General features: G+C 39.0%; 1 long non-coding RNA gene across 2 annotated transcripts; it reads left to right on the forward strand.

Annotated features, from left to right (window-relative positions):
* Nucleotides 1–221: 221 nt before the first annotated feature.
* On the forward strand, nucleotides 222–64,746 carry LOC134332671 (uncharacterized). Of its 2 annotated transcripts, XR_010015277.1 has the most exons (6): nucleotides 222–328; nucleotides 430–517; nucleotides 14,653–14,745; nucleotides 16,245–16,314; nucleotides 58,479–58,776; nucleotides 64,639–64,746. It is a non-coding gene; the product is annotated as an uncharacterized LOC134332671 (long non-coding RNA). The 2 variants fall into 2 exon arrangements; XR_010015276.1 differs by lacking the exon at nucleotides 64,639–64,746 and having other exon boundaries at nucleotides 58,479–59,386.
* Nucleotides 64,747–144,179: the final 79,433 nt, after the last annotated feature.

Raw genomic sequence — 144,179 nt, forward strand, 5'->3', positions numbered from 1 at the left:
AGTAGTGCTACCCACCAAGCCACTGTGCTGTCCAGTTGCTAATGTAACTGAATAAAAAAAACATGTGGGTAGGGATGCAAATGTGGTATTATGGTATTATATTATTTTTTTTCCCACCCGTTTTGCCACCTGTCCAATCAGAATCTTATTGGCATGTCTAGTGGCTATAAATAGAGGGGATCTAGTACGCTATGGCGTCCGTTACCTGGGTGATCACTTCCGCCGAGGGGGTTCCATTCGAGGTCTAGTTCCTGCTTTTCCGGGTCGTGAAGTTGTGGCTGATTGTTTGAGCCGGTGGCTGGATTGTGAGTTAATAAACTGTCTTCAGGTATGTTACGGGTTGTTTGGTCATGTATAGATAAATCGTTTTGCTATAGAAAGCCTAGCATAGATTAAGATAATTTAACTTTTGTAACCATTATGGTTTAGGACTGGCATCTGTGCTTTCTACGACTGACTGCTTTTAGGGGGGTTTTGCCATTATTCACGCTACGACACGAGGTCTGATGTTTGTCAGGTATGGTTGACTTTTAAATAGTATAAAAAATTCGTGATTTTTAACAAATTAAGTGATTCGGGTTTTCTCTCTTTTTTTAGCGTTAGCTGAATTATCTTTGTTTCCTGCTGTTTTCCGTTTGGATAAACAGAGTAACAATAATCGACTGGCTCCTGCTGTTTTGTTTCCTTTATTGTTTGGTATTGTTTGGTTTCCTTTATTGTTTGGTATTGTTTGGTTTCCTTTATTGTTTGGTACTGTTTTTTTTTCCTTTATTGTTTGGTATTGTTTGGTTTCCTTTATTGTTTGGTATTGTTTGGTTTCCTTTATTGTTTGGTATTGTTTGGTTTCCTTTATTGTTTGGTATTGTTTTGTTTCCTTTATTGTTTGGTATTGTTTGGTTTCCTTTATTGTTTTGTTTTGTTTCTCTGTTTTGTTTTGTTTTTGTTATTGTCTTGCTTTGCTGTCTTAATTGTTTTGTTTTGCTTTAATTGTTGTTTGTCTGCTTTGCTGAGAGTGTTCGTAGTAGTAGATTTAAGTTATAATTGGTATTGTATTGTTTGTGGTTTGGTTATTCTATAATAATTGGTTATTGGATTATTCTATTATTCGTAATCGGTATTGTGAATTAGATAGAGGGCCTACTGGGGTGGGTTAGACCACCATCTAGCTGGAGAAGCATAGGTGTGTAGTGTGGGGTTTTTCACAGTGTGTGTGTTAGTTACTTGTTTGTCGTTGTCTTTAGTGTGTGTGTGTGTGTATGTGGAGCACATGTATGTGTGGCTTGTGCTATGCTTTGCCTTTTGATTTGCGTCTCTTTATAGGTGAGTGAGTCGGCCTCCTGACTGGTAAGTCCTTGAGTGTCACATCCGGTTTTTGTACTACTACTTTTTTATTTTTCTTTAATTCTTGATTCTGGTTAAGTGATTCTGTGTGAATTGTTTCTTTGCCCTTTTCGTTTTTTTGTTTGTTTGGTTGTTTATTTATTCATTCGTAATTTTTCATAATGAGAAATGGAATAAATAAAAACCCATTGTTTTAATTGGAGACAAGTCTCTGTCCTTCTTTTTTCGTATAGCGAATCTGTGTGCCCTATTTGGGTTGAGTAATGGTGTTTGTTCCCTGGGTGTGAATACCTGGGGTGGTGTTGTTGACCTACCCTTTTACCGTTTCGCCACACAAAACTCCATACAGTACATTTTCGGCATTTAGCAGACACTTTTATCCAAAGTGACTTACAGTTGTGACAGTATACTGTCTAAGCAATTGAGGGTTAAGGGCCTTGCTCAAGGGCCCAACAGTGGCAAACTGGCAGTGGTGGGGCTTGAACCGTCAACCTTCTGATTACTAGACCAGCACCTCAACCACTAGGCTACAGACAGTAAGTGGAGCTCAGAATTTAAAAAACTAAACCCCGGAGCTCTACTGCTATCTACAACAAAATATTGAATTAAAAAATGGGATAAATTTGTTTGTAAAATAAACTGAATCTTTTTATATATAAAAAAAAAAAAAAAAAAAAAAAGACATTGTAAAAAGTTTAGTTTGGAAAACTGGACATGAGGAAATGCACTGTGGGAATATACTTTATTATATTTTATTCTCATATGGTTTTAACATTAACATACTGTTTAATGCCTGAATTAAAAAATAATAATAATAAGTTGAACCTTTGCCACCTACCCAGAGTCATACAAGTTTACCAAGTAAACTAAAACTGAAATTGAACTAAACTAAAACAAACAATGAATATAAAAAAAAACCTTAAAAACCCTAAATGCAACAAAAGTGAAAAGCTCACTGTTGTGGAATCAACACCTACAGTATATGCAGGCATTTTGGTGCTAACAAAAAACCTTATTAGCTAAAATGTTCCCAAAGGACCAGAGGTGATGAAGATGAGGGGAAAGGCTGCAAGGATCACGGTTGTTCTTTTTTCAAATAGCCCACATTTCCCATGGTAACCCTCTCTCCCATTAGAAACACAGTTCTGAACCAGAGCAACGTGAGGAGAATGTAGATGACTGGAGCTCCCCGAGGAGAGAAAATACCAATAAAAGCTTTATCAAGTCAACTACTCCTGTAGTGAAACCATGCCAGTCTAATCCTGATTCAGTAACTTTGCGATTGTGCCAACATCACATGGACGGGAAGAATTCACAGAACACCAGGAGAGAAAGATTTCTTTATATGTGTGTTTATAAGCAGTAGGTCAGTTCTCAGTCATGCATGTACTGGTGTGAATCTCAATCTTGAGTACCACACTGATCAATCCTAAAGCTCCCAGGTGTCACCAGTAATTTACTTTCAAAAACATGTGGCAGATGTGCATATATACAGGTTAAAGCTGTTAATACTCTTACTTAGCATTTTATTAGGAACACCTATTTGGTACTTGCATTCAATGTTATTTTTTAAGCTTGTGGGTATTTAATTGCTGACTGTAGCCTGTCAATCCATTGTACCCCATTTATTAATTAAAATAGGCCCCCATGTGCCGCTCAGGTAAAACAGTAAAACACGCTAGCACACCAGAGCTGGGATTTCGAATGCATCGTATCGAATCTCTGCTCTGCTGGGCTGGGCGGCTACATGAACACGATTGTTCATAGGGCTGGACAAGCCGGACAAGGGTTCTTCATAACTGGTACAATTACAACCCCTGCTGGCTGATTGATGGCACCTGCGCGGAGTTGAGGAATAATGCTGATCAGGGTGTGGCTCTCCGTGCACAAGGCTGATCCGTATATGAACTCGCCTCGTGCAGGTGAAAAGATGCAGTCGGTACTGCACACATGTCGGAAGGGGGCGTGTGTCAGTTGGAAGCTCCTCAGTGAGCAGTGAAGGGTTGTATCGGTAGAGGTGAAGCATAACGCAATCAGAGTAATTGGATACAACTAGATTAGAAAAATAGGCCCCCAAAGACCACAACTATTCAGATATTGTTTGATTGGTGGACCATTCTCAGCACTGCAATGATACTAACATGGTAATTAATTGTATACTTGTATAAGTGCAGCAGGTACAGCATTGTTGTTGGTAGTGTGTTTTACTTGTATAAGTGCAGCAGGTACAGCATTGTTGTTGGTAGTGTGTTTTACTTGAATAAGTGCAGCAGGTACAGCAGTGTTGTTGGTAGTGTTTTTTACTTGTATAAGTGCAGCAGGTACAGCAGTGTTGTTGGTAGTGTGTTTTACTTGTATAAGTGCAGCAGGTACAGCAGTGTTGTTGGTAGTGTGTTTTACTTGTATAAGTGCAGCAGGTGCAGCAGTGTTGTTGGTAGTGAGTTTACTTGTATAAGTTTAACAGGTACAGTAATGTTGTTCGTAGTGTGTTTTACTTGTATAAGTGCAGCAGGTACAGCATTGTTGTTGGTAGTGTGTTTACTTGTATAAGTGCAGCAGGTACAGTAATGTTGTTCGTAGTGTGTTACTTGTATAAGTGCAGCAGGTACAGCAGTGTTGTTGGTAGTGTGTTTACTTGTATAAGTGTAGCAGGTACAGCAGTGTTGCTGGTAGTGTGTTTTACTTCTGTAAGTGCAGCAGGTACAGCAGTGTTGTTGGTAGTGTGTTTTACTTGTATATGTGTAACAGGTACAGCAGTGTTGTTGGTAGTTTGTTTTACTTGTGTAAGCGCAGCAGGCACAGCAGTGTTGTTGGTAGTGTGTTTTACTTGAATAAGTGCAGCAGGTACAGCAGTGTTGTTGGTAGTATGTTTTACTTGTATAAGTGTAGCAGGTACAGCAGTGTTGTTGGTAGTATGTTTTACTTGTATAAGTGCAGCAGGTACAGCAGTGTTGTTGGTAGTGAGTTTACTTGTATAAGTTTAACAGGTACAGTAATGTTGTTTGTAGTGTATTTTACTTGTATAAGTGTAGCAGGTACAGCAGTGTTAGTAGTGTGTTTTACTTGTATAAGTGTAGCAGGTACAGCAATGTTGTTGGTAGTGTATTTTACTTGTATAAGTGTAGCAGGTACAGCAGTGTTGTTGGTAGTGTGTTTTACTTGTATAAGTGTAGCAGGTACATCAGTGTTGTTGGTAGTGTGTTTACTTGTATAAGTGTAGCAGGTACAGCAATGTTGTTGGTAGTGTGTTTACTTGTATAAGTGTAGCAGGTACAGCAGTGTTGTTGGTAGTGAGTTTTACTCGTATAAGTGCAGCAGGTACAGCAGTGTTGTTGGTAGTGTATTTTACTTGTATAAGTGTAGCAGGTACAGCAGTGTTGGTAGTGTTTTTTAATTGTATAAGTGTAGCTGGTACATCAGTGTTGTTGGTAGTGAGTTTTATTTGTATAAGTGTAGCAGGTACATCAGTGTTGTTGGTAGTGTGTTTTACTTGTATAAGTGTAGCAGGTACATCAGTGTTGTTGGTAGTGAGTTTTACTTGTATAAGTGTAGCAGGTACATCAGTGTTGTTGGTAGTGTGTTTTACTTGTATAAGTGTAGCAGGTACAGCAATGTTGTTGGTAGTGTGTTTACTTGTATAAGTGTAGCAGGTACATCAGTGTTGTTGGTAGTGTGTTTTACTTGTATAAGTGTAGCAGGTACAGCAATGTTGTTGGTAGTGTGTTTACTTGTATAAGTGCAGCAGGTACAGCAGTGTTGTTGGTAGAGTGTTTTACTCGTATAAGTGCAGCAGGTACAGCAGTGTTGTTGGTAGTGTGTTTTACTTATATAGGTGTAGCAGGTGCAGCAATGTTGTTGGTAGTGTGTTTACTTGTATAGGTGTAACAGATACAGCATTGTTGATGGTAGTGTGTTTTACTTGTATAAGTGTAGCAGGTACAGCATTGTTGTTGGTAGTGAGTTTTACTTGTATAAGTGTAGCAGGTACAGCAGTGTTGTTAGTGAGTTTTACTTGTATAAGTGTAGCAGGTACATCAGTGTTGTTGGTAGTGTGTTTTACTTGTATAAGTGCAGCAGGTACAGCAGTGTTGTTGGAATACTTAAACACCTCAGTGTCAAGGCTGGAAGAAGAATAGCACTCCACCTAAAAATATAAAGCCAAAAGTGTCCTGTGATTAGAATGTACAATCCTCATTGTGAACAGGCATACCTAATCAAGTTTTTACAGGGGATTATTTTTTGTACCATCTGGGGTGCTTCATGTACCACTGGTGGCATGGTACCACAATTTTAGAATAACTGATTTACACACTTGCAGTCCACACACCTTCCCTACACCACTGATCTGTCAATTATGGCAAGTCACCCAGGTTCTGAAACAGCAAAGCATCCCCACATAATCCCATTGTGGAATAATGTGTTAGCTTTAGTTTCCAATGACGTGCTGTCTGGTTTTGAAATATGCTGAAATATGTTAAATAAATATGTACGAATATTCCTATGCATATAATTCTAAACCTGCACTGCTACATTATTATGTTATGTAATCCTGTCCTCTTTGAAAATGCGGAGGAAGTAAAAACTATCACCTTTGTCTGTTTTATATGTTTCATATTCTCCTAGTTTTACAGACAAGAGATAAATGTCACCCACCTATGAGATATCACTTATAAAGACACTTACAGGAGAGTGGGCTGCTATCTACATATTATATATCAGCAGCTGTATTTGTCTGTAGGTGAATTAACGGTTTTTAAACATACAAACTCTCATCCAGTTCTTTCAACATCATTTTGTAAAGCATTATTTCATTTACATGAGGAAAATATCATCAAGCACTCATGTTCCTCTTGTAAAAGCAGAATCGGCCCTTTTGTGTAGGACTGTTTGTACCACCTTTGGCAGCGATGACTGCCACTAAATACCTTCTAAAATGTGAAATGAGTTCACATCCATGCGAATGAATTTTATGTTTTACAAGATGAATTGTGTTTTTATTTATTTCCCTTTGAGCAATATCTTCATTTGATGATCTGCAATCATTCAATTTGACAGATATGTAATTTCAGAGGCAATCAAAAAAGAGACAATTACTTTTTCTAATTTCTTATATCACCTAGCTACACTATATGGCCAAAAGTATGTGGACATCCCTCTAAATTGCAAACCTGTACAAACTATACGAGGGATCATCAAAAAGTTTCCGCACTTTTATATTTTCGTTGGAAATGGTGAGGGTGGGAGGAGTAGTAATTGGTCGTGTCTGAGAGACTGAAGAAGAACTTTTTAAAGACTCTTGTACTTTATATTCATCAACTGCTTTAACATGTTCAGGCTCACAGAATCCTGGTTCCACAAGGAAACACTGAGCCCAGGGCAGGAATACACCAAACTAGTGCACCAATCCATCGCAAGGCTTTAACCATCCCTTCTCAGACATGGCCAATTAAGTCTGTATAGACGCCTGACTAGCACCGCTGAGATTCAAACCCAGATCTCAGCAGTGGTTGGCTAGTACGCACAAAGACATGGCTTGTTAATTTTGGTGTGAATTACTTCAGCGAACCCAATTAAACACTCTTAATTAAAAAGAATTGGAATTTTGTTTGTGAGTCAGGTCTTCTCGTCCAACATCAGTGACTGACCTTTTATGACTGAATGGATACCAATTTCCAGAGACTCACCTATCTTAATTTTAATCTTAATCTTAATCTTGTTGGAGCACTTTCAGAAGAGTAAGGGCTTTTATATGTGTTCGCCATTTAGCAGATGCTTTTTTTTCCAAAGCGACTCACAATTATCATTGAACGCAATTTGAGCAATTGAGGGTTAAGAACCTTGCTCAGAGGCCCAACAGTGGCAACCGTGACGGTGATGGGGCTTGAACCAGCAACCTTTGAATGACTAGTCAAGTACCTAAACCCTGAGCTACAGCTATAGTTGCTGTATAATTGCCTATGGTTTGAAATGTGATGTTTTGAAGGCATTTTGGTAAGAAATTTAAAGTAAAAAAGAATGTAATCTTGCATTAGTAAAGCTGTAATTGTAATTATTTTGTCTCTATGTACACAATTCTCTGTGTCTGTGTAAGTGCCAGGCTGGTCGATAGCACAGGTGAGGTTTGAACTTAGATCTCAGCAAAGGTGGGATAAAGCATTAGACTGCTATGCCTCCAAAACACTGTAATACTATTTTTTGACATTTACTAATATAGCCTGTAAATTTCTCACATGAAAAGAAAATACGCAGCTCAATCCAAATCCATATTACAAATCCTTTGCCGCTTGCACCACCCCATTTTGGCCATGGAGAGCTGCAGACTAGAATCCGACCCTTTCGACATGTGTGAAGTCGTTGACTGCTTCTTTACACTAGCCAGCAGTGGATTCTTATAGCAAACCAAACTGTTTTTCACACAAAGCACCTCCCTTTCAGAGATCAACATAGCAGAGCAGGATTAGACATTGATTTATTGGTTACATTTCTAATTAAATTCACTTTTTTGACTCTTGCCACAAATTGTCATATGGAATAATCGAATGACCTTTTAAACAGTTTACATTGTCAATATATTCAGTTCCACATTGACCACAACATCATGCATTTGTCCACAGTTTCACAGCCCCTGAAAGCCAAACTAAATTCTCTCAAAATCGTAAATGCTGACAGAGGATTTCATTCAAGCCTTCTTTAATTATTTACGCCAATTAAAACCAGCCTCGGAGTTTCCTGGCACTTATTTCTGATGCAACATGCTCCCATTGCATTTCAAAGGTTCCCTGGGCACCTTGGGGAGCATTTTCAGCTTTTTAGGCAGATCTGGTACTGTGAGCACTTTGAGGAAGTTTTTCAAAAGGTTCTTGGGAGGAAATTGCTTTGTTGATTCTTGGAGGATCTTAATGCCTGAATCTTATTCTAATTTTAAGATCAAAATTTGCTGATTATATTCCGACAGAGCATTTTGAAGGCTAATATGTCTAGCTTCCTGCACATGATACAGTTCCTGGTGAAATGGAAGCCAGGGTTCCAGTCCTAGCAGGGGGTCAATAAACTGTGACTACACTCACATGCCTCTTATTTAACACATGAATGGAGGCTTCAGGGAAATTCTCAGCCCCGTAATCCAGACTGAATTTTCCATTCTTTCTTCCTGATAAGTGAAAGGCCAGGCTGGAGATTTCTATTATGCGCTGAAGGGTTTGATGGCTTCCGGAATTGACAATTGGGGTATTAAAGGTGCACAGGAGAACAAGCACTGACACTGGCAAGGAACACTGCAGTATTACTGAGAGGAACACGATGTGCAAAGGTTGAATTTGTCCAAATCCTTTATTATGTCTTCATTACAGTTTGAATTGCTTAAAAACAACAAATAGTTTTGTGTTTTTTAATTTATTAAAAATTTGTTCTAATTCGCCTACAGTGTGTGGCCAAATGGGAGACACGGTGGCTTGGTGGGTAGCACTGTCGCCTCACAGCAAGAAAGTCCTGGGTTTGATTTCAAGGTGAAGCGGTCCGAGTTCTTTCTGAGTGAAACTGTGATGAACTTTTCTACCTTTCGGCCAGTGAATCATACCCACTGTGACCCTGAATAGGATAAAGAGGTGGTAAAACAGACAGTGAATCAATATATACTGATTAGCCATAACATTAAGACCACCTCCTTGTTTCTACACTCACTGTCCATTTTATCAGCTCCACTTACCATATAGAAGCACTTTGTAGTGCTACAATTACTGACTGTAGTCCATCTGTTTCTTTGCATGCTTTGTTAGCCCTCTTTCATGTTGTTCTTCAATGGTCAGGACTCACCCAGGACCACTACAAAGCAGGTATTATTTGGGTAGTGGGTCATTTTCAGCACTGCAGTGACACTGACATGGTGGTGGTGTGTTAGTGTGTGTTGTGCTGCTATGAGTGGATAAGACACAGCAGCACAGATGGAGTTTTTAAACACCTCACTGTCACTGCTGGACTGAGAATAGTCCACCAACCAAATATATATCCAGCCAACAGTGCCCCGTAGGCAGCATCCTGTGACTACTTATGAAGATCTATAAGATGACCAACTCAAACAGCAGCAATAGATGAGCGATCGTCTCTGACTTTACATCTACAAGGTGGACCAACTAGGTAGGAGTGTCTAATAGAGTGGACAGTAAGTGGACACGGTATTTAAAAACTCCAGCAGCGCTGCTGTGTCTGATCCACTTATACCAGCACAACACACACTAACACACCATCACCATGTTATTGTCACTGCAGTGCTGAGAATGATCCACCACCTAAATAATACCTGCTCTGTGGTGGCTCTCTGGGGGTCCTGACCATTGAAGAACAGGGTGAAAGCCGGCTAAAAAGGTATGTAGAGAAACAGATGGACTACAGTCAGTAATTGTAGAACTACAAAGTGCCTCTGTATGGTAAGTGGAGCTGATAAAATGGACAGTGAGTGTAGAAACAAGGAGGTGTTTTTAATGTTATGGCTGATCAGTGTATGGCCAGATGGATGTATGAGGGTTCTTCAAAAAGTTTCTGCACTTTTTAAAAACTTTTTATTAAAAATTTAAAAAACAAATTACATCACTTTTCTACATAATCACCTTCCGATGCATTTTTCCAGCGTCGTACCAACTTTTTAATGCCATCAGCAAAAAAAATGTTTTTGGTTGAGCATGTAGCCACTGATGCACCTTTGCTTTCACATCATCATCACATGAAAATCTTCTTCCCCTTAAAGCTTCTTTGAGCGTCCAATAAGGTGGAAATCAGATGGCGCTAAATCCGGACAATAGGCTCTCTCTCAGTCTCTCAGACACAATCAATTACTACTCTCCCCCTCACCGTTTCCAAAAAAATTATAAAGATTATATATTTGAAGATCCCTCATATATGCTGAACCTCCCTCACCCTTACTCTTTTTGAAATGTATCTGTTGTGCCTATTTAGCCTGAGGTCAACTCTGAGGTCAAGCATTGATTCACAGCTGACATTCCAATTCATCCTCATTCTCTGTGCAGGCCACTGGAGTTCTCATTGCCAAACTTGATGGACCATGTCAAACCTTGATGGACCATGTTTTAATGGGCCTTGTGTTGTACACAGGGAAGGCCACAGACAAATACTCTCTCCTTATCCTTCCTGACCGATTCTTCTTCGAGGACAGTGGTAGCCTAGTGGGAAGGGCTTTGGGCTGGAAACTGGAAGATTGGCGGTTCAAATCCAGACTCTGCTATGCAGCCACTGTTGGGTCTTTGAGCAAGGCACTTAACCCTGTCTGCTCCAGGGGCACTGTACAATGGCTGACCCTCCACTCTGACCCCAGCTTCCAAACAAGCTGGGATATGCGAAGAAAGAATTTAATTGTACTGTACATCTGTATATGTATATATGACAAATAAAGTATATATTCTTCTTCTTCTTCTCTAGTTTCGCTAGTGTCCTTGTCACTACTGGTAGTATGATGCAGTACCTGCGGCCCTTTCAGGTTGCACAGGTAATCCAGCTCCTCCAGGATGGCACATCCAGACGTGCTGTCTCAAGAAGGTTGCTGTGTCTCCCAGCACAGTCTCAGGAGCATGGAGGAGATACCAGGACACAGGCCTTTAAACAAGGAGAGCAGGACAGGGCCGTAGAAGGGCATCAATCTAGCAACAGGACCGGTATCTGCTCCTTTGTGTGTAAAGGAACAGGAGGAGCACTGCCAGAGTGCTACAAAATGACCTCCAGCAGGCTACTGGTGTGTATGTTTCTGAACAAACTGTCCATGAGGGTGGCATGAGAGCCCGACGTCCTCTAGTGGGACCTGTACTCACAGCCCAGCACTGTGCAGCTTGATTGGGATTTGCCAGAAAACACCAGAATTGGCAGGTCCACCACTGGTGCCCCACTCTTCACAGATGAGAGCAGATTCACACTAATCACATGTGACAGATGTGAAAGAGTCTAGAGACACCATGGTGAATGTTATGCTGCCTGCAACATCTTCCAGCATGACCGATTTGGTGCTGGGCCAGTGATGGTCTGGGGAGGCATATCCTTGGAGGGTGTTACAAACCTCCACGTGATCGCCAACTGTGCCCTGAATGCTGTTAGGTACCAAGATAAAATCCTCAGAGCCATTGTCAGACCTTACGCTGGTGCAGTGGGCCCTGGGTGCAGGACAATGCCCGGCCTCATGTGGCCAGAGTGTGTACGCAGTTCCTGGACGATGAAGGCATTGATGCCAGTGACTGGCCCCCAAGTTCCCCAGACCTGAATCCAATTGAGGATCTCTGGGACATCCCCCAGGACACCATTCGCCGCCTCATCAGGAGCATGCCCAGACGTTGCTGGGAGTGCATACAGGCACGTGCACTTATTAAACTAAGTCATTTTTGATCCAGGTTGCTCATTATGAATCTGGACTTGGATGTCTGGAAGCTAAAGTCTCTTTTCTCGAGGGCAATTAAATAAAATAGTTGACTTGCACCAAATTCTTCAGCACAGCAGCTTAATAAACACCTGAGGCAGTCAACATTCAGCATGATTATCATTCAGGAGCCATGATGTACAGTATTCATCTAACACTGAAATTAAAAAGCAAATGATAAAAATAAATGGAAATGCTGGAGGGCATTCACACTAGAACTTAATAAAAAACATATAAAGCCATAAGAGACATCACTGTAAGCTAATCAAGAAGATCATGGGTTAATTATTAATTATCAGTGCTAAGTTTTTAATTAGACTTGAAATAAGAATAAAAGAGTGGTTGGAAATGAAGTACAGGTAAAATAAATTATTAAAAAGATTGAAAGCCGCAGGTTCCACCAGAAAATTCTAATTGCTTTGCAAAATGGGTGTGGTCAGGCTAAACCAGTATTCTTCCACAACTGTGGTTCAGTTAAGAATTTTGTCATAACTTAGCGTCTTAGTTATGTTAGTAAGTTTAAAAAATACAACTCAATGTCCCGAATATAACCAGGGATAAAAACATTTACAGAAATGTGAAGTTTGTTGGTAGACACAGTTAGCAAGCTTAGTTTGGCCCCCATAAACAATTGAAACACAACCAAAAATTTCAAACAATCTAAGCTATCAAATTTAGACTCATGATGGTATAGCACAATTTGTACTCATGTTGAATAATATTATAATAAAACTATCCTTACTAATACAACTATAAAACTAATAAAACAATCCTTTTGGTTGTAGACACGAATTTGCACATCTATGTTTTAAAAATCTTTTATCCGGTTTGTTCCACGAATTTTATTTACATTGCTAAATCACTTTTTGCCAAAAATACTTTTTAAATTATTGTAATTATGGCATGAATGTCCAAACACATAGTGTGACCAGGGCCTACATGAAAGTAAATAAAAAAACTCTTAAGTAAATAAAGTGGTCACAATCGATCAGCTCTGTGCAGGCATTGAGGGAAGCCAAGTGGGGCAGATCAAGGTGGTGCATTATAATGTTTTGCAGTTCACATGTAACCAGCCAGTCTTAGGGGTAAAATGATTTTAAATCCTTTATTTTAACAAACTGCATTTACATATTTTTCAAGCAACATTTTGTAAATGATTATTATAGCTGCCGCTGTGTGTTGGCTTCTGGCTGCGATGGATTTCTGGCCCCTAGGACCGGAGCTGCCCACCCCGATTACAGACAAAGGCGCAGAGCTTGGGGGTTCTAGGTCATAGAAACTTGTGGTAATCAGGGATGTTGGGTTGTTGTTGTTCTGCCTCTCTTGACCGATCACTCAGGTTTGATGACAGTGAGGAAGGTGGGCGCTGATGTCCTGTGAAAACCGTCATGACTTTGTTACCTGCTAGCTCTTTCTTTTGGTTATGCTGTAATAATTAGTGGTGCTGGAGTCTCATGCTACTCTCTGCAAAACTGACATTTTACACTTAACAATTTTACATTTTAACTACATTTTCTGTTGTTTACCCTGAGGTGGTTCTGAGGGGGGTCTCTACTGAGTCTGGTTGCTCTTAGACTTTTCTTCTTCCTGTATTTTTAAGGGAATTTTTTCTTGCCACTGTCGCCCTCGGCTTTCTCAACAGGGGTTTTTGGTCTGTTGGTCCTGGATTCTCTACAGTTGCTTTGAGACAATGTCTGTTGTAAAAAGTGCTATATAAATAAATTTGACTTGACTTTCATTTATTTTGGGAAGCTTTTTTTCTTAATATCACTCTGGAATAAGCTACTGGCTATCATGATTGTTTTTATGCCATTTACAGCTTTGGTCAATAAAGAAAATCATGTTTTGTGAAAGTAATAGCCCATGAATAAAATATGGTACCCAGTAAGAACAGATGTGCATGGGCAATGAACCAGCAAGCAAATATTACTGACAGGCAATCACTGGAGTACGTGATAATGTGATAAAAACGATTACCTTAATGCTGCTGCAATAGTGACTCCTACTATCTGGTGGGGGAATACAGAGTGTATAGTGTGTCCTCTGAACATGCTAAAGGGTCTCTGGAACAAATTGCCACTTACCAGTAAAAAAATGGAGTCGATGGCTTTAGTGCTGGAGGGCGCGGTTCCTTCTTTGACCAGCATGAATGTGGTGCATGTGGTAGAAGAATAGCAGTGGATGGCTGGAAATAACTACATTTGTAATTTTTTGGAATTAATCTACTTTCTCTTTCTTCCAAGCAACTGTTGCTACAACTTTAAATATACTTTGATGCTTTATAGAAAGATGAGAATTTAAAAGAGATAAGCATGAAAGCCATCAGGAAAAAATGAGATATGAAGTGAAATGACAAGACTGCAAAAATGGACTGTTTAAAGTCGGCACTATCTTGATCGATAAACTGAAACGCTGTCTCAACAAAGCGGAAATACATGAAAGAGCCACACTTCAACAAAAGCCCAAAGTTAAAAAGCAGATAAATGCATTCCTGTTAAAATTGCTGATAAGAAATAAAATTGTTACAGTTATTCTCCACTATTTTCAATTCTGTACCCTGTGTTTGAGATGCAATCATTCTATGCTGTATTTTATTTGATTTTATCATAACAGTATGTGTCCAATCCAGATCTACCACACCTCTTTGTGTACAACAAGGAGAAAACCCCTGTTTAAAGGCAGTCCGTAAAGATTTTGTTCTGATTTAGAGATTTTCATTTTATGCTGTCGGAGATTGAAAGGTTCAGAAAGTCTCCCACGCAAGGTGGCTGCTAATAACACACATATTATTTAGTCTTCTGAACTGAAAAACAAGACAGTATTTCTAGAGAGCAAAGTGGCTGTAACAAATAATTGTCACAAATATCACAAGAAGTACACTATATGGTGTCTCTTCACAGATGACAGCAGGTTCACACTAAGCATGTGGCAGATGTGAAGGAGTCTGAAGATGCCATAATGACCATTTTTCTGCCAGCATATCCAGTTTGACGGTGAGTCAGTGATCACAATTATCCATGTGATAGCCAACTGTACCTTGACTGCTGACCTCTAGAATGAAATCCTCAGAGCCAATGTTAGACCCTATATGCTGTTGCAGTGGGCCCTGGATTCCTCCTGGTGCAGGACAATACCTGGCCTCATAGGGCCAGATCCTGGATGACAACTTGCCCTTACATTCATGAGACCTGAATCCAATTGAAAACCTCTGGAACATTACGTAATAGTGTATCCAATGCCGCCATTTATTGCCATAGACTGTCAAGGAGCTAAATTGGAGATCCCCAAGCCAATATTAGCATCTCATTAGGAGCATGCTAAGAGATTGTCAGAAGTGCATACAGGCATGTAGGAGCCATAAACACTGCTGAGTCACATTAGAAGTTGCCGTAATGAGATATTTGCGTAATGTTCTGCATAAATCTGCAAAAGATTTTCTCATTGAACTCAGTATGTGGTTCCAATTTTTAACTTTAAAAACAGACCTCAATGGATTGATGAGACAATACCAAAATATACAGAACAACAGAAGGGCTACAGTTCATAATTGTATACCCTCAAAGTTCATTTGTATTGTAGGTGTACTTAAAATAATCAATGAATGTATGTACCCTATAGGTGTACTTGATAAAGAACTCAGCATGGTGACAAGATTTGATAACAAACAATCTTCCTCCTTGACAATTAAATTCTCTTTCAGAATGTATCCATTTATTCTCCATTCATCCATCCATCAATAAGGAGTAAAGTACTTTGGGATACTAATATTTTTGTATATTATTTGGTGTATGGCTTATGTTAAAGTTTTATGCATCCATCCATCCATCCATCAATTTAATTCTTCATTTATCCATCCATAAAGAGTTAAGAATTTTGGGATACTGATATTTTTGTATTCCCATGGCTTATGTTATTATGTTAAACTTCTATGCATCCATCCATCCATCCATCTATTCATCCTTCTGTCCATCCATCCATCCAATCATCCATACATTCATAAATAGTTAAATATTTTGGGATACTAATATTTTTGTAAAAGTGTCTGTGTATTCCCATGGCTTATGTTACATGTCTATGCATTCATCCATCCATCCATCCATCCATTAATCCATCCATCCATCCATCCATAAATAAGGAGTAAAGCATTTTGTGATACTCATATTTTTGTAAAAGTGTCTGTGTTTTCTTATGGATTATGTTAAGCTTCTACTGAACAGATCCATAAATCACACAAAAAGGGGCAGAATAGTTAACGATCCCTTATAATAAAGCATCTGGAGTCTCACCCATTAATGTTTTTAAAAAAGCTTCATTTTTTAGAATGCCATCTTACGCTGTGACAACTTCACTGTGCTAATAAGATTTTTGCTTTTACTTCTGTGAAAAATCACTGAATAGAAACTTAAACTGCATCAACCAGGATTTATTTTCCTGGCAGGTTGATCTGCCGCTCTGTAAGTGTGCTGAAATTTTTCCATTTTATTTCATTTAGGTTTCATGCTTTTTCCAGAATGACTGGCAACACAGTAACACACCCTGAAGAGGACACTAATCTATCACAGGTATCTTCCTTAAATTAAATTTAAATTACATTTAAATTAAATTACATTTAAATTAAATTAAATTAAATTAAATTAAATTAAATTAAATTAAATTAAATTAAATTAAATTAAATTAAATTAAATTAAATTAAATTAAATTAAATTAAATTAAATTAAATTAAATTAAATTAAATTAAATTAAATTAAATTAAATTAAATTAAATTAAATTAAATTAAATTAAATTAAATTAAATTAAATTAAATTAAATTAAATTAAATTGCTATCTTCCTCTCAGAAATAGCCAATTACAGTATATCTGCATGTAGATGCCCGACAGGCTGATAGCACCACTGGGGATTCAAAAACTGGATTGTGGCTGCTCAGGTGGCGCAGTGGTAAAAACACAAGCTGCAACCAGAGCTGGGATCTCGAATACATCGTATCGAATCTCAGCTCTGCCTTGCCGGCTGAGTGGCCACATGAGCAACGATTGACCTGTTGTTCAGATGGGCGGGACTAAGCCGGATATGGGTCTTTCTCTGTCAGACTGGTGCAATTATGACCTCTGCTGGCTGATTAGAGGCGCCTACACAGAGATGAGGAAAGAGTGCTCTTAGGGTGTGTCTCTCCATACACAACGCTAGGTGGCACAACACTCGTCAATGTCTGGGTGATAAGTTGCATACGGCTTGCTGCCCACGTGTGGGAGGGGACGTGGGTTAGCTTTGATCTCCTCGGTCAGAGCAGGGATCGGCATAGGCAGAGAGGAACCATGATGCAATTGGGCAATTGGACGCGCTAAAGGGAAAGAAAAAAAAAACTGGATCGTAGCAGTAGTGGCCTGGAGCTATTGACCTCTGCCACCCAAGTGCTGTGTGATGATGCAGACGTTTCAGAGTGGGGCATGTGTTAGTCACGGCTCTCCTCAGTCAGAGTTGAGATTAACATCAGTAAAGAGGAAGCGTAATGCAATCGGGTAATTGGATATGACTAGATTGGGAAAAAATTGGGGGGGTGCCAAAAAAAATAAATACAGTGGACTGAAAGTCGTTGTTACTTTTTTTTATGAGAGCACATTTATTTTAGGATAAAGAGACAACAGACATAAACATATCTAGAAAATAAAAGACCAGATGGGGCAACAACAACTCCTTCTGAATGGTCAAGGTACAAGGACATATGGCAGACGAACACAGAGACAGTAGAAAGGCCTGTGTAATTGCTGCTGCCTGGGGTAAAGATGTGGCCAGTATCTTCTCCATGGCCATGAGACGAAGAAGGTGTAAGCTAGCCTGTGGTCCACCTTGGTCAGTGTGGGTGTTGTGCAACCAGTAGTGGATGCCACAAACACTGGAAAATGAAGTATAAAAGTTAAAAATGGAAAAAAAAATTACGGCATCTGATATTGAATGAAAAGGAAAAAAAATGAATTAAAACATGCTTCTTATTAAGATGCCACAAAGCATTACATTTTGGTGCATAGTGCACAGCAACATGTTTCCTGAGGTCATTTGTTTGATTTTCACCTTCAGTCACTGTCTGCTTGGAGTTTCTCATGTATTTTCGCTGAATGTCCTTCCTGATGCAACCCTCCTATTGTTTACCCAGCTTGAGGCCAGCATTGAGAACTCACTGACAAGTGCACCTCTCGATGGCTCAGCTGTTTATGCATTCTGCATCATGAGTGACGTCCTTTAAAAATCATACAGATGTTTCTCTGAAATGGGTTTCAGTAATTGCAAATCGGAACCGTAATTGCCTGGATAATTGGATTTATGTGGCAGCTGTTTTGTGCATAAAAATAGAATACTAATAAAATGCAGACAATTATAAAACCTGCAAAAGAATCGCAAAGAATTGGTGCATTGTTATCATTCCATTATCATTCTGTTTAGCCTTAGTTATAAGTCTATCCACAACCTAAAAATGAGCATTAGGACAACACTGAAGGAAAAATAAAGTTTTTAAAACTTTTTTTCCAAGTGACACACATTTTGTACATGATTTTTACCATGACCCAGGCAACACAAACAAAGCATAAAAATAAAACACAAAACAAAATATGCTTAAATAAAAAAATAATATGGGCGGCACAGTGGCTCTGTGGGTAGCACTGTCGCCTCACAGCAAATAGGTCCTGGGTTTGATCCCCAGGCAGGACGGTCCGGGTCCTTTCTGTGTGGAGTTTGCATGTTCTCCCTGTGTCTGCGTGGGTTTCCTCCAGGAGCTCTGGTTTCCTCTCACAAAAACATGCTGTCAGGTTAATTGGAGACACTGAATTGCCCTATAGGTGAATGGGTGTTTGTATGTGTGTGTATGTGTGTTTGCCCTGCGATGGACTGGCGCCCTGTCCAGGGTGTTACTGTTTGCCTTGCGCCCATTGAAAAGCTAGGATAGGCTCCAGCTCCCCCCCCCCTCCCCCTTCCGACCATAATTGGATAAGCGGTTAAGAAAGTGAGTGAGAGTGAGTAATAAAAATAATGTAAATCTGGACCCACTGTGGTTTACAAGATGTAACATATAGCCTCCACAAGAAGGAGTTCATGTACAAGTTTATTTTGTGTTTGTGCCTGTTAAAATTTGTTGATCTAATTACTATTATTGTTCTCTGTGACCCATTTTATTGGGCTCACAACTCACCCAAGGGTCACGACCCAAGGTTTGAAAAACCGTGTCATAAAAGATCCGACAGTTTTATAGAGAATGAGGATTATACATCAAACACCCATGCAATACCTGTTAAACTTAATTTAGACAGCACTGCTTAAATTAGCAAGAATAAAAAAATTACTTGAAAGTGTATTTTAAACTCAAATTTTTATTGTATTTAAACAAAAAAACTGACTTTACCCCTTTCTTTGGACCTTGTTTCCTAAATTTTGCCTCACACTATGTTTTGTGTTCAAACTATGCTTTGTGTTTGGCATTCAAACTAGCATGCAACATAGAGACAGGTGACTGTATATGTATTTTGCAGGCATGCCATTATTCACATAAAGCACATTGATTGGCCTTGGTAGATCCAATGCACCAATTGTATGGTTTAAGTCATCATCTGTTTACAACAGAGGTTCTCAACCTGGGGGCCTCAGTGAGCCTAGAGGGGGTCCTATTACATTTTATTGAAAAGAGTTAAAAAGTATCACATGTGATGAGACAGGAAAATTAGTAGTCTATTGGCATAGGGGAGATCATAGGTGAGATCTCTTGTGATGCCATATCAATCGATTTTAAACTACATACAGCCTATGTTTGATCTTTGAGAATGGACAAATATTTGATTTGCCCAGCTCTAAAGTGCAAGGCCAACGGATGGCCACTACAAAATGATTCCGATTCAGTTGATCCCGATCCCATTGAAGTAAAACCACCTGAAGAAGCTTCCACCACCAGTTGACCAGAAGTAAACCCCACTACATCAACCAAAATAAAAAAATACCAAATTATTTACCTTCATCATGTATTCATCGAATTTCTCATGAGCAAGAAGACTATTCCTTTTGTCTTCCACACTACATGTGTAGAATAATATCATAACCTTTAGTTTAAAATAATTCTGTGTATGTACGGTTTGTGTAAATCCAATTCATTCAAATTATTCTTCAGGCCACCCAAAGAGGATGGGTTCCTGCTGTCTCTAGTTCCTCTCAAGATTTCTTCCTGTAGTTTTAAGAGAGTTTTTTCTTGCCACCGTTGCCCTTGACTTGCTCAACTGGGGTTTTTGGTCTGTCTGTCCTGGATTCTGTAAAGTTGCTTTGAGACAATGTCTACTGTAAAAAGGGCTATACAAATAAATTGTCTTGACTCGTGTCAAGAGTGTCGCAGAAAATTGTTTTGAACACGGGGGGGGGACAAACCTATGATTGCTAAACTAGGTGGCTGAATGTATGTGGACGTTTCACCTTTTATTGAACTGACAGGTGTATAAAAATTCCATGATCACATGGTTTGACAAGTTTGCACAGAGGTGTGCACAGAGCCCTGACCTCAACACCACTGAACACCTTTGTGATAAATGTAATCATGATTGCCAGTTGGTGGTGAACCATTCTAAAATCTTGTGAAAAGCTTTCCCAGATACGTGGAGGCTGTTTTAGCACTCTTTATCAATGCCTGTGTGTTTGTTTTTTAAATAGGATGCCCATCAAACTTATGATAAGGTTACTACATACTTTTGGCCATATTATGAATATAATAATTGAGCTGTCCCTCACTGCAGAACTGAGTTGGAGATTTTTGTATGCAGATTTACCACTGTGAAAGGATTAAGCTGCTCTTAGGTTAAAAATGTAAGAAGAATCTCAGCTGTGCCTCGCTGCTCGCATTAGCATAGACTCAGATTTTATCCTGGCTCACAGACACTTTTATTTCTCCCGGCAGAACCGCAGGAGAACAAATATTCATAATAAGTTATTACACCCAATGTCTGGTACACACAAGAGACAGGGATTGACTATCCCACTGATAACCCTACGTTCCCTGCTGTGTTGCTTTTGTTTTAAAAATTAATTTGATATACGACTGCAGTTACACATTTTTATTTCTTTTATGTGCGTCAAAACACAGCTAAACGGAAGCTCCAGTATGAGACCGAAGCTGTGAGTGAATAATGTCAGACACTTGCTTATACAGTTGTGTTATTGGATCTACCAGAGCCAATTACTGGGATTTGTTGCTGTAAGCCGTCATACCACATTGGGAGAAAATGGCCAAAGTCTCAGTTTTCAGTGCCTCACGTCACTCTGTCTCTGTATCGTTTAAAACCGCCGCCTGAATTGCAGCTCTGTGTTCTGCAGCTTCATAGGGAGTAAATGATAGCCTGTCATTTGTTAACGGGAATGCAAGGTAGAACCTATTTTGTCAGACAGTTATTTTCCATCAATGGCTGCAGTTGTGAGAATATACACTATGGGGAAAAATGACCATTAAGTTCTTGGACATCCCATTCTACATCCATGGGAATTAATATGGAATGCCTTCTGTTAAATGCTATATCAGCATCCACACAACTTTCAAGGCTGCCTGGAGATTTTGTGTCTATTGGAAATGGAGTTAATAAAGCTGTTTCAGGGCTCTATGAAGGCCAGAGAAATTTCTCTATAGCAAACTGCTCAAACCATGTCTTTTTGAACTTTGCTTTGTGCACAGCCATGGTAAAATTGGAAGCATAAAGTGTTCCCTGTAACTCGTCATCCCCTAAACTCGAACTCTTTGAAACTCGACGCCCTTCATTGAGAAAGTTTTACCCTTAAACTTGACTGCTGCTTTGTTTAGCGCTTGGCTTTAGCGTTGCGGAAAAACGTCATCATAGTGCGAATATGAGACAAATCTGCATTTGTGTGGAATAATCGTCCACATGTATCTGTGTTTAGCTGGATTTTCCTCCTGTTTCACTTTTAAACTGGTGTTATAGCTCGGGGTTCTGACAAATTGTGAGAATCAGCTTTTCTGAGAGAGTCTAAAATGCTTATAGTTTAAAAAAAAAAGCTGAACGTGACTTAATGTATTAAAAGAACAACATAGGAACACTAAACCTCTCTTAATTATTACTGCTCATAAAATCTCTCCTCGCTCGTTGTTTTAGTATAATAAGTCACAGTTTGTCAGTTTGTGCGCCGCCACACTCCATAGAAAATAACAGTACAGCCAGCGCAAAAGCAATTTTGCCGCTTCTCATGTGAGAGCACCCTTACTGAACTCGAAGAAATATGGTATTTCAAGATCAAGCATCTCCACGATTAAGAAGCATAAAGAAAACAATAAAGAAGTAAAGGTAAGGTGATTTTTAACTGTTTTTTAATTGTATTTTAATGTTTTTATTATATTTGTTATTTTCAGTATATAAGTGTCTAAAACAACCCCATTTTTTTTTACATTAGCCTAAAATGTATGCAGTTCCACAGGACCATGGAATGCATTAACAGGTTTCCCATACATTCTTATGGGAAAAAATACCTTGAAACTCAACGGCAGTCCCAGAACCAATTGACGTCAGGTTTCAAGGTACCACTGTATTTGATTGTATATTGACTTTATATTAATTGATTTTTATACATCTGTTAGCAGTGGGTGTAGCTGACTTACCGGACTCAATCATTTGAAGGGGTGTAGTTTCATTCATTATTTTGAACCAGCACAAGCACATTTATGACTTCCTAAAAGACTGGGTGTATGGAGTGTAAAATGCTACCATAAAATTATTGAACAATTTCAATGCCTCAAGCATCCAATTAAAATGGGAGCATTAGGCCAAAACCAGTAAATGTAAATTAAAGGTTTTCAAATGTCTCATGTGGGAATAAAGTGTACGTATCGCTTGATAGCCAAAATCAGCAGGTTCGTCAGAGGAATGGTGTGTCTTTCTATATGTAGTTCTTATTAGAGACGCTCTTGATAGAAATGTTTGAATTTCCTTTTATTTAATTAGATTTTTATAAACTGCTCTATCCTGTTCTGAGTCATAGATGGTCTGGTTTCAATGGAAAATAATCGACCACTATGCCACCACTAATCGACCACTATGCCACTTGAGCAACTATTTTCTTTACATAACCTTGGACTGCAAAAAATAGTTGATTAAATCAAATGAAAAAATAAGCTAAAATAAATTAAAATGATCATTTTCTCTTACTGTAATTCATTTAGTTGTGAGCATTATTGGGTATATCATTGGGTACAGTGTAATCATCTTATAATAAATAGGTATACCAGAAAGCCTGGTTATGAAAAAATCTTTGGAAATAAGTGTTTTCATATTAAGACAGACTCTTGCTTTTGTACTGTGCATTGGTAACCATTGGGATAATTCTGTTTCACTTTGCCATGGAGAACACGTCTATTATTTCATAAAATAATTTGAAAGGTGGATGTGTCAGACCATAGCACACGTTCCCACCTTGACCAGCCTATCCCAGATTAGCGAGAGATTGGAGACGTTGGAGGTGTTTATGAACGTTGTTGATTATTGGTTTCTGCTTTGTGTACTAGACATATCACATTAACATATTATTTTTATTACAGAAGTGTTGGCTTTTAATGCATTGCTATATGAGAGATCGAAGGTCAAGGGCATTCCATTTTTGTTTTATTTTGCCCTGCCATTTAGGCACAGAAATTTCTCAGAATTTTATAAATCTTTTAATAATGTTATTGACTGTAGATGGTACATTTACATTTTTGACATTTAGCAAACGCTTTAATCCAATATGACTTAAAGTGCTCTGACAGTATATTGTCTAAGCAATTGAGGGTCAAGGGCCTTGCTCAAGGACCCAACAGTGGCAACCTGGCAGTGATGGGGCTTGAACCAGCTACCTTTCGATTACTATCTGTTGATGCATGCTCAATAATCCAGGTTCACAAATCCACAAAGTTGAATCAGTTCATCTGGACACAAGTTTGTTGTAGAGGAACGTTTCGCCACTCAATACGAGTGACTTCTTCAGTCTGAGCTGGTGGTGAATACCCCAGCCCTATATGCAGCCGATTTGCAAAACAATGGAACCGGTGATCAGGTCCATATGCAAATCACAATGACCATTAATTACAATGGCCATGTGTGCCTTTCACATATGATTCGGGTATAACTTCTATTACGGCGTTGTAAGATGGTGAAAGATGTACTCTCAGGCCCCCTCCCAGGTTCAGAAATGGTCGTTCCCTCTTCACATAGATGGCCTCTTTGACTCCCCGTTCAAACCAGCATTCCTTCTTGTCAAGGATCTGCACATCCTCATCATTAAATGAGTGGCCGCTGGCTTGCAGGTGCGTGTAAATCGTGGAGTCCTGGCCAGAAGAGGTCGATCTTCTATGTTGGGCCATCCGTTTTGCCAGTGGCTGTTTAGTTTCCCCGATGTACAGTTCCCGGCAATCCTCCCGGCACCTAACAGCATACACTACGTTACTCTGTTTGTGTTGAGGAACCCGGTCCTTAGGGTGAACTAATTTCTGGCGTAGCGTGTTCTGGGGTTTGAAATCAACTGAAACACGGTGTTTGGAGAATATCCGTCTCAATTGTTCAGATACTCCCGCCACATACGGAATCACCACTGGTTTGCGGTCTAAGCGCACCGTGTTTCCGTTGCTTTTGGCCACTCATTTAATGATGAAGATGTGCAGATCCTTGACAAGGAGGAATGCTGGTTTGAACGGGGAGTCAAAGAGGGAACGACCATTTCTGAACCGGGGAGGGGGCCTGAGAGTACAACTCTCACCATCTTACAATGCCGTAATAGGAGCTATACCCCAATCAAATGTGAAAGACACACATGACCATTGTAATTAATGGTCATTGTGTTATGCAATGGGCGGTGATCGGTCATTATGCAAATCGGCTGCATATAGGGTTGGGGTATTCACCACCAGCTCAGGCTGAAGAAGTCACTCGGATTGAGTGGCGAAACGTATCTCTACAACAAACTTGTGTCCAGATGAACTGATTCAACTTTGTGGTTCGATTACTAGTTCTTAACCACTAGGCTACAACTGCCTTAATTGTAGAATCTCCCAGATTCCTTGCAATTATGTTAAAAACTTTGTTCTTAAACAGTTGGGCCATTGTATAACCTCAACCCATTCTTGCTTGTAAATGACTTAAACTTTTGTTAATGCTTCTTACAAATGTTAGGAAATTAAAATAATAGTGAATTGTTAAGAAATTAAATTTATAGTTGTTGGGAAATTAAAATAATACCCTCTACTTTTAGGCTCTGATTGACCGTGACAGAGAGTGACAAAAGATAGTAGCTGTACGTGCTGAACGCACACAATGTTCCACAACCATTGTTTTTGGTACGTGGTGATTGCTTAACTATCAAGGCCACTAGAGGCAATTGCAGATTGTGAAAAACATCTCCGTATATCATAATAAATTCCGCTCTCCCCTGAACCAAGGAAGGGCTAACTGATAAAAGACACACATGCATTCTGCTCAGGGTCAGTTCTCCTTTTTCACTCGCTGAGACAGGGAAAACTACCCGTGGCCACGTAGAGTCTGGGATTGCCGTTTCTGTTTAAAAAAATTCAGTAAATGACTAAACTAAACTTTTGTGTTGTGTGATCAATCAAACCAAAGATTCGTCGTTGACACAAATACACACTTTTACTGCTTAGAAACTAAGTAAGTTTGCAAACTGAATATTCATTCTTGCTTGATACAAGACTTCACCTGCTCAACTGTTTGTGGTTGCTGTTTTCTGATTCTCATTTTCATGATGCACCATACATATTCAATAGAAGATAGATCTGGACTGCAGCCAAGTCAGTCAGCACATGCACTCTGTGTCTTTAAAGCCACACTGTTGTAGCACATGCAGAATGAAGCCTGGTCTGGTCTTGCTGCATAACCACAGACTTCAGGGCAGAAGATAGGGACTACACACTGATCAGCCATAACAATTAAACCACCTCCTTGTTTCTACACTCCAGTGTCCATTTTATCAGCTCCACTTACCATATAGAAACACTTTGTGGTTTCACAATTACTGACTGTAGTTCATCTGTTTCTCCACCACAGAGTAGGTATTATTTGAGTTTTGGATGATCCTCAGCACTGCAGTGACAATTACATGGTGGTGGTGTGTTAGTGTGTGTTGTGCTGGTATGAGTGAAGTTTTTAAACACCTCACTGTCACTGCTGGTTTGAGAATACTTCACCAACCAAAAATATCCAGCCAACAGCGCCCCGTGGGCAGTGTCCTGTAACCACTGATGAAGGTCTAGAAGAAAATGACTAACTCAAACAGCACCAATAGATGAGCGATTGTCTCTGACTTTACATCTACAAGGTGGACCAACTAGGTACGAGTGTAAGAGTAAGAGTGGACAGTAAGTGGACACAGTATTTAAAAACTCCAGCAGTGCTGCTGTGTCTGATCCACTCATACCAGCACAACACACACTAACACACCACCACCATGTTATTGTCACTGCAGCACTGAGAATGATCCACCACCCAAATAATACCTACTCTGTGGTGGTCCTGACCATTGAAGAACAGGGTGAAAGCAGGCTAAAAAAGCATGCAGAGAAACAGATGGACTACAGTCAGTAATTGTAGAACTACAAAGTGCTTCTATATGGTAAGTGGAGCTGATAAAATGGACAGTGAGTGTAGAAACAAGGAGGTGGTTTTAATGTTATGGCTGATCGGTGTACGTCTCTCTAAAATCACAGTCTAAAATATATTCAATGCTTCAATGGTACCTTTACACATTTGCAAATGATTTTTCCAAGGCATATTGTTGCATAATAGAGTTTCAGGTTGCATTTCTTGATGCAACGGCAGACTGTAATAAGTGACTGTTGTACTTCCGAGCCCATGTGGCTATATTTATCACAGAAGCATGTGCAAGTTTTTCATGCAATACTGTCTGAGACCTTGAAGATGACACACATTTAACAGTGTTTTTCACCCTTTCCCTACATGGACTTCAGGTTCCAAGAACCTTTTCATCATATTACATAAAGTAGATGGTGAATGTGAAAGTCTTAAACTATTTGCAGTCTAGCATTGAGAAATGTTCTTTAAGCCAATTGACAATTTTCTCTTGAAGTTTAGCACAGAGTGGTGAGACATGAGCCATCATTGCTTGCAAGACTGAACCTTTGGAAGATCCTTTTTATACCTAATCATGTTATCCTCACCTGTTACCATATGTAGTGCTTAATAGAGATTATCTTATTGAATATGATAAAAAAAAATTCAATTATTCATTTATTCATTTTCTTATCCGCTTATTCAATTATGGTCGGGGGTGGAAGGGGGGGTGCTGGTGCCTATCCCAGCTTTTCAATGGGCGCAAGGCACACAGTAACACCCTGGACGGGATGGCAGTCCATCGCAGGACAGACACACATACACACACACACACATACACACAGTCATTCACTTATAGGGCAATTCAGTGTCTCCAATTAACCTGAGTGCATGTTTTTAGACTGTGAGAGGAAACCGGAGCTCCCAGAGGAAACCCACGCAGACACTGGGAGAACATGCAAACTCTGCACAGAAAGGACCCGGACCACCTTCTTGCTGTGAGGCGACAGTGCTGCCCACTGAGCCACCGTGCCACCCTCTTTTCAATTTATTACATTTTAATCAACTGCTTTATCCAGAGTCCAGAATGGTCTGGTTCCAATGGGAAACAATGGGTGCAATGAAGAAATACCCTGGGCAGGTTGCCAACCCACCTTTCCCCTAATTGGCAATTATGCCTGTATACTGGTCAGCACAGCTATAAGCACTGCTGAGATTCAAACCTGGAAGAAGTCCCAACTTTTCTGAAAATGGAGTTTGTAAATAATTGTAAGAGGGCGATACAGTGCCCCATGGGTAGCACTGTTGCCTTACAGTAAGAAGGTCCTAGGTTAGATTTCCAAGTGGTCTGGGTCTTTTCTGTGTGGAGTCTGCATGTTTGTTGGTTGCCTCTGGATGCCTTGGGTTCCTCCAACAATCCAAAGACATGCAGTCAGGTTATTCGGAGATACTATAAAGTGCCCCTAGGTATGAGCGAGTGAGTGAGTGAGTGAGTGAGTGTGTTTGCTCTGTGTTTCCTACCTTTCCCCTAGCCAATTGTACCCACTGTGTGCCTGAATCAAGCAGTGTTAAAACAATGAATGAATAAATGAATTAATGGAATAATTCTAATAATATGATAGTTGCAATAAGTGTAAAAAACATGATTACAAATCACTTCCACCTGTTTTAATCTGCATCTACCCACTTTACCAGCTGCTTTGGAACTGGGTTTATAAACCACCCCCTTTTATCTCAGCAGCCCAGGATAATGCTTTGTGATTACATGCATCTGATGCTTTTGATGCAGAATAATGCTGTATGATGACATGTCCAGCTGCCAAAAAGCTGTGACCTCCATCACACCTCTCACAGACTGTCAACTTTGCACATTCTTGCACAGCTGCTCAATTCATTTATAAAGTTTATTGCAATCTTTGACAGACTGTTACCTGGTACATTATGCACTTTTGCATTTTGCACATCTGTGCACAATCACTTTACACACACACACACATTATTTATTTTGCAATACTTACTGCAGCTTGACAAACTGTTTAGAGTATACTGTTTCTAACTATGTAAATATTGCATATCCAGAATATATTTTGTAGAATAGAATGTCTTTATTTGTCATATATACATATACAGGTGTACAGTACAACAAAATTATTTTTCCACGTATCCCATCTTGTCTTTTGAAAGCTGCAGTAAGAGCGCACCGTGTCCCTGGAGCTGAGAGGGCCTTGTTTAAGGGTCCAACAGTGGCTGCATTGCAGAGCTGAGATATGCCTGTCTTATTTTGCTATTCCTTCTTTAGCTTTACAGATATTTTACAGAGAGTACTGTGTTTTCCTTTGTAAATATCCTAATGTATAATACTCCTCTTTTATGTTTTTGGAGAGTGTTACACTATATTTTGTTGTACTCCAAGTCTATTCTACGTATATGTAACGAAGGGCCTATGATGGGGAACCAGGGCAAACACACTAAGAAATGTTACATTAAGTTTATTCATTATTATGCTTGACAAGACTGGGTTTCACAAGACAAGACACAAAACTATGCTTAACACTGTGTATGTGGGTGTGCACATGCACAGACAGGCACATATGCACCTCTTTGCACATCCATCTACACATTTTATGTTTGTAGTGCGTTTATGCAGGTACTTATTTGTATAATGTGAATCTTTATAGTGTGTACCATTACTTTTGACCTATGTAACTCGCTACTAAGGCCTTAATTTCCTTCAGGATTATTAAAGTATCTATCTATCCGTCTGTCCGCTATGCTAAATGCTAATTGCTAATGCTAACTTAAACATACATTAAACCTACTCCTAAACTATCCTAAACCCTAAGCTACACCCTGCAAGCTAACACAATTATATTGCTAAACCTGAACTAGACTCACACAAAACAAAACTTCCAAGCAAAATGCATGAACAAGCATACATGACCAGATTTCCTAACCAAGATTCCTAACCGATATACATAAACAAATACACAACAAATTTTTTAAAGCAAGATTCTTCACAGTCATCAGCCAAATAGCCATCAAAATAGCCTCCACTGATCAATCCACAGCACAGTCCTTAAATAACTTAAGCACTTAATGAGCAATGAGGTTCAGCTGTGGATCATTAGCTCTGTTGTCCAATAATTATTAGAGGGGCATTAACTTGAAACTATAAACAAAACCACCTTAACCATGTGCTCTCTGAGACAAGGGTGTGGCACATAGATGTGAAACATGAGCTCCGGAAGCACAGAGAGGCTGAATTTGTGACACTATTCTATTCTATTTAAAAAATACATTAATTAAGAGAACAGTAAAGACAAAAGCTTGGCTTGCTTTTTTTCTCCAGCTTTCTGAATAAAGAAGCTTAATAGTTCAGTCTGACATCCATCAAACTTTCATTACATTATAAAGTGGGAAGAATATTCAATAGTCTGTCATCATGATGTATGGTTACAAAATGCCTTAAAACACTCAGACATCACTTAAAATGTGAAGGAGAGTTTGAGTCTGACACTTTCAGAGCTAGATATGCTTTACACTATATGACAAAAAGTATAAGGACACCTGCTAATTAGTGTGTTGGTCATTCCATTTCTAAACCATGATCATTATTAATATTATTATGGAGTTGGCCCACGTGTAGCTAAAGCTACTGTGGGTGTGTGAACTTGTGCCCAATCTATCAAAAGAGTATTTCAGAGTAGTTCAGACTGTCCTGTCATGTATAAACTCACGTTGTCAGAACGGAAAAATGACTTTTCCAAAAGGGTTGACACAATTTGAGTGGAGTCATGCCTCTTTGCGACCAGTAAAGTTCCCTTACGGACCTTGCTTTGTGCACAGGAACATAGTTAATTTAGAAAGCACTGGGTGTGGCTAAATCGCTAGATGTCAATGATTTGAAGGGCTGTTCATATACGTTTGACCATGTAGCATGTATAGTGCTATATTGAACTCTACCTCTTTACAAGTGTGTTTGAGGTTTTAGTATACAAATTCCCTACTGCTCATAACTGATAAAAACTGCTCTCAAGTTAAACATTTTTAAATAATATTAGCTGCACCTCCTCTTATTACCATAGACTCTGAATTTTATCCTAGCTTATTAAAATTTTTAGCATCTTTCCCAAAAGGCCTGACACAATGTTGAAAGCAAAATTAATTTGATAACATTAATTAATTTGATACACCTTTTAGCATTGAGCTGAAACACCTGCGTTGCTTAGTGGGTGGCACCACAGTTGCCTCACAGCAAGAAGATCCAGTGTTTGATCCCCAGGTGGAGTCATCCTGGTCCTTTTTTGTGGAGTTTGCATGTTCTCCCCATGTCTTTGTGGGTTTCCTTTGAGACATGCAGTCAGGTTAATTGGATATACTGAAGGTGTTCTAGATTTGAATGTGTGTGTGTGTGTGTGTTTGCCCTGTGATGGACTGCCAACCTGTCCAGGGTGTTTCCTACCTTTTGCCTGGTGAATTGTACCCACTGGAACCCTGAATAGGATAAAGCATTGGTAAACACCTGAAGTCAGTAATATGTTGGATGTGTAGATACTTTTGTCCATATAGTGTATGTCATATTATTTGTGAGCTTGTGTAACGTAATGGTAAGAGCCATATTGCTTGATGGGTTTGGGCAGTTGTAGCCTTGTGGTTAAGGTACTGGACTAGTTATCAAAAGGTTGCTGGTTCAAGCACCACCACTGCCAAGCACACTGAGCAAGGCCCTTAAATTGCTTAAACAGTATACTGTCATAGTACTGTAAGTCACTTTGAATAAAAGCATCTGCTAAATGCCGAAAATGTAAATTTAAATGGGTTTGAAACCCAAGCTGGGCTTACAAGTACAGAAGGTGCATGGCGCTATTTGAACCTAACATTTGGAAGGGGCACAAATCATCACAAATCAACAGTTGAATTATTCACTGTGGCAAACCAGAAAGGGAGCAGCCAAAAGAAGTCATTGTCAAATGATTTGCCACTCCCGTTATTTAAATATAATGTTCCTTATTAATAGTAGTTGGACACACCCACCCTCAATCATCTCAAAGGTTTTGATATAAAATTGGTAAATTCGAACCCTTTTTTCAAATCTTGCACCTACTCTAATTGGAATACAGAGTCGTTTTAATCAGCCTTTATGACTTTAGTTAATGTGTTTCATCTGATGAACAGCATTACGTCTCTGAGGACATCAATCCTATGTCAGATTTTCTCTGGTCCATTTACCTTAATTAATAACCAGAATCTGATTGTTTTTTACTTTTGACTGAGCACTCTAATTGACTTTTGTTTAGCTGGTATATTTTGCCATCACTTTTATGCCATGGCAAAAAAAGTGCAGCACAGTGTAATATAAGCCATTACTTCCTCTGTTATGTGTGTATGAAATTTTGAGGTGCTGTCTTCTGATCTAAGTGTTGATGGGTGTGTGATGGGTGTATCACTTGCCCAGTCCCATTGTAAAAAAAAACATCCTTCTCCTTTTAACAAGACCCATTTACATCTAGATTTTTCATCATTTACGATCTGTGACATGGTCAGATGTGTCAGAGTAGGAAGAAGCTTGGTACTAAGAGGTGGAAAATAAAGTGGGGATTTATTAGAATCCTCAAACATCTGCTAGTTCCAAAGTATTTCTCTCTTTGCTTACCAAGAATCGAACCAGCAACCGGTTAAAAATATATAAGATCAGAATCAAAGCCCATTGAATTTGATCCCTTGTTATCAAAATTCTATTAGATCATTAAATATGTAATGTTGATGATGAGGCTCTTAGCAGCATTATGTAATAATCAGCCTTTGTTTTTGTTGATTACATAAGTGGCTGTAAATCACAGGAGCATGTGTGCTTGTTGGACATTAAGCACTTGAAATCACTGCTCAGATGTTAGTTCAATGGATATGTTTATTTTCTGTCACTATACTGCACCATCAAGCATGAAACATTACATGGCCACAAGTATGTGGACACCCTCCTAAATGATTATTATTAGTTGTTTCTGCCACATCCATTGCTAACAGGTGTGGAAAAAAATATATACTGTACACCGATCAGCCTTAACATTAAAACCACCTCCTTGTTTCTACACTCACTGTCCATGTTATCAGCACCACTTACCTTATATTAGCACTTTGTAGTTCTACAGCTACTGACTGTAGTCCATCAGTTTCTCTACATACTTTTTTAACCTGCTTTCACCCTGTTCTTCAATAGTCAGGACCCCCACAGGACCACCACAGAGCAGGTATTATTTAGGTGGTGGATCATTCTAAGCACTGCAGTGACACTGACATGGTGGTAATGTGTTAGTGTGTGTTGTGCTGGTACAGTGCCTTGCAAAAGTATTCAGCCCCCTTAAACTTTTCAACCTTTTGCCACATTTCAGGCTTCAAACATAACGATATGAAATTGTAATTTTTTGTGAAGAATCAACAACAAGTGGGACACAATCGTGAAGTGGAACGAAATTTATTGGATATTTTAAACTTTTTTTAGAAATAAAAAACTGAAAAGTGGGGCGTGCAATATTATTCAGCCCCCTTGCGTTAATACTTTGTAGCGCCACCTTTTGCTGCGATTACAGCTGCAAGTCGCTTGGGGTATGTCTCTATCAGTTTTGCACATCGAGAGACAGAAATTTTTGCCCATTCTTCCTTGCAAAACAGCTCGAGCTCAGTGAGGTTGGATGGAGAGCGTTTGTGAACAGCAGTTTTCAGCTCTTTCCACAGATTCTCGATGGGATTCAGGTCTGGACTTTGACTTGGCCATTCTAACACCTGGATACGTTTATTTGTGAACCATTCCATTGTAGATTTTGCTTTATGTTTTGGATCATTGTCTTGTTGGAAGATAAATCTCCGTCCCAGTCTCAGGTCTTTTGCAGACTGCAACAGGTTTTCTTCCAGAATGGTCCTGTATTTGGCTCCATCCATCTTCCCATCAATTTTAACCATCTTCCCTGTCCCTGCTGAAGAAAAGCAGGCCCAAACCATGATGCTGCCACCACCATGTTTGACAGTGGGGATGGTGTGTTCAGGGTGATGAGCTGTGTTGCTTTTACGCCAAACATAACGTTTTGCATTGTGGCCAAAAAGTTCGATTTTGGTTTCATCTGACCAGAGCACCTTCTTCCACATGTTTGGTGTGTCTCCCAGGTGACTTTTTATAGATATCTTTGAGAAATGGCTTTCTTCTTGCCACTCTTCCATAAAGGCCAGATTTGTGCAGTGTACGACTGATTGTGTCCTATGGACAGAGTCTCCCACCTCAGCTGTAGATCTCTGCAGTTCATTCAGAGTGATCATGGGCCTCTTGGCTGCATCTCTGATCAGTCTTCTCCTTGTTTGAGCTGAAAGTTTAGAGGGACGGCCGGGTCTTGGTAGATTTGCAGTGGTCTGATACTCCTTCCATTTCAATATGATCGCTTGCACAGTGCTCCTTGAGATGTTTAAAGCTTGGGAAATCTTTTTGTATCCAAATCCGGCTTTAAACTTCTCCACAACAGTATCTCGGACCTGCCTGGTGTGTTCCTTGGTCTTCATGATGCTCTCTGCGCTTTAAACAGAACTCTGAGACTATCACAGAGCAGGTGCATTTATACGGAGACTTGATTACACACAGGTGGATTCTATTTATCACCATCAGTCATTTAGGTCAACATTGGATCATTCAGAGATCCTCACTGAACTTCTGGAGTGAGTTTGCTGCACTGAAAGTAAAGGGGCTGAATAATATTGCATGCCCCACTTTTTAGTTTTTTATTTCTAAAAAAAGTTTAAAATATCCAATAAATTTCGTTCCACTTCACGATTGTGTCCCACTTGTTGTTGATTCTTCACAAAAAATTAAAATTTCATATCGTTATGTTTGAAGCCTGAAATGTGGCAAAAGGTTGAAAAGTTCAAGGGGGCTGAATACTTTTGCAAGGCACTGTATGAGTGGATCAGACACAGCAGCGCATGCAGAGAAACAGATGGACTACATTCAGTAATTGTAGAACTACAAAGTGCTTCTATATGGTGGAGCTGATAAAATGGACAGCGAGTGTAAAAACAAGGTGGTGGTAAATGATATGCTTTTAACATTGTGGGGACTTTCCCTTACTCTTTCAGCATGACTATCCCTATGAGCACAAAACAAGGTATAAAGACATGGTTTGGCTAGTTGTAAAAGACCAGAGCCCTGGTCTCAACCCAACTCAACACTTTTGGGTTTAATTAAACTTGAATTTCTTCCAACATCAGTGCCTGGCCACACTGACTTTGTTAATTAAACGGGCACAGATTCCCTCAGACAAACTCCAAAGTCTTGTAGAAGGGCTTCTAAGAAGAGTGGATGATATTAAATCTACAAAGAAAGGTTGAAGCAATTCAATATAAATGTGTGTGGTTTTGGAATGGCATGTATAACAAGCTCATGGTCAGATGTCTCAATACTTGTCCATATAGTGTATCTATGCTGGCAAAGAAGGTGTTTCAGAAAGAAGCATTTCATCAGGCTCTTCATGGAACCAAGCATAACATGGAAGAACATGCTAGACTCGGAGTATTCCTCTGCTATTCATGTCTGCAACCTAAACAGACAGCAGATGTCACAGCATTGCTGTTGCAGCACAAGCAGTGGGATACCAAACCCGAACTGTATCTCAGAGGTTGTGGTCCAGCAGTATAAACTGCTGTGCCACTTGAACGGCTACAGCTATCAGCTTAGGCTTCACTGAAAAGATGGTTTGTGAAACTGTCAAACCATACATAAACAAATCCTTCCTATCCAGATCAAACTGAAAGCAATTTGACTAATTGATTTGATTGATTAATTAATTGATTACCTTATTGATCCCTGATGGGAAATTGCAGTGTTTTTACAAATTGCAGCAATTTTTAATCACAAGCATCACACGAAAACACGTCAACATAGTGCAAGAAAATAAAATAGTACATTTACATTTTCAGCATTTAGCAGACGCTTTTATCCAAAGTGACTTACAGTTGTGACAGTATATAGTGTAAGCAATTGAGGATAAAAGGCCTTGCTGAAGAGCCCAACAGTGACAACCTGGCAGTGGTGGGGCTTGAACCAGCAACCTTTTGATTACTAGTCCAGTACCTTAACCGCTAGGCTAAAACCGCCCAAAATAAAACACATTTTTAAAAATATGGTATGAAATCAAAAAAAAAAACCCATAAAAATATAAGAACATACTGTATAACCAAGAACAAAAAACTAAAGGGGTAGCTCTAAAAGATGCAGTTTATAGACATTATGTCTGCAATTGTGCGCTGAGCATTTAAAATAACATTTGGTCTGAAACATCAGACACTTGTGTTAAAAAGGTCAAAAATTCACTGTGAGCCAGCAAATCTGCTTCTGCTAAACAAAGGTGATATATTTTCTAGGAGAGTTTTACAGTTCTCGTATGAGATATGGTATATGATGGATCACAGGATCCTTGGAACACCTACATGGTTATCTTCATGACAGATGCTTTGCCTGCAGGTCAAACAAATAGGAAATAAATCAGTGTGTTTACTGCGGGTGTGTAAAACAGAGTTAAGCTTCTGACTATGTGATGTGCATTATCTGCTGGATGGTAAATTGACGTGAAGGAAATTGTGTTGGTGTCAAATTCAGTGAACAGAGGAAACGTACAGGGATGTTGTTATTAATACGGTGGAAAATAAAGCAGTGTGCTTGAGTGTGATACACACACACACACATACACACACACACACACATACTGTATATATATATATACACCGATCAGGCATTTCATTAAGACCACCTCCTTGTTTCTACACTCACTGTATATTTTATCAGCTCCATTTACCATATAGAAGCACTTTATAGTTCTACAATTACTGACTGTAGTCCATCTGTTTCTCTGCATGCTTTGTTAGCCCCTTTCATGCTGTTTCTCAATGGTCAGGACCCCCCAGGACCACTACAGAGTAGGTATTATTTGGGTGGTGGATGATTCTCAGCACTGCAGTGACACTGACATGGTGGTTGTGTGTTAATGTGTGTTGTGCTGGTATGAGTGGATCAGACACAGCAGCGCTGATGGAGTTTTTAAACACCTCACTGTCACTGCTGGACTGAGAATAGTCCACAAACCAAAAATATTCAGCAAACAACGCCCCATGGGCAGTGTCCTGTGACGACTGATGAAGGTCTAGAAGATGACCAACTCAAACAGCAGTAATAGATGAGCGATCGTCTCTAACTTTACATCTACAAGGTAAAACAACTACGTAGGAGTGTCTAATAGAGTGGACAGTGAGTGGACACAGTATTTAAAAACTCCAACAGCGCTGCTGTGTCTGATTCACTCATACCAGCACAACACACACTAACACACCACCACCATGTCAGTGTCACTGCAGTGCTGAGAAAGATCCTAAATAATACCTGAATAAAACCAGAGCTCCCAGAGGAAACCCACACAAAAATGGAATCATATTATTTATTTATTTTTAAAACAGATTATATGTACCTGTCAGCAATTGAAGTGTCTGAAACACCTGAACTGTATTTAGGAAAGATGTCCAAATCGTTTTGGCCAAATGCTGTACCATCTATAAGATTTAGGAAAGTACACAACTCCTAAGTTGCTGGTAAATACATGTTTTACTCTGCATAAATTCTAACAACATGCAACATATATCACGTTTTACTTCAGGTCAGAATATTGCTTCATGGCACTCCTTCCTCATTTCTGCATGAATTGTTTTAATTTGAAATCATTTTCCTCAGAGGAAACCATAATTTACAGCTGCATCTACACACATACACAAACCATCACCAAAATCCATGTAGGCTCATTTTTGAAAATCTGCAGCACACAGACACACAAGAAGCAGAGCTATTTAAAAATACTTATCTCTACAAACCACAAAGCCTGAGAGAAAACCAAAATAAACACAGTGAGACTCAAAAATGTGCATGACTTGATGGATTTCCCCACTCATTATCTGTGACAGAAACAGCTTTAGGTTTGAAAGGCGGGGTGTAATAACTTTATTATTAAATGTTCAGACTTAAATGTACATTTTTGTAAGAGGGGTGAACAGACTTGCTCTCACCACCCAGAGGTATCGTATGAACTAAAGTGCAGAACTGAACTGAAACAACATGAAACAGATAAAATAAATAAAATAATAATAATAATAAAATAAAATTCATAACTAAACGAGTCACTCATCCTGACTTGGCGCAGTAAAGTCTTGAAGCCAAGATAAGCCATAAAACAAGTTATTTGTTGCATTTTTCCCAATTTTCTCCCAATCTTAATGTTGCCAGTTCCCATCTTGCAATTCTATGGCCACTTGTATAACCCCTGCACTGGCTGAGGAGAGACGAGACAATGATGCGGCCCTCACTGACATGCACTAACTGAGTACGAATCGCAACTAGGGGTGGCATGGTGGCTCAGTGGGTGGCACTGTTGCCTCACAGCAAGAAGGTCCTGGGTTTGATCCCCAGGTGGGGCGGTCCGAGTCCTTTCTGTGTGGAGTTTGTATGTTCTCTCTGTGTTTGCGTGGGTTTCCTCCGGGAGCTCTGGTTTCCTCCCACAGTCCAAAGACGTGCAATTGAAGTGAATTGAAGATACAAAATTGTCCATGACTGTGTTTGACAATAAACTTGTGAACCAAAGTCATGAATGTAACCAAAGTGTGTAAAACATGATGTTAAAATCCTAATAAATAATCTCAACTTTGATTTCGACAAGTACAGACAATGATGGGATGATGGTGGGATTGCCAGAGTTCCTTGCTGAAGTTCTGATCTCTGTTCAAAAAGTTTCCACACTTTTTAAACTCTATTTATTAAGAATTTTAAAAACAAATTATATCACTTTTCTACACCTTCTGATGCATTTTTCCCAGCGTTGTACCAACCTTTTAATGCCATCAGCAAAAAATATTTATGGTTGAGTGTGTAGCCACTGATGCACCGGTGCTTTCACATCATCATCACATGAAAATATTCTTTCCATTAAAGCTACTTTCAGTGCTTCAAAAAGGTGGAAATCAGATGGCTTTAAATCTGGACTAAACTTTTTGAAGATCCCTTGTATATGTGTGTGTGTGTCAGTCCTGTGATGGTGACCTGTTTGGGGTGTTTCCTACCTTTCGCCTAGACACACCACAACCCTGACCAGGATGAAGCAGTAATAAATAGACAATGAATGAATAAATGAATTAGCTTATATTTACAAAAATTTATCAAGTTGATCAGGTAAAATTAAATATTGCTTATTTGAGCTCTTTTCAGTTAAATATCTGTAAGATATTAAGTTGGGTTTGATTTCTCATATCATATGGATTTTTCAAATACCACCATACCATAACATAGTTATTACAACAGCTGTTGGCTTCAGTAAATCAAAAAATACTGTTTGCCAATTGTTTACTGCTAAAAGCACTATGAAGCGCTGTGCAGATTAGATACAGCTCACGAGTTAGCCAGGTACCGTTAGCATAACAGTGTTAACAGATGGAGGATGAAAAGAGCAGGACCAAATATGCACCGGAAGAACCTGAAATAAATGAGTCAAATAAATGAGGCGTGTCAGCAGTTTAGAACAGACTAAAACACTATATACTGTATGGTTTGTCGAGCCACAGCTGTTGCAAACAATGACATTACACCGATCAGCCATAACATTAAAACCACCTCCTTGTTTCTACACTCACTGTCCATTTTATCAGCTCCTTCCATTTGTTTCTCTACATACCTTTTTAGCCTGCTTTCACCCTGTTCTTCAATGGTCAGGACCCCCCACAGGACCACCACAAAGCAGGTATTATGTAGGTGGTGGATCATTCTAAGCACTGCAGTGACACTGACATGGTGGTGATGTGTTGTGTATGTGTATGTTGTGCTGGTATGAGTGGATCAGACACAGCAGCGCTGCTGGAGTTTTTAAATAGTGTCCACTCACTGTCCACTCTATTAGACACTCCTACCTAGTTTGTTGACCTTGTAGATGTAAAGTTGGAGATGATCGCTCATCTATTGCTGCTGTTTGAGTTGGTCATCTTCTAGACCTTCATCAGTCATCACAGGATGCTGCCCACAGGGTGCTGTTGGCTGGATATTTTTGGTTGGTGGAGTATTCTCAGTCCAGCAGGGACAGTGAAGTGTTTAAAAACTCCATCAGCATTGCTATGTCTGATCCACTCATACCAGCACAACACACACTAACACACAACCACCATGTCAGTGTCGCTGCTGTGCTGAGAATGATCTACCACCCAAATAACACCTACTTTCTAGTGGTCCTGGGAGAGTTCTGACCATTGAAGAACAGCATGAAAGGGGCTAACAAAGCATGCAGAGAAACAGATGGACTACAGTCAGTAATTGTAGGACTACAAAGTGCTTCTATATGGTAAGTGGAGCTGATAAAATAGACAGTGAGTGTAGAAACAAGGAGATGGTTTTAAGGTTATGGCTGATTGGTGTATGTATGCAGGAACAATCCACATATGCAAGGACATGATTCTATTCAGCATTTATTAAAACATTGGATTCCAGTTATGTCTTACGGGGTGAAAATACTTTAGGTCAGTTGCTAAACTAAGGTTATAAGCAAACTGGAAGCGGAGATATATAAGGTTGTCCACTTTTCTACTAAAGACCTGTGGTCAAGTTGTACAGTGTAGACTGCAAACATTGTTTTATTTGTTAAAGGAGCGCTATGGGTAATTGTACAATACTTAAATATTAAATAAACAATAAAATTGCAACAGTTTTGTGCGTACTGATTCCATCATATATTGTGTCGTTTTGTGGGGCCAAGCAAAGCTTATAGTACTCAAAACCGTCATTATATTCATGGTGAAATTACAACTTTTTATATTCTATGTACTTATGACAGTAGAATAAGCCACAGACATATAAAAAGTTCCAGTCATACAAAAAAACAAAAAACAAAAAAAAAACATATTGTGATATACCATGAAACTGTCAGAATCTTGAACAATACCCTGATACAAATTCTGGTCAAACCGCCCAGCCCTAGGAGAGCATGGGTAACACAAGATAAAAATTTTCTAACAGGTGATCATCATGAGGGTGAGGGCAAATCAGAATGCAGGGGTGGAGACAGAGGGGGCAATGTCTAAACAAACAATGTGTAAACAGTGCTAAAGCTGTAACACTATGTACACATTTGGGACAAAAACAGCCATTTATTGATGTTCTTAAACACAAAGACAAGTAAAGAAGGCCAGAAAATTCCAACCTTGCCAGGTTGTTCTCTAGGTTAAAAAGATGCTAAGTTGGTTATAAATCAGAGGCTTTTGATCTTGCACTGAACTTCATTGTTACAGAGACAGCACTTCTTATCAAACAGAAGATCATACACTCCAAAGACGAATGAACTCAAGCATGACCAGCACAACCTGAAAGCCGTGATAAATGGTCATGTCACCGAAGGGTTAATCAGATTTGCACTGATATTGCAGATGTATGGAGACTACGACCTTTCTGTGCCAGATTAATTCATGATTGTTTGATTTGTTTTATCTTAATAAAATGACCTTTTGTTGATGCTGGCCACTCTAGCTAACAAAACATGTAAGCCATTAAGAAAAAGAAGAACAATGCTAATCTTCTGGGTACATGTACATTAAAACCATGGAGTTTTGATCACTACATGAAATTATATGTGTAAATATGTTGTGTTGTGGGAATTCAAAATAACCCTTAAAGATTGACACAGACAACCGGGCTAATGATAAAAGCAAATAATCAATTTATTACTCAGCTGAGGACCAATCTCAATGCAAACGCTCACACAGCTTTACAGAGGAGAGAGGCATATGCCGTCTGTAGTATCGCAGTATTTATACCCCGCTTTACTGCCCCTTCAGGCTAACTCTTCTCAGCGACCCAACTCAAGGTCAACTTTCCACACCAAACATGTTCATCATCCTACAAGAATAGTCAGTTTGTTAGAAACATGGCGTACTTCCATAAGAATGCACCTGTATCAAAACCCTGCGTGCACACACAATCCTGACACCCCTGCATTCCCACGGAAGCAAGAAGCCCATGCCAAGGTCAACATATCTCTGGACCTAAGAAACCTTCCAAAAAGTCTCTTCTACCTCTGCTAATTAAACTAAGAAAGCAGAAACGTATGAGTTTAATGCAAATAACTAGTAAAATATAAAATTTCCATTCACAATCCTCCCTTTTGTCCTTCCTGGACAACACAAACAAAATGTTATATACTAAACAAACTTTGCATTTACTATTAACATCAGACACATACCCTTCCCTTGTCAGAGTTTTAAGGTATTGTCATCATACAGTAAATACACCTAAAAAATGTAATGAAATGAGTATATGAGTATACTTTTTTTTTGCTAAGAATATTTCTGAGAATATTACTAAGAATAGTCCCCTCTTTTTGTGACTTTATGTCACAAACCCATAAGCGATTAATAAAGTCTTAATGTAAGAATGATTAATATAATTACTTAATGTAAATTTTACATACTATCTGCTTGTTCATCCTGCCATCCCCCAGGGGTGGGCAAAAAACCCTCAGGCCCACAAGAAAATTCTCATGAGCTAATTATCAACCAATTTCTAATTTAGGGAAAATTCCACACCCTACCCATCAACCAACCTACCTGATGCGATAGTGTACTCGACACCTCAGGTTCAGCACAGGATGACTCACATAATAAATGATTACATATAAAATGAATTATATGATTAAGCCTATCAGACAATCATTCTACCTTAATTAAATGCTTCAAAATTTTTCATAAAGGAAAGAAAAATAAACATTTGAATATCACCAGTAAATATCAGTATACGAGTAAGATGAATGTGAGTAAATATTTGTGTAAATGATTAAATACAAAAATAAGTAAATATAAAAAAAAAAAAAAAAAATACTCAAAAGACATTAAATCATCAAAAACTTCTATCAACTTGAGTGATAAGATAATCAAAACAAAAACTCTAAGACAAAAGGTGAATAATTAATTTCACATCAGTTATTTAACGCTTTAGTTCTTTTCATAAACAGTAATACTGATACCTAATTCTCGAACACCTGTTTAAGAATTTAGCTATCTTTTCCCCAATTTAACCTATCTAAGCCACATCAAATGTTAGACATGCTAACATGCAATACACCATGTGTCAATAATGGGTTTTCATTTTCATCAGACTTTGAAATTTCTAGGTTAGTCCTTTGCCATTTTTGACGTATGTTGGTGCTCGGAGTGCGGGCACGCCCAATCAGCACTCGTCCCACCTCACCGAGGCTTAGAAACACCCTTCCTCTATAGATTATCTAGTCTACAACAATTTTCTGCAACACAGGTGTTATCCCCAAGTTTCACTCTCAGTCTCTGGATATTCCACATGTTCCAAATGTCACTTCGATCCTGTTTAATCAGATAAAAATCACACACAAGCTCACATTTGACTCTTTCTCTAGTTACTGAGGTGAAAATCTGTCTCATTAAATGTTCTGGATTTTGATTTTTTTCCCAGTTCGACCAATCAGCTATTTCACACCTTCCAACGTCAGTTGGCTCAATGACGTCCTCTTCTTTTATCAGGTACCCCTCACCTGGGCTCAACACGTTTAGGTGATTTTTGTGCAAAAACTCTCTTGTTTTTGTGTGGTTATCAGCAAAAGGTCAAGCTGACATTGCCCCTTTAATTTTGCTCTGTGTGTGTGTCAGGGCTGGTTTCAGTTGGTTTCTCCTATGTCTGGTTCTCAGTTGGTTCTGGCACTCTTCTGCCATGGCTAGTGTGCATTCACGTGGCTCCTTCAGCAACCTTGACGACGGTGTGCGTCGTCAGGAGCAATTGGAACGGATCTAGCCACCTCTTGGCTTTCCAGCTTTTTTCTCCTGAACTCTTTCCTGAACTGTTTCACCATTACTCAGTCACCTGGTTTTCAGATCATGTAGATAGGTACCCGTTGGTCCTGGAAGGATGTCTTTCACCTGCCTGTGAACTTTACACAACACATGGGACAGGTTTCGCAATAACATAACATTTCACTCTCACGGTCATCCGTGAGTGGCCTTGGAGTTTCTCTGGGCCCGATTCCTGTATTTGGAGGCCTGCCAAATAGGATCTCAAAAGGGCTTAGGTTTGTTCTTCCCTTATTCCGGTTCTTATATACATTATTATCACTGACTGGGTCTTAACCCATGTCAGACCAGTATCTGAACGACATTTTGTCCATTTGTGTGTACCATTTTCTTGCTCCACTGCCCCACAGGTTGGGTGATGGGCACACTGTTGTTTTAAATCAATAAATTACATACTCATGACCTGCTGTAATGCTTTGTTGACAAATGGAGTACCATTGTCATTGCCAATTCTTTCAGGGATCCCCCACCTTTGGATTATGTCAGTTATAAGTGCCTTTGCTACTGCACTTTCATCCTGTTTTTAATGTCCTAACCTCAGTTGGGAATGCTTCAATCCATTTGGAGAACATATCAATAAAATTAATCTGAAAAGGCTGAAAAGGTCAGTCAGCCGGTGGTTGGGAGTTTTAATACCCCTACTAACCTTATTTATTTTGCAAATAATGCAGCGTTCACCAAATTTTGGGGAGTAATTAGTTAAGCTAGTTAAGCCCTTAGTGTACCAATGTCTTGAGATACTACCTGCATCCCTCCTTTTTGACACATGTTCTCGACCATTATCATATTATCATAATCTAGAAACAATTTTTTGGGAAAACATGGCTTACCAGTTGGACCATACCAAACCTCGTCCTTTTTGTTACACCCAGCTCACTTCCACTTGGCCTTTTCTTCTGCCTTGTCGAAGGACTGGATGGCTGTCAGTTCAGCTGAAACTAAAATCATTTTTTGCACAACACAAAATCTACTGTACTATTTCACTGCTGCCTTTTCTCGGCCATGTCTGCTCTGTTGTTGCCCTGTGAAATGGGATCAGAACATTAGGTGTGAGCTTTACATTTACATACATCAATAGCTTTTGGAAATAGGATTCCATCCAGAAGTGCAGAAATCAGGTTGAGATGTGTGATAGGTTTACCTAAAAAGGTCAAAAGGCCTCATGTACTGCTTTAGATTCATACCTACTGTCAGTGAAAATGCTAACAGTTTTTCCACTTAGCCAATTTACAACGCTTCTAATTCATCAGCTTGAGCTGATAGATAAGATGTTAGTGATTTTGCTTGAATTGTTTCATTTTTTGTCATTACATCATACCCCACACAGCTTCTTCCTGTTTCTGTGGTTCTGTATGAAGATTCATCAACAAACAGCTCCATATCTGGATTTTGGAGTTTCCTGTAATCTGGTCTAGGAAAGCAAACTTCATTAACAACATTAAAACAATCATTTGGTTCACCTTCATTTTCTGTAGGAAGAAAAGTATCAGGATTTAATACATTATATATTTCAATGTGATGTTAGTCATTTCAATTAATACATTGTTATACCTCAGCCATCTGGCTGCCGTCATGTTATCAGTTTTTTGTTTCTTTGTTCAGCAATTGAGAAACATAGTTTGGTACCAACAAGGTCAAATTTCAGTAACTTACATAAGTCTATTGAATCATTTACCACTTTTTTATTCAGCTGGCACAGCTCTCAAACACATTGGAGACCTGCTACTATAAGGTCTAATTTAGCTTAAAAAAAATATTTATTGGTCTTAGTTTACCTCCATGACCCTGGAGTAATACTGACGTCATTCACTCTCCTTTTTCATTCACTGTCTGAGTGAATGGTCTGTTTGGATACGGGATTCGCAGTGTTGGTGTTATCTGCAGAGCTCTTTTCGATGTTTCAAAGGCCTTGTCCGCTTAGATGTTCCAACTAAGTGCACTGTGGGCCTGTAGGCCCTTCCCATCAGCAATTTCGCTTAATTAAGGGAGCCTCGAGGACTTCATACTTAGAGATGATAGTTCTGCAATAAAATCACATACCTAAGAAAAACATTAGTTGCTTTTTTGTGATTGGCATGGGTATTTTTCCGAATGGCTTCTATTCTGCCATTTTCTAGTCTTTTACCTTCAACAGAGCTCAGTTAACCTAAAAATTTAACTTCATGTTTTACTAATTGTAATTTTGAAAGGCTGTCTTTATCTTTGCTAGGTGACAATAGTTTCACTGTGTCATTTTCACATTGCTCCTTCGTTGGAGCTGCCAACAAACAATCATTCACTGTTGACCTTTTGGACACAACCAATCATGTCCTTTGTACACATTTGTACACAACTCGACTGTCCTCTCCTCATGAGAGACATAGATAAACTTAATACAGAAATCAGACATTTCGCTTATTTTCAATCACCAAAGTATCCACAATGTCTGTTCAACCATCACACGACAACAGTTCCAACCCTCAAGGACCCAAATCACTCCAGTGATCATTACAACTTTTATACAGTGACACGTTTGGGACGCAGCCTTTTATGTCAATCAGGTGTGGTTAGCCTTCCCTTTCATCAATTCTAAACAAGTCAACTTCAACTTCGCTCCTACTTCTACTCCAAAACAAATGTTTCAACGCCAGTCTATCAGTCTTATCTAAGTTTCTAAAACACTCCTTTTCATACCGTTCATCTGACTCCCCCTCTTGGATTTCTTCAGTGCAATGCAAATCTTTATTTTTCACTTGGTTAGTAAGCAAGTAAGCGTGTTCTTTGAGCTTCAGATTCACTCCATTCATGCTGTGGTTGCAGAGTTGCCACGAATAAACATAAAGTAAGGGTTTAATGTTCATCATTACACCCTGAAAGGAGTTATGTTGGGTAATTTGGATTTTTAGCCTGACAGTTTCACTGATCAGGGTAATACCTAATGCTTTACATTAAATCTTGCCCCAGTAAATTCACTGGACAATGATCTGACAGTAGAAAGGAACATTTGAAAGGCGCAAGGCCTTGTAAATGGCATTTTGACAGCACTGAATAATATTCAGTAAACGTGACTCCTGTTGCCCCAACTGAATGCATGAATCTTCCACTTTTCTTTGGAATGACCTCAAACTAATCAGTTCTAATGGTTGAACTCCCTTCTTCTGAGTCTACCAAAAACTCTATCTCACTACCATTCACAAGCATTGTAATCATAGGCATTTTAATAAAATTAGGCTCACAATACTTCCCTCAGGAAAATACTTGTTTTCTAAATTAGTTATAGCCGCTTGAATCATAACATTTTCATTATCAGGTATAGTTGTTAGCTTAAGCAATTCTTCTTTGCAAAGCATAGAGAATTCTGACTCACCAGACCCTTTTGGTTTGTCCTCAGTCCGGTCCTCCTCCATCATTCAGTCTTCTCCATAGTTCTCAACTCTTTTAGTCATTTGTTGGCCCAGTGTCCTTCTTTTGCAAATGAAGCATTTGTTATTGTCCTTATGACTCCAGGTCACATTTTACTGTGTGACATTGTCTATTGTCCAGTCCATTCTGACATGTTCCGCCAAACTTACGACCCATTAGACTTCTGAGTTCATTTGTGGTAGGTCTCAGCTCCTCAAAGAACTTTTCTTCTTCAGCTTAAAGAGGATGTGTCAGTTGTTTGGACACCTCAGGGATGTCATTCTCTGTCCACGGATGATGAACCACCATTGCATGTCCATCAGGTCCTGCTACTTCAATCATGGGAAATGTAGCATGTCTTTATTGTTTATCTTTATTCTCCTTCAAACGATATTCACCAGTCGAGCGAGTGTGAAGGGACGAAAACATGTTGGATTAGAACAGGTCCTCTCTGTCCTCACTGGGTGGGTCATAGGTTGTAGTTAGCACAGCTGAGCTTCCTGCTTCAGGTTTGGAAGGCAGGTCTAGTTAAGATTATGACGTGGAGCTCTTGGGTGGTGCCGTCCAGGAGTTGGAATGGCACCCTCATGGCTTCTTGCCTCAGCTTCCTGTTGAACTTGCGCTTGTCTCTGTGCTGGAGGACACGGACCGGGACACCCGTCTAGGTCTGGGTCTGAAACAGATTTAACACACTAGACATCTGCTTTGTTAGTTTTACATACTACTTGTAATTTATGTGCACATTTCTTAGACTCAATAACCTACATACCAAAACCTTCACATTAACATCCCTTGTCTCTCTTTTTTTTCAACATTTCTAATTGTCGTTCACTAAAACTACCTTTGGAAGAAAAACCACACTCTTTAATCCAAATTCAAATTTAGCCACTGCTCTTTTACCATAATTAACATACATAAACCACACATTTGGTTCATCACATCTAAGAAAAATTTCTGTTTGCTTTTGCCACTCCCCATTATGCCTTTTGTGTTAATCCACCCAATTTAAATTGTCCGTTGTGAATCACCCGAACACATAAATACATCCCGTATTTCGTTAAATATATCCCACATATAACTTCTGTGTTTAGGACTGACTTGTTTTTTCTCCCGGGAGATATGTTGCACTAGGTTCGTCAACCTGTGGCAGATTTTCTATCCAAGAAATACTGCTAAACCGAGCCGATATCCCATCGACCCTTGCTGGCCATCCCAACCATCAACAAAATCCAAGTCTAAATTTTGTTTCTTGTGTGATTCACCACGTACAATTATATGAAATATTTAATTTACTTACTCTCTATAAAATGATAGTAACCCCGGGACCAAGGCGGCAGACGAAGTCTGGTCCTGCAATGCAGAATGCCAATTGGGCATTTCAGATGAAGTAAAGTCCTTCAGGATACTGACGTCTGTATCCCCCAGAACTTCTCAGCCGTCCAAGGAATGGGGTCCCATCTGGGGTGCCAAGTTGTTGTGGGAATTCAAAATAACCCTTAAAGATTGACACAGACAACCGGGCTAAAGATAAAAGCAAATAATCAATTTCTTACTCAGCTGAGGACCAATCTCAATGCAAACGCTCACACAGCTTTACAGAGGAGAGAGGCATATGCCGTCTGTAGTATCGCAGTATTTATACCCCGCTTTACTGCCCCTTCAGGCTAACTCTTCTCAGCGACCCAACTCAAGGTCAACTTTCCACACCAAACTTGTTTATCATCCTACAAGTATAGTCAGTTTGTTAGAAACATGGCGTACTTCCATAAGAATGCACCTGTATCAAAACCCTGCGTGCACCCCCGCACACACAATCCTGACACCCATGCATTCCCACGGAAGCAAGAAGCCCATGCCAAGGTCAACATATCTCTGGACCTAAGAAACCTTCCAAAAAGTCTCTTCTACCTCTGCTAATTAAACTAAGAAAGCAGAAACTTATGAGTTTAATGCAAATAACTAATAAAATATAAAATTTCCATTCACAGTTGTTATGTTGTTTTGTGTACATATATCTTATGTGGTGATATGTGCTGGAGCCTATACCAGCTTTTCAATGGGCTCAAGGCATACAGTAACACCCTGGACAGAGCGCCAATCCATCACAGGGCAGACACACGTACACGCATACACACCCATTCACCTATAGGGCAATTCAGTGTCTCCAATTAACCTGACTGCATGTTTTGGACTCCGGTGCTCCCGCAGGAAGCCCACGCAGACACGGGGAGCACATGCAATCTCCACACAGAAAAGACCCAGACCGCCCCACCTGGGGATCGAACCCAGGACCTTCTTGCTGTGAGGCGACAGTGCTACCCACGGAGCCACCGTGCCGCCCTAATTTGGTAAACCATTTTAGCTTATTAAACACAGCCAAGCCCAATTTTCTTTTTTTAATTGCTTAGTTTGGTTCTGATATATTTGAGACGTACATGTAAATCCCAGCAATGAAAGTATAATGAATAGCTATTGTAAAAACGCATAGTAAATTACTGTAATTCTTTTTACAGATATTCAGAACACATTTCAGTAGTTTATTGGCAACTTTTTTGCCAGATATTTTACTGGAATATGTTTTTACATTTTTTTCATAGTAGTTTTTTAGTAGTAGTTATAGATTCTTATTGTAACAAGGTGGGTTGATGGGCTGGTACAGCAGATACAACTAACTGTGAAAAGCGGGAACCAAGATGCAGAGCACAAAAAAAGAGAAGGATGGAAATAAATAACAAAAATATTATTGGGTAATCCCCTAACTAAAGAGAGGGAAGAGCCCTAGGTGGGACCCACGACTGCAGACATCCAATTGCAATGGCTTTGCCACTTATAGCACCCTAAACACTTGATGAGAAGGGCCGCAGAGTAGCACTTGCCCTGCGACACATGTGAATACGCCAGCTTCTTTAAACCAGTCAGCAGTGGATTCTCCCAACAAGCTGTAGAAAAGCACACTATAGTGTCACACTATGCCCTGTGTTCCTCCACTACTGAAATCTGGTCTATGCAGCAGCAATGGCTGTTGCTATTCAAACCTCCCTCTTTCCAACATGCCAGTTGTGTCTGTTAAGAGCCTGGCCAAGCTGACAGCAATGCTGGGACTCAAAATTAGATATAACAAATATTTTACAGTGTATTCAAATAGAAAACTGTACTTTAAGGCCAGTGATAATAATAAATAAATATTGAAAAGCTTTTACCTCTGGATAACTAGGGATTTTTATTGTGATATTATGCAGATCATAACACTATCATAAGTGACCAACTCATCTTAATTCCATAAATATTTTTTTGTAAATGGGATTTTAAATATACAAACAAAAATCTATACACAATATAAGCCCTAATCGACTACAGAGCAGAGCAGAGCAGGTATTTAATTTTTAATTTTCTAGATAGTTAGCTGGTGTATTTATGTGTATATATGGAATACGTTATAGCCCCGGTGATCTTGTTTAGGCCTGGCAGTTCTCTACACTGTATTGTAGAGTGCAGCTGCTGGTGTATTGTAAATACCCCCATGCTCTTATATTCATTTCTACCTACAGCAAATTTATTCAAAGAAAGTATTTTCATTAATATTTATTGGGGTGCTGAGGAGTAGCAAACTCAGAGCATTTTTATTTTATATTCGTTTTCATCTGCAACACTTCCATTTTACCGCTTTGATATGGTAAAGCTGTCAGGTACATTTAAAGGGCTAGTTCCCTTTTGGAATACTGATGATTAAACCTTCATGCATTTCTGTGATATTCATAATAAATGTGTACCCCTGCATTCCTGCTCAGATACTTCCTCTGTCCTCATTATTCTTTTTTTTTTTTTTTTATCAAAATCTTGCTGATGCTACAAAATTCACTACATTTTGGTTAGAGTTTATTTCACACAAAATTAATTGATATTCTGCCTATAAATATAAACAAAAATATACAAATATACTGTATATATATATATACTGTATATATATATATATATATATACAGTGTATCACAAAAGTGAGTACACCCCTCACATTTCTGCAAATATTTTATTATATCTTTTCATGGGACAACACTATAGAACTAAAACTTGGATATAACTTAGAGTAGTCAGTGTACAACTTGTATAGCAGTGTAGATTTACTGTCTTCTGAAAATAACTCAACACACAGCCATTAATGTCTAAATGGCTGGCAACATAAGTGAGTACACCCCACAGTGAACATGTCCAAATTGTGCCCAAAGTGTCAATATTTTGTGTGACCACCATTATTATCCAGCACTGCCTTAACCCTCCTGGGCATGGAATTCACCAGAGCTGCACAGGTTGCTACTGGAATCCTCTTCCACTCCTCCATGATGACATCACAGAGCTGGTGGATGTTAGACACCTTGAACTCCTCCACCTTCCACTTGAGGATGCGCCACAGGTGCTCAATTGGGTTTAGTCCATCACCTTTACCTTCAGCTTCCTCAGCAAGGCAGTTGTCATCTTGCAGGTTGTGTTTGGGGTCGTTATCCTGTTGGAAAACTGCCATGAGGCCCAGTTTTCGAAGGGAGGGGATCATGCTCTGTTTCAGAATGTCACAGTACATGTTGGAATTCATGTTTCCCTCAATGAACTGCAGCTCCCCAGTGCCAGCAACACTCATGCAGCCCAAGACCATGATGCTACCACCACCATGCTTGACTGTAGGCAAGATACAGTTGTCTTGGTACTTCTCACCAGGGCGCCGCCACACATGCTGGACACCATCTGAGCCAAACAAGTTTATCTTGGTCTCGTCAGACCACAGGGCATTCCAGTAATCCATGTTTTTGGACTGCTTGTCTTCAGCAAACTGTTTGCGGGCTTTCTTGTGCGTCAGCTTCCTTCTGGGATGACGACCATGCAGACCGAGTTGATGCAGTGTGCGGCGTATGGTCTGAGCACTGACAGGCTGACCTCCCACGTCTTCAACCTCTGCAGCAATGCTGGCAGCACTCATGTGTCTATTTTTTAAAGCCAACCTCTGGATATGACGCCGAACACGTGGACTCAACTTCTTCGGTCGACCCTGGCGAAGCCTGTTCCAAATGGAACCTGTCCTGGAAAACCACTGTATGACCTTGGCCACCATGCTGTAGCTCAGTTTCAGGGTGTTAGCAATCTTCTTATAGCCCAGGCCATCTTTGTGGAGAGCAACAATTCTATTTCTCACATCCTCAGAGAGTTCTTTGCCATGAGGTGCCATGTTGAATATCCAGTGGCCAGTATGAGAGAATTGTACCCAAAACACCAAATTTAACAGCCCTGCTCCCCATTTACACCTGGGACCTTGACACATGACACCAGGGAGGGACAACGACACATTTGGGCACAATTTGGACATGTTCACTGTGGGGTGTACTCACTTATGTTGCCAGCTATTTAGACATTAATGGCTGTGTGTTGAGTTATTTTCAGAAGACAGTAAATCTACACTGCTATACAAGTTGTACACTGACTACTCTAAGTTATATCCAAGTTTCATGTCTATAGTGTTGTCCCATGAAAAGATATAATGAAATATTTGCAGAAATGTGAGGGGTGTACTCACTTTTGTGATACACTGTATATATATATATATATATATATACAGTGGGGCCAAAAAGTATTTAGTCAGCCACTAATTGTGCAAGTTCTCCTACTTAGAAAGATGAGAGAGGTCTGTAATTTTCATCATAGGTACACTTCAACTATGAGAGACAAAATGAGAAAAAAAAAATCCATGAAATCACATTGTAGGATTTTTAAAGAATTTATTTGTAAATTATGGTGGAAAATAAGTATTTGGTCAATAACAAAAGTTCAACTCAATACTTTGTAACATAACCTTTGTTGGCAATGACAGAGGTCAAACGTTTCCTGTAAGTCTTCACCAGGTTTGCACACACTGTAGCTGGTATTTTGGCCCATTCCTCCATGCAGATCTCCTCTAGAGCAGTGATGTTTTGTGGCTGTCGCTGGGCAACACGGACTTTCAACTCCCTCCACAAATTTTCTATGGGGTTGAGGTCTGGAGACTGGCTAGGCCACTCCAGGGCCTTGAAATGCTTTTTACGGAGATACTCCTTCATTGCCCGAGTGGTGTGTTTGGGATCATTTTCATGCTGGAAGACCCAGCCACGTTCCATCTTCAATGCTCTCAGTGATGGAAGGAGGTTTTGGCTTAAAATCTCACGATACATGGCCCCGTTCATTCTTCCCTTAACACGGATCAGTCGTCCTGTCCCCTTTGCAAAAAACAGCCCCAAAGCATGATGTTTCCACCCCCATGCTTCACAGTAGGTATGGTGTTCTTGGGATGCAACTCAGCATTCTTCTTCCTCCAAACACGACGAGTTGAGTTTTTACCAAAAAGTTCCATTTTGGTTTCATCTGACCACATGATATTCTCCCAATCCTCTTCTGGATCATCCATATGCTTTCTGGCAAAGTTCAGACGGGCCTGGACATGTACTGGCTTAAGCAGGGGGACACGCCTGGCACTGCAGGATTTGAGTCCCTCTCAGCGTAGTGTGTTACTGATGGTAGCCTTTGTTACTTTGGTCCCAGCTCTCTGCAGGTCATTCATCAGGTCCCTCCGTGTAGTTCTGGGATTTTTGCTCACCGTTCTCATGATCATTTTGACCCCACGGGATGAGATCTTGCATGGGGCCCCAGATCGAGGGAGATTATCAATGGTCTTGTATGTCTTCCATTTTCTTACAATTGCTCCCACAGTTAATTTATTCACACCAACTTGCTTGCCTATTGTAGATTCACTCTTCCCAGCCTGATGCAGGTCTACAATTTTCTTCCTGGTGTCCTTCGACAGCTCTTTGGTCTTGGCCATGGTTGAGTTTGGAGTCTGACTGTTTGAGGCTGTGGACAGGTGTCTTTTATACAGATAACAAGTTCAAACAGGTGCCATTAATACAGGTAACGAGTGGAGGACAGAAGAGCTTCTTAAAGAAGAAGTTACAGGTCTGTGAGAGCCAGAAATCTTGCTTGTTTGTGGGTGACCAAATACTTATTTTCCACCATAATTTGCAAATAAATTCTTTAAAAATTCTAATTTTTTTTTCTCATTTTGTCTCTAATAGTTGAAGTGTACCTATGATGAAAATTACAGACCTCTCTCATCTTTCTAAGTAGGAGAACTTGCACAATCAGTGGCTGACTAAATACTTTTTGGCCCCACTGTATATATATGTATATAAACGTCAAGGGACACAAAATTTAGTCTTTAGTTTAAAAGTATCAGTATAGAAAGCTTACAAAAAATGTCATTGTACTACAAAAAATATTTACCACCTCCTAATTTCTTCTATTTTGCATATTTGTCACATGTAAACGTCACATTTTACATTTTTGGCATTTAGCAGACGCTTTCATCCAAAGCAATTTACATTTGTGACAGTATACAATCTAAGCAATTGAGGGTTAAGGGCCTTGCTCAAGGGCCCAACAGTTGCAAACTGGCAGAGGTAAGGCTTGAACCGGCAACCTTCTGATTACTAGTCCTTAACTACCTTAACCACTAGGCTACAACTGTCACATGAATTATTCAGTTAATTAGACTACCTTCAATATTAGACAAAGCTAACCCAAGTATGAGGGATCTTCAACAAGTTTCCACACTTTTACATTTTGGTTGGAAATGGTGAGGGTGGGAGGAGTAGTAATTGGTCGTGTCTGAGAGACTGAGAGAGAGCTTATAGTCCGGATTTAGCGCCAACTGATTTCTACCTTTTGGGATGCTCAAAGAAGCTTTAAGAGGAAGAAGATTTTCATATGATGATGATGTAAAAGAACCCACATAAATACAAAATGACTTTTAATGATAATGAGCTACTAAATCCTCCAGTTAACAAATTTTAATTGACAATTAGGTATAATTTTATTAGCCACACCCAGACATGATTACTACCTGACCTGTTGAATCTGAACATTTCTTAATAGAATCTGTCTGGCAAAGTTACATTTAAATACATATGCAAAACAAATCATTGAAATCTACCAGTTTGAAAAGAGTTACTAAGTAAGTCATTGCTAAGGCTCTGGGATTCCAACAAAACCACAGTGAGAGCCATTACCCACAAATGGAAAAAAATGGAACAGTGGAGAACTTTTCCAGGAACACATTACCGACTCATCCAGAAGGTCACACAAGAACCCAGATAAACATCTAAAGAACTGCAGGTCTTACTGGCCTTAGATAATGTCAATGTACACAGTGTTCCACAGTAAGAAAGAGATTGGGCTAAAATGTCTTTCTTGGGAAAGCTGGAAGATGCAAACCACTGCCGAGCAAAAAGAGCCAGAAGGTTTGTCCTGCACTTGTCAAAAACACATTTAGGTGACCCCCAAATCATTTGGGGATAATATTCTGTGGTCTGATTAGTCAAAGGTAGAACTTTTTGAAAGACATGGGTCCTGTTACATCTGGAGAAAAGATAGCAATGCATTCTACAATAAGAACATCATACCAACAGTTAAACATGATGGCAGTAGTGTGATATTATAGGGCTGCTTGCATCTGCTGGATCTGTATAATTATCTTAATTCATGAAACCTTGCTTTTTTTATCAGAAAATCTTGAAAGAGAATATTTGCCTATCAGCTTGTGACCTATGCAGCAGCACACAAGCAAGTTCACCTCTGATTGGCTCAAAAGAAACAAAGTTAGTAGTTTGGAGTGGTCGACGTATGATCAAAGTTCTGACTTGATTCTTATTGAGATGCTGTGAGAAGACATTAGGCAGGCAGTTTATGCTCGAAAACCTTTATTGTAGTTGAACTGAAAGATATCTGCAAAAATGAGTGGGCCCAATTTCTTCAAACCATGCCACCCCACCCACATATAACCATTGGTTAAAGGATGTTGCACAATTTCTTTATCTAGAAAAAAAAAATTATGCAAAATTAGGACCAACACAAAAAGTTTCTTCCATATTTGAGGGAAGTTCTTGGAGTTTTATTTCTAACATCTTTTACCTTGACATTCCAGACATTCCTTGAATTATTTACAGTACTTTAATGATAGTGATGTAGCAGACTTACGTATGTATAAGCAATTAAATCTTATTTTATTTCCTTATGGCTTACTGTAGCTGCATGCATTCAGTTTAAAACACTGATGCTTGCCTACAAAGCCAAAAATGGACCAGCCTTAAGTTACCTTTGTGGTCTAAGCAAACCCCGCTCTGTACCACGCAACCTCCGAGATACTAGTCTTGCTCGACATGATCCTCCACCCAGGACTCAATGAAGGCAAGCACCAAGGTTCTTCTCTGTACTGGCACCCAAATGGTGGAACAAACTTCCCTTGTCTGTCCAAACATCTGAGTCTCTTGCTGTTTTTAAAAAACGATTAAAAACCCACCTCTTTACTAAGCACTTAAGCTGACTTGTAAACTACACTTACTAACGCGCTTATTCATTTCCTGAAAAAAAACAAATAAAAAAAAAACTTCCAGGGTTTCAGCAGATTTATGTTCTACTTAAACTAGAGTAAGGTAATGTTTATTATGGAAGCACTTCTGTAAGTCGCTCTGGATAAGAGAATCTGCTAAATGCTGAAAATGTAAATTTCCTTATTGTTAATTTTTATTTATTAATTTTTATTTATTATTATTTACAGGATAGGTCCAGTTGGGAATTAGGGAGGGGGGAGATGGGATTTAGCTGTTTGGTAATCTGTGTTAATGTGTAAATGTAAGTGATCACAAACTATTTGATTGCAGTTGCCAGTGCATACTACCAATGATGGTAAAACAGGGGGCAATTACTTTACATGTATGATATAGATTTTAGATACGTTTTATCTTCAATAAATGGAATAATTAATTAAAAGTTGCATTTGTGTTTACTGATGTTGTCTTAGTTAAAATTAAAAAATTAGTTTAAAGATCTGAAGCATTTCAGTGTGACAATAGAGATCAGTTGAAAGACATATTTAAGAAATGCAGATATTAAACAATATTTTTCATTTAAATTGCATTTATGCAACACTGATTTTATACAACACTGTCATTTATGATGGAGGTGAAGGAGCTTCCTAAAATTCTCAGCAGGGCTCGATCATGGCAGAGCAGAAGCACAAGGTACGCCATTCTGCCAACTTACAAACCAGGAAAAAAAGAGCACGGGGAGTGTGTGGGGTTAGCTGTATATTACTTATTAAATGTGGTTTAATATGTTGTTGCAACTATTATCAAGAGAATTCACTATGCTAAACACTACACCATGATTACAGCCTGCACAGCCAACGTAAGACGAATGAAACAGATCATGGTCCCTTTATACACTATTGGATTTCTTCCAGTTTAATTAGAACAGATAAAGCACTCTGGTGACATCTTTATGCAACATCTCGAGACTCTGGGTCTTAGCATTACTGACTGCAGAGGAAAATGTTATGATAACCTCATGTACAGAAAAAAAACCACAACAATCTAAATGTTTGTTGAATGAATTTGCTACAGAGGACAGGTGAAGTAAGAATTTACTTCTTGGGTAAGTCATTTCTTCACCTGGTTAATTGGTGATTCCAGCCGCTTGTGGGCTTGTGTTTTTATTTGCATGTGTGCTATAATTGAACAGAAGTGTTGTGTAAAACAGTTGAGGCAAGCCATAGCCAACACACTTTGTTGTCAATTCTTTAGCCAAAAGACACTCTTCCTTATTATTGCATTCAGGTGTTATAAGCATATAAGAACATATTAAATAGCTAAACACAACTAATATAACAAGTGTGGGGTTTGCACAAAATGCCACTTTCAATGATTACTGCAGTCTCAGAATTATTTAACCCCTGAATAGAATCCTACATTTGCAAATCAGGTGCAAATCAATGACTTCATTAGTTCCATCATGTGTGCTTGAGATAAAACACATCATATACCTGGACTGGTTAGGGGTTTGTTGACTGTGACAGTTGATTGCATGTTAAAAATATGGCCAAGAAAGTTGTCCAGAAAGTTAAGAGAAGAGTAATTGTCTTCCATCAAACAAGTAAAAGGATACACAAAAGTCAAAGGCATTGAATGTTCCTGAAGATACAGTTAATGAAACACTGGTTACACTACCTGGACTTGGCAGAAAGAGGAAGCTATTACCAGCTGCCCCAGAAAACTGAGGAGGCAGGTGAATGCAAAAGACCTGCTGCAAGATTTAGTGGTAGCAGACACTGAGGTTTCAGTTTGCACAGCTAGGCACATACTAAACACTAAAGGTCTACATGCCCGAATTCTTAGACATACACCGCTACTGACCCAAAAGTACAAGAAAAGTCTGTCAAAACCCAAGAAATAAACCACAGCATTTTGTTCATTCTGTATTGTTGAGCACTAAAGCAAAATCTGAACTTATTGAGCCTGTGGATCCAGAGATATGTCTGGAGGAGAAAGAAAAAGTCATGTCTTCTGTAAGAAAGCTGAAGCTTGGGTGTCAGTAGACTTTTCAACAGGACAATGATCCCAAGCATACCTCGAAGTCCACCCAGGCTTGGTTTCAGAAGATGTCCTGAAGTCTAAACGATTATGGAGTGGCTTACACAGTCATCTAACTTAAACCCCATAGAAGATCTTTGGTGGGATTTGTAGATGGTGGTTGCAGCAGACAAACCCAGGAATATTAGTAAAGTGGAGGTCATTGCCCTTGAGGAATAGGCTAAGATTCATCAGGAACGCTGCCAGAAGCTCTAAGACTAAAGTAGTCATTAAAGTGGCATTTTTTGTTGAATTTGGAGAAACCACTTGTTGTATTATGTGTGTTACTGAAATAGTTCTTGTTTGGAATCAAAATTATTTAACTCCTAACAGCTACAAGTCTATAAATTTTAATTTTTTATTCCAATTGTAGGACACAGTGCGAAGAATCAAGATGGCGGCCCCCTGCTGCTAGACTAAGAGATAACGTTGCGTTCCTGCGGAAAATATTTAAAACTACAGTAACTACTTGGAATCACCCACTCAACGCCCTGGAATCCCTTGAAGAATTCATCGACCATTACTACAACAACACTGTCATCATGAACAAGGACAAGAAGGAAGATAAAGTCAAAGGTAAACAGCTCCAAACCCCCACCGGCAAATGACCACGACCGCCCAGCTCACCGGGAGACACACAAGAACCACCTTCATCACCCTGCTGCACAGAGGTCTGTCCTATCCTGCTCTCTATTAACAGCAAACTATCTGCACTTGATGCTAGAATCTCTCTAGTTGAAATACTGCATAAAGAATTCCAAGCCCTCCGCGAAAGTTTGGAATTCAGCCAAGAACAAATCATAACAATAACCAAAGAGAACAAAACGCTACAGCATTCCGTCAGTGAACTCACAACCCAAATTTCAACAGTTATGAACGAAAACAAACAAATGAAAGAAACAATATTGGACTTACAAGCACGCAGTATGAGAGACAACACTGTCTTCTCTGGAATCCCCGAGCACACACAGGAAAACCCCGAAGATCTCTTGAAGGACTTTATGACCACGAAACTCAAAATCGCACCGGAGCTGGTTTCATCCATCACATTCCATCGCACACACCGTTTAGGAGAAAAAAAACTGCCAAACAAGCGACCACGACTCATTGTAGCAAAGGTCGAACATTATAAGCACAAAGAACTTATCATGGGAAAGGGAAGGGAGCTCCGAGGAACAGACTTCGGGATTAATGACCAATACCCGCGTGAAATTCTAGACAGACAGCGAAAACTCTTTACCATCAGGAAAGAATTCAGAATAAAAGGAAAAAAAGCAGTAATCTCAGTTGACAAACTATATGTTGATGGGCAGTTGTTTCGTGATAAAAATATAACCCCGTGGCTTTTCTAAAATCTTTACAATGTCCTTGATACAGGCAGATGTGTGCTCGCTAACTCTCTCTCTTTCTCTATCTTATACGCGCGCGCTCTATCAGTCTATATAATATTGGATCTATCTATCATGCATGAAAGCACACACGCACACACACAGACAAACACACACAATATCCCACAAAATCTTTAGGAAATATTCAAAAATAACTCAAAGCACGTAATGTCTCATTGTCAGAACATGTATATCACACCAAGCGAAATTACTCTATCCTTATTCTTTCTCTTCTTTATTTTGTTTCTATGTAATCACTCCTTCCTATGTTCTCTCTCCTACCAACCTCTATATTATTACTATTATAGATCCCAGATCTAATGTCTCTCTTCTCATATACACAGTTCCCCATTCCACACACAACACAAAACAACTTCAAACATCCTCACACTCATCTCATATCATTGATAAACACTATTACTTTCTACTTTATAATATGTCTTCACTTAAGTTTGTAGCATGGAACATTCGTGGTATTGGCACACAGACCAAACAGACCAAGGTATTAAACCATCTCACCTCTCTAAAGGCAGATATCTGTTTACTACAAGAAACACACTTATCAGAAACAAATCATCACAAGTTAAAATCACCACAATTCACCCATATTTTCTCAGCATACTATAATACCAAACAAAGAGGAGTATCAATCCTAATAAATAAATAAAAAAACCTTTACACATAACACCACTATATCAGATCCGGAAGGAATCATAATAAATATCACCATCAGCAACACCCTCTTAACAATTGCAAGTTTATATGGCCCAAATACCGATGACCCATCCTTCTTTCATACGTTCTTCACCCACATAAACAATATCTCAGACTCCACAATTATAATTGGAGGTGACTTTAATACAATCATCGACCCATATTTAGACAGAATAACTAGTTCAGACAATACACGTTATTGGCAATCAACAGACATCATTAAACAATACATGACAGACTTAGGACTCAGCGATGGTTGGCGCCTCAAAAACCCAAAGTCCAAAGAATTCTCTTTTTATTCACCAGTTCACCATTCACACTCCCGCATTGACAACTTCTTAGCTAGTAATTCCATTATATCTAATATCTCAGACACAAGATATCATCCTATAATTATTAGCGACCATGCCCCGGTATCACTTATTTGGAAGCTAAATCCACTACATAAAACCTTTAGATGGCGCCTTAATACGTCATTACTTTCAGACCCAGAATTTGATAGTTACATCAGGGAAGAGTGGGCATCCTTCTTAGATATAAATGATTCTCCAGAAACCCCACCAACTCTACTTTGGGAAACTGGGAAAGCAGTACTAAGAGGCAAAATAATCTCTTACTCCTCCTATAAGAAGAAGAAAGATACAGAAAACGAATCCACTCTACAACAGAGAATTAAGGAGTTAATGAATGAAATGATAAAAAATCCAACAGATAAAACTAAAAAGGAGCTAAGTGAATGTAAAACACAATATAATGAATTCACAAATAAGAAGACTCAATTTGTAATACAACTACTAAGACATGAACATTTTGAACACAACAACATAACTGGAAAATTATTAGCAAACCAAATAAAACATAACAAAGAAAAAACAGCTATCCCGGCAATCAAAGATGAGATCGGAATGATCACCCAAACACCAGAAGAAATAAATCAAGTATTTAGGAAATTCTATAAAAATCTCTACTCAATAGAACATGATCCAGACCCGATAGATATCCACACCTTTCTCGATAATATAAACCTTCCAAAATTAACCGAAGAACAAAAAAGTATATTAGAAAAACCAATAACATCAGAAGAACTCCATAATGCTCTCCACCAAATGCCCAATAATACAAGAACAAGAAAACAAGAAATTACCATCAGAAATGAACACGGCTACAATCTCACTCCATCTTAAACCCAATCCTACCTTACCCTCCAGTTACCATCCACTATCACTCATAAACACAGATACAAAACTTATAAGTAAAGGCTTGGCTGTCAGATTGGAAACAATCATTCCATCCCTCATACACCCGGATCAGACCGGCTTCATCAAAGGAAGGCACTCAACTACCAACATGCGCAGACTACTCAATTTGATATATCAGACAACACTCCATAAGTTAGAAACTGCAATAGTTACCTTAGATGCAGAGAAAGCCTTCAATAAAGTCAATCGGAAATTTCTATTTAGTACATTGCATAAACTAGGGTTCGGAGAATCATTTATAGACTGGATTAAAACTCTTTACACTTCACCCAGAGCCACAGTCAATACTAATGGACTAATATCACAGAATTTCACACTGCACAGAGGTACTAGGCAAGGATGCCCCCTCTCTCCACTCCTTTTCTCAATTTTTATAGAACCACTAGCTGCAGCTATACGACAAAGCCCAAATATCAAAGGTATCCAGACCCATACTATAGAACACAAAATCAGCCTGTACACAGATGACATTTTACTATTTCTACAAAACCCACTCTTGTCAATTCCACAAACAATACAAATCATTGAAATTTTTTTTTCTAAAATATCAGATTACTCGATTAACTGGTCTAAATCCACCGTTCTACCATTTAACATGAATTTAGCAGATATAGCAACTCAGGCCCTCCCTATCCCAATGTGCACTAAACACATCACATACCTGGGCATTAAAATTTCCACCAAGCTGTCTGAGCTGCACACACTTAATCTTAATCCGTTACTCACAACTATAAACAAGTATGTCCAACGATGGATGAAACTCCCACTATCCCTCATCGGCAGAATATCCACAATCAAAATGTCAATATTACCAAAAGTAAACTACCTTTTCTCAATGATTCCTACTCAATCACCTCCTACCTGGTTTAAAACCTTAGACTGAATCATCTCCAAATTCTACTGGAAAAACAAACCACCTAGAATCAAATTAACTACATTACAAAAACATAGAACTCAGGGAGGCCTTGAAGCGCCTGATTTCCAACTATACTTTGCCGCAAATCAATTACAGTACATAATCAAATGGGTAAAACCGAATCAGACAGATGAAATATGGAGAGAAGTGGAACAATCATCAAGTAATACAATACAAATTGCAGACTTACCATTTATTAGTACAACACTAAAACGTATGGCACAACCCTGACTTCCCTGCCACTAACAAAACATTAAAATTACACAAATGGAAAGAAAAAGGTATTACTCACTTACATCACATTCTACAAAAAATGGCATTGAGAGTAACCAGTTTCTGGAATATCTCCAACTTAGATCTATATTAAACACAAAAATTAAGGATAAAACAACTCTAGAACTTACTACACCAATTTCTGAATTCTTCAATATCTCCTCCTCAGAAAAAATCTTATCTAAAATTTATAGGTTCTTATCTGAACAAGACCAAACAGCTTCTATACCAAAAAACAAATGGGAAGAAGATCTCTCAAATACTCTCACTGCTGATTCCTGGACAAATATTCTCAAAAACACGTTTAAAATAACTAACAATACTAACCTCCACCTTATACAATATAAGGTAATCCACAGAGTACACTATACTAGGCAAAAGCTATATAAAATGGGATTAGTGGACTCTGAAATCTGTACACACTGCTCACTAAACACCCCAGACAACTATATACACGCCTTATGGTACTGTCCACCAATCAAACACTTCTGGCAACTAGTTATAAGTTATCTGACTCCACTACTAAAACACCCCAACCCCCTATCCCCATCACTCTGTGTATTAGGTGACACATCAACCACAAACTTAAACCAGGATGACACAAAAGCACTTTTAGTGGTGCTAACCATCGCCAAAAAAACTATTCTCACAAACTGGAAATCAAGGAAAAATATCACAATCAATCAATGGAAAAACTTACTCATACAACATATAGAAATGGAAAAAAATATCAGCATCTATCAAAAACAGTACTCACGAACACAAGAAAACATGGTCAGCACTTAAAAACCTGTTATATCAATAACTTCATCAGCTCTTATCAACAGTTTACCCACATCCACTAACACAACCATTATACATCTATAACTATTCTATACCCACACACCACTAACACAACCATTATATATATATCACCTCCACCCGAATGTTCCTAAACGCATACACACACACACACACACACACACACACAGAGAGAGAGAGAGAGAGAGAGATAAGACAAGACAAGACAAGACAGATTCATTTTTTATTTATTAGATTTTTTTTGTTGTTCTTTCCTCTCTCTTCATTTATTATTACTATTACTTTTCTTCTCCCTTTTGTCTGCTCATGTCTGTTCCCTCTTTTACACTCTGCTCTCACCCCCCTTTTTGTTCTGTTTGTTATCCATTATAACAACCTTATTAACCACATTTGGGATGAATTAAAAATGTTGTGAGCCAAGCCTTTTCATCCAGCATCAGTGCCTGACCTCAGAAATGCACGTTGGACTAAATATGCACAAATTCCAACTAACACGCTTTTAAATATTGTGAATAGCCTTGTAGAAAATCAGAGACTGTTATAACTGCAAAGTGAGGCAACTCTGTATTAAAGCTCATGGTTTTGAAATGGGTTGTCCAGCTGGCTCATGGTCAGTGTATATGCCAAAGAAAAAACTCTAGCTGCTCTAACACACCCCTTTTTGGTACAGTGGGTACCATGACAACAAGGCTAACCAAATTCAGCACACCTACTTAAATATAGTGTGGGTCACTGGGCATCGGAACCAACATCATCAAAGGGATCAGAGATTTTTAACCATATTCTGCTATACTGAGCGGTGCAGTGAGCAGCAGGATGTGAGCTACCAGAGTGGAACTGTAAATGATGACTGGTCGGTAGGATGAGTGACAGAAATGACCTAAAGTAGTTATTTTAGCAACCCTAAAGCACTACTGCTGGGAAATCATCTCTCCCCAAACTGTCCATCAAATTCTGTGTACACACAGACCGCCTGTGTGCACCAACTCACTTTGTCGTTAGCTACCTTGAGGACAATGATGCTTAAATTAAATTATAAATTATAAAATCAACATTAAACAATGTTAATGTATTCTTTATTTAGTGCAAATATATTGTGATATGTTGCATATGGTAGAGTGCTGTAATATTATGTTACATTTTTTAAATGATATGTCTAATTCCCTGCTTTTGCACTTTCAGCCTTAGCCTCATGTATAGTATCCATTCAAGCTAAGGGAGACAGAAAATCGAGATCCCAGATGTAACCCAGTGTGGAACATTCACTTCATAAACACAATAATAAAAACACCTACACATTACACCAACAGGAGCACCAAATTTTGGAGTGTGTCTCTGAGAATTTTTGCTTATTTTTCCAGAAGAGCATTTGTAAGGTCAGACACTAATGTTGGATGAGAGGGCCTGGCTTGCAGTCTCCATTCTAGTTTATCCCAAAGGTGTTTGATAGGGTTGAGTCAGGGCTCTGTGCAGGCCAGTCAAATTCTTTCACACCACACTCACCCCACCATGCTTTAATGAATCTTGCTTTGTGCACAGAGGCATGGTCATGCTAGAAAAAAAGGGGTCTTCCCAAACTGTTCCCACAAAGTTTGAAGCAAACATTTGTCCAAAATATCTTAGTATGATGAAACATTAAGGTTTCCCTTCACTGGAACTAAGTCGCTTGGCCAAGCCCTAAAAATAACCACTGCAATGTACCTCTTTCACCAAACTTTACATTTGGCAGAATGCAGTCAGGTAGGTAGCATTCTCCTTGCATTTGCCAAATCCAGACTAGTGTAATTCACCACTCCACACAACACATTTCTATTGCTTATTAGTCCAATGGTGGTATGCTATATACCACTCTATCAGACACTTGGCATTTTGCTTGGTGATGTAAGGCTTGCATGAAGCTGCTTGGTCATGGAGACTTATGTTATGAAGCTCCCAGCAGATAGTTTTTTTGCTTTTGGTAATGCTAGATGAGGTTTGGAGCTCTGCAGCTATAGATTTAGCAAAGCGTTGGTGACTTTTATACACTATGGTAATCCTGCTTTAAAACGTTGCATGGTTTGCCAATTTATTCCTGTGGTTCGTAAATGCAATATTACCTTTATATACATATATAATATAAAAATATATTTATATATATATATATATATATATATATATATATATATATATATATATATATATATATTATTATTATTATTATTATAATAATATTATAATTTTTTTTTTTAATGCATTTTCTCCCCTTTTTCTCCCTTGTAGCGCATCCAATTGCCGGATTGCGTCATGCTTCCTCGCCACCCATGCCGATCACTGCTCTGATTGACCTTTTGACAAGTGCAGTGCAGTGATTTTATAAACCTGTAGCAATGTGACTGAATGAAACCCCTGAATTCAATGATTAAGAGGTGTGTCCCAATACTTTTGTCCATATAGTCCATGTCTAAAACAAGCAGTGCTAAAAGCAAGGTGTAGAAAGCAAAAACAAATGTGATGACTGTTCAGAAGCAGTACCACCACCAGACAGAAAAGGAAAGTGACCGGATTATGGGAGGAGAACCACTGGACTCCTCAGAATACAATTGCCAGGAAGCTGGCTAGAGAAAGAAACAGAAAGCAATTGGGTGTAACTAAACCAGCCACTTAATCTGGCATGCGATTTCTGAACTAAACGCTTGCCAGAGAAAGTTGAAAAGTTGCCATGGTAACCTTAAGAAACTTGAGAAGAGAGAAGATGTGGTAATTAGAGAAGGCAAAACCTGAAACCACTTATAAACATTTGGTGTTATCCTGCTCTACCAGTTGAAATGATTAAGGTACAAAAGCACACTAGACTCCAAGTCTCTCTAGAGCTGAGAGTTTCTGGTGCATCAACATGTAATAGTTGCTTTACCCCATACAAACACAATCCAATCCAATATGTTATTGATCATTTGTTCTGATTTATTGCTTTCCGAATGCTGTGCATCTACTGGGCATTGATCTACTTAGTTAATTATTTAAAAAAAAAAGATTAAAAATCTTTATACGTATTAAAATCAATCAAATATTGTTGAAAATCTAATTCATTACGTTTGTTATTGAACCTTTCGATTTTGTGTGCCTGAGCATGCATACATACAGAGCAGCCAGATACTTACTGCTTACTAATCAATCACAACAAAATGAGAATGGAATTCTGACAGATGTGCACATGTTTTATTTATACCGGTGCTGGTACTGCATTGTGAAAGACACATGAAAGATGTTTTAAATGTATGTTAAATCAATCTGGAATCACTTACAAATTTTGCAAAACAGCTGTGGGTACAACACAAAAAAAATAACACATTCGCAGAACAATATGTTAGTACAGTATATATAACTAACAGTGCTCAAAATGGGCCAGAATTTACTGGTATGTGTTACCAGCACTTTTACATTTTACTCTTGCTGACTCTGTACAGTCACAAGCTGCCATTACTCTTTTTGCTCTCACTTGTCAGGTTCTTGGTGATTTATAATGACCGTACTACATTACCCAGGGGCACTATGTGGCACTCACCTGTTCCTGTTCTCTCAGCAAGTCTAGTACAAGACAAGTAATGTTAATGTTAGTCTAAGTGACATTAATTCAGTATGTTAAACGTAATAATTTGTTAATATTGCATTGGGGTGGCACGGTGGTTTAGTGGGTAGCACTGTCACCTCACAAGGAATGTCAGATCACTTGAATCTATTATAAAGAGAGGCTTTGGACCCAAAGATGCAGAGAAAAATTATTTTTATTTAACAATAAATGATAATAATCAACACACAAAAGATAAAAGAGCACAAAAAACAATTCGGGTAATTCCCGAATGGAGCCGCTGGCGGCGCAGGCAACTGAAAAAGAGAAAAATACAAAAGTGAAAAAAAACTAAAGTACGAGTCACGAACCCGAATCGTCTGAGTGCAAGGCGTTCATGCTACTTGCCGCACTACCGAGTAGCTGTTGCAAACAGGGGACCCCAGAAACCAGAGCGGAATCGTGAAACCGAAACTAAACGAAGTCTCGGAAAAACTGGATCGGCGTTGTCACCAGCTTGGCACAGCTGCTGCCTGGAAGGAACCGATCTGTAAAGAGAAAAAGAGAAACAGTGATTATGCTGCGAGCAGATTCGAACCGGCGCTGTGGGTGGAATATGTGGTCGCTTAACCCACTACATCAAGCCGGCAGAGGTGAACCCGTCTATCATTGCAGGCTATCTGTGGCTGCTGAATCGGCTACCAAGCTACCGCTAGCCTTCTGCTAACCATGCAGACCCGGGCTAGCTAAAAGCGCAGAAATAAACAGCAGCGCGAGGACTGCACGAAGTCGCACCAACTATCCCTAGCAGGTAAACAAAAACCCTAATTACCTCAGCCTTTCAGCTTACGCACCCAACCACCCTATCGGCGCCCATGGTACAACTATCCCTGCAAAAGAGGCGACTTGCACAGCCATACGAGCAAACAAAAGGGTAAAGGTGCGATGCCTGCAGCCAGGCAACGCCCGCTTAAATAAGCAGAGCACAGTTGCAGGTCTTTCGCACTAATCAGCTGGCCTCCTATTAGAGGCCTTGCTGTTTAACATTCTGTAACGCCTGCGACGCTGGGAACTGGTGGTATGTTTACCAAAAGCCGCAGGCACCCTAACAGGACCCTCTCCTCTAGGGACAGCTCCCGAGGTCCCAAGACCCGCAGCCCGGTTCCGTTGGTACTCGCGGATCAGTTCAGGGTCCAGGATGTGACGAGCCGGTACCCATGAACGTTCCTCGGGGCCGAAACCTTCCCAATCCACCAGGTATTGGGTGCTACCCTGCACTCTCCTGCTATCCAGGAGGTGGCAAACTGTAAATGCAGGGGCACCCTGGATGATACAAGAAGTGGGAGGTTGTGGGGGGGGTGTAATTCCCTCGCACGCGAACGGGCGAAGTTGGGAGACGTGGAAGGTTGGATGCGCCTTCATCCTGGGAGGTAGCTCCAATATATGTCACCGGGTTTATCCACCTGACTACCTTAAACGGGCCAGTGTACCTCGGTGCCAACTTGTGAGGGGTACCTTTGACGGGGAGATCCCTCATCGACAGGAGGACTCGTTGGCCCGGCCGGAACGTAAGGGCCGGCTGTCGCCTGCGGTCAGCATTGCGCTTCATGGTGTGCTGGGAGGCCAGAAGAGCCTCCTTTGCCTTCCGCCAGGCGGCACGGCAGCGGCGGATATGTTGCTGCACAGTTGGGACCACAACCTCTTGTTCCTGATCAAGAAACAGCGGAGGAGGGTACCCAAACTGTGCCTCAAAAGGTGACATACCAAGTGCGGTGTGGTGCAGGGTATTGTGGGCGAATTCAGCCCACAACAGTTTATCTAGGTGTCTCACTGAGCTGAACTCATGGCTTAGAGCAAATTTTCTGTTACTAAATGCACACAAAACAGAGTTTATGGTGACTGGCAAAAAATATGTTGTTTCCTCTCTCACTGATTTGGTCCTTCCCATAAATGATATCAATATCAAACCTGCTGTTACAGTACGCAATCTTGGTGTCATATTTGACTCTACTCTGTCTTTCGAACCTCACATAAAATCAATATCCAAGTCGGCCTTCTATCATTTACGTAATATTGCGCGTATCCGCCCTTTACTGTCCACTAGGGCAGCGGAGACTCTGGTTCATGCTTTTGTGACCTCTCGGCTGGACTATTGTAACTCTCTGCTTTACAGGCTTCCTTCCAGGTCACTTCGCCATCTGCAAATTGTTCAAAACTCCGCTGCTAGGATCCTCACTCACACCAAAAAATATGATCACATCACTCCTGTCCTTGAGCAGCTCCACTGGCTGCCCATTAATAAGCGTATTCAATACAAAATATTGCTTCTCACTTTTAAGGCACTGCATGGGTCAGGTCCGGCTTACTTGAGGGACCTTCTCAGGTTCCACACTCCATCTAGGAATTTAAGGTCATCGGATGCTGGTCACTTGGTTGTTCCTAGGCACAGGCTCAGTACCATGGGCGGTCGTTCCTTTAGTGTTGCTGCCCCCTCACTCTGGAACTCTCTTCCTTCCTCTTTACGTTCCACTTCCTCTCTCTCTGAATTTAAAATTCTCCTAGTACTCTTAGTACTTTCTCACTCCTAAAGACTTACCTTTTTCTCTTAGTACTTTCTCACTTCTTCTTCTGCTATTTCTGTGTAATTGTTTTATTTTCTGTTTAATATTGTGTGATTGTCTATTAACTTTCTGTTCAATTTGGTGTGTTTGATTATTTTCTGTTCAATTTCTGCGTTGTGCTCATCTCCGGTTTATTTTCCGGTGTGTTTTGTTACCTTTAATGTAAAGCGACCTTGGGTTTAAGAAAGGCGCTATATACAGTGTATCACAAAAGTGAGTACACCCCTCACATTTCTGCAAATATTTCATTATATCTTTTCATGGGACAACACTATAGACATGAAACTTGGATATAACTTAGAGTAGTCAGTGTACAGCTTGTATAGCAGTGTAGATTTACTGTCTTCTGAAAATAACTCAACACACAGCCATTAATGTCTAAATAGCTGGCAACATAAGTGAGTACACCCCACAGTGAACATGTCCAAATTGTGCCCAAATGTGTCGTTGTCCCTCCCTGGTGTCATGTGTCAAGGTCCCAGGTGTAAATGGGGAGCAGGGCTGTTAAATTTGGTGTTTTGGGTACAATTCTCTCATACTGGCCACTGGATATTCAACATGGCACCTCATGGCAAATAACTCTCTGAGGATGTGAGAAATAGAATTGTTGCTCTCCACAAAGATGGCCTAGGCTATAAGAAGATTGCTAACACCCTGAAACTGAGCTACAGCATGGTGGCCAAGGTCATACAGCGGTTTTCCAGGACAGGTTCCACTCGGAACAGGCTTCGCCAGGGTCGACCAAAGAAGTTGAGTCCACGTGTTCGGCGTCATATCCAGAGGTTGGCTTTAAAAAATAGACACATGAGTGCTGCCAGCATTGCTGCAGAGGTTGAAGACGTGGGAGGTCAGCCTGTCAGTGCTCAGACCATACGCCGCACACTGCATCAACTCGGTCTGCATGGTCGTCATCCCAGAAGGAAGCTGACGCACAAGAAAGCCCGCAAACAGTTTGCTGAAGACAAGCAGTCCAAGAACATGGATTACTGGAATGCCCTGTGGTCTGACGAGACCAAGATAAACTTGTTTGGCTCAGATGGTGTCCAGCATGTGTGGCGGCGCCCTGGTGAGAAGTACCAAGACAACTGTATCTTGCCTACAGTCAAGCATGGTGGTGGTAGCATCATGGTCTTGGGCTGCATGAGTGTTGCTGGCACTGGGGAGCTGCAGTTCATTGAGGGAAACATGAATTCCAACATGTACTGTGACATTCTGAAACAGAGCATGATCCCCTCCCTTCGAAAACTGGGCCTCATGGCAGTTTTCCAACAGGATAACGACCCCAAACACAACCTCCAAGATGACAACTGCCTTGCTGAGGAAGCTGAAGGTAAAGGTGATGGACTAAACCCAATTGAGCACCTGTGGCGCATCCTCAAGTGGAAGGTGGAGGAGTTCAAGGTGTCTAACATCCACCAGCTCCGTGATGTCATCATGGAGGAGTGGAAGAGGATTCCAGTAGCAACCTGTGCAGCTCTGGTGAATTCCATGCCCAGGAGGGTTAAGGCAGTGCTGGATAATAATGGTGGTCACACAAAATATTGACACTTTAAGCACAATTTGGACATGTTCACTGTGGGGTGTACTCACTTATGTTGCCAGCTATTTAGACATTAATGGCTGTGTGTTGAGTTATTTTCAGAAGACAGTAAATCTACACTGCTATACAAGCTGTACACTGACTACTCTAAGTTATATCCAAGTTTCATGTCTATAGAAAGATATCCTTTATTTGTCATATATACATATACAGATGTACAGTACAATGAAATTCTTTCTTCGCATATCCCAGCTGGTGTTGGAAGCTGGGGTCAGAGCGCAGGGTCAGCCAACTTACGGCGCCCCTGGAGCAGACAGGGTTAAGGGCCTTGCTCAAGGACCCAACAGTGGCTACATAGCAGAGCCTGGATTTGAACCGCCAATCTTCCGGTTGATAGCCCAAAGCCCTACCCACTAGGCTACCACAGGCCCTATAGTGTTGTCCCATGAAAAGATATAATGAAATATTTGCAGAAATGTGAGGGGTGTACTCACTTTTGTGATACACTGTAAGTTCAACTTATTATTATTATTATTATTATCAGCCCATGTGGCTGGATTCCCTGCAGGTAAGCACCGAAGCATCTTGCCTAAGTCCTGAATGACCCGCTCTGACTTCCCGTTGGAGGACAAGCTAGCAGTCACCCCGAGGAGTTGGCAAAATGCTCGCCAGCACTGGCTTACAAACTGCGGGCCCCCGATCCGACACAATGTCCTCTGGATCGGGCAACTGCAACACAGGAGCAGTGGTAAGGAGAGCTTTGAGCCGGTTAAAGGCTAGTTGGGCCTGCACCGTCCATTTAAACGGACCCTTCCCAGTCAGGGCCGTTAAAGGAGCGGCAACCTTGCTAAAGTTCCGTATGAATCGCCTGAAAAAATTTGCAAAGCCCAAAAACCTTTGCTCTTGGCGTACGGAACAGGGAGTTTGCCAATCCTCCACAGACTTGATTTTAAACGGATCCATTCGGAGGGCACCCTGAGAAACAATGAACCCCAAAAATGAAATTGATGGGGCGTGGAAAACGGACTTCTCCAGCTTGACGAACAAGTGATGGTCGAGCAAAAGCTGGAGAACTTGTCGGACGTGCCTCACATGTTCTTCGATGGACTGGCTAAAAATTAAGATATCATCTAGATAAACATAGACGTATCTATCAAGGGCTTCTTGCAAAGCCTCGTTAATAAAGCGTTGGAAGACTGCGGGGGCATTCATTAACCCAAAGGGCATCACTAGATATTCGTAGTGGCCCGTGGGCCTAATGAACGCAGTCTTCCATTCATCCCCCCGCCTGATCCGGATCAGGTTATATGCCCTGCGTAAATCAAGCTTCGTAAAAATAGAAGCTCGCTGAAGGGCTTCGAAAGCCGTGGCCATCAGCGGCAGCGGATACCGGTCCTTGATCGTAATGGCGTTCAGACCCCGATAGTCAATACAGGGGCGCAAGGTTCCGTCCTTCTTCCCCACAAAGAAGAACCCTGCCCCAGCTGTGGAGGACAAAGGATGGATGAACCCCTGTTGCAGTGCCTCCTTGACATATTCCTCCATGGCGACCTTCTCCGGTCCCGACAAGGAGAAAAGGCGCCCCCTAGGAGGGAAAGTGCCAGGGAGCAAGTTTATTGCACAATCGAAGGGTCTGTGGGGGGGCAAGTCCCGCGCCCGGGACTTGCTAAAAACCTCATGCAGGTCATGGTACACAGGCGGTACCCGGGCCAGATCAGAGGTTATCGCACCAGGCGACGGCGGAGCCGATGACATACTCGCTGGCAGCAAGCATGCGTCCTGACACCGTGTTCCCCAGGCAAAGATTGACCCAGTTACCCAATCAATTTCAGGATTGTGCCTCCTTAGCCACGAGTGCCCCAGAACCACTTGGAGCTGAGGGACCTGGATAACCAGAAAGGTGATCCGCTCCTCGTGGTTCCCCAAACGCATCGTGAGAGGAGGCGTCTGGTGCATGATGGGGCTTTTGGCATCCACAGCGTGGACCGCAATGGGGACCCATAGCAGTTGGAGTTCAATCCCCAACCTGTGTACCAGGCGGCGATCGATAAAACTTTCCACCACGCCCAAATCGACACAGACTCGGAGTTCCATGTTCCCCGAACCCCAACGCAACGGCGCGTTAAGGAACAGACCATGGTCAGGGATGATGAATCAGCTTGCCCTCGACTCCCTGCCTCGAAAGCGGCCTACTTGTTTAACCGAGCCCGGGCCCTCGAGACGGAGTCGGGAGATGGTGGAGCGGCCCCCCGGGTAGATCCCAGTTGCATGGGTTCGGGGTCCTAGTCCCGCGACACGGGTCAGGACTGGCCCTGAGGCCGGACAAAGGGTGGGTGAGACCCTCGCTCCTGGGCCTGTTGTCGGAGCCTAGTGTCGATTGCTGTAGCCAGGAGGTAAAAGGCCTTAAGTGTGGTGGGGAGCTCACGAGTGGCCAGCTCATCTTTAATTTTCTACCCCAGCCCGCGGTGGAAAATTGCTATCAGCACCCCCTCATCCCAGCCACATTTGGCCACCAGCGTGCGAAACTCGATATCGTAGTCGGCGATCGAGCGCCCTCCTTGGGACATTTCAAGCAACCGTGGACCCGCCTCCCTTCCTCGCGTTGGGTGGAAAAAAGTGTCCTTCAGAGCCTCCCTAAAGGTGCGCTCCGAAGAACACTCGGAGGCGTTCTGCTCCCAAAGGGCAGTAGCCCACTCTAGGGCTTTACCGGTCAGCAGGGAGATGATGAATGCAACTTTCGAGCGCTCTGAAGGGAAACGAGAGGGCTGCAGCTCAAATGTGAGTGAGCATTGCAGGAGGAATCCCTTACATTGTTTCGCCTCCCCTGAAAAACGTTCGGGGGCGGAATGGAGGTCTTAGCTCCTGCTGGCATTCCCGGGGGAACAGGAGACTGGTCCAGGCTACCTGGCAACAGTTGGGCGATCTCGGCCACACGCTGCGCCAGCTCGGTGAGTGCCAGCTCGTGCCTCCCTAATGCTACCCTCGATGACGTAACACGTCCGTAACAGGGGGGTTCTCTGCTGGGTCCATTTCAGGTCACACCTTTCTGTTATAAGGAGAGGCTTTGGACCCAAAAAATTATTTTTATTTAACGATAAATGATAATAATCAACACACAAAAGATAAAAGGGGAGAACAAAAAACAATTCGGGTAATTCCCGAATGGAGCCGCTGGCGCCGCAGGCAACTGATAAATAGAAAAATCAAAAGTAAAAAAAAAACCATAAATGCGAGTCGCGAACCCGGATCACCTGAGTGCGAGGCAGATCATGAGTAGCTGTTGCAAACAGCGGACCTTGCGCTTAAAAGGAGCGCTAAAGAAAAGGATCCCCGGAAACCAGAGCGGAATCGCAAAACCGAAACTAAACGAAGTCTCGGAAAAACCGGATCGGCGTTGTCACCAGCTTGGCACAGCTGCTGCCTGGAAGGAACCGATTTGTAAAGAGAAAAAGAGAAAAACAGTAATTATGCTGCGAGCGGATTCGAACAGGTGCTGTGGGTGGAATATGTGGTCGCTTAACCCACTACACCAAGCCGGCAGAGGTGAACCAGTCTATCACTGCAGGCTATCTGTGGCTGCTGAATCGGCTACCAAGCTACTGCTAGCCTTCTGCTAAGCATGCAGACCCGGGCTAGCTAAAAGTGCCAAAATAAACAGCAGCGCGAGGACTGCACGAAGTCGCACCAACTATCCCTAGCAGGTAAACAAAAACCCTAATTACCTCAGCCTTTCAGCTTACGCACCCGACCGCCCTATCGGCGCCCGGGGTACAGCTATCCCTGCAAAAGAGGCGACTTGCACAGCCATACGAGCAAACAAAAGGTTAAAGGTGCGACGCCTGCAGCCAGGCGACGCCCGCTTAAATAAGCAGAGCGCAGCTGCAGGTCGTTCGCACTAATCAGCTGGCCTTCTATTAGAGGCCTTGCTGTTTAACATTCTGTAACGCCTGTGATGCTGGGAACTGGTGGTACGTTCACCAGACGCCGCAGGCACCCTAACAGAAACTAGTCAGTTCATCCTGCCAGAGGTGAAGACTAAACACTGAGAATCAGCATTTAGCTACTAAACCTCTTTCAAATAGAACCCATTGACTGAGAATGTTAGAAGAGCCCTGACTTTAGATCCTTTTAAATGCAGACTAAACACATTCCTGCTCGAGCAGGCTCACAGCTCAATTTAAAACACTGCTCACTTTGTATTCTGTAACAGCACTTTCCCTAAATTGACGTCCTTAAATGTTGCAGTCTGAATAACACAAGAGTGTCTGAGAATGTTGACAGTTTCTGTTGTCATAACAAGATCAGGCGGTTATTCTGGTTGTTGTCTAGATAATTCTTAGCTGTGTTGGTTGAATGGGCAGTACTGATCTCTTTAGATCACAGAGACAGAAATACACAGATCAGCCATAACAATAACCACCTCCTTGTTTCTACACTCACTGTCCATTTTATCAGCTCCACTTACCATATAGAAACACTTTGTAGTTCTACAATTACTGACTGTAGTCCATCTGTTTCTCTACATGCTTTGTTAGCCCCCTTTCATGCTGTTCTTCAATGGTCAGGACTCTCCCAGGACCACCACAGAGTAGGTATTATTTGGGTGGAGGATGATTCTCAGCACTGCAGTGACACTGACATAGTGGTGGTGCGTTAGTGTGTGTTGTGCTGGTATGAGTGGATCAGACACAGCGCTGCTGGAGTTTTTAAACACATCACTGTCACTGCTGGACTGAGAATAGTCCACCAACCAAAAATATTCAGCCAACAGCGCCCCATAGGCAGCATCCTGTGACCACTGATGAAGGTCTAGAAGATGACCAGCTCAAACAGCACCAATAGATGAGCGATCGTCTCTGACTTTACATCTTCAAGGTGGACCGACCAGGTAGGAGTGTCTAATTGAGTGGACAGTGGACACAGTATTTAAAAACTCCAGCAGTGCTGATGTGTCTGATCCACTCATACCAGCACAACACACACTAACACACCAGCACCATGTCAGTGTCACTGCAGTGCTGAGCATGATCCACCACCTAAATAATACCTGCAGTGGTCCTGACCATTGAAGAACAGGGTGAAAGCAGGCTAAAAAGGTATGTAAAGAAACAGATGGACTACAGTCAGAAATTGTAGAACTACAAAAGGCTCCTTGGTAAGTGGAGCTGATAAAATGGACAGTGAGTGTAGAAACAAGGAGGTGGTTTTTAATGTTATGGCTGATCAGTGTATATTTATATAAAACAATAAGCTACAGCAATCTGAAATTATGCTAAAAATATGATAACTTAATTTTTGTATTATTTGTATATTTTTACATGAAGGAATTTTGTTTTTATGAGGGTCACTGTTGTCACAATAAAAATTAAAGTGTTCTTTAATGGAAAATGTTTTTTTTTTCATGCATATACACTATTTGGCCAAAAGTATGTAGTCACCTGACCATGAGCTTTTTAGACTTTCCATTCTTCCTCCTCTTCTCGCCCCTGCTGATATGGTGGCCAATTAGTATCTGCTGCAGGCACTGCCAATTATGCCCGCTAGATGGCGCCCAGCCGACCGGAGGCAACACAGAGTTTCGAACCAAGGAGTTCAGATACTCGGTGTTAGTGTACAAGCAGAATATCCCACTGTGCCACCTGGGCGCCAGACTTTCCATTCTAAAACCATGGGTGTAAATACGAAGTTGCCAACCAGTTGAAGCTTTAAGAGTCTCCCACAACATTTTTCTTATGAAAACCCCAATGAGCATGTATGGGGCACATCACAATATGTTTTTTGGAATACTGTGAATTCATACTGGAATAACATGAACCAGGACATTTCATATTTAGTCCCAGTGTATGAATGCAACAGAGGACAATAAAATGGAGCTCACAAAGGACTCCTGTACTCATGTGATTTATATTTCATTAGCAATACAAATAATAACATTAACCCTGTGTATAGTAATTATGTCTGACAATTTAGATATGGCGACAGTAAAGGTGTGTAATTGCTATTAATTACTCTAAGTGTTTGTATGATACAACAGGTCATCATTGTGCTCTGATGATAAACATGAGGTAAATTAAAACTAATGAGTTTAAATAGACTTGTTCTGTTTATATGCTGTACCATGGTGGCTGGACCGTTGACAGTCACAATTGTCCTATTGACTGGTCAGGGTGCAGACACAAGTAGCGAAAAAGTATTAAAGGATTAGCGTGGTCTTCCATACAGGCTATGACTTTTGCTATAGGGGGACGACTTCACTTTAGGTTTGTGTCAGAGAAGGACAGCATGGGTACTGGGCATTGTGGTAATTAAGCATATCCAAATTGAGAGCAAAGAGGGGAACATTTCCAAAAAAGAAGAAAGAGAATGACTTTATTTATATATTTACATATACTGTACATGTACTCAATGAATTTAATTTCTTTATATACAGTATCCCTAATCAATTAAAAGCTGGAGTCAGAGTGCAGGGTCAGCCACTATAAAGTGCCCCTAAAGTCAAGATAGTAGAATGTTTTGCTCAAGGACCAACTAGAGACCGCTTGGTGAAGCCAGGATTTAAACCCTCAACCTTCTACTTCATAGTTTAGAGTCCAAACCACTACGCTACCACAGTAATTAATATACTCTCAGTACTGTAATTATAATAAGACAAGTCATGCTCTAATCAACCCTCAAATATCTTTTTGGATGCTACATTTACATTTTCAGCATTTAGCAGACGCTTTTATCCAAAGCGACTTACAATTTTAACTTAACACATTCTTTTTTCTTTATTGAGCAATTAAGGGACCTTGCTCAGGGGCCCAACAGTGGTGACCTGGCGGTGGTGGGGCTTGTACCGGCAACCTTCTGAGTACTAGTCCAGTATCTTGACCACTGGGCTAACACTGTCCCTTCTATGTGCACTGAGCACACTAATTATGTGATCTTTGTAACTGGGCTACATATATTTTGGCTTTAAATCAGGCAATGCAAAGTATCAAGTTCAGATGTTTAGCCACACCCGTTGCTAACAGGTATGTATTATATAAACCAGGGGTGCCCAATACGTCGATCGTGATTGACCAGTCAATCGCACAGTGCACGCTGGTAGATTGTGCTTCATTCAAACAGGTCAACGTGATTGACATGAAATGTGGCCACTGTTTCCTTAATTTGCAGTTTGTTGCCATAGCTACGCCTCTCTGTGAGTGCTTTTTATTCATCAGTAGCCAGTTTGCACCATTTTTTGCATTTCTCCTTTTGTAACCTACACTGTTTATGAAGATGAGTGCGCAACCAAGCACAAAGAAACAAAAAATTGTTCAGTTCAGGCAAGACCACTGCAAAGCTGTTTCATTCATACGTGGAAGAAGCTGACAGAGAATATTAAGATTTCATGTTACATACAGAACTTTTAACCCCACTGAATGTCAATATAGGCAACTGAAACACATTTAAAAAAGCTTCTAAGCTTTTTTGAAAAATGATAAGGCCAACCGTTTTAAAAAGTAGATCGCGATGACCTGTCGACTGAAATAGTAGATCTCAAGCCACGATATATGGGCACACCTGATATAAATCATTATATAAAATTAATATAACTTTGGGGCATGTGTTTGAAAAAGGCACTTTCCTGTTCCAGCATGACTGTGCTACTGTGAACAGGGTTAGTAAAGATGTGGTTTGCCAAGTTTGGTAATGGAATCTTGACAGACACACTCTAAAATCTAAAAATGCAAAGATGATGGCATTGGGTGGGTATTATTCGACAAGTTTAGTGTAGAGGTTCTCCAGTGTCCTGCACAGATCTCTGACCTTAACCTTATTGAACAAAATTGGCATCAATAGGAGCAATGGTTGCAAACCAGGCCTTCTCGACCTTTTCCAACACCAGTGCCTGATTTGATGTTCACAAATTCACTCAAACACACTCCAAAGTCTGTTTAGATAGCCGTTCCAGGAGGAGTGCAAGCTCACAATGTGCTGGGTAATGAATGCAGTTCATTGTATTAAATTGACTAACCTTTTTAGATCCATTTAACACAAAAATCCAATTTGCAGATGATGAATTTACTTTAAAAGCTACAATATGCCATCTAATTTCATGCTGTCTGACTAAAGTTGAGGATGTAAAGCTTAATGAAGTAATAATGTATAAAAATTCATACATTTTTCATAAACCCAAAGGGTTTGTTTAACAAATTTAACAGGCAGCCAGTGTAAACTAAACTAAATGAGAATGGGGTATTATGACCAGAAATTATAAGAACACAATAACAAAAACTTTCTAATTATTCTGAACTAGCTTTTTTTTAATAAACAAAGTCTTTGGTAAGCAAATTTCTTTAATCTGTGTGATTGTCCCCTTGATGATAGTAGGTTCAGCTCTCCTGATCAACATGCTATGCATAAAAGACTTTTGCAGTTCTTCTGTTCTTGCTGGTACATGATTCAACTCCCTTGACTCTCATTAGTGAGGGAAAAGCAAATCACCTGGAATAAACAAACACTGTGTGTTTACATGAACAGATTTCTCCAGTTACCTGATGAATCAAATAGTCATGTAAACAGCAACAGATGAAGTTGGATTATGGACATTGTTTCAATTAACCACCCAAAGCACCCATCAGTAAATCCACCCAATCATTATCTGGTCAGTGGAGGAATATGGGGATTTTTTGCTTGATAAATATGGTACAGGAAGGTGACAAAGTTCACAGAGGCTCCATTCAGTATTTGTATACTTAACAAAATTTATTTGTATAATATGTGTAGCTTTTAAAACAAGCAATGATTGTATATACCAGTAAGTGTATTTAACCTTAAAACTTGGATTATTCTCAAAATCAGACAACAGTTAAAATGAACCCAGTGGCTCCATTGGTTTTAACTTTACCATTGTTTAATGGTTGTGAGCTTTACACCATTTCAGCATATGCTTGGCATTGTACTTTTGTGTACATAGTGATTTTAGGTTTGTGTTTTTTTAAGCTATGGTGTATACATAATATGCACTTGTCAATTGGTCCTGATGCAGGACTGCAAAGTGTTTTCTTATATTGGACTTATATAATTTATCTATATTGTATATTTTATCTGATTGTGTCTATTGAGAACACACTTGTTTAACGTGGCTCTTTATAACATATATGCATTTTATGCAATTAATTTTTAATGTATTTAAATCATGTACAGTACTAATAACTATTATAATAACAATAATAATATAATATAATAATATAATAAAATGTAATAACATTATAATTATAATTTGAGAATTATTAACCTGGAACAAATTCTTAATAATATTAATATAAATCTGGGAATTAATTACGTGAAAACAAAATCTTAATAATAATAACAATAATCTGGGAATTAATTATGTGAAAACTAAATCTTAATAATAATAATAATAATAACAATAATAATAATAATAAAAATCTGGAAATTAATAACCTGGAACAAAATCTTAATAATAATAATAATAATAATAATAATAATAATAATCTAGGAGTTAATTATGTGAAAACAAAATCGTAATAATAAAAATAATAATAATAATAATAATAATAATAATAATAATAATAATAATAACAACAACAACAACAACATGGGGATTAATTACCTGGGGGGTATTCCAGAAAGCGGGTTTAACAAACCTCAAACTTAAACCTGGACTCCGAGTTGACTTATCTCGCCGTGTCATAGCCGCAGTTTTCTGTTCCAGAAAACCGGTTCAGGGTTAGATTACTCAACTCTGAGTAGATTGAACCCAGAAGAAGCGCGTTCACGGTTAACTATAAACAGGTATTCTCAATGGAATGGCGATAAATGGATTCACCATGGATGTGAATGAAAGAAAAAGTAGTCCGTCACATTTTACACCAATAGGACTGTTCATTTTAATGTTTGCATGTGCAGATCATGAAAATGTTTTAGACGTAAAAGTAATACAGCAGTGTCCGTAAAAAAAGACGTCGCAAATGGCAAAAAAAAAATGTTAGTTAAATGTGAGTTAAAGCAAAGTGTCAGGATATAAAATTAATTTTGGAAAGAGTGAGCTTATGCCCATAAACAATATGGACAAGGCGGCCAAATTAAATCAGTTCCCATTTAAAATAAATACTGATAAGTTTAAATATTTGGGACTATGGGTGACGCATAAATTCAGAGACCTTTATGATGCTAATTTTCCCCCTCTTATATCTAAAGTGAAACAAGATCTTGAAAGATGGAATTTACTCTCTCTGTCCCTAGGGGGCAGAATAAATATCATTAAAATGAACGTGGCCCCTAAATTCTTATTCTTGTTTCAAAATACCCCAATTTTTTTAACAAGAACTTTTTTTTTTAAACATATTAATAAGATGATTGTCGAGTTTATTTGGCATAATAAAAGGCCCAGAGCACGTTTGAGCATTTTGACAAGGCATCGTACACAAGGTGGTTTATCATTACCAAACTTTTTATATTATTACTGGGCCTGTAACGCACGGATATTATCTTATTGGATTGACAATGTTGAAGGACTAAGTGACCCCAAGTGGGTGCAATTGGAAAGAGCGTCATGTACTCCAATATCACTGCAGGCATTGATTTGCTCGGTTGTTCCCATGCCTGAGCCTTTGTCCAACTATACGTCTAATCCGATTGTGAAACATTCATTGAAAATTTGGATACAGTTTAGAAAGGTGTTCTTACTTAAAAACCCCTCCAGCTTGGCTCCTGTAATTGGTAATAATATGTTTATTCCTTCAGTAACTGATGCGGCCTTCATTAAATGGAGGGACATGGGCTTCTGTACCATAAAGGATCTCTTTGTTGATAACAAATTTGGAACATTTGAACAGCTCAGGAGCATAGGAAATATTCCTCATTCACACTTTTTTAGGTACTTACAATTGCGGAGTTTTATTTCATCACATTACCTCCACTTCCCCACCTTGCCACCGAAAAATCTTTTGGATACCATCTTAGATTCTACCACAGCCCCACTAAAAATTGGTATAGTATATGCTTTAATTAACTCAGAAAAATCTGAATCTCTATTATCACTGAAACAACAATGGGAGGAGGAGCTAGGTATACAGATGTTGGAAAAGATCTGGGAGGAAGCCTTGGACAGAATTCATTCTTCGTCAATATGCTTGAGACATACTGTGATACAGTTCAAGGTTGTTCATCGTTTACATTGGTCTAAAATTAAGCTAAAAACCTTTTTGCCGGATATTGACCCTTTCTGTGAGAGATGTAATACAGACTTAGCCACTCTTTCACACATGTACTGGGCCTGTTCTAAATTAACAACATTTTGGCAATCAATATTTTCCTTTCTTTCAAATGTTCTAGATATTACTATCCCACCTTCACCATATGAGGCCATATTTGGGGTGACATCACAGGATATTTGCATAGGTAAATCAACAAAGAATGTAATTGACGACTAATCTTACTCAATTGGAAAGATAGACGTCCACCTACTTTTAAACACTGGATTAAGGAACTAATGTATTTTTTGAATTTAGAAAAAATTCGTTATACGACGAGAGGGAACAGCCTGAGATTCTATGCTATCTGGCAGCCCGTCATTACATATGTGGAACAAATGGATATTGATGCATAAGACCGTTTGTATGTACTGCCATTATTGGTCATGTTGTGCACCCTGTGACTGTTATAGCTACCATTACTAGACAATATTTGTTTATTTATATGTGTATCAGTGTTGAGAGAAATTTATATGTGCAGTGGGGAGTGGGTGGGTTTTTCTTTCTTTCTTTCTTTTCATTGTTAAAATTTGCTCAAAAAATAATAAAAAGACCTTTGAGAAAAAAAAAAAAAAAAGTGAGTTAATGCGTAAGTTTAGAGTAAATAAAAAAACTTGTTTAAACATAATTTAACATTTAGCAGAAGGATATGGCAAAATGTTTAATATGTCAGTTGTAATATATGTCTCGATTTTACACGTTTTTCCCTTTCGTTTACTCAATCTAGGTGTAATCCAAGTGGAATCGGATGCACAAAGCAGCAGATAAAAATGAAATACAAAAACTGTTTATATTCAAGGCATGTTTATTACATGTAAATCATTAGTTTGTAGTGCATAAACTGTGGAATATTAAGAACTGCATTGGTACAGTCTGAACACTTTTTATTGCCATTTCTCCAGTGATTGGTGGTGTGGTTTTGAGTCTCCTGCAATCGCTAGTGATCTAAATGTCCCTAGATCCTTATGAGTATAAATAATGTTCTTTAATAAAAATAAAAAAAACACTGTTGAAGGATGATAGAGAAAACATCTCCGCTGCCTCAGAGTGGGATGATACTGGGAGGCCTACAGAGGTACAGTACATGTTGAACATAGAGCATGGCATTTCATTTGATCTACCATGATAATGTGTGACTGTCCTCTAACAGAATGTGATGGGCAGTTCCGAATCAGATGAGGGACCATCCACCTCCAAAGCTCAGATTAGAACAGTAAAAATGTCTTACCAAATATCTGAAATATTTAGAACACAAAAAGCTATGTTTGATCATAACATGCTATTTTTGCCTCTTTCTTTCAAGTTGGGTGTAAATGATCCATACAAGGTCCATCTGGAGAAACAAATTACAAAGTGTGATCCTCAGGTGGAGCATATAAAACAGACAAGGCTAGAAATTCAGTTGCTTGAATTTAAGATGGTTGTCGGTGCTAAGGGTGTATAAATATCAATGTTCTCACTAAAGAATAAGTACAAGGAAATGAACTTGTTGCATTGTTTTATTTTCAGTAATCATACACAGAGCCTGACCACTTGGCTTCAATATTTGTAATGTGGGTAGCATCACATAAGATCTGATGGAGAACAGTAAGTTGCAAAATGTGTATTAAATGTTAAACTGTTTTATTTGACATTTGTTCATTTTTTAAGATAATGGTCACTACGTGACTGTACGTGGAGGGATATTCTGTCTGCTGTTCAAATAATCCTTTTCATTTTCTGCTAATGCTTTAATGGGAATGTGGGCTCCATCCATGCAGCCACTAACCCTTGGGAATCCTGAAGATAGTGCAGAGCTATTTTTTATTACTTTCCAGTTTTAATCTTTATTAATAAAGACAAACCTGCTACTTTGTGGCATTCATCTTTGATATTTATTACAGACAAACAAGAGTTTCAATGCTAGGCATACTTTTCCTCAGATACTGTTTGTATTGAAAAGACAACATTTTAATAAAATAAAATCCACATCTACGTACATCTGTCAGCTACCCACACACAGCTGTAACATATATAGGCTACATATGATAATATGTGTAAAAAATAATACTTGAATAGACCCATAACAGGGCAGTTCCAACATTCATCGATATGTAGTAAAATCATACTTTAACATAATTTTGCAAAGACTTTTTTTTTTATTTGTGCACAGATAGAGTTTTCACTTATTAATGTGGCTGTAAAAATACTACTACCAGTATATACTGTGTATATATATATATATATTTACTAAGTGTGTGTGTTAAAGGTATTCTATATTAATCCATAACATTTCATCCATAATGCTATAATTAATGTTATAACAAGCCTTTTTATTAATATTGTGATTATTGTGATTAATAATGTTGCAACTGCCCCTTGTTGCAACCGTCCCCACTCTCCCCGAATTGACTGACTGTTATATAAACGGAAAGGTTTGCGAAGAAATTCATCGGGAAATGATTAATCTGAGTTTAATGACTAAGATCTCTTCGAATAATTAGCGCGTCGGGATCCACTGGATCCTGGAGTAAAGAACACGCCAGGTTTACATGAGAAAAGTGTGTGTAACCACGGGTTAGGTTTAAGTTAACCTGCCAGCGAGCAGGTTAGCTTCAGAGCGTAAGTTGCTATAGTAACTGACACAGGCTCTCTTTAATCTCGGTTTCTGGAACGGAAAACGCCGAGTTTTCCTTAATTCTGAGTTAACTTACCCGGTTTAATCACTTAACCCGCTTTCTGGAATACCCCCCTGGGAGCAAAATCGTAATAATAATAATAATAATAATAGTAATAATAATAATAATAACGAGGGAATGAATTACCTAGGAACTGAATCATAATAATAATATAATGTTTGTGTAGTGGCAATTAATTAGTCTTCAGAACTGAAAATAAAGCATTGCTATTGTAGCAGCAAAATGTGAGGTGCTGAAAATAACTTAAAACTAGACACACCAGCATGATTTACATTATTTATGTTTTTTGTGTATTGATTTCTGTATTAACTCTGTTTCAGAGGAAGAATGCAGGATGCAGCAGATCTCTTCAGAAATATCATCACTGTAAACATGTTTATAACGGTTTTCTACACTACTGCACTCATTAAAATTCAGTTCAAGTCTATAACTGGATTAATGGGTCCTTGGTGGCACACTAAATCCTGTTTTATCCTTTCTGTCTAAATGATCCTCCTTCTCTTTGATGTTTAAAATCTTTTCTGATAGCCTGCCAAGCAAGCACCCACTATATGGGCAAAAATATGTTGGTGGTCTTAATTATAGCACCATGTGTTTTAGCCACACCTGTTGCTATGCAAAATATAAAATCAATTATATAAAATAAATTGTATACTTCTAGATTTGTGGCAAAAGTTTGAGAAAGGCCCTTTCCTGTTCATGCTCATGCTTGACTGTGCCCGTGTCCGCTAGTTCAACAGGAACATTTCTCAACACAAGAATGCAAATAAATGAGGTCTTTCACCATGTACAGTACATAACATTGTGAAAAGATTCATGGAATCTGGAGAAATGTCAGTACATGTAAGGCAAGGCTGGAAACCACTGGCTTTTGAGCCCTTGCATGAGAACCTGTCTGGTACTGTAACTGTAATAAATACAGCCAAGTGGGCTCGGGAGTACTTTAAAAAAGAGTCACTTAACTTCTTCTCAAAACACTGGGTTAAACATCCACTACATGGGCAAAAATATGCGGGCACTGCTCCTAATTATGAAATTCATAGGTTGTAGCCACACCAGTAGGTAAGCAAAATATAAAATCAATTATATGAAACAAATTGTATACAACTGTATGTAACAAATTTTGGGCTAGACTGGACAAGAGGGGACACACACACAGAGATGCTTAAAGAATTTAATTACAAAACACAAGACAAGGTTACACAAGACAGGTTTAAACAAGACAAGACACAAATGCACAACACTTGCTAAGCTAACAATGCTAAAGCTAAATGCTCATGCTAAATACAAGAAACAAGAACCTAAACCCTAAGCTAAGCTAACATATGCAACCTGACTAACATAAGACATGAACTAGACTAAACACAAAACTAAACTTTTAAACATGGACAAGAGCATAGACAAGAGTATAAACAAGAGCATGGACTAACAGACCAGAGCATGGACTAGCATACCAGAGCATACCAGAGCATACCAGAGCATACCAGAGCATACCAGAGCATACCAGAGCATACCAGAGCATACCAGAGCATACTCAAATTCAAAATAGTCTCCAACCAATAATTCACAAGCTGCCTTCTTAAATGCCTTCAGCTTATCACCTCAGACAAGGTGCAGCTGTGGCTAATTAGCAGGTGACCAATCACAAAAGGGGCGTTGGCTCAAGACTGAGAAAGCTCCTGAAGAGAGGGGCGTGGCACATAAACAAACTGTACATGCTCTGGGAGCACAGAGGGGCTGCATTCGTGATACTGTATACAATAAACTGTTTAATTGTATATTGTATGGAAAGTTTAAGAATGACCCTTTCCTGTTCCGACTTGACTGTGCCTGTGTGTAAAAAGCAAGGTCACCAAACACAGGGTTTGAGTGTGTTGGAGCCTTGACCTTGACCCAATTAAACTTTTATTCATCTTTAGGGTAAATTGAAACATTTACAAGTCAGGCTCTACTATTAGTGTCCAACATCACAAATATGACCAAATTACCACAAAATACAGACACATAAACTTACAAAGAACCTTTTTTTTATATCTGCAGCTAGGATGGGTCCTAACAAGCTCATGGTCACATGTGCACATAATTTTTACTGATGTTTTACTGCCTCACTACATCAGATCAGATATAACATATAACCATTTGATGTTATGTAAAGGTCTGCCTGCAATTACAACTTTTCAGTTCTAATTTGAATCACAGAGAAGTTTTTCAGCAGAGCCTTCTTTGTCACACATCATCAGCTGAAGTGAAGGTGAATCTCATTTCCTCTGAAGCATGTGAATCTTTTAGCGTGTCCCAAAATAGCAGAAATATGGGATTACAACTTGATCTCATGTAAAATTCATACAAGTTTTAATGAGTAGGAAAGATATCGTTGGATTTAATGAAGTCATTAAGAAAGTTACAACTCGTAATCCTTTTATCATATTCTTGTCATTTTTACACATTTGTAAGTGTGAACAATGTCAGGCATGTAAGTAGGGTCCTACTAAATTCACAGGAAAATGTGCCTAATTTCAGGGACCTCGTTTGTCAAAAATCACAGATTTTATGGATTCTTACAGGAAAGTGCCACATTTTATGTGTCATTAAATTACACTGATAAACTGAATGATAGATTAAATAGAAGCTACAATACACAGCACAGCCTACCTTAATGTTTGAATGTAAACCTAGAACATCCAGCGACGGTCTCAAAGATGAAAATTATCATCCGTGTTTTGACACCCCCCCCTCTGCGTCCACAGAATTGGTTGTGAGTTTTCCCAACTCAGTTACCTGAGTAGTGTTTTTAGTTGTATTAGACTTCAACATCTTGGACATTTTGACTAAGTTGAATTGCAGTAGGATTGCTAGGACCACCTCATAGTGCAAATTAACCAGTGAATGTGAGGCACTTGAATGATACGCGAAAAAAAACCCCATTAAATCGCTAAACACTAACGCTAAATTTAGAATTTCACAGCAAATTGTATATTACACAAGAAAAGGCTCATTTCACAGTCCGTAACACATTTTTTATGGCCGTGAATTAGATAGGGCCTTACATATAAAAAAAAATAAGAAATATCTGAAATGGATATTTTGTAAAATACAATTAGACCAATAATTGAAATAACACTTGTTCTTTGTATTTAAACTGAAAAAAGTACAAAGAAAAGATATGTCACGGATCCGGCCTCTGTGTGCCCCTGCTGTAGCTTCTGAGCTCCCAGAGCATGTGGAGTTTGTTTATGTGCCACGCCCCTCTCTCTGGGAGAGCTCTCAGTCTTGAGCCAACGCCCCTTGTTTATGATTGGTCTCCTGCTGATCAGCTGCACCCATATAAGGGTGTAGCTGTGGACCAGTCAGCGGAGACTTTTTTTTTTTTTACATTTTCTCCCCTTTTTCTCCCCCTTTAGCGCGTTGAATTAAATTAAATTTTGCTTTTGTCCTGCCGGTTTTGCTTCACAGTTCATGTTATTTTGGTTTGTTTGATTTTGGATTGATTTGGTTTGGTCTTTGATCTAGCTCTGTTTGTTCCTATCTTTTCTTCTGTCTGTTTACCCCTGTTTGTTTGTTACTGTTAGTTAGCTTCTGTTCATTTTCGTTTGCTCTGTTCGTTTTCGTCTGCTCTGTTCCGTTTGCTCTTGTTCAATGTCCATGCTCCTGTTAAGTAGTCTTGTTTAGTGAATATTGCCTAGTTCTTCTTTCGTTAGCTTTTGTGTCCGTGTGTATGTTTAGTTCTAGCATTGTTAGCTTATGGTTTAGGTTAGGTTAGTTTATTGTATGTTTTTGCATTGCATAAGAATCTTTCTGCTACTGTAATAAATATAGCCACATTGGCTCAAACGTACTTCAGAAAAGAGTCACTTAACACCGACAAAAAACATTCTATGCAGAAACACAAACGGGTTTTCTGGGCCCAGCTCATCTCAGACAAACCAAAATGTTTTTTATTTTATGAGCCAAAAATCAAAAGCCTTTTACAGGCTGTTATCAGTAAATGACCCCGGATGACCATGGTGATTTCAGCAGACAATGCCAGGCATTCACAAGTTACAACAGTGTGGCTTCATAAACACAGAGTGTGTAAACTTTACTGGTATGCCTGCAGTTCAGATCTGTCGCCTATTAAAAATTTATTTCATAAAGAAAATATGCAAACACTGGACTGATGAGCAGCTCAAGCCAAGCGCTGAACAAAGCAGCTGTTCATTATTAATTTGAAATCAAATAAACAAATCTTTGAAAAAGATGAACAAGTTGAGTTTAAGGTAGACATGGAATTTAATCTATTTTTTATTTTATGCATTTTTCTCCCATTTTCTCCCAATTTAGCATAGTCAATTTGTCTTCCACTGCTGGGGGATCCCTGACTGTAGTCGAGGTGGGTATACTGCTGCTCACGCCTCCTCCAACCCATGTGCAGCCCTTTGCAGAACCCTTTTTCACCTATGCACTCTGCACAGGCGCCTCTCTATCTGCCATTGGTGAGCATTTGAAGACCCCACCTACATAGTCCGGTTTAAAGACCCCACCCACATAGTCTGGTTATCCCGCCCTAGCAGAACTGTGTCTGCTGCAGGCACTGCCAATTATGCCCGCTAGATGGCGCCCAACCGACCGGTGGCAATGCCGACTTTCGAAGAGAGGAGTTCACAATCTCAGTGCTGGTGTGCTAGCAGAATATCCCGCTGCGCCACCTGGGCACCTTAGACATGGAATTTAAGGGTTCAGTTTCAAAGATTTTGAGTTTAGGGGACATCAAGTTACAAGGTACCACTGTATTTACATATTTATTCTATTTTGTTCTGCCACTGGGTCTGACATGTAATTGTCATTTTATTAAATTTTTGTTCTGTGTTTATTACTATGAGGGGTTTTGTGTGTTTTTAAGCAAATTAGTTGTCTGCAACCAGTTAGTGTGGGTTTTAGTTTTCTAAGGTTTTAGTTTGGCCTTAGTAACTTTTAAAGATATACTTTTGCATTTAAGTACTGGTTATGGTCCAACCATATGCTGGATTGTAACAATCATATTAATGCAAATACAAAGATTACAATTGTGTTTCTTCTATAATAAAAAAACTAGAGTCATTAAACTGGTGAATTCAGCTACATTGACCCAATTGTAATCACTGTTTGCTCCCTTGTGTGTCAGCAGCACAGTCATTACGGTGCAGATGCTTCCTACAACATCTGGGTTCACACTGCTGCTGAGTGCAGAACTGCAGCTGTGTATGAGTTCAGTAAGCGCTATAAAGAACCCCAATTCCAATTATGTTCTACTCTTATCTCAACAGATCGAAAGCGCTGACCTTAAACCTACTGCCAAGTGCCAGGTTAACTGAGCCATAAGAACCCAATCAATTCTGGGACCCAGCCCACATTTTATCCTGATGATCAGGATACTGAGTCCCATCAGCCAGCAGACATTTCACTGTGAGTAAATTGGAGATGCAGTCTGTGCTCCAAACGTACTAATTTCCCCCCCTCAAGCAACAAATGATTAACTCCCAGCTCTCCATCTGCTGCCAAACCAGACAATGAGACAATGAACTGACAAAATCTGCTATATGGCCAAAAGTATGTGGACACCCCTTCTAAAAATTGAGTTCTGGTGTTTCAGCCACATCTATTGTTAACAAGTGTAAAAAATCAATCAAATAAGTGAAATGTTTCCAAATGTGTCACAGCAGCTTTGGGGGTTACTTTTTCTGTTTTGGCATGATAATGCCCCAGCACACAAACCTATAATGTTTTTAGTAAAAACTGCATTTTTATGTAACTCGAGATAAAAGGCAAAAATGGAGTGTGCAATGAGCCTAAAGATCCAACGGAGTGTAGTAAATGAAAACAGAGGAGTGGGCCAGAGTAAAATAGAGAACTATTGGGCATGTTCAATGTGAGACAGTGCAGCGTGGAACTGTGGGATTGATGATAGAATAGGAGGGAGAAGGGGGTGAAAATCAGTCAAGAAATCAATATTCCAGAAAAAGAAGATGACTGATCCAGCAATTCAACATACTTTTATGTTTTCCTCTTATAATCTTCTTTTTGCCTTTGTTCTTTGCAGTATAATAAAATATACACTGATAAGGCATAGCATTATGACCACCTTCCTAGTATTGTGTTGGTCCCCCTTTTACAGCCCTGACCCGTCGAGACATGGACTCCACTAGACCCCTGAAGGTGTGCTGTGGTATCTGGCACCACAATGTTAGCAGCAGATCCTTTAACTCCTGTAAGTTGTGAGGTGGGGCCTTCATGGATCGGACTTGTTTGTCCAGCACATCCCACAGATTCTAGATTGGATTGAGATCTGGGGAATTTGAAGGCCAAGTCAACACCTCAAACTCGTTGTTGTGCTCCTCAAACCATTCCTGAACCATTTTTGCTTTGTGGCAGGGCGCATTATCCTGCTGAAAGAGGCCACAGCCATCAGGGAATACCGTTTCAATGAAAGAGTGTACATGGTCTGCAACAATAGGTGGGACATGTCAAAGTAACATCCACATGGATGACAGGACCCAAGGTTTCCCAGCAGAACATTGCCCAAAGCATCACACTGCCTCCGCTAGCTTGCCTTCTTTCCATAGTGCATCCTTGTGCCATGTGTTCCTCAGGTAAGCAACGCACACGCACCCGACCATCCACGTGATGTAAAAGTAATGTGATTTGTCAGACCGGGCCACCTTCTTTCATTGCTCCGTGGTCTAGTTCTGATGCTCATGTGCCCATTGTTGATGCTTTCGGCGGTGGACAGGGGTCAGCATGGGCACCCTGACTGGTCTGCAGCTACGCAGCCCCAATATGCAACAAACTGTGATGCACTGTGTATTCTGACACCTTTCTATCAGAACCAGCATTAACTTCTTCAGCAATTTGAGCTACAGTAGCCTTCGCTCCCCACGTGCATCAATGCCCATGTTTTCTGCTTCTAACACATCAACTTTGAGGATAAAATGTTCACTTGCTGCCTAATATATCCCACCCACTAACAAATGCCGTGATAAAGAGATAATTAGTGTTATTCACTTCAGCTGTCAGTGGTCATAATGTTATGCTTTGTTGGTGTATAATGAAAAGTATATTGCTAACAGGAGTGTAAAATCAAATGTATAAAATTATTTATATATGTATTACCTCCAGCCCTGTTTATGGCCAGCTGTATATATTAACACGTTCAGTCATATACTGTATGCTCATACATTCTCCCTTTCCTTTTTTTTCCTTTTAATTCCACGTTTCTCCCCTGTGAGATAGTAGCATGTACTGTATTGTGCAGATGCTTCCCAGAACATCTGTTTTTCACACTGCAACACGGTCACAAAGAAACAGGGTAATATAGAGAGACAACAGGGAATTATTGGTGTGAGACTGTGCTGTGTGAGATTATGGGATTGTGGGATTGATGGTAGACAGATTGGAGAAGAAGAAGGAGGGTTACGTTCAGTGTCGAGAAGTCAGAACTCCAGGAGGAGAGGACTGATCCAGCGATTCATCATGCTTTCCTCCCACAATCCTCTGTGTCACTTTTTTCTTTTGCTTCTACAGAGGCTAAAGGGATTTTAATACAGCTTTCAGTATAAGTGCATGTTATGTTAGAACTGCTTTCTTCTTGGTGTTGCCTTCTGACAAAATATTTACAATAGTTTGACGTCCTCTTAGCATCTGTGAAAATGTTGTGAATCTGTATTTTATTCTGCATTGTTGCAGGATGTCAACTTTCCAGCAAGTCATTTTTTTTTCTGCTACTAGATTTCCTTCATTCAACTCTACATATTAAAAAAAAAATGTCTAAAAGCAATCACAGCTTAGCCATTAAGTGGTACGCCACACACTAAACCTTACTGCCCACCATTAATGGGTATCCTCGCTAATGATTTTGTGGGTAAATAGAAAACAAATCTGGCAGTCATGTTTAAAAATGTGCGTTGACACCTTTTCTTACTACTGAGTTCAGTTGTTTCAGTCACACCCATTGCTAAAATGACTATACAAATGACTATACAGTATATACTTAGTAGCAACATATTGGGGAAGGCTCTTTTCTGTTCTAGCATGACTGTGCCCCATGCACAATTCTGACTTCTAGAACGTAACCCCCCTTTTCTTTCCCAATTTGTCTACCATCAATCCCACAATCCCATAATCTCACACCACACAGTCTCTCACTGAACACATATAATAATGTTTTCTCTCTATAGTACCCTGTTTCTTTGTCACTGGTTTTGCAGTGTGAAAATCAGATGTTCTGGGAGACATCTGCACAATACAGTACATGCTACTATCTCACAGGGGAGAAATGTGGGTAGAAATAATAATAATAATAATAAAAAAACAACAGAAAGGAATTGTATGAGCATACAGTTTATATACAGCTGACCATTAACAGGGCTGGAAGTAATACACAGTCCTTAAAGACATGATCTGATGAGTATGGTGTAGAGAAACTCTAGTGACCTGCAAAGAGCCCTACTCCAGCCCCTCTAAACACATCTTGGATTAATATGAACAGCAATTTTCAGACAGACCTTCTCATCCAATAACAGTGCCTGACCTCACTGATGCTTCTTTGACTGAGAACAAATTCTCACAGACACACAGCTTTTATAACTGAAAGAGTAAGAGGAGCCTCATATTAATGCCCATGGGGTTGGATGTCATTTGAATGTCTTACAATGTCATGGTCAGGTGTATGCATACTTTTTGTAATACAGTATATAAACCCTATTTCCAGTAAAGTTGTTTATTCTACAAACCTTTATTTAACTGACACATGTACTAAAAGTGACTTTATTGTTTCGGCCAACCAACTTGATTGTATTTTGTAAATAGAAATTTGACTTAAAATTGAATTTGACGCTTGCTACTTGCACAGAAAAACTGGGACGGGGCAAAATAAATGTATACAATATTCAAGTTAAACAATTTTGAAAGACTCAACAGAAAGCAAGTGAAGGAAAGCAGGATCACCAAAGGTTCAGGGGCGGCACGGTGGCTAAGTGGATAGCACTGTCGCCTCACAGCAAGAAGGTCCTGGGTTCGATCCCCAGGTGGGGCGGTCTGGGTCCTTTCTGTGTGGAGTTTGCATGTTCTCCCCGTGTCTCCGTGGGTTTACTCCGGGTGCTCCGGTTTCCTCCCACAGTCCAAAGACATGCAAGTAAGGTAAATTGGAGACACTAAATTGTCCATGACTGTGTTCGATATAAACTTGTGAACTGATGAATCTTGTGTAATGAGTAACTACCGTTCCTGTCATGAATGTAACCAAAATGTAAAAACATGACGTTAAAATTCTAATAAACAAACAAACCAAAGGTTCAGTCTTTGCAAGACTTTGTGTAAGAATCAGTTCAAAAAGATCATTTCTCTATTTAAGATTGCAAATAATGTTTTATCTATTGTACATAATATTGTGAAAACATTAAGGGAATCAGGATTAATCTGGAAACCACTTTTGAATGTGTGTGACCTCTAAACCCATATCAGATTAACTGAAAAACAGTTGTCATGGAAACTTGTGTTGTCATGTTCATGTTTCAGACAAATAAATGTTACGTTCTATGTGACAAAACCAAAAAAGATCATTTAGGTCAGTAAACAGTGCTAAAGTCAGCATTTGTCATGGTATGGAGTACATCAGCACCTACAACATGAGTGACTTGCAAATGTGTGAAGGTACTATTACCAAAAAAAAGGAACACTTCCATTTAGTCTGTAGAAGGATTAAGTGAGTTTATGGGCACTGTTTGTCAATGTCAATGCAGATTCACATGACATCAAGCAGTCTAGAAGAAATGACTTTGATGCCATGCCTGTCTCAGGTGGATGGCAAGATACATGTCAGAACCACAGTGGGGGTTAAAAAATAGATCAGTTTTAACTTTTTATGGAGACAAAATAATTCATAACCAGAAGTGAGTTGTGCAAATAATACAGTAGCCTGAGACTCTGGCACCCTTTATTATAAAAGCATGACTAAGGGAAAAACCCAGAAGGTACCACAGTCATGTAGGAAGCCACTCTACTCTTCTATGGAAGCCACTCAGATTCTTGTCAACTTACTTGTAATCTCTCGGCTGGACTACTGCCTGGTTTCCAACCAACCTAAACACTGCCACATCACCCCACTGCTGTGTTACCTTTTACTGCCTTCCTATCTATAATTCAGTTTAATTTCCACATTCTGTTACTGTTACTTGTAAAAAAAATACTTGCCTAAAAAGCCAAGAATAGACCAGCCTTAAGCTACCTTAGAGAACTCATAAAACCCCAGTCTGTACCACGCCACTAATCTTGCTCGTCTTGATCCTCCTCCCAGAACTTGAGGAAGACATGCATCAAGGCTCTTTTCTGTACAAGCACTGAACTTCCCCTGTCTGTTCGGACAGCTGAGTCTCTTTGTCACACCTTCTGCCGAGGAAGCTCTCTCTCAAACTAGTTCTGAGGAGTCATTGTACTTTGATTTGGACTCAAGTTCCCAGAAACCCACAGGGGGTCACATGACTCCTCCTTCCTCTCCTACACCCAATCAAGACTCAGTCATGCTCTCCAGATCATCTGAGTTTTAGAACACCTGTTGCTAATTTGTAATTTGAGTTTAAGTATTTAAGCCTGTGTTCGGCTGTGCCTCTTTGCGAAATATTGCCAACCTTGCTGTTACATACCGAGCGTTGTTTGCTTGATTTCTGTATTATGTGTATGACCTGTTTTCCTTGTTTATGACTTCTGAGTTTTGGATTCTCCTTTTTGGTACTTTTGTTTGATATCTTTGCTCTTCCGGTTTGTTGGATTTTGAATTGTTTGCAGATTCTTCTTTTGCTGGTTTTCATATATTCTTTGTTGGTTCATTTGTTTGTTGTTTTTGACTACACTGCTCTTAGTGTTGTACTGTTTGAGTTCTTACAGTAAAGCCTCTCAGTGTTTTTATCCTCTAGCGTCTGATTTGTTCCTCCAGCGTAACACTGTCTTCAAAAGACGATTAAAGACCCACCTCTTTACTAAGCACTTAGGCTGAGCAATAACATGCACTTATCTTCTATAGCATCTTATTTAAAAAAAAAACTTTTGTAGATTTGTATCTTTGGACTAAGGAAATGTTTACTATGGAAGCACTTTTGTAAGTCCCTCTGGATAAAAGCATCTGCTAAATGTCAAATGTGAAAATGTAAGGCTTTCACAGGACATTAGCACCCATCTCCCCCATAGTCAACAAACCTGAGTGATTGTACTTGAGAGGCAGAACAACAGTAAACCAGCATCTCAGATCACAACTAATCTAATTAATTTTTGCACACTAACCACTCCTAATCAGTCAGTGTAGTGCATACAATTAGACTAAAAGACAGCATAGATTAGGTTTTGTAATGTAAAATTTTAATTTTATGCTTAATACAACCAATTATGCTGCTTGTGCATTAAATCTTTATAGTTGTTAAATCCTTATGTTGGTGCTTGAGATGAGCAACATCTCTGTCATCAAGTTGTTGTAAAATGTTGTAAGCAGATAAGAAACAACAGTTAGCACAGAATAGAGGCTCCAAGGTCGAACACTCAATGTGATGTTACTGGAGCAGTATAAAGGGAGGCCCACAGTTCCTTGTTCTTCTTCAGTTCATACATTGCTGTAAGGACCCACGATCGTGCCACTAAATTCTCCAATCCAATAACCGTATTCTGTGTTTTCGATTGACCTTATTTTTCCATGACAATTTTCATCACCAGACAACTGCACATAAGCCTAATATCATGATGTTAAATGCCAAGCATCAGCTGGAGTGGTGTAAAGCACAGTGTTATTAATATATGAAGAAGTGGAAACACTGGGTTTTTAACCTTTTTGGACTTGCATCTCCCTTGACTTGTCTGTTTTGAACTGCATCATTATTAAGAAACATTAGGTCTGAAGGAACTATTACATATTTAATAATAACCATAAACCTTTGTACATATTCTTAATTTTTTTCTTATTTTTCTTGAACCTGTGCATGTAAAAACTTTCTCTTTATTACAGCTGTGTGTAATTCCACTTTACCTCATGAATATGAATGGCTGCAGAGTTTCATGGTGAGAGTGGAGAATGGATTAACACACGGTGTGCAAGTAGATTTTATGCTTCTAAATGTATCCATTGCAGAGGTCAGAACAATTTGTTACTGCAGCACCTGCCAAGCAGGGTCTTGCTTTTCCTCATTACACTCTAGCCACTGTTTAGATGTCCCACAGTGCACCTGATTAGCATTGCCACCTATGATGATACAATTGCTGGGGTTTGTCACTACATGGGCTGTTATATTAAAAGTCCATCAGGAGATTAATCGAAACAGCATGCTTTTTATTTTTCAGCTAAGATATTCGTCCTACCACTGTCCTGCTAGCTTAGCTCTGAGACTTGTAAAAGGATTAGCATTAGCAGTGTGTGCTAATCTGTTATCCCTCTAAAGCTTTTAGCTCCTGGTCAACCAAATCAAAAAGCCAAAAATGTATGTTTCTGCTTCTGCTAATCTTGTTTGTGAAAGTATGAAAGACTTTACCACAAATGTTGACATTTATAATTGGGAAATAATTATGGACATAATTAGGGACTAGTGGGTAGAGTATTGGACCAGGAACTAAGTTCAAATCCAGGCTCTGACATGCAGCCACTGTTGGGCCCTTGAGCAAGGCCCTTAACACTGTCAACTCCAGGGGCACCGTACAATGGCTGACCCTACGCTCTGACCCCAGCTTCCAAACAAGCTGGGATATGCGAAGAAAGAATTTAATTGTACTGTACATCTGTATATGCATATAAGACAAATAAAAGCATTCTACTCTTTAAAGCTAGCAGCCAGGCAGTGCTACATAAATGCAATCATGCTAACCATTTCCAGTATATTTTGTTTACTTTTAAGATTTTTCTTTCTTATTATGGAATACTAATTAAGTTCTGCTTTATCTATTATGTATATAATGTCTGTAAATACATTGTATGGTTAAAAGTATGTGTACAGACTTCCAATGTCTAGCTCAAATTAATGTTTTAAATTGTCTACACTTTAGCAATGGTTGTGGCCAAAACATCTGAAACTAATAATTAGAACCAATGTCCACATACTCTACAGTTTAACTCTAGGTTGAGTGGGTGTACCAGGATCTCTGGTAATAACAACTCTGACTTACTGGAAATGTTCTCAGCTGGATGCGTGACAGCTAGGAGCAGAAAAATACTGTTTTTTTACAGCTGACTTTCTCAGTTTGGCAAGTACAGAACTTGAGAAACAGAAAGATGGCAGATGTTTTTATAGTGCCAGATTATTAGTGCATTTACCACACAGTTACATGTTATGGCCAAAACTATGTGGACCATGAAATTTTGGACATCCTATTCCTATTCCAAAACCATAAGATTGAGCTACCCCAACCCCCTATTTTTCTGTGACTACAAATCTTAAAATATTTAAATGTATTTTACAAGATATTCATTCCTAGAAATGGGGTTTGTATTATTGGGACTCTTATATGTCTGACATTGTTCACAATTACAAAAATGTGTAAAATGACAAATATATGATAAAAGGATTACGAGTTATAACCTTCTTAATGACTTTATTAAATTCAACAATATCTTTCCTACTCATTAGAACTTGTATACATTTTACATGAGATCAGGTTATAATCCCATATTACTGCTATTTTGGGACACGCTAAATTATTTCTACTTAAACTAGATTAGAGTAGTGTTTACTGTAAAAGCACTTCTGTAAGTCGTTCTGGATAAGAGCATCTGCTAAATGCTGAAAATGTAAATGCTCAAAGTACTTTCTTTTTACTGAAGCAGTCTGGACTTGTGAGGGATCCTTTTAAAAAAGCAACCTTTAGTTCCTGACATTATGTGTCATTTTATTTATTAATTTTCTTTTCTGGTTTTGTCTTCTTTTAGATTTGAGATCCCTCTATGTTAATGTGAATGAGAAACCCAACATTTCTACCTGGCAATTGTCAGACTGCCTTTCATGCTAAAAATAATGTTAGTTAACAAACAGCTAATTCGTTTTGTTGAACAGTTTTCCATTAGTGTCTAATACGTTTTATTAAAGGCTATTTAATTTTTTTAAATCACAGTTAAACCCCTTTTAGCGACCACCCACCTGACCTCAACAAATTTTAACATTGTTGGGATAAATTAGAATGTTGATTGGGAGCCAGGAATTAGTGCAATTTTTAACGGACAGGCTCTTAAATCCTACATAAATCCTTTTGAAAAGTATAGAGGCTATTATAGCTGCAGTGTGGGATACTTCATATTAATGTGCATGATTTTGGATTGTAATATCTGAAAGCTCATGGTCAAGTGTTCTCATACTTTGGGCCATATTGTGTAATTAGCACTGATTTGCATGGACAATTTACTCCCATCAGTGATAAATTTTAAAATTTGATGCCTGCAACACATTCAAAAAAAGTTGGGACAGGGCATGTTTACCACTATGTCACCTTTTTTAATGCTTTGAAGATGGAGGCTACTAATTGGTGGTAAGAAATTGTAAGAATCAGCTTTTTTTCGAGAGAGTTCAAAACGCTTATCTATTATGTTTATTTTTCTTTTAGAAAAGCTGAACGTAACAATGTATTAAAATTACAACATAGGAACACTAAACCTGTCTTAATTATTACTGCGCATAAGTTCTCAACTAATGAAATTTCTCACTCGTTAAGCAAAAGCGATTTTGCCACTTCTCATGTGACTGGAATACAGTATTCCAAGATCAAGTATCTCCCTGAAGCATAAGGAAACAATAAAGGTACCACTGTATACACTAATAGTCTGACTGAGCTTGAAAGAATCTGCTATAAAAAATGGGATAAACCACCCAAATATGGGTTTGCTAAGCTTGTATAGACACATCCAAGAAGCCAAATGGAATTCAATAGATACTGGATAAGAAATATCCCTTTTTGATTTTTAATTATTTCTGTTTTGTTTTTGTTTAAAATCATGTTTTAATGTTGTCATTATGGGTGATTACATTTAGATCAGTGTGTAGAATAACAGTGGTATACATTCATAATCATATCCACAATATGGTAAATTGTGCAAAAAATCAAAGGGTCAGAATTCTTTCTAAATCCACTGTCTACAAATTCATATTCATTCAGAATCCATAATCTAAAATTAATTTGTTCAATAATTTAAAAATAAAGAGCCAATAGTTCATTTCACATCACTACATGGCCACTCTATTTTACTAAGATTGAGCTGCAAATCTGTGGCAGTCAGCATCTGCATTAAATCTGAATGAAACAACAAAGAGCACCTGGAGAGAGAGGAAATGAATCTCATTTAAAATCTCTGGGCTGCTATACAGTCCACTTTTTGTTGTTCTTTTTTTCTATTTTGCAGAGAATAATGATTACACAGACAGCAGACAAAAAAGTTCTGCCAGTGTCGGAAATGTTGGATTTAAATCTGTGACACAGAGTGCTGCAACAAGGCTTGTCTTAAATTCACCAAAAGGTGGAAAGAGGAAGATGATGCAAAATTGATGTGTGTATAGTATTATTAAAACAAGCAGTCATTTAATTTACTATTTAAATTACATACATTCATTAATAGCAATAAACACAGGTTATTCTGACCCTATTTTACAATGGAATAGAAGTTAACATTGATAAGATATCATTTATTGTATACACCCATTAGCAATAGATCTAGCTCCTAGCTACACCTAGCTCAATAATTAGGAGGAGTTTCCATATACCTTTGGCCATGCAGTGTAAATGCAGTGTTCTGCCATATAGTGAACTTGCAGTGACTGCACAGCACTCTAACCCCAAACCCACTGAACACCTTGGATGTACATTGGTCCATTGATTTTTCCCATTTTGCAGAGACTAATGAGCACACAGACCTTTGTTATCTGTCTATCTATCTATCTATCTATCTATCTATCTATCTATCTATCTATCTATCTATCTATCTATCTATCTATCTATCTATCTATCCATCCATCCATCCATCCATCCATCCATCCATCCATCCATCCATCCATCCATCCATCCATCCATCCATCCATCCATCCATCCATCCATCCATCCATCCATCCATCCATCCATCCATCCATCCATCCATCCATCCATCTGTCTAACGCTAATCCTTGCAGTGATGCATTGGGTCTAGAGCCTATCCAGAAAATTGGTTGCACAGGAATACACTATAAACAATCTGATAATCCATTATCCATGGTTCCACTTACATAAACCTAGTGGTAATTTATAGTAGGCAATCCACCATCTGCATGTTTTGGAAGCCAAAAAGAAACCAGAGAACACAGATTGGACTCAAACATGTACACAGATCTTTAATCCCAACCCCACTGAGCACCTCTGGAATGCATTGGTATGTTGATTGTGAGCCCTATCCAGAATATCTTCAACCTATCCAGAAAATTGGTTACACAGCAGGAATACACAATAAACAATTTGCTACTCCAATGCATGGTTCCACTTACTTAGATCTAGTGGTAATTTATAGTAGGCAATCCACCATATGAATGTTTTGAAAGGCAGAAAGAAACCAGAGAACACAGAGGGGACTCACACAAATACAAACAGAACATATGATACTTCATATAGACAGTGACTAGAGTCCAGGTTACCAAAATCCTGGTGCTGCACCATTGTGTCACATGTAATCACCCATGGTGACTTTTTTCGATAGCTGACACTAATCCAGTTTTTGAACACTGCATTGCCTGCTTCAAATTAATGCAAAATCCTCATCTGTATAAATGGTTTGTTTGATGTTACATTAATTACAGTCTCTTCCTAATTAGAGCACCCAGACTTTAATGATATAATTGTGTATACAAGGTTTTAAATTCCTATAATTATTTGAGCATAACATTTAATCTCCCTTCCTCCATTTCTGAACCTTTCAAATGTAAATGCATATAAAATCACTCAAGAAGGACACATTGTTATCTGTGTTTCTGTTTTTAGGTCCCCATAATTGTTAGCAATTTCTACAAAATCAACCACGTTCTGCAAATAAATGAAATTCAAATTATGTGTGTTGGGTGAATGCATTTCTCATATCCTTTTAAAACACCAATAATGGGTGGAATTTATCTTTCAAAGTTGTTTAAATTCCCTGCATTGCTCTAAGAGTAATATTTTTGCTTTGTTTGACTTGTTTTTCTTTGTGTACTTATACATATATAAGGTGTTTAGGCTACTAATATAGTAAAGTAAAGTAAAGGTGTAATGGCCCACAATAGATCAGTCAGATCAAATTTACAATGGACATTGTCTCAAAGCAACTTTACAGAATCCAGGACAGACAGACCGAAAACCCCTTTTAAAAAGCTTGCTCCATGGTACAATGACCACACATGCGCACTAAAAGAAGCAGCACAAAAATTTGAACGCAAGTTGCGGCACACTACACTGGAAGTGTATAAGATTGCTTGGAAAGATGCTCTAACTGAATATAAACATACCTTTATATTATTCGTCCCTAATAGAGAAAAATAGGAACAATCCTAGATTCCTTTTTTTGAGAATAGTGATGATAATAGTAACAAGGTAATTCCTTTAATCCAATGTCCCAAAATGAACTAACTGCGTTGATTAAATCATCAAAGTCATCATCGTGTATACTCGATCCTGTTCCAACTCGTTAAGATTTACTCCCAGCCATTGTAGAGCCCCTGCTTACATTAATCAATGCATCCCTTAGCCTTGGGTACGTACCTACATTGTTTAAAAGTGCTGTTATTAAACCCCTGATTAAAAAACCTAATCTTGATCCACATGTTTTATCTAATTATAGGCCAATTTCAAACCTTCCTTTTGTCTCTAAGATATTACAAAAAGTCATTTCCAAACAGTTATGTTCTTATTGGAATGAAAATTGTATTCATGAAAAATTTCAATCTGGATTTAGACCCAACCATAGTACCGAAACCGCATTAATTAGAGTAGTTAATGATTTGTTAATGTCTTCTGATAATGGATGTGTCTCTTTTCTGGTTCTATTAGATCTTAGTGCAGCGTTTAATATGGTTGATCATAACATTTTACTGGAGAGGCTAGAAAATACAGTAGGTGTTAAAGGACTCGCACTCTCTTGGTTCAAATCATATTTGACGGACCGCTCTCAATTTGTTTATGTAAATAATAAATGCTCAGAAACTACAAAAGTAAAGTGTGGTGTTCCACAGGGGTCGGTACTGGGACCGCTATTATTTACACTCTATATGCTTCCACTAGGAGAAATTATTCATAAACATGGCATAAATTTTCACTGCTATGCAGATGACACATACTGTAGCTGTATATATCAGCCAAACCAAATGATACTGACACAATCAGTAAGATAAAAGATTGTGTAAACGACATAAAAAACTGGATGTCGTGTAATTTTCTTTTACTTAATTCAGATAAAACAGAGGTTTTACTTGTTGGCTCTAAAGCTGCAAGAGACAAGTTGTCTAACCTGGTGCTAAACCTAAACACTTGCTCTGTTACTCCCAGCTCAGATGTAAAAAACTTGGGTGTCACACTAGATTCAGATCTTTCCTTTGATACACACGTCAATAATATTACTAGAGTTGCTTTCTATCATTTGCGTAATATTTCTAAAATAAGAAATATACTATCTGTTAATGACACTGAAAAACTGATCCATGCATTTATAACTTCTCGGTTAGATTATTGTAATGCTCTTCTAACTGGATGCTCTGGTAGATGCATACACAAACTCCATTTATTTCAAAATGCAGCAGCTCGAGTGCTAACTAGAACTAGAAAATTTGATCATATTACTCCTGTTCTATCATCTCTACACTATCTGCCAGTTAAATTCCGCATTGATTACAAAATACTTCTACTAACTTATAAAGCGCTACATGGTCTGGCTCCACAGTATCTGAGTGAACTTATTAATCACTACAACCCAGCACGTTCACTTTGCTCACAAGATGCAGGGTTACTTATAGTTCCTAGAATTAAAAAGATCATGGCTGGTGGAGGAGCATTTTCTTACAAAGCTCCACAACTTTGGAATAATCTTCCTGCCTCTGTTCGGGATTCGGACACAGTCTCAATGTTTAAGTCTAGACTGAAAACATATTTATTTTCTCAGGCTTTTGATTAGTATAGACAAAGGAGCAGAGCCTGGGGGTTCTTGGTCATAGAAACTTGTGGTGATCAGGGATGTTGGGTTGCTGTCGTTCTGCCTCTCCTGTCCGATCACTCAGGTTTGGGTAGGGGAGGTGGGCGCTGATGTCCTGTGAAAGCCTTCATGACCTTGTTACCTGCTCGCTCTCCGTTTTAGTTATGCTGTAATAATTAGGGCTGCCGGAGTCTAAAACTCTCTGTAAAACTGTTTTACTCAACTCGCATTGTACATTATTAACTACATTCTCTGTTGTTTTACCCCGAGGGCATTCTGATGGAAACCTGTTTACCCGACAAGGTTAAGGATTGAAGTCGAGACTGCCGTGACAACGATGCTGCTCCTCCCTAATGTGACGGGTCTGGCGTAATTGCACCAAGAATGACAAGAACTCACTACAGACTTTATTGAAGAGTAGACCGAATAATAACTATTATTATTATTTATTTATTTATTTATTGCCAGTTATAACTTTTAGTTCATTTATTTCTGTGTTTGTATGATTTGATGATATGATGATATGTAAATCCTACTTATTTAAAGTATCCTCCAGGCCACCCAAGAAGGATGGGCCCTGCTGAGTCTCGTTCCTCTCAAGGTTTCTTCCTGTAATTTTCAGGGAGTTTTTCCTTGCCACAGTCGCCCTTGGCTTGCTCAACAGGGGTTTTTGTATCTGTTGGTCCTGGATTTTGTAAAGTTGCTTTGAGACAATGTCTATTGTAAAAAGCGCTATATAAATAAAGTTGACTTGACTTGACTTGACTGTTGAGCAAGCCAAGGGCAACAGTGGCAAGAAAAAAACTCCCTTAAAATTACAGGAAGAAACCTGACTTAGCAGGGACCCATCATCCTTGGGTGGCCTGGAGAATAATTTGAATTAATAGAATTTTATCAAACCGTACACACACACAATTAATTTAAACTAAAAGTTATAACTAGCCAAAAGAATAAACAAGCAATTGAAGTTCTTCATTATTCAGTCCAGGCTGTGATGGACATGTTTGGTGCAGACATGCCAGGGCCCATCATATCTAGCAGGAGCAGCATTGTTGGCTCAGCAGTCTGAACTTGCAGGCTTGCAGGCTTATTCTCAACAGTATGAGGCAGTTAGTAGAAATGCACGGATGATTATCCAGCTGAGGTTTTGGCAGAGAAGGCCTACCCTGCAATCAGCAGTGTAAAGCTGTTCATTGCAGAGGAGGTCAGGGCTATGTGCAGGCCACTAGACTATGTGTAGTTCCTCTAGACCAAACTCATTAAACCATGACTTCATGGATTTTACTTCTTCACAAAGAAGAACAGTCAACCTAGAATGGGAGAGAGCACTTTCATAGCTAAAACACCTCAATAGTCATACAGTGTGTTTATACTTCACAAATGCTTGAGATTGGCTAGTGCAACATCCACTTATAAGACACCTAGAGTCCAAAGACCTTCATGCTTTCTTAGACTTCCAGCCACAGTTGGCTTTTTGGGGCTCAAATTTGCAATTGATTTGTAATTAATTTCTTTAAACTAATTTAAAAGCATCTGACTTTTTCCAGAATAAGACAAACAAAACAAGACAAAACAAAATAAAAGCAAAAACATGTTAAAACAAATTTATTTGCGCTCAGCTGGCGCAGCGGTAAAACACGCTAGCGCCTACGTAAACAACGATTGGCTGTGGTTCATACAGGGTGAGAGTCGGATAGGGATTCCTCATAACTAAGGCAATTATGACCTCTGCTGACTGATTAATGGCGCCTGCACAGAGATGGGGATGATGTGTGATCAGGGTGTGGCTCTCCATACACAAAGCTGATCCACATATGAACTCGCCTCGTGCAGGTGAAAAGATGCAGTTGGTACTGCACATGTGTCAGAGGGGGCGTGTGTCAGTTGTGGCGCTCTCCAGTCAGCAGTGGAGGGTTGTATCGGTAGAGGGGAAGCATAATGCAATCAGGGTAATTGGATATGACTAGATTAGGGAGAAAATTGGGGGGGGGGGGGGGGGGGGGGGATGCAAAAAAAAAAAAAAATAAATACAAATAAAATGGTACATTCCAAAGTCTAGAAAGTTCTTTTATCAAAGTTTCAATCAAATCTGTTAAAAATTGAATATTTATTTTTGACACAGTCAGCAAAGACTAATGTGGTTAAATTACTGAAGTGTCCCATTATCAACATCGCAGAATGAGAAGTGCCAAGCTTCCCCACAGGACTTTTAAAAGCAACAAAGTGTCAATTACTCCGTTTTATCATTTTGACAATGAAATAATTGATATTAATCACTGTTGATAAAATTGGTTAAAAGCGTTTTTGTAATGAATATGATAGAACATTGAGTCTGATAATGATCAGGATGTAATTAGTGACTCTCACTGAGCAGTTGCCAAATCTCTACTGAGTGGCTAAAGGTTTAGTGGTTTTGTCACAGGAATAGATGAAGTTGAAAAGTGTGTTCGGCCGCTCTCACATGAAACTGTATTTGAGATGCTGTTATGTTTTTGTCAAAAGCATTTCTTGGTAATTGTCAGAAGCATGCTTCAATTTACCACTTTGGCAAGCAGAACCAACCAACCATACCAAATTAGGTCTGACAAATGACTGTCAATTAATCCCGTCACCAACAGATAAAATTAAAAGACCTGACCATAAGCGTGTTGGACATCCCATTCCAAAACCATGAGCATTAATATGGAATTGTCCAGCCAATCTACCCCTGCGGAAGGGCTTTACTTCAGTCCACCTTTTCTGGAAAGACATTCTACATAAATTTGGAGTGTGTCTGCACTGATGTTGGATGAGAAAGGTCTGGCTTGCTATCAACATTTCAGTAATTTCAAAGGTGTTCCATTGGGATGGAGACAGGGCTCTGTAAAGCCACTGAAGTTTGTCCACATCAAACTCATCAACTCATTCTTGTAGACCTTGCTTTGTGCATGAATACAGCCATGCTGACAGAGGAGAAAGCCTTTTCCAAATGATTTTTATAAACTTGAGAGCATTTAAGAAGCATGCTATTTATTTTATAGGACTTTATGTAGCTTAAACATCTTCACGTACTACACCTGCATGGCGTTCACTTTTTTTTAAAACTTTGTGTTGTTTTTATGGCAAATGGTAGCCTAATGGGTAGAGCTTTGGGCTTTTAATTGGAAGATTATCGGTTCAAATCCAGGCTCTGCTATGCAGCCACTGTTGGGTCATTGAGCAAGGCCTTTAACCCTGTCTGCTCAAGGGGTACCATACAATGGCTAAACATAAGTTCTGACCGCAGCTTCCAAACAAGGTGGAATATGTGGAAAAATAATTTCATTGTACTGTGAATGTGTATACACTGATCAGCCATAAAATTAAAACCCCCTCCTTGTCCACTCACTGTCCATTTTATCAGCTCCACTTACCATATAGAAGCACTTTGAAGTTCTACAATTATTGACTGTAGTCCATCTGTTTCTCTACATACTACTTTTTGCCTGCTTTCACCCTGTTCTTCAATGGTCAGGACTCCCACGGGACCAACACAGAGCAGGTATTATTTAGGTGGTGGATCATTCTCAGCACTGCAGTGACAATAACATGGTGGTGGTGTGTTAGTGTGTGTTATGCTGGTATGAGTGGATCAGACACAGCAGTGCTGCTGAAGTTTATAAATACCATGTCCACTCACTGTCCACTCCATTAGACACTCCTACCTAGTTGGTCCACCTTGTAGATGTAAAGTCAGAGACGATCGCTTATCTATTGCTGCTGTTTGAGTTGGTCATCTTCTAGACCTTCATCAGTGGTCACAGGACGCTGCCTACGGGGTGCTGTTGGCTGGATATTTTTGGTTGGTGGACTATTCTCAGTCCAGCAGTGACAGTGAGGTGTTTAAAAACTCCATCAGCGCCGCTGTGTCTTATCCACTCATATCAGTACAACACACACTAACACACCACCACCATGTCAGTGTCACTGCAGTGCTGAGAATCATCCACCACCTAAATAATACCTGCTCTGTAGTGGTCCTGGGAGAGTCCTGACCATTGAAGAACAGCATGAAAAGGGGCTAACAAAACATGCAGAGAAACAGATGGACTACAGTCAGTAATTGTAGAACTAGCTTCTATATGGTAAATGGAGCTGATAAAATAAACTGTGTGTAGAAACAAGGAGGTGGTTTTAATGTTATGGTTGATTGGTGTATGTACATATGACAAATAAGGGCGTTCTTCATTCTGCAAATAAAGAGTAGCATATATGAAGCATTTGGCTTAATTATATACGGTTATAGATTTAGGCTTTTGGTGAGGTTAAGTAGGGTGATCATCATAAGTCCTTGTTTTTCCCGGAACTAAAACAATTTTTAAATCGCCAAAAATGTCCAGGATTCGGCTTTTGTAGTCTGTGTGTCCTATTCTTTGCGTGCTTTTGCACAGATTTCACCTTTATTTTTAGGTCCCGCCTTTTCACACTTTTCTTGAAAATGCCACATTCTGTCGAAATTGCTCTACTGATTAACTATTTTTTTGTTGTTTTTATTGTTAAGGGCTAAACGCTAAATTGAAAGTAATAGGATTATCTGACCATAAATGCATTTGTTAGTTGTCTTGGTAAAAAGAAGCTTTTATTTATTGAAGTTCAATAACATTGTTGCAGGCGTCTGGCCTATGCTGTCATCCTGCCAAGTGTCCTCTTTTTTGAAAACCAAAATATGGTCACCCTAGATTAAGGGTCTTGTGCCAGTAGTAAAAATAGTTTTTTTGGACTCTGTATCTGCATAAACATTAAGAGGTGATTACTGATGTAAAGGTGATGAGGCAATGACTTGTGAACGTGTTCCACAGAGTGTATGTGTTTTGGCTTCAACCACAATATTACCTATAAAAGATTAGTGTAGGGCCCGAATTCAGACACCACTGGATTTAATATGCCCCAGCTCACCAACCTGGGTTCCTAAAAATAACTCATAAATATAATGACTATCACTCTAACATCCACTTTTGACAGGCCTAAAACAGCACACTCCTGGCACCTAATTATTTCACATATCCTGTCTATTATTTCATTTTCATCCTAATTAGAACAACAAGGCCCGGTTAGCTGCCACTAGATATTCGTATTGCAACATTCATTGTGTATAAGGATGGTCATGCTTGTTATTTTATTCACCTCTGCCTAGACACATTAAAAGTTGATGTAGTTGCATAGGCGGTGCAATGTAAATTTTGGGATTGCATCATGGGGTGCACAGTCTTTGATCCTCATTTCACACTTGTGTAATTTGACATTTTATTAAGTACGCTGACCATGTACATTTACTGGTAATTTCATCAGATATACCCTCCAGTAAAAACAAGACATTGGTGAACACAATCAGGAAAACAAGACATTGATGAGGCAGGGTGAAGACAGGACTGCATTTAATTGATAATTCAATTCAATGGACATTGTCTCAAAGCAACTTTACAGAATCCAGGACTGTCAGACCAAAAACCCCTGTTGAGCAAGCCGAGGGCGACAGTGGCAAGACAAAACTCCTTTAAAATTACAAGAAACCTGAAGAGGAATCAGACTCAGCAGGTACCCATACTCCGTGGGTGGCCTGGAGAATAATTAAAATGAATCAGACTTACATAAATCATACATACACTAAATTAAATGTAATTAAATTTATAACTAGCAATAATGATAATAATAATAATAATAATAATAATAATAATAATAATGTAAACAACTGGAGTTCTTCATTATTCAGTCCAGTCTCATAATAAATTCCATAGTGAGTTCTGAACATTTTTGGTGCAGACACACCAGGTCTCCGTCACATCTAGCAGGAGCAGCATTGTTGACACAGCAGTCAATTGTCATATTAATTGAAACACATTAATTGAATGCACAGTCCCAATCCTCTACCACCACTGCCACCCCAATATGATGTTTTTATTTTGGAATACTGTAGCAACGTTATATGTAGCGGGATCCAAGTCTTCCAAAAAAAATTCCACTTTTAACTTGGTCCACAGGAACAACACAGGAAGTGGACTGTCCAGTGTTATTTACCGATTTGTATATTGCATTGAAAACAGGTAACCGGAGATGCATTTGACCAAGTGTAAATGGGGTCTCTGATTGACACATACACTTACACTAAATCATCCGCACATTACAAACAAACACACACACATGCAGAGAAACACACATATACACACACATGCACAGAAACACACATAAAAACACATACGCACACTACAAACACACACACATTAAAACACACACACACACACACACATAACCACACATACCAACACTAAATCATAAGCACACTACAAACACACACAGAAATACACACTCGCACGCATGCACTCGCACACTCACAAATCCTCATGCATGCATACACACACACACTTAGATCCTGACACATATTACACATATACACACACACATACACACGCTTACACATACACAAACAAACACTAACATGCACACACATAAATACATACACACACACTTGGACTATGACACACTCACACAAACCTACACACGCTCATACAACTTACATGCACACACACGCATATACTGTATATACACACATGTTTACACACATGTACGCACACACACACTAACTAACAGACATACACTCATATACTTAATTGCACACATACCTTTACACTGTGACACATTAATACTCACATACCTATACACACTCATACAAACATACACACACACACACTCAAACTTACATGCACAAACACTCACTCATGACCTTGACCTCTTGTTTCCTGGACTCTGACAACTTTAATACATACAACTACTTAGTGACTGTATTACTTGCATCTTTGCACAATATTGCATTATTGTGCACCTTACTTTTTTATATCTCTGCTGCTATAAAAACCCTGTGCTGCTAACTGTATATCAGAACATGTTTTCAATCTCACCTTCCATTTACTGAGTACCATGTACGGGCCAACTCTTGTCTCTAGTTTTGTCTCCCTTCATTACTTTTTAGATTAGAAATGTCTTTTTGTATTTATTTGAGGTATTTTTGTATTTATTGTACTGTTTTCTTAGCTGCACTGTGTATTTTATTGTCTTGCACTTTTGCACCCTGGTCCTTGAGGAACGTTGTTTAATTTCAATATGTACTTGTATATAGCTGAAATGACAATAAAGTACACTAGCTATACGATGTCCATGGAAAAAAAAATAAAAACCCACTAATGAAGATAAAGATATTCCAAATTTATCAATGTTTTTAGAAAATGTGCCTTCTATGTATTGCTACTATTTGCTCCCTCTTATCAAAACAGTTGTGAATTCAGACCAGCCTATTGAAGGTCACCTTGCATTCGTAATACAAGGGCAAATTTGGCCATCCACAGTGACACAGCTTTTTATCACCGCCGCCCATTCAGACTGTGCATTCTTAATTTAAGCTCATTCACTTTTGGGTTCAAGAGGTGTACGCCCTTTTCTTAGATAAGAAGTGCTATCTATGAGCCTAAAGCAAAGTAAATAAGCAAGATAATTTGTTTTCCAAACTTAGAGACAACAAATCCTGTTATCAACCCTCATTCTGGGAATGACCTTTCAAGTTTTGATCTTTTATTGCCTGCCTTAATGTATAAACAGCTTACAAACACTATGTGTACCCATACTTACTTTTCATATCAATGAACAAATAGCATTACTGAGCTTGTGAAATGTCTGTTCCATTGTGTCCCTGTGCACAAAGCAAAGTCTATAAACACAGAGTTGTCAAGCCTAATGTGCAGGAACGCTATTACCTTTGAAGCAAACCGAAATGTCAAATGCATGCCAGGCCTTCTTGTCCACCAGTGCCTGACCTCATAGCTGCTTTTTTGATTGAATGGGAGCACTTTTCAGAAAACTCACTCTAAAATCTTGTGAAAAGCCCTCAACAAAGATGGAGGCTGTAATAGCTTCATGGTTTTGTAATGGGATGTCCAACAAACTCACTGGCTATACAGTATAAAATGCTAATTTAAATATGTACTGCAATTCAACCCAACTGTTCAATGTAAAAAACACAATTATGAGCATATTAGAAACCAACATGTATGTTTTTAAGTGACATCTTGAGTAACAAAGAATTCCTGCCTATTATCCACTACCAGACTGTTCTATTTATTATCATAGACAGAGGCAAATATTATAGGTTGCTGAGCTACATAACAGGTCACTGATCAGCAGGTAATTGTTTATCTCGGCAAATAACTGTACCTTTGTACAGGGATGTAATCAATGAAATGGTCAACACACAAAACAAGACGTCTTTAAGCTCCAGGGGTGATGAGGATCCAGCCCCCTTGCCCTACAAGCACAAGAGTTGAAGTGTTATCGACCGTCAGGTCAAGAATGAGCATTAGAGTGAAATTTGTTCTACATGTTCCCCTAAGTGCTTTCCCCTTGTCATACAGACACCTCAAGGACTTCATTTTGTATTCATGAGAGCATCTTTTTTGGGAGCGTACTTGCTAGCCTTTTAATAGCCTCTTAATAGTGTCTGCATTATTGCTACAGACACTGATGGCTTAAGGATGCACTGTATTATGATCTGAAGGACCTTAAAGCTGGTATTGTCCTGCTACTAGATACCACAGAATTCTTTCAGTTGTTTTGTGGAGTCCATGTATTAGTGGGTCAGAGCTTTTTGACAGCATATTAGTTGGGTGGTTCTTATGTTGTGGCTGATCCGTAGATATGAGCAGTTATCACAAGCTCCATACTCCAGTTTACTCCGCCACCTGACTCAATTTACATTAATCAATCAAGCTGGGTGAGAACTAACAAGTAAGAAAACAGTCTAGGGATGAGGCCAGAACACCCAGTAAAGCTATCATACCAAGGACCACCAATCTGTACAAACCCATAATATAAATGGTCACAGAGCTCTAGTAAGACCCTGAATGCTCATTTATATATACACTTTTTAATTGCCCTGCTATACCACAGGACTTTTTTAGTTGTTTTGTGGAGTCCACGTATCAGTGGGTCAGAGCTGTTTTTTTTTTTTTATTTATTTATTTTTTTTACCCCTTTTTCTCCCCTTTTAGCGCATCCAATTGTTCAATTAGCATCGTGCTTCCTCTCTGTCTATGCCGAACCCTGCCCTGACGGAGGTGATTGAAGCTAACCCATATCCCCCCCGAAACACGAGCAGCAGCCAGATGCATCTTTGCCACCCACACATTGACGAGTTTGGCGCCACCTAGCGTTGCATGCGGAGAGACACACCCTAAGGGCACCCCCTCCCATCTCTGTGTAAGCGCCTCCAATCAGCCGGCAGAGAACGCAATCGCATTCTGACAGAGAGAGACCCACATCCGGTTCTTTGTCCCACCCCCCACATGAGCAACCGGTCAATCGTTGCTCATATAGCCACTCAGCTTCGAACCGGTAAAGCAAGGCTGGATTCGATACGACGCTTCTCAGAATCCAGCCCTGGTTGCAGCGCGTTTCTTTTTACCGCTGCGCCACCTGAGCGGCTACAGAGCTGTTTTGACAGCATATTAGTTCTAATGTTTTGGCTGTTCAGTAGATATGTACTCCAATCACATGGACAAAAAAAGACCTAGTGACGTGGTGACAAACCTTTCAGCATTTCAGACTCAATTACTGATGTCCTATTTATATGAGCCAATAAAATCAGCTCCTCACTCTATACATATATAGAAAGTTAGGAGTAATGACAGGAATACCCAAGGACGGAGGCGAATATGAGCTCCTTCAATATTGAGTTATTTGATGTGGTGACAAGAGAAGCAGAGAACTGTGAACAGTGAGGCTGCCTAATTACCTCAGAGGCTCAAAACACCAAATACACACCTTATGCAGCAACACATACACCCTCTTAAACACTGCAGACATGCATCGTGTATACAAAAACCCACTTCAGTTTTCTCAGTATTCATGAAAACCTCAAACAGAATATTGGACACCAACAAAATGATATTTTTTTACATATACGATCCTGCACATAAGGCACACCATCTCAAGGGTAGGACTTCAACTCCATTTTAAATATTACCATGCAGGTGGTCCAATAATTTTGGAATCCATCATATTTATGGCCTAGGATATAAGGACACCTGATCACAAGCTTGTTAGACATCCCATTCAAAAACCATGGGCAGGGTTAACCTATATTAACCTCTGTTGCACTGGTGGGTTTTTTTCAACATTTTAAATTGTGTCTCTGCCTGATCAGCCATTTTTATCATTTTTATCAATTATTTTTTATTATAAGAGCATTGGTGAGGTCAAAACTAGTGTTGGACAATAAGGCTGGCTTGACTATTCCAAAAGTATCAGTGGGGTTGAGGTCGAGGCTCTGTGTATGCCAATTAAGTTCATATGTCTCACATACCTCAAAACTAAACAAACCATGTCTTTGTGAACCTTTGCTTGACAGAAAGGGGCACAATCATGCTGGAACAAGCAGGCAACTTTCTTAAATTGTTGGCACAAGGTTTGTTTTATACAGTATAATTTAATTTTGTATACATTTATTAGCAATGAGCGTGGCTAAAATTCTTAAATTAAAGAATTAGTTTTGGAATTGCTGCTCTTTTACTAGTGGCAATGAACGTTCTTCTTGCTCATTAGGCAAAACAAATTTCTTTTCAAAAGTGCAGAAGTTCAGAAAAAAACTGACTGTAGGAGGAATACAGAATTTATTAATTAATTTAATTAAAGCGGACAAGCAATCTGGAGGGTTCACATCCCTAAAGAGCAAGATAAATGTAACAGTCAATATAAAAAAAAATAAAAATAAAGAACTCATGCAAGAAAGTAACTCCAAAAAGAAATCCATCCTCATATGTGCAAATTAGATGTGTTGTTACTGTAAAATGTTATGTTAATATAAAATTAAAATCTTGATAAGATATAGCCATAGAATTACTTTGTTTTTCTCCATACTACAGTTTACTCTGCCAACTGACTCAATTTACATTAATCAATTAAGTAGGGTGAGGGCTAACTAGTAAGAAAACGCTAGAGGCCAGAACACCCAGTACAGCTATCATATGAGGGGCCACCAATCTGTGCGGACCCAGAATATAAATGATCACAGAGCTCTGGTAAGACCCTGAATGCTCATTTATTTACACACTTTTTAATGAGGCCAAATTATGGACAATAATGAAAAAATAGTAATTCAATTCAGTGACTGTATGAAGACTGGTGGATGCTGTGGTTATTGTTCTCTTTTAAGTGAATTTCATCTCAGTTTGCTGTCCTGTACTTAAGACCTGAAGGTACTGCAACTGACTCAGGTCATCTAGGTCTGGAAAGACAAAAGTTAAGGATTTTTCCTCTTCATGTAAACCACCAATGTAAAAATCACATTATTTGTAATTAATTATTTCTTGTACCTTTAGGGTAGGCAGCTAGTATGTTTTTATTTGTGCTGCACAAAGTGGTTTCTTTTTTTACTATATTAGAATAAGGTGAAATTGATCATTTGAGGGGGCAGCATGGTGGCACAGTGGGTAGCGTTGTTGCCTCATAGCAAGACGTGCCTGGGTTCAATTCCCCTGATTCAGCCATGATTGCAGCTTAATGGCAGCTTAATGGCAGCTTAGCTTAGATCCATTATCAGAAAATAAATAAAAAGAATGAAAAACTAAATAAATAAATCACAGAGTTCTGCCTAGTTTCAAATGAATGAGTAAATGAATGAAAGAAAGCTCCACTAGATATTACAGTGTGATAAATGAGTGCCCATTCAGTCAAAAAGAGCATTCATGAGATTAATCAATCAAAGGTTGACTAATGAAAAGACCTGCAGTGTTGTTCATTGGGGTGTAGGTCAGTGCTCTGTGCTGGCCTCTAAAGTTCCTTCACACCAAACTGGTCAGACCATGTCTTAACAGACCTTGGGGGAGGGCCCATTTATTGTGGCTAAGGCCCTACCTAATTCGTAAAAATAGCATAATGGACCATGGAATGAGCCCTTTTCTGTGTAATATGCAATTTGCTATGAAATTCAAACTTTAAGGTTTGTGTTCAGCAGTTTCAAATTTTTTAGCATTGTAGCAATCCTACAGCAATTCAGTAAGCAAGATGTCAAAGTTTAAAGCAGCTAAAAACACTATTCAGGTAACTGAGTTTGGAAAACTCCCAACCAATTCTTTGGACGCAGAGGTGGAGTGTCAAAACACGGACAAAAATGTTTGTCTTTGAGACAGAACGTAGAGCCTCGCACCATCGCTGGATGTTTTAGGTTTACACTGTGCTGTGTATTGTAGCTTCTATTTATTCTATCATTCAATATATTGGACAGTCAGTTGTAGTCTAGTGGTTAAGGTGCTGGATTAGTAATCAGAAGGTTGCTGGTTTAAACTGCCAGGTTGCCACTGTTGTGGCAACCCTCAGTTGTTTAGACTGCATACTGTAAGTCACTTTGGATAAAAGCATCTGCTAAATGCCTAAAATGTAAATGTAAATATATGAGTGTAATTTAATTATTGCCATGAAATGTGGCACTTTTCTTCTGAATCTGTAATTTTTGAAAAACGAGGTCCTCGAAATTAAGCACATTTTCCCATGAACATGTTAGAGCCCGAATTATGGCTATATAGTGTATGATTAACATTATAAGCCTGGTGTCTAATACTAATATTCCTTTACACATGAAATCTTTCCTAATGCTAATTCTTTCTATTCAGTCCTGGTTTTACCTGATTGTTATTATGAGTGTATGAAGGTTTGAAGGTTTCATAATTCAGCTGCTTGGTTTGTTTACTTCTGCTCTGCACAAAACAGATAGCCATTGCATACATTTTGTTTTCTAATCAAAAAGGTAATTCCATTTAAGATTCATGATCATTACAGGGCGCTACTTATTTTTTTAACAGGCAGAATGAATAAATTCTCCATTTGAGTCTGTAGAATGCAGATGTTCTGCGCTCTTAGCATTTAACAGTAAAGCCTTCTGGGCTCAACGTTTTCCACATTGTGTGAAGAGTTCAGTGCACAAAAACATTGTTAGCACTTGTGACTCGGTGGATGAGGTTGTTAATTAATGATAATTGCTAAAAAAAATAAAAAAAAAAGACCTGGGTGTTGAATTTATTCATGCGGTGCTACAGACCCATTATCCACTTCTACTAAATAATGTTCAGCTCGAATAAATAAACACAGTCACAGTGTTGCTTTGGTCGCTGTTGGACTACGCCTGAGCACCCTGAATAACACCATCATCTAGTAAGAAGAAAAGAATCAGCTTCTTGACCCTTTCCCAGCATAGGATGGAATGACCACTTCATGGGCAATTTACTGAAAAGTTCACTTGTGAATTGCTTACGTAGTGGGGTGATGATCCAACAAAATTGCCTTGCCTGGCATCTTTTCGAATGCTTTGTTTTGCATAGTGCTTTCTATTACGTTCATCATAATCTAAATAAACAATAGGAGCCAAAACATTTAAAACAGTGGTTTAAATTACAAATCATTTACTGAACAAAAGATGCTCGGGTGGCATTAACCTAGTACAGGGCATAAGAAAGAAGTTTGGGAAGGGTAGTGGGTTTTTTGGAGGTGAGGGGTCTTGTCCAGGGTGTATTCATGCATTGCACAGAGTTATTCCAGAGAAACCAGACCCACCATGACCCTAAACAGGATAAAGTGATGGTAAAATATGAAAAAGAAAAAAAAAACTATTAAATAAAAGTGTTTATTTATTTATTTATTAGGATTTTAACATTATGTTTTACACACTTTGGTTACATTCATGACATAAATGGAAGTTATTCGTTACACAAGATTCATCAGTTCAAAAGTTTAATTTTAAACACACCGTCATGGACAATTTAGTGTCTTCAATTCATCTCACTTGCATGTCTTTGGACTTTGGGAGGAACCCGGAGCCCCCAGTGGAAACCACCTGGGAATCAAATCAGAACCTTCTTGCTGTGAGGCGACAGTGCTACCCACTGAGCTACCCAGCAGAACTATCTAAGTAAAAAAAAAAAAACATGGATTTTAGAATTTCTAAATATTTAGAATTCAATTCAGGTTTACACTTTGTCAAAAAAGCAGCTTGTGGGTTTACATGTCAGAGAAGGCGTGTGCTAGTCTGTGACGGTCAGCATGGGTGTTGCGCAATCAGCAGATGTCACTAAAGTGCACAGAAAAATTAAGGATGTCCAAGTTATAACAATATATAATTAGCTGCTTAGTTGATTGTTGTTAAATGTTTAATTTTGCAGAACACCCAATTCAGAAGACACACTGGTATAATTCAGCTAGAAACAGCCTTTCATTCCAGGTCTGAATCTCGCATGATTGCGATGATGAGCACAACACGTCTGAATATCTCACAGATGCGCTTTTATATAACACAGTGCTGCCAGCACACACATTATGTGGTGCCTTTAACTCCTCTCAAACATGCAAAAGGAGATTTTTTATATGTTTGACATTTGAATGATGGGATTATGGAAATCCATCTGTAGAGAAAGAAGTGGAGCTGAAAGTCTGTTGAAGCTGGAGTCTGTTGAGCAAACTCCCAGTTTAAACAGTCAGCCCTCAGAAATCTACCAGAGCAAAGCAAGAAGAACAAGGTGGATAATTAGACAGGGTAAATATTCTTGGGAGATGATGTGAAGGCACATTCAAGTGATGGAATAACATTTTGAGGAGAGTGAGAAAAAAGAAATGAAATGTTTTGGTTTCTGGATTGAACATGGTAAATGCTTTTCATTAACTATATAAAATAAATTTGTAACTTATTTACCCAGAATGAATGATTTTTTATTTATTTATTTCTTATTTGATATGTTTTTATTGTAAATCATTTTCTGTGATTTTTACTGCTACTACTCTCTCTGCTGCTACTTGTACCTCGATGGAGCGATGCTATACAAAATTTTATTGTACCTGTGTATAGTGACAATAATACAAAGGCATATTTTGAGAATAAAGTCAAAATGATTTCAAGAATAAAGTCGAAATAATTATGAGAATACAATCAAAATTATTTTGAGATTAAAGTCGAAATGATTTTGAGAATAAAGATGAAATATTATGGCCAAAGAGTGTGCAGCCATCATAGGCTTGTCAGTTCAGAGAAGCACGGGTCTCAGTACCTGAATCGGCAGGCAAGCACTGAAGGCAGCCCCTCCAATGCGCGTTACTGTGGTTATCCAGTAACTTGCGATTACTTTTTTTGGGTGGTTGTTTGTATTGTACACTTCCATCCACATGACATGATGACTAAACCCGTCAATGCAACCATTTATATCAATGCCATACGGCTTTAGTTCATCATATGAGTCCATATGCCATAAGGCTTGGTTGAAGTACTGGCAACGACGCAGGCGGCGAGTGCACCGGTGGCGCACATTCTTCTTAATAAACACAGTTTATTGCAAAGCTGTTTCAGCGTCCTTATGCTAATAACACATAATAACTGGTGCTGATGTGCAGGAGATTATTTTATTTGTGAAACCGATATGAAAGTATAACTTTACCAAATCATGAATATCCCTCATTTTAACACAAGGAGGTTGCTATGGCCATAATATTTCGACTTTAATCTCGAAAACATTTTGACTTTATTTTCGAAATCATTTTAACTTTATTCTCAAAATCATTTTAACTTTATTCTTGAAATCATTTAATTTCAATCAATTAATTTTCTTTAAAGTGGCCCTAATATGCCATCGTACAATAAAGCTTCTATTCGTTTTAAAATCAGGATCATCATAAGTATAGTAAAGAAAAAATACTGATAGTTGGATGAGCACTTAAAAATACTTCTACAGAGAAACATTTGGGTGAAAATTTGTAAATACACCATTATATATGGTTTATAAATCTTTATTTCCAAAAAGATTAGGTATGTTTAGAAAATGTTTACCATCAGCCATGACTTGTCTTACCCTATGTGCAGCAAAGCGACACGACAAAGCAACTGGCTATCTTTTATTTTATATTAGAGCTGAGATCTCCGGTGATAAGGTGGGAAGAACGTTAGTGACGCAAAAAAGTTAGACAAAGTTAAACTTTTTGCGAATGAAGAGCGAAGAGATGTTCCGATTACCAGTAGGAATTGAGCACTGACAGGCATTATCTCCACCACCATGAAACGCTATGCTTTGTTTTCGGTTCCTAGATAATAGTTTTTACTAGAGATGGAAGAGAACATGTTTGCTGTGTCAAACTTCCACAAATAGATGACAGTGATCACAAAGAACAAATACAGTTTTCTTGTCATATTGACTGCACAAACAGTAATGCACTGCGCAGGGATATAATTTATAGACAAGCAATTTCCCTCCAGAAATGTTATTTTTAGTGGAAACACGTCTGATTTGTGGTTAAAAAAAATTGGAAGCCAGTTGCTTAAATTGTTTTTTTTTTCTATACACTCTGTTTATACTACCCTTATACTACCCAGTAAAGTACAGGGAGATTCACTTGAAAGAGGCCTCAAATATTTTGTTGTAATTCCCATTAGGATGAAGCAATCGGAACAAAAAAAATACGCTACATACCTTGACGTATGTGTAATCAATTGCATTACATACAAAGTTGGAAGTGATCTCTGCTTTCTGCCGACGCGATGCTCCAAGTTTCTGAATATGTTCAGTCCAGTTGTCATACCATCTTCTGAATAACACTTTTTGAAAGTACGTCACAAACACCATATTTCTTCCCAAATTCACAACGCTTAAACGAATTGATGACCCAATAGGTTCCCATAACGAAGACTCGCTGCTCATTGCTGTACACCACCATCCTGATGAGAAGTCGAGTGACTGAGTGAAGGCGTATGGGAAATGCACCCGGAAGTTGCAAACAGAGGTTAAATGTCACAATGGCTGTCCCCGGACATCTCCCTGTACCTCATCGCTCCGATGCAGGGGCATCCCGGCTTGTTCGAAGCTCCATATACTGAGGAGCACATTGCATGTTGTTTTGTACCTCATTGCTCTGACGCAGGGGCATCCCGGCTTGTTCAAAGCTCCATATACTGAGGAGCACATTGCACGTTGTTTTGTTCAGTTTGCTTCGTCCTAGCGAGAGTTATTACAGAATATTTGAGGCCTCTTTCGAGTGAATCTCCCTGGACTTTAAAGTAGGGTAGAGTAGTTTGTTTTATTTTATTTATTTATTCATTTATGTATTTTTGCGTGGCATCTGTGTTCACGAAAGTCATCATCGCCTGTGGGCCTTTGGTTGCCATGTGATTTGAGCAATTAGTGATTCAGGCAACGAGAGGCAAATAATTGCTGCCAGTCTGAATTTAGGGTTAGAAGTGCTACAAGCCTGGCTAGGGATTCAACAGACACAACTCACCATGTATAACGTGACAGTCAATACGAGGTACGTCTCTTTGTGAGAATTCACCTCTAAATGTTGGAGGTGGCAGTCACTAATCTGTGGCTGTCCTTAGCCAGCGTAAGGGTGATGCAAATGGCACAGGGATTGGATTAGAAAATTGAAAAAAAGGGAGGAAAATATTAGCAATGACATTACATAGCCAAAAAATGGGTTCACCTGTGTACAGTGTATCACAAAAGTGAGTACACCCCTCACATTTCTGCAGATATTTAAGTATATCTTTTCATGGGACAACACTGACAAAATGACACTTTGACACAATGAAAAGTAGTCTGTGGGCAGCTTATATAACAGTGTAAATTTATTCTTCCCTCAAAATAACTCAATATACAGCCATTAATGTCTAAACCACCGGCAACAAAAGTGAGTACACCCCTTAGTGAAAGTTCCTGAAGTGTCAATATTTTGTGTGGCCACCATTATTTCCCAGAACTGCCTTAACTCTCCTGGGCATGGCGTTTACCAGAGCTTCACAGGTTGCCACTGGAAGGCTTTTCCACTCCTCCATGACGACATCACGGAGCTGGCGGATATTCGAGACTTTGCGCTCCTCCACCTTCCGCTTGAGGATGCCCCAAAGATGTTCTATTGGGTTTAGGTCTGGAGACATGCTTGGCCAGTCCATCACCTTTACCTTCAGCCTCTTCAATAAAGCAGTGGTCGTCTTAGAGGTGTGTTTGGGGTCATTATCATGCTGGAACACTGCCCTGCGACCCAGTTTCCGGAGGGAGGGGATCATGCTCTGCTTCAGTATTTCACAGTACATATTGGAGTTCATGTGTCCCTCAATGAAATGTCACTCCCCAACACCTGCTGCACTCATGCAGCCCCAGACCATGGTATTCCCACCACCATGCTTGACTGTAGGCATGACACACTTATCTTTGTACTCCTCACCTGATTGCCGCCACACATGCTTGAGACCATCTGAACCAAACAAATTAATCTTGGTCTCATCAGACCATAGGACATGGTTCCAGTAATCCATGTCCTTTGTTGACATGTCTTCAGCAAACTGTTTGCGGGCTTTCTTGTGTAGAGACTTCAGAAGAGGCTTCCTTCTGGGGTGACAGCCATGCAGACCAATTTGATGTAGTGTGCGGCGTATGGTCTGAGCACTGACAGGCTGACCCCCCACCTTTTCAATCTCTGCAGCAATGCTGACAGCACTCCTGCGCCTATCTTTCAAAGACAGCAGTTGGATGTGACGCTGAGCACGTGCACTCAGCTTCTTTGGACGACCAACGCGAGGTCTGTTCTGAGTGGACCCTGCTCTTTTAAAACGCTGGATGATCTTGGCCACTGTGCTGCAGCTCAGTTTCAGGGTGTTGGCAATCTTCTTGTAGCCTTGGCCACCTTCATGTAGTGCAACAATTCGTCTTTTAAGATCCTCAGAGAGTTCTTTGCCATGAGGTGCCATGTTGGAACTTTCAGTGACCAGTATGAGAGAGTGTGAGAGCTGTACTACTAAATTGAACACACCTGCTCCCTATGCACACCTGAGACCTAGTAACACTAACAAATCACATGACATTTTGGAGGGAAAATGACAAGCAGTGCTCAATTTGGACATTTAGGGGTGTAGTCTCTTAGGGGTGTACTCACTTTTGTTGCCGGTGGTTTAGACATTAATGGCTGTATTTTGAGTTATTTTGAGGGAAGAATAAATTTACACTGTTATATAAGCTGCACACAGACTACTTTTCATTGTGTCAAAGTGTCATTTTGTCAGTGTTGTCCCATGAAAAGATATACTTAAATATATGCAGAAATGTGAGGGGTGTACTCACTTTTGTGATACACTGTATATGTGTGTGATTGTTTACTCCCTACCTCACAACTTTTTGAGGTTTAACACCTAGTTTTGTTAAAAATGTATGTGCTTTACCAGTTTTATTTACACATCTTGTACAGTATATACTGCTTTGCAAAGTTTAGTTTAAGGCTCTCCTGCCTGCAGACCAACTTTTGCATTGTAAGCCAGTTATGAATATCTTAAAAATTTACACTATTCTGATGATTAAAAACACTTTTCAGGAGAGAAGCATGCATGCCAAGGTTTGAAGAAGGCCAATAAAGTTTTTTAAATAATCATCTGCATTAAAAAATAATGGCCTTAAACTAGAAAGTAAAAGATGCCTAAAATGATGAATACATTGTATTAGGTCATCACTACTATTCTACTTCTCCACAGAGTTTTCCCACTTCCTCTTGCTTTGGCAACTTTTAGAATCAGTCCTACCTTGTAAGCCGTTGCATAGAGAAACATCATGTGGAAGTCCTATAGAAAAGGGTCTACCTTAGATTCCCAGCTCTAAAAGCAGCAGATCTTTAAGTCAGTAGTAATTTGTCACTTTTTAATATCCTCTCAGCTTGCTTCCACTCTGTCTCTCTCTGGCAGACGCTAGCTGTAATTAAAATGCAATATTATTGTAAAGCGTTCATTTCCCCTGCAAATGCCCTGGCTTTTCATTACTTACTATAACCTGTAGCTGGTGAATTGCTGCTGTACTGCACTTATTTATCGGATGTTAATGATTAAGATCAAACGGTGTTTCCCTCAGAGAGCTGATGTTTATTTTCTTGTTACAACATCAGAGTTGATTACTTTGTACAAACTGGAGGTGCCAATGTCAGTGCTAATGCTACTTTACCACTACACTCACTGAGTACGTTGTTATCTAGGAGGTACATTCATTTATTATTTTACAAGCTAAACCTACAATATAAATGAGTATTGGAGGTATTCAAATACTGACTGTAACCCATCTGTTGCTTTGTACACACCAGATGATTTTTATGTGGTGGACCATTCTCAGAACCGCAATGAAATTACATGGTAATAACATGTAACAATGGTTTTTGGTCTGTATTGAATGGTCGAATGCAGCAGATATGATCAGCATAAAGACCTAAGGGACTTTGATAAGGGACAAATAATTTTGGCCATACAAGTGGGTTGAAGAATCAGTAGCAAACACCCTGAAATAGCAAAAGGTGCTTACTAGTAGCCATGGAGAGTACTAACCTACTGTAGTCTAAGGTGGGACAAGCCAAAATGATAACAGGTTGTTGGGCAGCCAAGAAGACATGAAGGCTATGGCGTCTTGTATTGATCAACAGAAGAGCTACTGTGGCTTAAATTGCAGATAATTTTAACACTGGTGATGAGGTAAATCAGTTAAGACTTATCATCAAATCCATCTGTATATGGGGCTTCATGATCACAGGTCATTTAAAGAGTCCATGCTATTTCCTGTCAAACATTGGAAGCACTTATAAAGGGTATGCATGTATCACAATTGAACATCCAAGATCATGTGGATAACTGGCAATGTGAGCATTGTTGACCCACGAAAAGGATGGCACAAGAATGTAGGACAATCCACCTTGCAGCCTACAAAAGCAGAAGGACCTGCTGCTAATATTCTGGTACTAGATACTGTTAGTGAAAGATTAGACTTTATGCATAATATAACCTAAATATTAGTATTGTGCATGTTGTTTGTTTGAGGTGTGGCTGGAAGTGGAAAGTATAGACATGTCTGTAGTTAAGCTGTTGCGAAATGTAAATAAATAAGGAACAATAGTTATCATAGAAAGGAGGTTCCAAAGTCCTACACCCAAACTTGAAAGTGTTGAAACTGTAACGTGACTAGAGCAGTATGAAGAAAGGCCCACAGTTCTGTTCTTTGTTCTTTAGTTCATATACTGCTGTAAAAACCCACGATTGTGCCAATAAATTCAGTCAACTTTATTGTTTTCTTTAATCTGACCTCATTTTACCTTAACAATACAACACACTTTAGATGTCTTGTGAAGACCAAGCCTTGGTGGGTCAGAGCTGTTTTGACAGCACATTATCGTTATGTTACCATTATGCAACACAAGCTCACAAATATTTTTTACTTATAATAACCATGTAAAATTGTTTGCTATTGCTAACTATTTGTACAATTGAAAAAAACAATTTATATACATATATATATATATATATATATATATATATATATATATATATATATATATATATATACACTGTATATATATACGTATATATATATATATATATATATATACTGTATATATATATATATATATATATATATATATATATATATATATATATATATATATATATATATATATATATATATATATATATATATATACTGTATATACACAGTATATATACAGTGGGGGAAATAAGTATTTGATCCCCTGCTGATTTTGTAAGTTTACCCCCTTACAAAGACTTGAACAGTCTATAATTTTTATGGAAGGTTTATTTTAACAGAGAGAGACAGAATATCAACAAAAAATCCAGGAAAAAAAACATTAAATAAAAGTTATAAATTAATATGTATTTAATTAAGGGAAATAAGTATTTGATCCCCTACCAACCAGCAAGAATTCTTACCCCCACAGACCGGTTATGTGCCCATGAGGCACACAAATTAGTCCTGTCCCTGTATAAAAGACTCCTGTCACAGAATCAGTTTCTTCCGTTCAAATCTCTCGACCACCATGGGCAAGACCAAAGAGCTGTCAAAGGACATCAGGGACAAGATTGTAGACCTGCACAAGGCTGGAATGGGCTACAAGACCATCAGCAAGAAGCTTGGTGAGAAAGAGACCACTGTTGGTGCGATAATTCAAAAATGAAAGAAATACAAGATCACAGTCAATCACCCTCACTCTGGAGCTCCATGCAAGATCTCACCTGGTGGGGTAAGAATGATTCTGAGAAAGGTGAGGTCAGTCCAGAATTACACGGGAGGAGCTTGTCAATGATCTCAAGAGAGCTGGGAGCAGAGAAATGCTGGATATGACCCCAAGAACACCATCCCCACCGGGCATTTCTTTGCCTCCAAACACGGCGAGTGGAGTTGATGCCAAAGAGCTCAATTTTGGTCTCATCTGACCATATCACATTCTCCCAAGCTTTCTCTGAATCATTCAGGTGTTCATTGGCAAACTTCAGTCGGGCCTGTACATGAGCCTTCTTGAGCAAAGGGACTTTGCGGGCACTGCAGGATCTCAATCCATTACGGCGAAGTGTGTTACTAATGGTTTTCTTGGTGACTGTGCTCCCAGCTCCCTTGAGATCATTGACAAGCTCCTCCCATGTAATTCTGGACTGACCTCACCTTTCTCAGAATCATTCTTACCCCACCAGGTGAGATCTTACATGGAGCTCCAGAGTGAGGGTGATTGACTGTGATCTTGTATTTCTTCCATTTTCGAATTATCGCACCAACAGTGGTCTCTTTCTCACCAAGCTTCTTGCTGATGGTCTTGTAGCCCATTCCAGCCTTGTGCAGGTCTACAATCTTGTCCCTGACGTCCTTTGATGGCTCTTTGGTCTTGCCCATGGTGGTCGAGAGATTTGAACGGAAGAAACTGATTCTGTGACATTAGTCCTGTCCCTGTATAAAAGACTCCTTTGTGTGCCTCATGGGCACATAACCGGTCTGTGGGGGTCAGAATTCTTGCTGGTTGGTAGGGGATCAAATACTTATTTCCCTTAATTAAATACAAATTAATTTATAACTTTTATTTAATGTTTTTTTTTCTGGATTTTTTTGTTGATATTCTGTCTCTCTGTTAAAATAAACCTTCCTTAAAAATTATAGACTGTTCAAGTCTTTGTAAGGGGGTAAACTTACAAAATCAGCAGGGGATCAAATACTTATTTCCCCCACTGTATATATATATATATATATATATACTGTATATATATAATTACATGCTACTACACTTTGCAATTTGGCCATACATTTCAACTTTCTTTAACCCAATGAATAGGTTTTAAACAGATTACATACCGTCATCATCATCCCAGTATTCATAAGCACAATCACTGTCCCATCTTTGGAAAACACTGCAACAGTTTTGACATAATTGGATGGAAAGCTTCAAGGCTTCATGAGGATTAATCTGGCCATCACTAACAAACACAGAGATGATACACAAAGTTTATTCAGTTCAATAGACAAGACAGGGTTACACAATACAAGACACTAACACAAGAACTATAATAAATGCGAGGCTAAAAGCTAAACTATCCTTATCCCTAATCTAAGCTACACCCTACAAGTTAACAAACGCTAACACAAATTGGCTACATGAAACACAACATGATTCTTTAAACAAAATTAAGTTAGATACATGAGCTAGAATGCAAGACAAGATTACTAACCAAGATTCCAAAACAATATCCATAAACTACAATACATGATTCTCAAAGCAATATACCAAACAACATGGCCACAGATAATACAACCAAATTGTGAACAAATTAACCATCAAGTACCCACCCTTGAATGATCCACAGCCAGTCCTTAAATACCTTGAGTATTTAAAGTGCAATGGGGTTCAGCTGTGGATCATTAGTTCACTGTTCAATAATAACAAAGGGCTGTGGAATTGCCACTATAAACAAAACCACGCTAAACATGTGCTCCCAGAGACAGTGGGGTGGCACATACACTCTGGTAGCACAGAGAAGGTAGATTTGTGACAGGCATTTTAAGCATTCTTAATCTATGTGCAGTTGCAAGCAGGTAAATAGAAGTTGTTGAGCTTAATTCTGCAGTCCATATATTGTGTCACTAAACTGATGCATATATTGTATGTCAGTTAGAGAAATTGCTGCTTACCCCCAGCATGCATCTTTAATTGTTGGGGTCCCTGCCATCATATTATTCAAATATTTTATGTGCGTACTGTCAATAATCCCATGTGTGTTGTTTTCACTCCAGTAAGACTACATGCCATTTGGTGTTCATTTGTTTCAACCAGGGTATATAAAATAAATGATATAAAATATATTCTATATTTTACAGCTTTGAGGTGGCATGGCTGTGCCACTCTGCACATGGGTCCATAAAGACATGGCTACATTTGTCGATTGCAAGCCAGGTGTCCAACAACAATCTACTCTCGCACATGCATAACAATTTTTATTCATTCCTGTACCTCATTGTAATGTCATTGTGTGATGTTTGTAATAATTGTAATTGCTGCTGCGACACCGCAATTTCCCTTCTGGGATCAATAAAGTAACCAATCAATCAATCAATCAATTATTTTGACTAAATGGATACAAACTCCTACAGACACACTAAAATCATGTAAAAGGTCATGCTAGTGATGTGAAGGCCGTTGAGGCTGTGGGTGAAAGGAGTTCCATGTTAATGTTTAGGGTTTTGGATTAGGATGTCCAGATTTGTTTATCTATGTGTATGTATGGAGGTCACAGTAACTAACACAATGTTTACTTTAATTGACCTCGCTAGGAAGTCCTTCTTGGTCATTTGTAAATGGTGAAATAAAACCAATTTGGACTCTTCTGTATTCTAATGAGTAGATATTAGAAAGATACATTATTACATGTTATAAAAATAAAAGGTTCTATAGTAAACCACCTGCACTGTAAAAAAACACCTATAGGATCTACTCAAAAAAAGTGAGGTAACAATTTACTTAAAACATTTTATTACACAAATAATTACTTAGAAAAAGTGTGTAATATTTATTCTTATATAATAGATAATATTAGTCTATTTAATAATTATATCTATTAACTAATCTATATGACTAGCCATTACTTATTCATGAAAGTTTAGCTTTACCTAAAAATATTGTCTACACAATATTCAGTATTTATATTGTAGAATTAATCATGTCTTAAAAAAAAAAGCACAAAAGACCCTATGTACTTTGCATAGTTCATTGAACAATTCAAACGTTTTTCAAACACAAGAATGATGGTCGAGTTTGTTCTATTCAAGCTATTTACATAAAAAGTTGTTTATAAAAGAACAAAACACAAAGTACAAAATATGTATATGGTTAACATGAGATGTATTTAAAATTATACAGTGTTTATGCTAATTGTCTAATTAGGTACAGATACTTAATTGAAGCATTATCTATTAAACATATAAACATATATAATATTTTTAGTTTTCTTTGCCAGCGCAGTTGGAAAAATCCAATAACGTCTGTTGTGTGTAGTTATACCACATGTTTAGGTTCCTATAGCCATCAAACCCCTCAAGCTAACACATAATATAAATCTTCAGCCTTGCCTCTCACTTATCAGAAAGAAAGAATAGAAAATGCATTCTGGATTATGAGGCTGAAGATTATCCTGAAGCCTCCATTCTTGTGTTAAATAAGAGGCATGTGAGTGTAGTCACAATTTATTGACCCCCTGCTAAGACTGGGCGACCTGGCTTCTATTTCACCCATAGCTGCATGACTGCAGTATGTCGGATGTATTAGTTCAAAATCTTCTGCCAGAATATTATCAGTGTCTTCTGATTTTCAGATGTGAGGAAGATTCAGGCATTTTGCCTAAGACCAGAAAAATGAAAAACACTTGTCTCATTAAGACTCTTTGAAAACTTTCCTAAAAGCTGCTGCTGCCTCGACTTCCATTTGGAAATGCTTGCCAGGTGCTGAGGCAAGCTTTGAAATTCCACAGAAGTTCATACTGTCTGCAGAAACAAGCACTTTAAGACTTTGATGGAAGTTTCAAATAGGAAGCAATGATGTCAGGAGCTTTTATTTTCCTCTGGCATCTTATACAATTTACAGAGAATTATCCATGCTGTCAAAAGCCACCTGGAACTTTATTTTGAAAACTTTTGGAGTCAGTATTCACCTTCAACACATTTGGTATAATGGGTCCACCTGCCTAATTTACTGTCAAAACAGTTTTAAGCGACCGAAACATGGATTCCACATGACATTTAAAGGAGTCCTGTGTATTTTGTACCAGGACCTTCAACTTCTGTACATTATGAGCTAAATTATCCTACAGTGATTCCTGGTGGTATCTGTTCTGTGGGGAAAACAGGATTTGTTGGACCAATTAACCTCCTTCCATTGCCCAACTACTGCTCATTCTAGTGGTAACTGTACATGCTCATTGTAGGTGCTTTTCAACAGGGTGCAGGCATTACCATGGGAACTTTGACTGGCCTGTGACTATGCAGCCCCATACACAGACTGGTTTGATACACTGTGTTAAGACACATTCTCCTCATCACTTAAAATTATCTGCAATATCACTCAAAGTAGCTCTTCTGTTGATCCATACCACACACACTAGTCTTTGTATCTTGTGGCAACTCACATGAGTGAGTCTTGGCCACCCAACAACCTGTCAGCATTTGGTGGCTTTTCCTTCTTTGGACCACTGTCAGTGGGGATTTACAAGGGTAGCCTGTTTCAACCTAGTCCTCTGGTTATTACTATTTAGCCCTAATCAGATTAATTCAAGTCTTTATGCCTGATCATCTGTTGCATTTAACACATGCACTATGAGTAACTACCATAATATGGACATTTAATTTCTAAACAAATGGTGTTAAAATTAAGTTAAACCTCTTTTTGCATCTATAACCTCCACTCTTTTTGGAAGGAACTAAAAGACCTAACAACATCACCCAAAAACCTTGCTGCACCTGATACCATTTTATTACCATATTGGTGTTATTGCAGTGCTAAGAATGCTCCACCACCCAAATAATTCATCGAATGGGCTACACTCAGGAACTGTATACTCCAAAAGTTCCTAAGTATGGTAGGTGTAGCTTCTAAAACCATCAGTGAACATTCCTACCGGGGTTGCTTTGATGATATGCTCTATTATTGCAAACATTTCCAATAGGTAACTTACCTTTGAACTTGAATCTTAAATATGAGATCAGACCACAATCGCTGGGATTCAGGGTTTAAATCCCCAGAGGTGCTATCGGCTGGTCGGGAGTCTACATACAGACATGATTGGCTTTGTCTGAGGGGAGATGATCAGGGCCATACGATGGATTGGTGTTGTGTCCAGTGTGTGTTACTGCACTGCACCCAGTAATTCCAGGGAAGCCATACCCACCAGTGGTAAAACATGAAAAGGAAATAAAATGGAAAAAAATCTTGTGGAATTTACATATGGGCTTTAAATAAATAGAGAGAAAAGAGATCAACAGGTCAAGTTAAGTGTTTTCGTCCACATTGAACATTTTGTCCACGCCAACCTTGAGCTTGGATATGTATGTGTTTTGCTCCTAACTGCAAATGGTCTGCCTTAGAGCTCACTGACGGATGAGTGAACACATGATTGGATTTCTCTATAAAGCATGGTTCAATCCAGTTTTACTGTGCTGTACCGGACAAGAACTGTTCATCACCTCTGCTCCCTCACAAGAGATATTTGGGATGCTGGTGCAGTCAGAATCCATATTCTTCATAAAACACCTTATTTCACAAAGTCTGTTCAACCACCAGCTGCAGTGCAGACAGGACAACAAAGGGCTGCTAAAGCTGCTCTGTGGTACAAGGTAAAGAGTATTTTACGACGTTATACACTGTATGGTCAGAACTATGTTGACACCACTGATGGTCTGTAACGCGTTACTTAGTAACGCGTTACTCTAATCTGACCACATTTTTCAGTAACGAGTAATCTAACGCGTTACTATTTCCAATCCAGTAATCAGATTAAAGTTACTTATCCAAGTTACTGTGCGTTACTATTTTTGTCATTTTCCTTAGTGAAAAGATATTTTTGCTTTCTTCTTGGCAGGGGCGGAGCCAGGGGGTGGCCAGTGGTTGCCATGGCCACCATAAAGTAATCTTCGGCCACCCCTCTGGCCCCCCCACCACCGCTTGGCCGGCAATTTTTTTGCGGAAGCATTTCTGCACGCAGGAGCAGCGCACCTCAGATGAGTAGTTCTTCACCAAAACAGTGCAGTAATACACTCAACATAAATGTCAACCACCAACACAATTACAGAAGTACAGTAGTACTATTTAGTAGTATTCGTGGCGCGCTACGAGTAAAAACGCCAGCTTCTCCGCGCATTCCAGTGTTGCCAGATTGGGCGATTATCCGCCAAATTGGGCGGATTTTGTTGGCAAACAATTTAATAGCAGGTAAATAACACTTCTATTTAAAAGAAAATCTTCCGTTTTAAGAAGCTCCAGCATTGTAGAAGGCTATTAAAAGTAAAGTCAATTTTCAATGCTGATTTAGCATAATAGTGTTGGTCAGTCTGTATCATATTCTTGAAAGAAAATTAAAATTTGTTTTCCATGCATTCACACTAGCATGTTCTGGGATTCAATTGAGTCTCATCAGTACACACAAGTTGGCAGCCAAATGATAAAGTATTGCAAAGGAATATCTTTGAAATATTCCACATTATATAACTAATAAAGTAACTTGTAATCTAACTTAGTTACTTTTAAAATCAAGTAATCCATAAAGTAACTAAGTTACTTTTTAAAGGAGTAATTAGTAATCAGTAATCAGATTACTTTTTCAAGGTAACTAAGCCATCACTGGTTGACACCCTGTAATATAATTGAGTTTAGGTGTTTTAGACACACATCTTGCTTATAAGTGCCACTCTGCTTAAAACAAGGTAAATTGATGAGTTCATCGGGGGGTAAGAGCTTTGACTTCTACCCTATTGAACACATTTGAGATTAATTGGAATGCTGATTTTAAGCAAAGCCTTTTACAAGTAGAATGGAAGCTATCAAAGGCAGACAGGTTTGTACTGTGATAGCCAACAACCTTAAGTTTCTGGTGCCTAGGATCAAACCACATGCCTGTAACCCTGCTAAATTTTGACCTCTTGGGTGTTCATGCTAGAACTTACAATATATATTTATACAGCTATTAGCTTTTATAAAGCATGCAGCTGGATGACATTTACACAGCTTAGTAAAAAGCTCTGGATTTTATCTGTCCTTTACCCAGCTAAATATAAAAACATCTAATATGTTTTGTTAGCACTATGTGATATATAAGGCAACAATTTCTGAGCAGCTGTGGTTATTTTGCTGAGCGAAGTAAGAACAGTATTTATTTTTTAATGGCTGTGCCGTGCCAGGAACAGTATATAAGGTCAAGTTTTAATGATGCATACAAATTGGTTTTGCTTTTGTTAGTATAATGTGAGTTGGATCCTTTATCAATGTGTGTTTATATGGTGTAAACCTGATCGGTCAAGTTAAATGTTTAAAATCTGACACCTGAAAAGGGCAGCAGAAGAACGGAAATGTTAATGAAGCTCACAAATATCATGTCTTTTATATACACAACTCCCAATTAGAGGAAATGCTAACAGAAAGAAAGTGCGGATTATAGTGAAGAACTTACAAAGCATCTACCTCACTCTCTCTTTTCTTGCTTATTTGATTTCTGGGAGACAAAGTCAGGAAGACTTAAGTTAGGGTTGGGGTACAGTAGGAGGTTGCATGCCCATGGTCTAAGGTCCACAGCTGGTTTCTTATCTAGCTGTCACTGGCTATGTGCCCAACCAGGCTGGTGACACTGCAAGGAGTTAAAACTGGAATCCAAGAGAGAGCAAGAATAAGAGATTTTGCTTGAACATGAATTGATGGGCAGTTCTTGCTTTGAGCCTCGAGACAAATAAGCTATTTGCTTTCTTATCATCAGGTTGGCATTGTACATGGCAGCTCAATCAGACTGCAGCATGTCCAATCTGTCTTTTCCCAGCTAAACATTTTTCATTTAAAATCAGTCTGATTGCTTCTCTTTTACCATTTCTATCATTAGTCTGACATCACTTCTGTAAAATATTGAGCGGTGCTCCTGTTTTCAAATTTTCCACTTGAAGTTGTATTGACTGGGATGTTTAAATTGTTGGTTTTTATTTTATTTAGTGTCTAGGTAATTTAGGAAGCTCATTTGCCTTTATCATGATTGCTCATTGTTGTGCAAAATCTTCCCAACTAGTGGCAATATCTTAAATAAGCCATGGAGCTTTAATAATACTATAGACAAACACTTCTTGACTCAAGAAAATCATTCTTTCTCACACAAATGGCCAAAAATATTGGAAATCTGACCCTAAGCTGATTGGACATCCGTTTCCAAAAATAAGGGTGATAAAGTTAGCCCTCTGTTTGTGGCTATAACAGCCTTCACTCTTCTAGAATAGGAATTTGTTCCCATTTGGCATTGATGATGGATTAGGGGTTGATGTGATGGCCTCTAAAATTCATTCACACTACACTGGTCAAACCATGTCTTTAGAAAGTATTCATTTATTAATTCATGCATTTATTTCATTTTTTCACCAATAATCAACAGTTCTTGCTGTGCTTTCTGTAAAGCTGATGCCAGTGAGCTACTTTAGTTCCTTATGTACAGTTTAATAGAATTTACATCAACAACTGCCACATATATCCATTAAAGACTACGGTGGTGGTGCCTGTCAGCTGAGTGCTGGACTGTCATGCAATAAACAGAAAACCCCATAGGAATTCCCGTGTCTATTGTAAAAGAGCATGTCACTTCTCCTGCATTCACTTAACCATCTTTTTAACAGCACATATGGATGTGCCATCCTGGAGGAGCTGGACTACCTGTGCAACCTAAAAGGGCTGCAGGTACCGCCTCATGCTTCCAGTAGTGAAATGAACACTAGCAAAACACAAAACTAGAAAATAATCAGTCAGGATGGATAAGGAGAAAGTATTTGTCTGTGGCCACCACCTGCAAAACCATTCCCTTTTAGGGGTTGTCTTGCTGTTGCTTCTCCTGTGCATGTGTTGTCACTTTTATTTGCACCAAAGAAGGTGAACTTGATTCACAATAGCTTATGCTTTCTAACTAGGCAGATTGATATTTCTGAAGTTTAACTGATGATTAATTATTCCCTTAATTTTTTGAGCAGTGTATTTATTGTCCAAAGTGGATACCTGAAATCTATTTTTTTAGTTGATGGACAAGTTTTGATGTGTGATAGACTGTAAAACTGTGTGGACTCCTCCTCAACACAAACCACTGTTGTTAGCATCTTCACATTTCAAACTATTTTGTTGAGGCATCATTATCTTTAACACTTAGTACTTTTTTTTTTAAACTCACCTTATGACCTGTGTTTACGTTATTGATCCATACACGCAGATGTACTCCCATTTCGTTTATTTTAATAGATTATTTGCTTTAACAATGTACAGCCCCCCGCTGCATTTATTGGCACCTTGATGAATAAAAATGTATGAATTAGCTCACACTGAAAAATGAGAAAAATCCAACCTGTAATTAAAGTACATTTATTCTGAGAAAAAATCTCATCAATAAGATACATTTCTTTAAATAGAGGTAAGACCTCTACAGAACACACAATTTAAATAATGGAAGAAAGTGTTGCATTCATAAGTCTGTGAATGGGTGTTAAAAATAGCTACTTGTCTGAAAATGCCTACAGGCCATAATTATTTCCAATCAAATAATAAGTTCCAATCAGATAGAACTGTGACAAACTTGCCAGCTAAAATACAAAAGTCTTCAAACCTACCATTACTATCATCTTCTAGACTATCAAGGGTTGCCATGTTCTATGGTTAGATTAGACAAAAACCGAGCTTTTCCACATCAAGCACTCAAGGGGGGTTTGGCATGATAACAGTTTGGAATGACTGTTAAGTCTGCTAAGTCTGCTGTTAAGGATGTTGGAGTGTCTGTGATGTTGTGAGGCTGTTTTTCTTCAAATTACCTGGGAACCTTGTTAGGGTACATGGCATGGAAATAAATATCAGGACATTTTAAATAAAAACCTGTCAGCCTTTGCCAAGAAACTAAAAAAGGGTCACTGGATCATCCAGTAGGACAAATATACAGAACATACTGCATATCTAGATCAACAAAAAATGGTTTACTGAGCATAAAACCTTCAACAAAGCAACAACATTTTTTGCCATAACCTTTAAGATTAGAATCTTGTCCTGTTATTAATGTTATTGAATACAGGTCAATAAGGATTTGCAACTCATTGTAGTTGATTAAAATGCCATTTCCTTAATGTCCCAAGTTTTTTTTACACTGCTTTACTAAACTACTTTCACCCAAACTAACTTTGGGAGGATGACTTGCTCAAGCCATCTTAAATAAAAAAAAATCCTTAATGAAAGTGACCTTTCTGAGTTTAAGATGATAAGATATTCTAAGTTTTTGGCCTGTGAGATTCCAAAGGGATTTAAAAAGTCGGGCACAGAATCAAAGCTGAGCTAGATTTGATGGATCCTCCAGAGGAAGAAGGAACTAAGCAGAATAAGCTCAGACTAGTGGAGCTAAAGGCCACAGATGTGTTGCTGTTTACTGTTTGTGCCAAATGACCCAGTTTTCCACTTGCAGTGATCCACTCTTCATCCTTTACTTTTCCAAAAGTTATGAAAAAGTAGAATTAATTAACAAATAATTGACTTTGTAAACCTTTAGCATCTGTAGGTGTAGTTTATAAAATAATCCATAAATGTACCTACAATATACCTGTAGGTGTACCTGAAAAAGTGCTTAGTCTGTGTAATTTTGGCCATAAAGTTAAAATTGTTTTTTAAAGGAATGTCAAGAGCTTAGGCAGTGTTGGAAAGCCTCATCTAAATGTATTGCTTTTTGATGAGTTGCTCATTTGCGCAGAGAGAAGCATTGAATGCTGGAATACAATGGATTTTGTCATGAAAGCTCTCCATATTTTATAGAATAGCAGACTGGCCATTATGATTCATGAAAGCACTGCATCACAACGGGTTGGGATGAAGAAACAGAGAAAGAAAGTACTGAATAATTCTTCCTCATACATTTTCATACTGTCATTTACAAAATTATGTGTTGAGAAAGTCAACTTTGAGAATAGAAGTTGTACTGTTGAAGAACTTTTAACTTATCCATTGGGAGTGCTTGTGTTGGTGCACTTTTGATGTCAGGTCCAAGCCTGTGTAAATAGAGAGGGGCTGCGCTAGTAAGGGGATCTGGCATAAAAATTGTGGTAAATCAAATATGTGGATCAAAAGTGATATTTACATATCGAAGCCCAGGTTAACAACGCCTGCCTCCAGTACTGTTGGTTAGCAGGCTACTGGTGTAAAAACTATGCTACTGTTGGGCCAGGAGGAAGAAGAAGAAGAAAAGATGGAATGAATGTTTAACTGAAAAGAAAAAAAGGCAAAAGGTAGGAAGGTGGAGGTGAGGTGAGGTAAAAATGTTGAAAGTGGACACTATGACTGGTGAATGGAAAAAGCTAGCTAACATGATGGAGGATTGAAGCATTCTTTCAATAAGAAGGATTGACATACTATGTGGTGCAAATGAACAAGTGAAAGAAGTGTAAGGCTACACAGCAAATTCTGGTCTTTGGAATAAACTCCCAGTGAGTTCAAATCAACTCAATTTGAGTGTACATGTGTACATCGATTTGACTCAGCGGCAGAGTTAAAATAACTATTTTCTCCGAGTTAATTTTTTAACTACTTTAACTACTAACAGTCGAAACTTAAATGTGTTAAATTTAACTCACAGAGTTAATATTTTAAAACACCAAAAAGGTCAAGGCTATGAATGACTACAAAAACACCATATTAATTACAACAAGTTTTATTTTAACAAAATCCAATACATGCTGCATGGATACATACAAGTAACATGTTAAACCAAACATTTACATTTAAAACATACTGCCAAAATGGTAGAAAAAAGTACACTTTAAAAAGTGTGTAAACAAGGGAATGTGGATTTCAAAATGTTGTTTCTATCACATTCATGTTTACTGTAAACACCATACATGAACAAAGTCCTGCATAACAGAGAAGTTTGGGATCTTATTGTATGAACAAAATTGTTGAGACTATGTTTGCTCAGCAAAGCAAACATAGTCTCAACAACCTTCATGTATGGTGCTTACAGTACATAAAAATTAAAACAAGGGTCCGTATACACTGATCAGCCATAACATTAAAACCACCTCCTTGTATACACTCACTGTCCATTTTATCAGCTCCACTTACCATATAGAAGCACTTTGTAGTTCTACAATTACTGCCTGTAGTCCATCTGTTTCTCTGCATGCTTTGTTAGCCCCCCTTCATGCTGTTGTTTAATGTTAGCCCCCTTTCATGCTGTTCTTCAATGGTCAGGATCCCACAGGACCACCACAGAGCAGGTATTATTTAGGTGGTGGATCATTCTCAGCACTGCAGTGACACTGACATGGTGGTGGTGTGTTAGAGTGTGTTGTGCTGGTTTAAGTGGATCAGACACAGCAGCGCTGGTGGAGTTTTTAAACACCTCACTGTCACTGCTGGACTGAAAATCGTCCACCAACCAAAAATATCAAGCCAACAGCGCCCCATGGGCAGCATCCTGTGACCACTGATGAAGGTCTAGAAGATGAGCAACTCAAACAGCAGCAATAGATGAGCGATCGTCTCCGAATTTACATCTACAAGGTGGACCAACTAGGTAGGAGTGTCTAATAGAGTGGACAGTGAGTGGACACGGTATTTAAAAACTCCAGCAGCACTGCTGTGTCTGATCCACTCATACCAGCACAACAGACTCTAACACACCACCACGTCAGTGTCACTGCAGTGCTGAGAATGATCCACCAACTAAATAATACCTGCTCTGTAGTGGTCCTGTGGGGGTCCTGACCATTGAAGAACAGCATGAAAGGAGGCTAACATTAAACAACAACATGAAAGGGGGCTAAACAAAGCATGCAGAGAAACAGATGGACTACAGGCAGTAATTGTAGAACTACAAAATGCCTCTATATGGTAAGTGGAGCTGATAAAATAAACAGTAAGTGTAGAAACAAGGAGGTGGTTTTAATGTTATGGCTGATCAATGTAAATCCCATTAATCCAAAATGTTGACAAATTAAATAATACAATTCTCTGACACAATGTAAAAATGTGAATCACACCCATAGGACATTTGGGCATCATAAGATTTGAAATGTCTCAATCTATCCCTTTCTAGAACCAGTATCTTCTGAGGACTGTTTTCACTTACTTGGAACGCGTGAAAATGGTCATGGAAACAAGTTTCATGCTCAGCCAAAAAAAAAAAAACTTTACCAACATGCAAAATAATATAGATTATTTTGCTGAACACTGGCATGTTTTCATTAGTGCCTGTGCAAACAAAGAGGCCAACACGATATTCAACTCCACACTTTACCCAGTTTGTGACGTGGACAGTGGCTTGTGAATCAATGTGAAGATGTGCAGATATATCTTCAGCATATGTTAATGTTTCAAGCAAACACAGTTTGATTGGACCAGATTCAACTGCTTTAGAAGTCAAGCATTCCCAGTGATAAGCTACTGCAAACTGGTGTTTCTTTGAAGTGATACTGTCAAATTCTTAAAGTTCTTTACACAGTCTTTGAAAAATGTGTGTTTCGCTTCAAATCTCATAGTCCAGATATGAATGAATGAATATGAGTAGTCTAATTTTTCGAATACACCTTGGATAGTGCACCATAAAATGATGCTTTGGAATCAAGCAGTTTGATGGGTACAGTTCTTTGAAGAGCTGGTGATGTTCAATGATAAGGTGCTTTAAATACACAGTCATCCCTTCTGTGATAGAGTATGAGAACACAATATTTATAATGTTCAGCAACAAGAGAAACAAGCGCCAGTTCAAATCATTCTCTGGTACCAGGTCACCAAATATCAAAGGTATGTTTGTGATTAAACACAGGGTTTGTGATGCATTTAACCCAATTCCATGTCCTCCACAGTCAAGGTTAATATTTGTTGGCTTGATTTTCTTTTCCAGATAGCCATAATTAAAAGCATACACCCTATTTAATAAGCTTTCTTTAGAAATAAAACGCTTCATTAAATATACAAATAGCAATCTGACCTCATATTGACCAACCCCTTCCAAAATATCATGCATGATTGTCAACTGCATAATTTTATTTTAAAAATATTGCAGAGTGTTAAGTATGCTATTTCGTTTCATGCCAAATGAGGAAGTTAATTAATGTCGGTCATCTACCAAACTAGTATAATGTTGATCATTAAGAGCTGGTGATCTTAATGTCAAACGTTGGTCATCTTCTGAGAAAACTGACTGAGCTGAAGATTTATCAATTAAGCAAAATCTACAGAAATAATTTGCATTAAATGACTCCAGGAACCCAAGAATGCTATGCATACCCAAGTTATCACCAGTAATTTGTGCGAGAGTGCCACGTACAGAAACATCAGCAAATGGAACAGTAACTCCAGTGGTCTCTAATATTTTTAAGTCCTTTACTAAGGGTTGGAGTATTTCATCAATTCCATATTTCTTTGCATCTTGTGCATGAAACAGTTATACAAGATGAATGTTCATTAGGGCAGAATTTACAATGGGGGGAAGATTTCTAAGGATGAAATAAATGCAGCCAATTTTATGTATACCTTTTTTTGAACCTAGAGGATTCGCACACTCAAATTCATCATAATAGCTTTGGATTTGAAGGGCAAACTTATTCGATGAAAATAAAGGATGACTTTTAAAGTAGCTTCCATCACAGAAGTCCTCATATCTATCACTCTGAGTACAACTTTGTATCATCTCACAAATACTTTTATTTTTAAAAATGAACTGGAGTGTTTTCAGTATAGGGATGTATATGAACTTATCATTGATTGGAACTTGCTCATAGGTTCTAGTTTTGCCATTTCGTCTGGTATCATACTGTACTCCTAGGCGCAATTCAACTGGCTGTACTATATCCCATTTTTCACTAAAATATTTCTTCCATTTGCTATCAGAATTCAATTGGCTAAAAGGATTGTCCATACTTTTAAAGAACTCTTCTATGGCTGATCTGGAGTTATTGTCAGCTGGGAGCAAATTCATTACTTGGTTCTGAATATTTGACTGCAAACCTCCAACAAATTCCTCTAAATTCTCAATAGTAGAAAGAACTACAGTATTTGGTACACCGCTTCCCAGAAGTTTTGCTATTATAGAGGCACACATGTCTTTGCTGTGAGTTGAAAATGAAGGGGCAGCTTCAACATTTAGGCACTGAGATGAAGTAATGGGTGGTTCATAGTTTAAGCACTGAGAATAATTGTGCTGTTGGGTGCCAATATTTGAAGGGGTCTCATGAGGCGCACAAGTGCTGTCAATAGGAGCATGTACATTAATTAGATGTCTTCTAAACCCTGAATAACTTGAAAACTGCAAGCAACAACCTATTTGACCACATTTCCGTCTTAAATTTTTCCCAGGATACATTCCATGAATTAGTTTGAGGTGCCTGAACAAATGTAATGCTGTATCAAAGGATGAAGCACAAAGGAAACATCTCAACATTGTTGCTGCAAAAGCTAATTAAGCTTTGACTTTTGGAGTTTCTTCTGTTGTGCCTATATCAATATTGTACAAAGTAGTCTGCAAAAATGTGTATAGGCTGGATAGAGCATCGTCATATTTCACACTGAACAGCTCATCAAATGCACCCAAGGATGTACTTGACTGACATGGAAGAAGCTTTCTGTCCAACACTATGTAGAAGCTGAAAACCGGTGCTTTTGAAGTCCCTGTGGCCAGAAGATACAGCTGGAGGTTTCCTTCAATGGTCATGAGGTGATCTTCCAATCTCTGGCAGGACTAAAACACAAAAAAAACACTTCTATATAAACTATTAGTTTTAAAAATGTTGCATAAACACAATATTTGAAACTGGATCACACTGTCTTAACAAACCTTGTGAAATTTCACCAGATGATCTGTTGCATCTTCGACACTGATTTTCTTGGGCCGCTTCCTTCCAGATGGTTGTGGAGAGAGAAGATGCAGCAAGACAAAGAGAGAGGCCATGTCGCTGTCCCAATCTGCAGACAGTGTAATTAGCAAAATTTACTTAAGAATGTCTATTCACATTTCTACCTTGAAGAGGACAAGGTTACCTCTATATTCAGGTATTCATAACGTCCTAAAACTCACTGTTTAAAATGGGCTGGTCAATACAAACTTTGCCATTCATCTAAAATATTTCCAAAACAGTGCAGCCATAAAATCAAGTCTTGAGTTAGAATATCTCAGGAAGTAAAAACATCACAGCATTAGTGTATGGGCTCACATTAAGATCACAAAGTTTTGCAATGACACAAAATGATTGTCACTGAAGTTTACTGGGGAAACGGCAGAAGTCGGCAGGTTATTGAGATTTTTAGACAACTCATTACTACCCTAATGAAGTATAACTTGTAATACCAGGCTCATCATCAGTGTCTGATTCGTCATTCAGGGCAGATTTCAGTAATTTTCTTAAGAGTGATGCTGAGGGTCCTGGCCTCTTGGATGACCTTGTCTTTAAAACTGGTGTTCCATTTTTCCAGGAACCGGGAAGCAGTCTCTGCTCTAAACATCAACAAGAAGTCTTGCAAAATCTAAAAAACAAAAGGACTACCATTACAATTACAAAGTGAATTAATTAATTATTTTTATAAATGTTTACAATGTTTATAAAAAGTTCACATTTATAACTGACCAGTCCCTTAATGTCCAAAAAACGTGGAAACATTTGAATTAAGTCTGATGATTGCTGTGGGTCATGGAGCATCTTTTGACGATAATGGAATGTTTCTCTCATCTTCTGGAAAACTAGGTCACGGTCTGTGGTGTGGTGAAGTAAAGACATGGCCTCCATACATGCATCTCCTGTTTGCTGGTCATCTATGGAACCAAATGTTCTTGATGATGTGGGGCCTCCCTTTAGCTCCACTCTGTTATGGGATGTAGATACAGCTTTGGATTGACGTTGCACAGTCTTCACACGCCACTCAAGAAAGCCTTTGTTGCTCTGAATGTCATGGAAATGTTCCTAAAAATAAGAGTGTACTTGTTTGGAATAAAGACAACATCAAGTTTTTTGATTGACCTAATGAATGTATGCTGCTTATACATAAATAATCAACAAGCCAAAATGTAGCTGAAAATCCTTAATTCACACTATGACTATAATGTAAACTCACATATCCCTTTTTCGAATATGGATACTTCAAGGATGGGAAGAGTGACACAATCCCAAGGGCATGAAACTCTTTTGTTGCTTTACTTACAGCTCTCCTGTAAAGAAGAAAAATAAATGTTTTCTGATAACATTTTTGCCTTGTTTACAAATGAGAGACTCATGTCATGAACATCAAGCCTCTTACCCTTCCTTTTCATGCATGTGGGCTACAATGATGTTCACCATTAATCGCCTGGTGGAATCTTTCAAACTCCCAGTCTCTTCATACTCCTTGATCACAGTCATCCCTGCTGGCTTGGAAGTGAGAATTTGCTCTACTGTCTAAATACAATTATTAAAAATACAACAAAAAAAAAATAATTCTTAACCCCAATTCATTTGTTTTTAACAACAAAGTGTAAAAATATGTAAATAATAAAATTACATTTCTTGCGCTAGTGCTGTCCAATACCGGTTGAATTATTTGGCATCCAGCATCACTTGTGTCGCTTTGACTGCTTGAGGTTGAGATAGACAATGTATCTGTAAGACTTGGGGAGGAGGGTCCTTCACTGCCTTGGTGCAGAAAAGTAAACTCTGGAAATCAGAAATAACAAACATATTTAAACATTTTAAATGCTGCTTGTATGTCAGCTTACCATCATCAGTGTAGATGACAAAACAAACTTCTTGGACTTTTGCAAGTTCTGGAAATACGTCCTCATCACCTCTATGCTCATCGGTGACTTTTAGTGTGGTATTTTCTGGTATAATAATATTTTGCTGCACTGAAACACAAGTAAC

This window comes from Trichomycterus rosablanca, chromosome 18 (genome assembly GCF_030014385.1).
Source record: "Trichomycterus rosablanca isolate fTriRos1 chromosome 18, fTriRos1.hap1, whole genome shotgun sequence".
Classification (NCBI taxonomy): Eukaryota; Metazoa; Chordata; class Actinopteri; order Siluriformes; family Trichomycteridae; genus Trichomycterus; species Trichomycterus rosablanca.